This window comes from Pagrus major, chromosome 19, assembly GCF_040436345.1.
Source record: "Pagrus major chromosome 19, Pma_NU_1.0".
NCBI lineage: Eukaryota > Metazoa > Chordata > Actinopteri > Spariformes > Sparidae > Pagrus > Pagrus major.
The window spans coordinates 11387640-11531818 of NC_133233.1; the positions used below are offsets into that span (position 1 = coordinate 11387640).

Here is a 144179-nt window from a genome sequence, read left to right on the forward strand (position 1 = left end):
CTAATAGTACTAATAGTACCACTAATGTCCATCAAAAATGCATCTACAGAGCAAAACAATGGTCATTTTCTACATTTGGTGACAGCAGATCAATTATAAATATATCAGAGAGTGTTATTTAACAGTCTACGGAAGTAACTGAACAAGACGCAGCTGTTGGATGAAGAGCCGTATGTGACAGGCTGCACACCTCCAACTTCTCAGTGAGGTAACCAACTCCTTCTCCCCTTATTCACATTAAAGGTTTGAATCCAAATATTGCCAAAATCGGAGGTTTTGCTTTTCACTGTGACAACAAATCCTACGCCATCGTATGGCAGCTGCGTTTATGGCTAGTGAGTAATTCTGGAACAACTTACACCAGACAATGAAAGGAAGCTCCTGTTTACTCAGATCTGTAGTCAACCATCTGACACACACTTTAGCCTACACAGCTAAAACACACCAGCAACATTGAACCCTCACTTCTTCTCTGCTGTCTGTGTTTACAAAGGGTAACACTGTGCCACCTAGTGGCAGACACAACAGACACGGACACAGATACTTTCTGTGCCAGTGTTGGAATGAGACTCAACAATAAATTATCTTTCCACACTTTCCACTATAGTTCATTTTTGAGTCTCATTCCCAGGTTGTCAAGTATTGACACTGTGGGTTGGTGATGCACGCTATCAGTGGTTTCTGTGAATTGTTTTTAAGCTCAATAAACACAGATTGATCGGAACTTCTCCCATTTGTCCGGGACATTGAAATCTTACAGGACACGTGGACCAGCACCATTAGCTGGCATTATAGTCTATATACTGGGATGGCAAACTTGAATTTCCACCCAAACAGTCAACAGTTGCATTGTGGGTAATGTTGTTCCCAGGTTTTGACAAAGACAAAGATTGTGTGAAATTAAAAAAAAGTTTTTCTGCATTGATTTTGATATTTTGTCAATTGTGAGTCAGACAGTGTTGGAGTACTGTTTGATTCAACATTTGTAATGATTGTTGTTATTTTGTCATCGATATTTCATGTGACTAAGAAAAAAACTTAGCACTTTAAGTTACTGTGTGTCACTAATAGATACAGTGATTCATGCTACCACAAGGGCTGAGAAGATGAAAAGAAGTGTGCCAAATGCTGAAAAACAAATTTAATTGAGGAAAAATACGGATACAGATGTTGTCTGCAATGACTTGACGACATAAAATGTCAGAAATTATAACTACAATCATTATTCCTTTACTCTTACACCTTCAAAAGTACACAATTCTTTCTTATATTTCCTTATAAATGATCAGTAAACCTGATAGCTGTGGTTCTTCTTCTTCCTCTGTTGCTGTAAAAATCAATTCCACTTCCAATTCATGTGGATAGTAGCTTAATGGTAGATTGCCAAGCTGACAGCGTTCCTAGCTAAACAAAAAGTGGAGAGCACGGTTCCTGATGCAAAACAAATTGGGATGAAGAAAATTATAGCTTTTGTTTAAACTTAACTTCAGTGCATATTTAGAGAGGGGTGATAACAGCAACAAACTGTATAAATTATACGACTGAAGCTCCTGAACCAGGACGGAAATCAAACTTGTAATTTGTTATGGAGGGAAATGTGATAATAATGTTACCATATTTTCTCTACTACCCAACAGCTATGGGCCCGTATGAGAGTAATGATCCTGCACTGCTGAGCCACAAGCCATTAGATTTGCAGGACAGTTTGGCACACTGACTTGTATGTGGAGGGGCTGATTCGATAACTGGGGCTTTACACATTATACTTAAATGGGGTCATTTGCCAGCCTGTGTCTCCTCTCCCACTGTGTATCTGCGACAGAGATCAATAGGACTCATTCTATTCCATCGACTTTCAATCACGTTTCTCTGAGTTTCCCTGTTCCCCACCAGCCGCCAACCACTGACTCATTACAGAGCTGGGTAAAGGTAACCAGGCCTCTGCAGCCAATGCATTATGGGCCGAATGCCCGCGGGCAAAACAATCTTGTCCTGTTCGTGGTGCTGTAATGACAGGACGCTGATGTTTATGCAGTAAATTTGCTAGCTTCATTCTCTGCAGTAACTTTTCTTGTCAGACAATATTGACTCACTGAAGTCATTCAGAGCAGACTGAATCTCTCATTAGGTCATACTCTGTGGCAACTGATGACGTTTATAAAACAACTATGTACTCGTATATTAGTTTTAATTGATCAAAATCCAATAAAATGGCTCCCTGAAGATATTTAAATTCTATTTATGGTGAGCAGGAGTCAAATGAGCTAACTGCAGGGACAGTTGTGGTCAATAATGAGATAATTTTATGAGAAACACATCCTGAACAGTGACAGTTATGTATAACATCATCAGCTCTCTGACGGTTTTTTCCAATAATAACTGCAGAAGGCAAGATTTATAACATTTATAAAAGCTCTTTTAGGGAATTAAACGTCAAAAAGGTGCTGCAGCCGTACAGTGTTTCCCCGTAACTGTGATGTTGTAGATTCAACCCACAGGAGGTGCACTACATAAATTCTGGGGTCCTTTGGAGCACAGTTAGTGACAAATTACGACTTAAAGGTGCAATATGTAAGAATGTGTGTTTAAAACGTTTAAAAATGATGAAAATTATCACCAGAATGTGAGGAAATAACAGTTTTGACATTATGTCAAAAACATGTATGTATTGGGTTGCAGAAATACCTGCTGATGTTAGCATGCTAACCGGCTAGCCCCTAGGTACTTTGTACCTCAAGAGATAACAGTCTGATAGTAGCCTGAATACTGTAACACCAACACTTCCCCAATGCTCCAAGCTCCCAGTCTGGGCAGTACTAGCTAATAGCATCGCTTGCGAGCTTCACGGTTAACTGAGCTACCAGCTGCTACAGTTAGCAGAAGACGAAGAAGCAACAGCCATGTTTGGAGTTGTTTGGAGTATGAATTTGGCAGGTGGCCAGTTCTTACATATAGCACCTTTAATAGAAAAACAGCAGCAAGCACTGACTCTTTCATGTTCTTCTAATAAATCGCCAGGTTTTCTATTGAATGTTGGATGTTTTTTGTTTTTCTGAGCAGATGGTATGTTCTACACAATAAAAGGCGTTTGATCCCTGTGCTCAGTTGTCCGTGCACCTTTCCCCGCCATCAGACCTGTGACTCCAACTAACTAATATCACTTCCTGTACAGTAAGTAGGACTCGGATCACGGTGCAAACCTGCTGTTCGGAGCCAGAGTTAACAACACCCACCCCATCTGTTCCATTAGTTCAGCAAAAAGAAAAAAAGGGTTTAGGTCCATCTGAGAAACCACAAAAAGAAAAACAGATTCATCTCCTTTGGAAAATATTATTAGGCTTCCACGGCTGTGTGTACACAAGGTCTGCCTGCTGCCAAGCACACAAACACAGATGAGTTTTACTGTCTATTTGGCTTCAAGTGAGAGGTCAGCTGGGACCACTTCCTCCTTCTCTCGTGCTCTTGTTCTCTCTCTGTCTATTGCACTGCAAAAAGTAGCCAACTTCTATTAATCTCCCACTGAGTAGGACTGTCACAACAATCATGTTTGAACAAATCTGAACCAACATGGACTATGTTCGAATAAATTCAGTGCAACCCATGAAGCCAAAATCCTAAACAGCGGAGTAAAAATTGCTTGACGGTGGAGATAACAGGCGAGAAGGCTGCTGTGTGAGACACCGCTGGATATTTTTGTGGATTGACAAGAAGTCGGCGCATCTCCAGCTGTGTTTGTGGCGACAAAACCAGTTATTTTAAGTGAATTCATGATCTTTTCCCGAACCGAAGTGTTTTTTGTGCCTAAACCTAACCAGAGCATAAGTAGAGCTTTTCCTGATTTGAAGAGCTGCTCTGAATCATCCCAAAGATCAAGGATCGTTTTCTTTATCCTGCTGATAGTGCTTATTGTAATGTCAGCATGATTCAAGAATTTGACCTCATTGGAAAATGTACTCTCATTTCCTACATTCCTCTCGTGTTGTTGTCAGTAGTGGGTGATTTTCAGTGAATCTGATATTTCTTTACTCTTTCTTTGCTCTAGATGGAGCGATGGTAGTTGGCGCTAACAGATAAGACACAAACTGTAAGACCGGGATTGGACCACATCTGGTAAAGAGTTCTGTCTTTTCCAAAAGTTAGATGAAATTGGACCTTCTTAAAAAATGTCAAATTTTATAGCCTAATTTTATTGCTCTGGTACATCAGCACTGTATTATAGCCAGACTGGTTAAAAAATCCATCTTCAGTTCTTTGCACATACCTGTGAAAACTGCCAGTATTCACATAAATGGGACATTAAAGATAAAACATCTATATTAGCACTGACATTTTTTGCAGCGCTCTCTCTCATTCTGCAGCTTTCTCAGCATTTGTTGATCTATGACATCGTTCCTTCCATGTGGCTTTGGGAAAGTAGGATGTAGGAGGGGAGAGACATTCATTAAGGTGGCCTTGACATCAAACAGTGGTCTGGAACAAAAACTGGATGAGAAGAAAGGGAAGAGAGGGAGCAGCAGAGATGAGCTGTAGGAATCGAGGCCAGTGGAGAGGGAGGAGGAAGGAGAGGGGGGTGGGACGTGGGAATCGCAGCATATGGACGAGACAATAATTGTGAGCGTGTGCACACATGCCTGTGCATGTTTTGCTCGTGAAGATGATGGAGATTGAGCCATTAAAGACATTATCACTGCTCTGCTCAGGGGGACAATTGATGTCGACGCAGACAGAGACAAAACCATCTCAACCTGTCTCCTTGCCATTTATCATTGTTAGGACGACAGCTGCAGCTCTCCCAGTATCCCCACCAAGTCCCCCAAGTGTGTGTATGTGTGTGCGCTTGTGTGTTTCTAAGAATCCCAACGTCTCAAACTGTATATTTCACAAAGGAGGCAATTTACGATGATGTGAGGGAGATAACGCTCGGGGAAAGAGAGGAAAACAGAAGACGCTGTTGGAAGGAAGCAAATTTTATCTTGGCAGAGGACGGGTGGCCAGAGGGTCGACGGGTGTTTTTGTATTCCAGATGCTCGCTGGAAAATGGGCTGTCGTCTGCATCTCTACGTGAACACAGGAGGAGACAGAGGAGTGACTGGGGCTGTCCCAGTGCTCGGCTGTCTCTCTGTGTGTATTTTTGTATATTCTACAACATTTAGGAACCTCCGGACACCTATCCAAACAAAGTTTCATTGTGCACTTGTTTATGCACGCACACGCTCGTCTGTCCGCTGACTTGATTTCCTGTGTGCGTGTTCATGTTTATATGTGTGTCCAGACCTCCTTTGGGGCTTGTCCAGGCCACAGTGTTGAGCACTGAGCGCTGAGTCAGTGCATTACTGTCATGGCAGATGTATCCTCCGGCCTGTCCCCTGGCTCTCACTGCTAGCCCATAGAGATGCATTCAGCTGCAGCCAGCGGCACTTTGCGTGATGAGCCTGGCCAATGGCCTCAATAAGGACTGATGGCACCATTTGGAGGGGAAGAGGAAGGGAGAGGTAGGAGGAAAGAAAAAAGTGAGGAAGGATTATTGAAAGGAGGCGATATAGATGTTAGGATGGAGCGATGCTGAGGAGAGTAATGGCAGGGAGAGATGGGTAAAAGAAGGGTAATATTGGTGTACACTGAGCTCTGTGTGCACTCAAATGGGCAAACTGCTGGCCATTACTGATAAACAGTCATGTTCTCTGACTGCAGCCAAGCTCAGTCACCTATCATTACCCTGGTGAATTTATTATTAGACACCGGGGGGAAAAAATTGAGTCCATTTCACAGCCACATTGAATCAATGACTGGAGCCTCGTTGGCAGCTGAGTCCGCGGCACGTGTCGGCCGATGGCACGCTTTTAGAACCATCACCGAGGCCTGCCGCTGCTGCTGATTGGAGGGGGGCCAAAGCAGGGGGTGCCATCTCATTAGCACTTCAGATCCATATTGCTGGGACTTATAAATAATTAGCAGTAAGGCACTATGGGGAGCCAGGCATGCTGCTATCTCAAAAGTTAATCAACAAAAGGGTGATTTATTTACTTGGAGATCATTGAGGTGTCACACGGTTCACTCAACACATGTTGGTTAGCCAGATAATGTTTTACTTCACAGTTGATCAGATGTTGACCCCAGGTCAGGAAAGAGAGCATCGGTCAACAGTCAGCCAATATAATTCAGTCTCACAAGTAATATACTCTGTTTCAACAACATGCCAACATCTGTTAGCATCTGAAAAATGTTTCCATTTTTAATTGGATTGATTTGTGACGCATCATCAGCTGATACAGTTGTTCAATGAAAGCAGCAAAGCAGCGTCAGCCCTCTCTTAGTATCTACACATGATGCATTCAGGCTCGATACGTCTGTCTAGGTCAACTGTGTTTCAGCCGCGTTTACAGCTCAACACACAATCACTGTAGTTACACGCACAACACAAAGCCTTGCACACCCTGTAACAGAGTTGTCACGACACTGGAATTTCTAACTTTGATACAATACCTTAAGAAAATTGCCAAAACACTGAGGGAATTAAAACTTCATATTTTTATTGAGAGATAAATATATTATGTGTTATGCACAACAGCATCTGAGTGTATTTACTTCTGGAGGAGTTGGGGCTATGTAGGCACTACAACAGTGCATTTGTCAAGAGAGGACAGCGGGAAGAAATCGAGCAAGTACGCCGATACTGCAAAAAAAAGAGTATTGAAACTGTTTCAAATATCCTATATCAATACTTTTGATAACATTCGCCTAACAGCTGTACTGACTAAAATAGAGTAGAGCTGAACCGTTGGGTATGTATTTTGTTTTCAGGCACATATTATTTTTGCACGAAGACAAATAACTGACTGGTACGAAGGTACAGACAAGGTAGTGGAGGTGTTTCAGAGATCTTTTATTGATTTCTTTGAGAAGAGAGTTTACTTGTGTGGAGTGAAATGAACTGAACTGAATTTGAGTTGCCTGGGAAAAAAGTTTACCTTGGACAGGTCTGAGAAACTGAACTTCAACGGTTGTTTAGTTGGTTGGTTGGTTGGTTGGTTGGTTGGTTGGTTGTTTAGTTGGTTGGTTGGTTGGATTACAAAAAACTTTTTAACAGATTTCCCAGAAACTTAGATGGAGGATGGGTCTTGGCCCAGAATAGATCCCAATAACTGGAATTTTTCTCTCTCTCTCTCTTTAACATTGTGAAATAAGCTGTTTTTCGACAGTTTTGTTAATTTCTCAGGGAATAATGCATGGATTGTGGAGGAGGTGTAATTAGGTGGCTGGCATCTATAAGATGCAGATCCTACATCTGGTGAGCTTAAAGAAGAAGAAGCATTTGAAAATGTAAACAACTGTTGTTGGGCAATAAAACCAATGATCTGTTGATCTTTACAAATCCAGATACGTAACGATAGCAGAGCTGTTAGTGGAGCAAATAAACAACAACAACAAAAAACATGTAAATCAAAAATGTAATTGAATTGTGACCTTAAACTCCAAAGTCAAAAATGAATCATGGTTGTGGAGAACTGTGACACCCATACATCCCAAAAAATGGTATTTGGGCCAACCGTAAAATATAGGGGTGTTTGTTCAGACAGACGATAAACTCAGCTTAAACACCTCCTATTTAAACTAATGTGACACAGAAAGCAATGGAAACGAGTTGTAAGGTTTTAAAAATGTTTGACAGGGTAAAAACTTTGTAACCCACTCACCACTATCTGATAAGCATATATCACATCCCACAGCACTGACAAATCAACACATCAGTGCTGACATTTAGCTGACTGAGACGACAGATGACTCAGTGATAAAAGTGAGAGATCGGCCTGCTGTACTCGCTAATTACAGAATATCACCTGTAAAACCCTTAAAAACCAAATCAGTTGAACTAAAATGATGTTTCAGTTGGAGTACTTGGCAACAACATCCATGGCTATGAAGGAACAACAGCCGCAGTCCACATTTCCAGTGCTAAAATAACAACCATCACTTAACCCGGTGATGTCTGGTCACACTGAAACCGCATGAGACATCCAGGCCCACAGTAATCCTGGTAAACAATCCACTTACATCTTGATTTTGTGTGTGTGGGTTGCAAATGAGTGCAGGGAGTGTTTCCCAGACACATTTATGACTGATCATTTCCTGTGTTTCAATTTGCTCAAGAGTGCTTCTCCTATCAACAAAGAGGACAACTATTTTCTGAATATTACTAAAGTCTCATAATGAGTTCTTCCGCTGAAGGGTCGACTCAGACAAACTGCTTCCTAATCAAGCGCTGATCGCTCGCCGACCTGCTGCATCCACTTCCATTGAGCCTGATTATCTCCATGCTGATTTCCGGCAGCGTAGCAACACTGCATGACTTCTCCATAATAAGAGATCAGTGCTGACGACTTTGACTACTAATTATAATGGAAAGGCATAAAGGCAGGAGAAAGTGAAGCCCACCGGATAACTTTCATTTGAAAGTTTTATGTGTATATTTGGCAAATCTTTTCTGTCAGTTTGGATTGGCTCCAGTCCCACACAACTTTCTGAAAGGATAAGCAGGCATAACTAATGGATGCTCAGGTTTCTCCTTTATCGCTCACAGTGGTTTGATTTTAATTACGTCTCTTGTATGATGCCCGATCAGGAGAATCACTCCACATGATCCTCATTCATTTGCTATTTATTATGGCAATGCTTCACCCCTCAGAGCAAAACCTTTTTTGACGAGGCCCAGTCCTTGTCCTGAAGGGCACACAGGACACAGCCTTGTTTCAAAGCTTCATTGCTGAGTCTTGAAAATACAGATGTAAAGCTGCCCTCACTTCACTTTGCCTCTCCATACTGTAATTTAAGTGATTTCTCATTGTTTAAAGTGATAGTTCGGGTCTTTTGCAGTAGATGACCGTCAGCCCGTCTCCACACAGTGGGAGAGCTGACGGTCATCTCCTGTAGGAAGTGATTTCTGTCGGTTGCGGCAATAACCTTTCATGTTATCGTGTTTCACTTTGCTAAGTCAATATAAAGTTTTGAGGACTGATAACATCCGTTGTATTCCGCAGATTTACACAGAAATACTTAAGATACCACAGAATCATCTGCAATGAAATAACATTGATTGCATTGGATCTCATTAATGCATAAGCATGCATTAGCTTATCACAGTGTTGGTTTGATGCGATGGTAAAGTCAATAACAGCATCTAATGAACTTCATCTCAGTACACCTAATCCACCAGGGGAAACTGTGCGTGCTTGTTTAGAGACGGATGAATGAATGAATGAAGGGTCGCATCGCATCCCGGCATCAACATTTCCTCGTACGATGCTGCGTGTTGTATCTGCTCTGCATTCAGCGTCCTCTTCCTGTCACAAAGCACAAAGTGTTCTTCAGCACAAACCAATGCCCCCCTCCCAGCAAACAGACCCACAGTCATTATGTTCCCATTAGCTGTTGCTAACGCCGCTGCTCCTAACATTATCACGCCTAAATGCTAATGTTATGACTATGATTATCATTATGTGTTCTTGGTGCTGGAAACACACACACACACCAGTGCTGGAGACCTCATTCTGTTCCCTTCCCTGCCGTGAAACAAATCAAAAACTAGTTACGCCCCTGTCTCCGGATGCCATCTCTGGAACCTCACCGCGACAATAATATCAGCTATCGATAGGAGCCGGCTGGGAAACTGTTGAGCGGGCGCACTTCGAAGCTGGAGTCAATTAGTGGGGAGGACGACCTCTTCAGATGCCCAATTATTATTCCCTCACTAAAAACCCTCTGGTTGGTGCTAGTCTGCCCTAATAGCATCTCAGCTGTGCTGCTAAGTAGAACTAATTCACATTTATGGAGGAGCATGAATGTGTGTGTGTGTGTGTGTTTGTGTGACTGTAGCACAGCCCTTCGGTTGCTAGTGGGGACTAGCATCACAGCATACAAGCTGACACGAAACTGTTTGCTTTCACAGATTGTTTTCCACTTGTTGAAACGGTTTCATGACAGTTTTCAATGTTGTAAACCAAAGACAGCCAAGTGCAGTGCAATCAGATCCTGCTGCTTCAATAATGGCAGTGCAATGACAAACAGATGTCCTTGATTGGTCACTTGCCAAACGCAATTTTCTTACTTTGTTTTTTTTCAAGTAGAGACGTGCAGAAAAAAGGCTGAGACAAGAATGTCAATAATTTCCCAACTCCTGTGAAAGCTGCAGCTGCTGCTCGGCTTTGTTTCATTAACATAGACCTACGAGAGGCACTGCGTTAACTAGTGTATTTACTGTGTGCTTTATTTCCACATTTCAAATGCAGCTAACCATATAACTACTACATGTAGCTTTAGCTTCAGTCTTTCAGCACAATACTGTAGCTGTCAAGTGCATATGTAAAAGGGAAGCCTGGTGCAACTCCAGAGGAAGCTGTGTAAAGTCTGACAAAATCCCTGAAGACTACAAGTTAAAACTACAAAAAAAATGAGGATGTGAAAGAAGTGAACATACCGGACCTCTGTGGCCCGCTCCTAGACCCTGCTTGAGGTTAGCACTCGAGGCTTCATTAGCCGCTGCTAGCATAACACAAGCAAGAGACCAACTGAGCAGTCAGGTTGCATTGTGGGTAATGTAGGTGCCAGGCTCTGTCAAGATAGAAGAATGTGTGAAATTAATTTCAGTCAGAACCATTACAATGTCAGCTGGAAATGTCAACTCACGAGCTAACAATAGCTCAAGATGCTAGGTAGCTGCAGTTGATAAATCTAGTGACAGCTGCAAAAACAGTGGTAGCTGATTCTGTCTGAAATGAAGGACCCATTTATTTAAAAAACATCAAGAATAGATGATAAATACATGGTTATCATTGTAAACTGTGACACCAGAAAACTTGAGAAGTAAAGCAACTAGTGTTGTCATGATACTCAAATTTATAACTTCGACACAATAAAAAAAAACGATATTCGTTACCACAGGGAAACATTTAAGATAAAAATTACAAGGCCTGTGTACTGCATGTTAGGCACAACGACAGGCCCATAGACCATACTCAGATATCAGCCATTTTCCTCTGACATCACACTCAGGCTGGAAAAGCTAAATGATGTACTGCTGTGTTCCAAGCAGGCCCCCAGGAAGTCTGTCGGGGTTTGAAGCCAATTTTCGTAGTGGCTGAACTGTGTAACTACAGCGTCACTTGACGCCCTGCGGCCCAAAAAAACATTTTCCCATAAACTAACATTGTGAAAGATCAGTCATTTTGAGCCATTCGATCCAATAACATTTGGAAAGTGGCACGATTAAATTATTTTATCCTCATTCAAGTAAGCCGGGCGCTAAACAGGAAGTCAGCTGGCTTGGTCTCTAGTGGACACGCACTATGGGCCACACAGTGCGGAAGAACCCCACTAATGTTATGACCAGAAGTCGAGCGTTTTTGTCTTTGTGCGCCACTGAGCAGCTTTGAATGAACGGGGCTCCACTTCGAGGGCTGTGTCCACTCGTTATAGGTCCATGGTTTCACGTTGCAAGTCGTAAAACGTAATGAATCTGAATAATCACTATCATTTCACTGCTTCCTTAATTAATTAGCCATTAATTAGGCATAATTTAATGTAAAACAACATATTCAATAAGCCATTACTGTCAATATGTACAGCTAATATTCTTTGTTTGTATATATTACTAATATTACAGTTTGATACAGATACAGGACATGATAGGAACAGTGTGGTAAATTCTGGAAGTAAAAACACAGGATGTGATCAAGCCTGCAGTCCAACATAACATGAAGGTTACGACGCAGGCGTGTCTAACCAGCCTCTTCTAGTTTATCGGTGATTCGGAAAATGAGTACTGAAACCATTTTAAATATTCAGAATTGATATGTATCGATTCATCAATATTTCAGACAAAACCAATTGCAAAACACAACTTTAATATGACTCAGCTTAGCAAACACCAAATGATAATACTAAACTCTCAGATATCTCTCTTCACCACCCAGCTGATTCAAACAGCCACGTGTGCCTGGAAAATCCCCCTCTCAGTATCTCCACTCACCTCCTCTCTCCCCCCCTAACCTCACATCTTGTTCTTTTCCCTCTCTGATCTCACACTGACAGATCTTCACTGCGCCCTTATTTTGTTAACAGTAATTGAAGAGGCATGATGTAAGTAAAATGCAGCTGTACTCCATTTGTAGTACAAATGCAAATGTGACTAACTGAAGTGCGGGGTGCACCTCTTGCTCCTGGCATTAAGATGTCTCTTCTTATTCTTTTCCAAACTATTGATGAATACGAGCTTGACAAGTGTGATTTTTTTTTTTTTTTTTTCAGAAAGGCAAAGGTAGTTCAGTGAGCCAAAGTTCATGAACCCTTATGGGTTACATGTATCAGTGTGAGTTCTCAGATCAGTCCTTCGTTTAAGACTTTATGTAGCTTTACTTAGCTTATGTTGAGCAGGTTTGAGGAAAGGCTTCACTTTCCACTTTTTCTCTCCAACTCATTAAATCCTCCCTTGGACTCCAGGCTTTATTTTGCACAAATTGCATGCTGTATCCTGTGAACAACACGGAAAACAGACAATTAAAAAAACATCTTCCAAACCGCCCCGTCCCTCTCCGCATTCTCAATCTTCTCTTCACCTTCCGCTTTCTAATAACAGTCTTAAGTTGACATTCAGTTTTTCCTGGGGCCAAACACTTCTGCTGCTGCTGTCTGCTTTCTAATTGTAATAATAATTGTGGTTCCGCCTAATCTCAGCCGGGGCTGTGACCCCGGCCCGCTGTGAACGGATTTGAGATAATGAAATAATTGCCCCAAATGCTTTTTTCCCAAACAGCCGCTGAAACCTGAACCCTCCGACGAAACGGCATCAACATTCACTCGGTCTCTATCAGCGGCATTTTCCACTTTAATTGAAATTTAGATTGTTGTTGACCCCCTGGGTGAGGTTTGGTGGACCAAGCCGAGGACAGGGAGGATAGCATGCAACTCTAATGGGGTGGGTCGGCCCGGAGAATGCCATCTATCTATCACTGGAGTGTGTGTGTTTGTGCGTGAGTGTGTGTGTCCACGGTTTCATAAAAAGAGGAAACTCAGATGATATATCTTCCCTATCGCTGCAGCCATTTCTGCATATGTATGTGTTTGTGATGATTTGTACCACACTTCACACACACACACACACATAAAGGACATGTATACCATTCGTAGCCGGCTGGGTGCATCATTTATCACGCAGGAGGCTGGTCGAGGCTCTGAAGCGAATAAATCTCAAGATAATTTCTGACTCATTCGTGATTGTCCTGCCTGTTTAGGGCAGTCTCTGTTCATGTGCTTTCCCATTCCTGGTTAACAGGACCTGAGGGACATCAGTGGTTCTCTGTGTTCGAGCATCAGTGGTTATCCTGCTATTAAACCATTACTCCATCTGCCTCCGTTTCATTTTCGGCCTCTCTGCGTCCGTTCGCGATATCTGCCTCGCTAACTAATGAGAGTGGGAAAATGCCTGTAAATGTATAAAATTACTAACAACTCGCCATATGTCTCTTTAAGCAGCCAGTTCAAGCAGCTTAAGGATTTCAACTCAGTTATCAGCGCAGAAATGAAGGTACAGCTTTCATTGTTGGAGCACGACTGAAATCTCAAATGAGTCTCCAGGTTTTGGACTGCTGGTTGGACAAAATAAGCAATTTGAAGACGTAACTTTAGTCCCTGGGAAATTGTAATGAGCATTTTTCATAATGATTTTGACACTTGTAGGACTAAACAATTGAAATATCCTGGAAACCTCAAAGAATGCTTGATAATAAATATGAAGGAACTCATTTTCATCATACTGTCCCTTTCACTGCGTCATTACTGGGAAACACCATGTTTACATTATACTCAGTTACGCTGCATGCGGATCCGATATCACTGAGTGGAATCACTGAAAACATGAAGCCACCGAGAGGATTCCTCAGAACCGGACCCATTACTGAACGACCTGCGTAATATGGAAACTCCTCCGATGGTCGGGCTTGGATCAATACTTCTGGAGAAATGAGTAAATGAGATGTCTTTGTCTTGCTCTCCCTCACACTCACAGATGCACGGCACTCAGATCCATTGTACCAGAGTTGTAGTCATAAAAGCCGCGATACAACAGCATGAATAATAGTGGCTGTGGGTCCACTTCGGGGCCACAGTGACCACAGCCTCAGGAATCAGTGTGTCTGAATTATTCAGACCGTGGAGGGATGGGAGAGTGGGAGTGAACATGCGGCTCAGGGATAAGAGGTATACAGATGACAATATAATTGCAGCAGGTAAATTATCTATATTGTCTATATCTTTCTTATCTGACCGATGAAACAACGCCGCCTTTTATTTTAATATCAGTCGAGTTATTTATGGCTACAGGGGAGCGTTCCTACTTAAAGTCAGGGCACGGCCGGAGTGATTAAAGTGAATCAGAGGGGAGAAATAAACTTTATGTGTTTATTTAAGACGATGTAATGGTCGATCACTGCACGCTAGTGATGAATATGTTTAATATTTGCCTCCAGTTGAGTCTTCCACCACAGCGCCTCAGCAGAGTAACGACCGGAGAGCTGTTTGAAGTGTTTGAAATAAGGGACAAAGAGGGAGCGTTATTCTCAAACTCCACAAAACGCTCTTCATCCGACGAGCTCCGAGCCGAACGGCATTCAGATCCCGGTTCTTACACTTTTCATCACACTAATTAAACTGACTGGGGAACAAAAGCCAGCTCAGCCCATCCAGTTCCCTTAATTGCTTTTGACGCAATGCGCAGATCGTCGATGATAAGATCCAAAGTCGCTGTTAGAATTATTGCAATTTTTAATTAGCCTTTTTTATAGAAGTCATTTTCACAAAGGCAATAAGAGAGAGACAGGGATGTTTTTTGTGACCATTGAGAGTATTCAAGTGAAGGAATGACCTCATTCAGATAGAGGAGGCAATTTCCTTATTACAATGCTCAACAATATTGCTGTATGACAGGAAGTGGAGAGGCTAAAGCAAATATGAAAACTACTGCTGGGTTTGTAACAGTTTGTCTGAAGGGCCGCCGGCAGCTTTGGTGACACGGGGTAGTAATGGATATATTACATGCTATGGAGCAGCAGGGAAGACACGTTTTTGTAGGCTAACCTGGAAGTTAGCATCGCCTTGGTTCCCTGCTGTGGGATGTTTCAGTTGTATTTTGGATCATTGCAAAAAATAAGCTCTCTGACAAAACCTGAGTTTATGATACTTAAACATTTTGTTCGGTACGAGAATCTCCTCAGATGAACACAACGAATGAGTTTGGAAGCATGAATGCAATCGGCAGAAGTATAAAGCTAACGTTAAGATATAAAGAGGATGTGAATCTTTGGTAATCTCACGATTCGATTCGATTGATTTGATTCCAATTCTTGGGTGTCCAATTCAGATTTGATTCTCGACTCAAAATCGATTCTCAATTGCATGAACAGAAAAGGGGGCACTATGTTCAGTCTTTTGCTGCAGCACACTGTGTGCTCATCCATTCACTGGTGTCCTCCATCTGCTGAAATACAACATGAAACACAACTGGAAATTAAGATAAACGATCTGCAGCCTTTTTATTTTCAAAAACGGTAACAGCATCAATGAATTAGTGAATGTGTGTATGTGGACAACAAAATAAGGGTGTGAGCTCTTCTGTGTTGTTAACGTGTTAGGTCCAGCAGTGAGAGCCTCCTCTCTGCTGCACTGTTAGCTCCGGGGGGTCCATCGTTGTACGAGACGCCGAGCGGAAGCAGAGATTTTCAGGTAAAACGCACTGAGCAGAGTTATTTTATTCACCGCAGAGTTTGTGTGTTGAACGTGTTGGATGCTGCGGTGTGTCTGTTAGCTTGTTAGCGGGTATCAGCTGGTCTCGTTTGTTACTGCTGACCCCTGCTCCGGTTCGTTACTGTTACGTCGTAACATCTCGTCAAAGCTTAATGTTCGTCTAGAAAAGGTAATTATCCAGTCATTAAATAATATAAACACTAACAACCGCAGCCTTATTTAAAGATGAGCTTCAAGATAACTCTGCGCTGTATGTTGTCCGGGTGCTGCACTGCCCTCGCTGTTTTCCTTCTGTCAACATCACATTATTAATTAACAGTTAGAAAAATTGATTTTAGACATTTGTGAATGGGAATCAAGATTCTTATTGAGTTTTTTTACCCCCTCCTTGCAATAAACGAACTACATCAACAACGTCACCACCTCTAATTCTCCTCCTAAACTACACGATACACACTTTAGTATTAACTGATCAATCTACAGGGTGTAAAGCCAGAATACTTTGCGACTAAAGCCAGAATGTAAAGATGAAGTAGTGAGTACATGAGTCTCCTGTTCCTGACAACCTCTGTCTCACTTTGCCACTTGTTAGCAACCGCCTTCTAAAAGACACGTTAACGCTAATGCGAGGGATTTACTGACACATTTCATGTCAGAACAAAACGTGAAAATCTCCTCAGCTTGTGTAAAACCACAGGCCTTATTTCAGGCGTCTAATTGAAAACCAATTTGAAAAATTAATTGACTCAGAGGCGAGGGAACCAGAAATGCAGATGCTAACACATTCCTGCAGCACTCTGTTGTGATGGGTTTAAAATCAATAGCGTTTGAAATGAACCGATGTGTTCGTGTTGGTCCCAGAGCTGGAATTATTAGTTGATTAATGGATTAACCGACTGACATAAAATGTTTCAACATCGTTTTGATAATCAGTCAATTGTTGAAGTCATTTTTCAAACAAAAACACCAAAAATTCACTGATTCTAGTGTCTCAGTTGTGGTTCTGTGACCTTATAACCGGGCTTTGGGCTGTTGGTTGGACAAAAGACGACATTTGATGACATCCACCTTAGGTACAGCCTCAGCTGGGTCACAGATCAGCTAATCTGTTCATGGCTGTTCGTCACTTCATTCACATCACATCATTTGCACTGGATTTGCTCTCTTTATGTCACGACCCTGACCCGGATTCCATTTATAAAATAATTTCATAAAACACGAGTTCAATTCATAAATGTGATCAAGCTAATTCAGTTGTGGGATCAATGTGTTTTCATTAAAGAGTGATTGTGAGTGTACTTGCTGATAAGACCTGCTGATTTGACAGCATCTTAACACGAGTATCATCACAGCCGTTTAGAAGTTTGTTTGCACACACTGTTTGTAATCCACTTTCTCGACATCACTGAAGCCTTAATTCCCGAGCAAACGAGAAATGAGGAAATGAGACAGTTGAATAATCATCGCATGAAGTTGGGCGGTCAGAGAGTCTGTGTGCGGTGGGATTAGGGGAGCGATTTAATCAGATCAGAATCTGAGACGCCTTCAGTTATCAAACAAGAAGTACGGTCCGAGGCTTCAGCTCGCCGTCCAGAACGCTGAACTAACACAGCCGAGTGCGTCCGCTGAGAAATGCAACTTACTTATTGATAAATGCTCGTCTCGGAGTTAAAAATGTAACTGTACCTAGCATTTTAGATTGAGTGCAAATTTATGTTTCATATTTGGAATAAGCTTTGCCCGAGAATTTTAATCCAAACGTTTCAGCCGGCATTCCTGAGAGGTTTGGAAATGAGATTCTGCTGTCGTGTATAATCCACTTCTATAATGACTTTCCTGTAAAAGGGATAGATAGTCTGAGCCCACGGGGGTTTGCTAAGTAACTCTGTCAGAGAGCCACAGCTACTCACCACTAACACAGCCTCTTACTATAAATACACACCGTCTGCTGAACGGCACATATCCACAGCTCTGGGTTATACAGTAAGCAGACCTCTCTCCGTGTCCTCAGTGTACAGGTGACAACACGGCAGGTTTCGAGTCGAGGCTCAAAGAAAGACTTTAATGTTTCCCCCTACAAAGCTCCATCCGTGGCACACTGCCACAGTTTTATCACGCCTGCCACTGGGTGATTAATAATGAAAATTCCATTATGAAGTCTTCATCATTTCATGAAGCCGCGCCAAGTGGTGCACAAGCTGAGAGTTTGATAAGGCAGGAGGGTTCATTTTTTTAAGCCGTCATATTATCGGAGGTAACGTTGCGCTGAGTGTCTGCTAACAAGATGCATTAACGAGCTTTAACAAGTGTAGTTAACGAGAGCCATCGGAGGGAGGCTCCTCGTTAGACTGCACTCATGTTCCATATGTAGTCTGTCCACAGCTAATGTACAGCAGGTGGGCCGTTATAGACAGCACCTTCTCCAGTATCAGGTGTACAGGTGTACAGGTACAGGTGTACAGGTACAGGTGTAAGTAATAGACCTGCTACAGTGTGACTGGATGCTACCTAAACTTCAAAAACTAGAAAATTACTTCATGAATTCAGGATCTATTACTCAGGTACCATCTGTTGTATCTGTTATTTTCTATTTTAAAGGGTCACTCCACCAGTTTCACACATTAAAGTGTGTTAACAGGTCTTGGGTAGTGTTACTGCAAATGTAAAAACAAATAGTGAAAAGTCTTCTGTGGCTCCAGAGGAAGCTGCATGTACAATAATCTGATAAATTGCCTCCAGTGAAGTCACTCCGTGGCTATGTTGCATTGTGGGTAATGTAGGCGCCAAGTTTTGATTTTGATCCTTTGTTTATAAACTGATAATAACTATATAATGAGTCCAACCATGTTATAGCAGTGCAATACTAGAGCAGTAGACTGCTTTTCAAAACCTGGTGCCGACATTACCCACAATGCAGCTCAGTCACTGAGTTATATCACTGCAGTTAATTTATCAGATTATTTGCAGCTTTGTCTGGAGCCACAAAAGACTTTATACTACTTTTTTCACATAGTAGGACTCCCAAAGACCTGTTAACACACTTTAATGTGTCAAATTGGTGCATTGAATATGAAGAACAGCAGAGCGCGATGACACGTTAACACACAGCTTTGAGTTGAAATGTTCACTAACGCTAAGCTGTTAGTCCATGTGGCTTTGATAACACATATTGAACGGGACAAAAAACATTCAGCCTGCTGTATTCCCAATGAAGCCAGTATTACAGGGTAACAGTATGAATCGGCTCTGTGTGTAAGACAACATGTTTACACTCCTTAAGCCAGCACACATTCCCTTTGCTTCTGAGGGAATCACACAAAACAACACAACACACAAGAGGAAACAGTAAACACACTGCAAATCCAGTTACAGCCCACAACAGTCATACTGTAACAACAATTAACATGAACATAACAGCATCATTCATTCCACCGCTGGTATTTTTTAACGCAGGACATGTACTTGTGTTCCTACGCTGTGGTATTGTTACTCACAGGGCTCAGTACTGGTGTTTGGTGACTGGTTTATAAGTAAACGTCCCTTTTCTGCTCAAAATACTGAAAAATGGGATCTCGGGTCCAGTTACAACAATCTGTTATAAATCTTGTTTTTCCAGTTTCACGCACCCTCCAACTGTTTGTTCATGTTACTGTCGGTGGTACATGTGATCTGCTGTGTGTAAGCTGACCTGATTTAGATGCTATGGTCCATGTATCTTTACATACATATGGCCTATAGGCTGTGCGTAAGTCGTGTGTGTGGCCCAGCGAGTGAAGCCAAACCTGAATACACACACACACACACACACACACACACACACACACACACACACACACAAACACACCAGGACACCCATGAGTCACACTGAAAGTGCAGACAGAACACAGATACACACACACACAACATATTTCAGGATTTTCAGGCCACTGACCATACATCCTGTAAGTAGAACAGCATGCGGCTATACCCTTCATTGCCCTTAGTCAGTTCCTTTGTGATCATACAGCGCAGCATACACAACATGCACTTTGCTTTACAAGGCCGCAGCCCACATTTCCTCTGTAAAGAGCCATTTACATCAGGTCGACTGCTTCACGGAGCTCCCTGTCGTTCCCACAGTCATTTGTCTCACACAGCCACACTGCTGTCAGCTGACTTTAACCCTCACTTCCTCTCCTTTGCACATCCCCCCCAGAGGCCCAGTCCATGTTGAAGTCTGCTTATGATCCTAAAATGTTTATGTTTGATATTACAGATGTGGACGTGTTTGACCGGGGCTAATATAGTCTCGTAGATCTTATCCTAATTGCCTGAGATTTGAGTGAAATTCTGCTGAGCACAGGAAAGAAAATTGTCTCTGGAAACAAACGGGGGCCCATCGTGGCTGTAGTACCAAAATAAAGTCCTGAGCAGGGCTCTCATAATATCTTCCCATCGAGGCTTGAGACAAAGCAAGGGAAAGCAAATAAGATGGACTGCCAGCGGGTAGCCATGCAGCCAGCCTCTCCGGACTGTTTGAAATGCGTAACACTTCCTGAGCCCGAGTTTCCACTCACTGAAAATAATCACCGAGGAGAGAGAAAAAAAAAAAGGCAAATGTCTGGGGTGTGTTGATTTAGCAGATTTGTTGCTGAGGTCCTCAGAAATGGCAGTGTTCAACATGAAGAGATTGTATCCCATGTCTCCTGCTGATAAAACTTTATCACTGTCAGAGGAAGCTGTGAAATCAGCGCAGGAAAAAATAAACTGATATTTTTTGCTCCTCTGGAGTTCTCACGCTCGTGTGTCCACTTCTGCAGAGGTCAAAATGCAAACACTTAGCCTCTGTGCATCTTTTATAAAGGGACACTCTGCTAATGCTACACATCGCTGTCAGTCCACACGCTGTGAATGAGCCCGTGAGAACAGTCGCGTACGTCTTTCTAAAGCCGTCAGGTTATCTCTGTTTGGGTTTTAGCCTTACAATTTTAAAAGATACCGATGAGTTGCATTGTGGGAAATGTAGGATCTGGCATTTTTGGAGCTTATCAGAAAAACAAACCACGTAGGTTGAAAGCAGCTTATAACGACCGACACAACACATCCACATGAGGAATAAAAAGTTCATTTAACAGCACTTATCAAAACTAAACAAAAGTGCTTTACGACAAAAACATACACACACAATAATAAAACACAGTAATGTATACATAAACAGGCTGGCATGAGGAATAAAAGAGGAATTAAACAATATATGATTAAAAACCGCAAATAAAACACTGAGGATAAAATGTAAAAGCAATGGGTGAATTAAAACCAATAATAGAGCAGGGCAGGACTTACTGTAAGTGCACAATGTCAAGCATGAAGAATAATGTAACTCAATAGTAATAGTTTCAAAACTGACCAAAACATGTTATCTAGTTAAACATCAACAAGAAAGTGGGAGGTGAAGCTGGTGCTCGATGTTGGGTACAAAGACTTTGTGCTTGCTGAACTGAATTGCCAAGAACATTCCTGTCTTTGTTGTTGCTTGTTTGTCTGATTCCCACAAAATGTTGCTTCAAAGACCCATAAAAACAAATTAATTTGGTGTAGAAATCTCATTTTAGCGGCTCATTTTTTGGACTGTGGATGAGAAGAGAAAGAATACTTAATGAGCAGAAGAAATGTGGGTGCTTCGGTTTCATGGCTCCATGTTCAGGGGCTGGATTGTCCTGCATGGGTGATAAAAACCTGCAAAAGCTGAGACAGAAACACACATTTTGAAAGTAAAATGTGAATCTAAAGAGGCATTTGAGGTTCAAGTATACTTCCTTAATCTCTGAATGATGGTATTCTTATTTAACGACCAGTGTCAGCAGTGTTTGACTGCGTTGTATTCCACAAGCTGATATAAGAAAAATAATATCATCGAGGTTGAAGGAAGAAAGAAAGAAGCTGAGTTATTAAAATGAAACAGACCTACGTTGTATTTGTGCAGTGGAAAGGCAGCGATCTGTCTCAGGCTGAGAAAAATAACAATAAGGTTTCTTTGGCAGGTGTTTGGCAGTTGACAGTTGGTGCATAGTAACGGCCCCACTAGCCTCTCCATTTTCAAATCACATACATCTTTGTGAAGGGTGGATATCAATCAGAGAGAAAGCTCTCCGCTCCCACTCTGGAATCTGGCTAAAAAACAGTTCATAACGTCTGGGTCAAGAAGCCGGCGGAAAATCCATCAGGGGGAGGAAGCACAGAGGACAAAGGTGATGATGCAGAAAGTGAGATTTAAAAGTTTTCGGGCAAATCGCTGTTGAGTCTCACTTTTCTTTTCTTTTTTTTTTTTTTGAATAAGCACGAGATGGAGGAAGTTTTCAAGCCCAATTCGTTCTAATCGAGAAGTAGACAGGTATCGACTGGTCCTCTAAAGACTGAAAAACACAAACAACCCGAGAAAAGGAGCCTCCGGATAAACAAAGACGTTTCAAAAAAAATAAAAACTATTCTCAAAATCCAAACATATCATTCATAGTTATCCATACATCCATGCCGGGCTCCAGGGCTCATAACTGCTCCTGGTGAAAGAGACTGGGGAAGGGGGGATCGCTCTCTGCAGCTGACCAATCAATGGTGTGATTAATGGAGCTAATTTTACCTGGACGCCGCGGATCATTACTTCCTGCTCTCCATCTCCTCCTTCCTCCTGTCTATATGGAAGTCAGCGTGGATAATGTGTTTGCTTCGCTAATGAGAGTCCCGCAGAGACACAGAGGACGGTGGAGGGTAAAGCCACGGACGACAAGTCATCTGGGACTGCAGCCCGGCACGCAGAGATGCTATCGGCAGCAGCCGCTGAAAGCACGGGCGCCGGCTTACGCAGTCGTGACCTTCTCCACAGTGTTCGCCGCTGACAGTGTGTTGACTTGAAATGTTATCCCGCATACCTGTCTCGTCACAATATTTCATTAGTCTGGTAAAAAATGTTTCAGGTGGTTTTTTTCACCAATTACAAGAGAGATGAAATGCAGGTAATCATCAGCTTTACTACAGACAGTCGATTTCAAATATGAGTATTGTTGTCACATGCTGTTTTTATGTGAAGTGAAGTGGCTCTCTCCCCGTTCATTTAGACTGGGCCCTCTCGTTAGATCAAAAATAACTGCGAGACTTTCCCAGAAGGACTTCGGTTGTGTTTGCTCTGCTCATCTCAAACAACACATCCTGAACGCAACGACAACACTGGCAGCTTCACTTGGTTTTACAGCACTATGAGTCCTTGATTTCAGACGAGCAGGCTTTTCATTTCTACACATCAGTTTAGTCTAACTAACCTCCCAAGACTTGGTTGAAAATGAAGGTACCTATAACAGCTGGCTTGTTTTAAATCAATTCCCGGCTAAAATGGTCTTAAATATATGATTGTAGCTTGACGGCTACATAAGAGATATTTTTGGTGAAAGACTGAAGACCAAACCTGCTCGTTCATCCTCACAAGTGTGATGGGAAATGCAAGATCAGTTAGGTTACGGTACCCACTACTGTAGGTAGTAGTTTCAACTAATTAGCTGGACATAGCTGGACTAATGTTTGCAGCTCAGCCTACGTTAGAGCAGACTAAACACACAGTTTCATCCATTCCTCACACATCTTTGTCGTCTGTTTGATTGTTGAAAGTCAAAGACAAAAAGACCGTGGGATACTCTGTACTCTTCCTATCACGCCACTTTAACCTGACAGGCTCGCTATACTATGATGAATGGCTAGTGTAATGCCTGATGCCGCAAAACACATACAGCAGAAATCATGAGATGCAACCTCAGTTTTGTGCCAGAAAATAGCTTTTTTTATCATTATAATCTACTTGCAGTATTACATGTTTGTCTCTGTAGGATGAGAAATGTTTTAGAGCTTTTCTCTTGTGAAGCTCTTCTAAAACATAATGGGCTGTGGTTGAGATAAGGTCACAGAAAAAGCAGAGGCTGGTTTTTCCCGAGCCAATGCAAAGTCAATATTTTGGACATTTTTATGCAACAGCAACAATGAAAAGCGTCTTTTGTTGACCTCAACCATGAGCTCAATTTCACAGGAGGACAGGGTGGTATGTGTGATGCCTTTCTCTGTGAATTTAAGATGCCTGGCTGCAAAGGCCACCTGGGACCAAGGTTTGAAATATGACTAAAAACAAGGAACCTCCTGGGGCTGCTTTCTGAGGACGACCCCTACAAAATATGAACTTGTGACCCGTGTAGGAGAAAAGAAAAAATAAGCCCACAGGGGCTTGTACAATAGATGGTGAAGCTGACAACATGAGTCAACTGAGCTCTATACTCCATCAACTGTTGACCTACAGGATTGTGTCCCTTCAGTCTGTATCTTTCTGTTGTCTAAATCATCATTTAAGGGGTCAGTTTACCAAAAAACACATCGTTCCACCAGAGAGATGGGGCCACTGGGTGACAATGTGTTAGCTGCACTTTCTGCAGAGAGAAATTTACTTTTTGTAAATGTGATTTTTCAAAACTATCTTCAGTCACGCTGGCAGCGTGCCTCTAGGGAAGGCAGTGTCAATTGGTTGAACCATCCCTTCAGTCCAGGCTGAAATATTTCAACAAATATTGAATGGATTGACAGGAAATCTGGGATGACATGACACTCGTGGTCCCTGGAGGATGGATCCTGATAATATCGTGACCAGACTTTTCCTCTAGTGCCACTATGAGGTTGACATTTGTGATTGTGAGTAAACTGTCTGCACCACTGTTGGATTGATTTCTATGAAATTCGGCTCAGACATTCACGTCTTCTTCAAGATGAATTGTAATAACTTTGCTGATCTTTTACTTTCTCATCTAGCACCGTCATCAGGTCTAAAACTTTCATTCTTCCATACTTAAGTCTGTCACCAAACGCATGTGGTACTAATGACATTCAGATCAGCCTCAGCTGTACTTTGTGTTTCATGTTAATAAGCAAATATTGGCATGTTAACATGCAAAACAAAGATGGTGAACGGGGAACATTGTAACATTCGGGCCTGATAAACATTGGACTGTTAGCATGTTGGCACCAATTCAAGTCAACTCTCAGTGAATTCAGCACTCACCAAAGACTTCAGTTCTCTCTCTTCTTTTCCCCTTTTCTCTCTTAAAGTAAGGTACATTTCCCCTCCAGCTCCAGTCGGCAGTCAACATTACAGTGCTACATAGGCACCTGACAACAGAGGTCACCTCCGCATATTGCTGCTGCAGTCAGGTTGATAAACAGGGGTGAAGATAAATCCTTTTACCGTCAGGAGGAGTGTTTTCTACTCTGCACCTGACCCTGTAAATAATCCAGCACCTCTAAAATCATGCTTTTTCTTTCCGTTCTCACTTTGTAATAGTAGGTTGCAGTTGCAATAACAGTTAGCTAGCTAGATAGCTACTACCACAGTGTGACTACTGCTCATTAATTTACACTATTCAAAATGAGTTACACGTAGGGATATTGGGATATGGGTGCATATGTGCATGCAATAAAAGTCAAATGAAATGTGTTGTGCTTTTTCCTAGTTGTTATGATGTTGGTAGCAGGCTAAAGCTTGCAGAGGTCTGCAGAGGGAGCAATAATGGAGCTTTTATAGGTGAAGTCAGTCAGTATCAGTATGTAACGGATGAGCAGATGGTTCTGACATTCTTTATCCCACAGTCTATAATACCTTAATCTACACAGTAAGATAATGCCTGCAGCTCCAACCTCATCAGCCTGATTGTAGGATGTGTGGTTAAGTGCCCTCGGTACCATTAAACCCAAAATTCTTACAAGATGCGACAGGGAGCGAGTGAAAGTAAAGAAAAGAACTATTTCTTTGCTGCATTTAAGTCAGTTCTGTGCTGAACCTCCTTTCCTTTGTATCTCAGTCCATCAGCCCCATACCACTGAAGTTAATGATGTGAACATAACAGCGGCGTAGCGGAGACAGCTGGAGAATCAGAGACTAGAAAGCTTTCAGTCAAAACATGGTGGGAAACCTAAACAAAATGTCAGCAATTAGACAAAAAGAGTCTCATACTGTAACAACAGGGCAGAAATACTTTCAACAAAAGCATAATGTGTCTCATTTGAGCGTCTGGAATGTGCAATATGCCCTGGGTATGTTTTCATATGCATGTAGGTGTTATTCTAAGCAGATTTCAGCAAGAAGGTGCATGACCGAAAACCCATTTGGAACCAATGATGGAAATGAAAGAAATTGGAAACAGATTACGAGCTTGTCTGGTCCGAGGCAGCCCGATCAAAGCCAGCAGACACACAAATGGGTATTTCTGTTCTGTAGATGTGGAGCCGGTGTGCTGCAGCAGAGAGGTACCATCGATTTGTTCGTTGAGTGTCTTTCTACATGTCGCTGTGTTAGAAACTTCAGAGTTTCACTGAAATCTCCCGTCCGCACAGGGGTGGTGGTTTTATTGCTGCGGAAATATGAAGATTAGTCTATTCTGTGGTGTGTGGAGGGATGCTCTCTGACTCTGAATGGACTAGAGGGAGATTGGAAGATGGCTTTCATTCGTCACACTACACAGAGTGACAGTAACTATTCTGTTTCACTCACGGCACGGCTCTGGTCACCTCTTTGGGAAATGATACAGGATTTCTTCATGGATGTGGGAGGAATGACATGATAGGCTACAGCATATTCTGTAGGGATACGTTCAGAAAAGAAACCCTGGTGTTTCCTTGATCATATGTAGCTTTTACCCTGTCAAACTGTCATGTCACGACTGAGTAGCCTTGACTTTATTCCTGCAGGGAATGGCTAAGGGTCACGACCGTGCATGCATGAACACCGGGACGAACAAGACAAGGATGCAGGTTAACATCTTTTAAAATGTATTTATTGGTCGACAGAGCGGAGATTTGAGACGGACCGCAACAGAGGAATGATGAAAAGAGACATTCAAGTGGAAAAAAATGGTACAAAAACAAATGACATGTTCCTCAGTGGGTTTTATCGGTGTGCCTCTCCAAACTTAATGACATGTCAGTTGAGTGTTCGCCAGGCCCGTTGTCCACAGTGGTGATGCCTGTCAAGACATCTTTTAATCAATGAGTACTTCATTACCGTCATAAATAAACAAAAGCCAGCTTCTCATTTCGGTGAAAGTTCGCTTCAACAGCTGTAGCAAGCAGATTTGATTAGCTAGTTAGCTAATTAAGCTAGTTCCATTAAATGGTCGAGGAAGCTGTTTATATGTTTCCAATTTACGTGTTACAAGAATTGTGGAAAAAAGGTCTTAAGTAGAAGCATTATGAGGAAAAAAGTTGAATTAGGCTAATTTTATTCTAGCACAACCTTGTTTAGCTTCTCAGCGTACATACAAGAGGTTAGATTTATGCTTTATTGTTTTCATTTTTAGACATATTTCACTTTGAATGTTAAGAAGCTTTCAGGACAAGGGCTAACTGATTTGTTGGGTAACTGTAATGCTTCAGTGTAGGATAAATCCAAGAAAGAACAGGACATAGCAGCTAACGTTAGCTTAAACTTTGCATCCAAGACCAGCTTCCACAGAGAGGAAACACTGCACAGTAAATGAAACCCCATACACCAAGCGTAGCACCCAAAACTTAATTAACCTTGTGGGTTAATAATGTTCTACTTGGCTCCGCAATGCTCAACTACAGCAGGTAGGCGGGAAGCTGGTTGCTGGACGAGCTAACGATGTTAAAGAGAACAATGACAGATTTACCTCTCAAAGTTCATAGTAATTTTTGAAACAATGGCTCCTTGATTTCAAATAGAAGTAAACAAAACCTGGCTTCTCATTTTTAGCTGGCGACCATTTTGTCTCCTGAAATGATGAAGCAGATTTGATCAGCTAGCTAGATAATTGAACCAATGTGAGTTCCATGACATGATTGAAGGTGTTTGCGATGTTTCTAGTTGACTTGTTTGAAAAAGAGAACCCTGTTAAAAGGGTCTCAAGTCCAAATAATGGGGGGAAAAGTAAGATGAGACTATTTAACCTACAAAAGCATATTTAGCTGCTTAGCATAGCCTACATACAAGAGGTAAGATTCATGCTTGAGTGTGTTTTTAGACATTTATCACTTTTAATGTTGCAGTTGATGTTACTAACTGATGTGTTTGATAAATGTTAAATAATTTTACGTAGCTAACGTTAGCTTAAACTTTGCGACCAAAACTAATCTACCTAGCTGGTTAACGATGTTCTCCGTGGCTTTTACTTACTACTGCAGATTGATAGTATGCTAGTTGGCCAGACAAGCTAACGATTGGAACGAGTTTGGAAACTAAAAAAACACCAAACACTCTTTAAATACAGTATCGATCTTTTGCTTTCGTTTGACAGGCCTGGGGCTTCGCGAACACTCAATTTTGACAATGAGTGAGCTGAGAAGGAGATGCTGAGATGTCACATTACTCACATTAAACGTCATCAAACTGATGTAATGATCCAACAAACACAGAAAAGAAAGTGGCAAGAGGAGACAAGCCGAGTTACAATGCTACCTCTGAATACTGATGTTCCACTGCCCACCCCCCGCTGCAAAAGACAGTACAAGTAAGCAACCATTAATCTCCGTATGTGTTGCCTATATATGCTTGAACCTATTTCATCCGGGCCATGGCAACAGATTGACCCCTGCCGACCTTCAGCAAGCTCCTTTCCGCTGCTTCGCCGTGCCGCGCTAATAACCACCACTTGGATATATGGTCCTTAACCTAGGAGGGGCCATTAAGCAGTGCACCGTAAGGACTTGGTTAAATGAAAATGTATTACTTTGCTTCCCGTTGTAATCACTCAAGTTTTGAGCCAATGACAGCAGGAGGAGGAGGAGGGCTGACGAAAATAGCACCGTGGAACAACAGCCCTGACCAGCGTAGGTCAGTTTAGCACCAATATTTTAGCCTGGCAGTCACAAAAGAGGCTGCCAGGCCCACAGGGGTTTGTCGGGGCTCCAGTTGTGAGGCTGACACGCACTCACACACACACACACACACACACACACACACACACACACTCAAAGTCCAGAAAGCATGCACAGGATGAAGATACAGAAAGAGATTCACTTATAATAAGCCCAACAGAGACTGAGACACAGATACGCCTAGACAGGCAAAGCAACGTGGGTTTTTGTGGACCAACTTATTGCATTAACACCCACCGCATACACCGAAAAAGAAAAAAAAAAGAGTCCTGACTGGCTTTTACTGCACTAAACAGCTTGTATTACTGCTACAGGCCTGGTAAATACAGCTCCCACATCTGTGGGGAAGGGAGAACACAAATAGGCACATGGACACAGACACTCCAAGTCTGTATTTACAGAGATGGAGTGGGACGAGACAATGAGTTACAGCCTCAGGAAAAAGCACCCATCTAAACATAGCTGAGCATATAATGCCTTTGTCTAAAAGCAGAGAGGCAATTTCACCACTGAACAGTCCTGTGATGAGACCCAATGAAGTGTTATTCCTACGAGTGTAATTTCATCACACACACACACAGACTCGGTGACCGCAGTCAGTAAACTGGTTTGACTTGCACCTTCTTTGTTGTCAGTAACTGTATGTTGTTAAATGTGTCCCAGCAAAGCTAGAATAAACACTAGGCGGGCCGTCGACGGCTCCTGTTTCACATTCAATACGCAATAAATGCCAGCACTCCAGCGCTGGGATCGTACATCTAAAGTGCTGATTTTTATCACGCCACCCAAAAATAAAGCTCACATAATAGCAAAGTGAGCTGAGCTCTCAGGCCCGGATCAACACGTACATCGTTTCCTCTAAATCAAATGCTACTTTTTTATCATTCTTTCCTGCTGCTGGCTGAGTTTATCTCTGGAGGTCAGAGTTCACTATAATTTTAGCCTTTTGTACTAAATGTCAGTGGCCCTAGACTGTAGGACACACTGGCTCCAGCAACGATCCTAGTTGCTTCAAGTTCACCTACAATTATTTAGTCATCTGTTTTTGCAATCAAAATTAATATCAATTTGGTGTTTAACTGCACTGTAAATAGTTTTATCATTAAAAGAAAAAATCTGAGATGCTACTTTTCATATCTTCCAGCTGGACGCTGTCTTTCTTTGATTGGCAGGCTGAGCCCTGGCAGGATACAGACAAGACAAACCTGGGCTGTAGTCCCTGTCACAGGCAGACAGCGTGTTGTTAGTTGTGTTAAGGACCAACGACCACCTCAGCAATTTAGGACGTGGATGAAATTTGCAGGTACATTTACTGACGTTAGCAGTGCACTTTTCCCAAGTGAATGTTTCTTTGGTAGCTTGTTCAACAAGCTGACGTCCAGGCCAAGACAAGTGTAATCGTGTTTGTAAGTTAGATAAGACAGAAGCTTAAAGCAGTGAATGTAATGTTGTTACACAAGTCTGTGGCTCTTGTTTCGTGTAGCAGGATGCTTTCTGGCTCACAGTGACTATAAGGTCTCCATCTACGTAGACAGATATTAGACGGTATTCTGTCAAATTAATGCAAATCTGGGGGATGCCATCATAAAAACAATTCTGATTTCTTTTTTGCCAAAGGAGAACAAAGGACAAGTGAAGTTTAGTACAGATATCCATAGTGATCACCTGACTTTTACTCCAGTGTCGTCATCAGGTAAAACGCTCTTTGTCATCAGTGCCAACAAATGTTAACATGCATGTAGTGAACATGAAGTTGGCATTAAACTTGTACAACATCAGTGTTTTAAGCATTGTCATTGTTAGCATGTTAGCATGCTGACATTAGCATTTAGCTAAATGCTATCGTACATGTGTTGAACCACTGCGGGGCATATTTTGTGGTGTCATGGAGATTAGTATTGTACTTATCAAATTAATTATTTAGAAAATATTGGATCAAGTACTGAGCCAGGCTGGTAAATGGTGACCCATATTTTACAGTACTTACTGTACATACTTTTTAATTAATAATTAAAAATAAAATGTATATATTTAAGCTACTTTTGATACCTTAAAAGGTGCAATATGTAAGAATTGGATACCTGTCAAATTCATACTCAAAACAATAAGGAGGCACCATATTCCAGAGTAACTGCTTACTGCCGCTAACTGTAGCCGCCCTTAGCTAGTTAGCTCAGTTAGCCATGCAGCTAGCAGTTCAGACTGGGACCAGGGGAGTGTTATTGTTTACAGTGCTAGCACAGGAGCTTTGGACGGGATGGGCTCGTTAGCTCGTTAGCATGCTAACATTAGATATTTCTGCAGCACAATACATAGACTTCATGTCAAACTGCTATTTCATTTTTGAATGTTTTCAACTAAAATTCATAACATTTTGCCCCTTTAATTACATAAATTGCCAGTAATTACTTTTGATACTAAAGTACATTTAATATCAGATACTTAAAAGACTTTTACTGAACTGTTTGTACTATTTCTGTAAGTGACTTTCATTTTACCAAAGTAAATATTTTAACATGAAATCTTTACTTTTACTAAAGTACTACTTTGAAGTACTCAACATGAATTCTGGGTGTTCAAATACCAACTTTTTTCAAAGTTTCAAAACACAACATTATCTTCCTGACTGCATTCAAACCGACTGACCACCACATTTATTCGTTTGGCCACATACTGAGGACGTAAAGAGGAAGGAAGAAATCTTTTTGGGCGTTTGTGCCAGGCGAGCACAGATGTTACTCACATCACCTAAGAGTTGGAGATGACGGACGACTACAAACTCAGCAAGATCAGACGTGTGGGACACAGATGCACAAACAGCTCGGATACATGCAGGTGAAAAGATGAGCAGAGTTCGAAGGCAGCGCTTAATCATATATTGATCAATTTATTCATTCTGTCAGGACACATTTCCTCGTTGTCCCATAGTCTTACACAAAGAAGTCATGGTGAGATGTCCAATTTGTTTTAACCAGAAAACAGGAAAGAAAGGAAAAAACCAGTATGTGATCATGAAAACAGACACACATTCAAAGACGCTCGCCGTGACAGCGAGGACACTACATGTTTGCTAATGGTTGGTTGCTTTGTAGAGGCCAATTTAAATTGCCACAGATCTTCCAAAGATCTCCCAATTGTACCACTTGAATCTTTTAAAGTTTTTTCTTAGATGTAGTTGTACCTGGAGGTTAGGGGAGGGGAGGGGTACACTTAAAATGTACAAAAATAAATGCAAACAGTATTTTTTAAGAGTAAACTTCCTCCTCAGCTTTTTGAGGGGTTTCCAAAGCCACGTTGAGCAGAACCGGTTGGATGTACAGTATGTAAATGCTTGCATGCACGTTGACACAGGCACTGATCTTGACTTGGTGTCTCACTTTGTGGGTCCTCAGTCAGGAGACAAGAGCATTCTGGGAACTGTGAGCTCTCTCAAACAAGGCAGTCAACAGGATTCTTTTAAAAAATGGTCAGATAACCATACAGAATGACCATTTTGGATGCACACTTCTTTAAAATGAGGGGAATATGGGCCAAGGACAAAAAAATTAACAACAGCAAATCCATTAAAAGACTTCCAGGCTTGTTATTAGCCTGATTTCTGTTGTACGGAAATGATAAAAGTAACAGTAACAAATATCTTAACACACAAAAATAGTGGCTTGACTCCAGAACCTTCCGACATCTTTTTACGATACAATACATTACTCTCATTACAGGCTGACCCTACTGTATGTTTTTTGTCCAGAATGGCTCAGCAAGCCAGTGCTGAGAATTCTGGGTAACGTAATAAAATCCAGAAAAACCAATCACAGGAAGCTCACAACAAGCTTCTGTTACAATAAACAAACAAACAGAAACAAAAGCGGTATACAAATTAAAAAAAACAACAACTCCAAGAACAGCAAAACCAAGCACAAGTAGTATGATCTATAATTAAGGCGAGTTAAAATATTGCAGAATAATTTGGCCCCTGTGTCTCAGACAGACTGCCACAACAGTCAGAGCTCCCCGACTCTTAATCGCTGCAAGGATCCAGAGAAGAGAAGGAAGGATGAACTGAAATGAGGACAACAAAAGAAAAAGAAAGCCAAAAAAGTGATCCTCTTTGGAGAGAAATTGATTTTATTTGGTTTCGTTTGGTCTCTTCCTCAGAAGCGTGTTAAAGGGAACAGTGAGGACCTCCTTTCTTAGAAGTATTCAAATCAAAAAATTAAAAAAGGGGGGAGAAAAGAACAGAAACGGGACTGAAGACTGGTAATGTGATTAACTCGTGTTTATCTGAGACTGTATATCTTTTGAGCGCAGTATGAAGGGGGGGCACCGAGATCAGAAAATATAAAACTGTTGTTTAATCAACAACCTGATATGACAGATGACAATGAAGTGCCCTGTGAGAAGAGTGCTTGTCCCCCTGAAAGTCCTCCTGATTAAGGGCAGTTGGGCGAAGAAATGAAAGAGGAATGGGACAGGAAGTCAAGTTTCTGAGATACAAAGTGATGCCGACCCTCCTGTTTGTTTTGACTGGGTTTGAAGGTCATTTCAGGCAAAGATCCCCCACAAATTGTCCCTCTGCTCCCCTGTTTGTTAAAAAGGCTGGGGGGCTAGCGGAGTCATTTTAAGTCCTGGGGTCACCTTATGTTTGAGGGGCCGCCGGCGGGCTGTTTCTGCGGGTCTGATCGAAGGTATCAGACGACCCAAAAGGAGGAGGCGTGGCTGTGTGTTTTCACGAAAGTTGTCCAAAGTCCACTGTCCTCCTCTGTGAAGGTGGGGGCTATCATCCTGTTTTCCCCCGTGTCTTGTGCTGCCCCACCTTCTCGCCTCTTTCCGATGTTTCAGACCCATTCCTGCATGGAGCGTTTGCAGTACAGTATGTGGCGTGGCGTACCCTTCCTCTTGAACTGCACCACGGTGTAGATCAACACCAGCAGGCACAGTGCCAGCACGCAGGGGATGACGATGGCGATGGCCTTCACCGTGTTCGCCTCGTTGTCCAGCTCGATCACCACGTCTGAGTTGCCGTCATCGGCCGGCGGCCGGGCGGGGTCGATGGGCGTCAGCTCGCAGCCCATGAAGTCCTTGAGGATGGAGCGGGGGTAGCCCGGCTCCACTCGGAGGAACTGGTTGTTGAACTTCCAGTACTCCTTCCCCTTGTAGAAATAGGTGAAACCTGAGGAAGAAACAGAAACCTGTAAGTACGTTGTTGAAGAGTCTGTTGCACATGTAACCACACCCATCAGAGACACCTCGGTGTGTCGGCCATAGATCTATATAGAAGAACTAGATGGTGAATGCAAAGATGGTGCCAGGCAAGTAGAGCCGCTCGCCTGGCACAAACGCCCAAGAAGTTCTCTAGCTTCAAAGGTTAACTTCCTCATTATGTGGCCAACCGAATAAACATCACTTTCCTCGGCTTGGGTAAGGCTTTACAAATGTAAATGTAATGTAACACCGCCATGGATCCAAAATGTTTAACAGAAAGAGTCATAATTGACCTTGTTTGCCATCCAAGGTGTCCAATCAACAGTTTTACAGAGGTCTCTTTTATAATGGTGCTCTATGGGGAAAAGGCTATAACGGCCACAGGGGTGTTTTTTCACTACAATGCCACAAGTGGCCGGTGGGCAAAATTGGAAGCAAGGCTGAGTGGCGCCATTGTTTCCAGGTGTATAATACAGTAATGGCACTGACGCAGCCTGGAGTACAGCCCTTTGTCACCGCAGCAGTTTAAACCACTGGAAGTCAACAACAACCATCTTCAGCTGCTCTTTCAAAACTATAAATACAGTTGAGATTAGCAAAAGGGTCGACTGAACAACAAGCCATCACATCATTTTTTAAGATAATCATATGTTTTGTGTGTAAAAAAGAAGAAAAGCTGTCAAAAAAATGGAGTAAAAAGTACAAAATTGCCCTGAAATGAAGCAAAGTAGAAGTATTGGAAATATGGAAAAATGTACAAGTACTTTGTAGAATTATAAATTGTACTTTAGATCAGTACTAGTAAATAAACTAAACATCACTATCCACCACTGATCTTGGTGAAGGAGCCAATTCAGTACTTTTGGTTTCCAAAACACATTTCAATAATTAAAAACATACTAAAATCACTTGATTGACTTCTGGCGAGCAGTGAGTCTGTGTTTAAGGGTTTTCATAAGTCTGCCAAGCAGGGCAAAGTTCAGCTCACTATAAACTCAGAGGGAGTATTTTCTTTTTAATTAAAATATTGAACAGACTCTGCCTTGGGACGGCTGCCTTTCCCATCATCAGGAAACACGATTTGAATTGAAATCGAAGTGATGATAACCTGCCAGAGAGGTAAAAACAAGCGCAGCTCAAACAACTGAGTGTGCTGCTCTGCTGCTGAGCAATTGTTTCCGTTTCAGCTCAGTTGTTCAGCTGAGACGTCCCCGACTGTCCCTCAGGACTAATTATATCTGGTCATAGAAAAGAAAAACACAGCCAACCAGGAGCCAAACCCCACAGCTAATATCACACAACAGCACAACAAATGTCATGGAGAAGCAAGCTGCTGTGGTGCTTTTCAAACCATAAGAGTGGCAGTTTTTTGTCACAGGGATGTGGAGGCAATTGTCCCGGTGTCACGCAAATCCAGAAGTCTATTTACACAGTGAGTCAGTGTTCATTTTGTGATGAAAAATTGGGGGTTATTTCACTGGGTCCCTCTGTGTTTGTGTCAGGAGCAATGAACGTGGTGACAGAAGCAGAAAAAAATATTATGTCCCCTATCCAACACAGATACACCCATTACACACAACGTTTTGACAATGAATAAATTCTAACAATGACAAGTTTGAAAGGCATAAAAATAGTTGTGAAATTACATTTTAGAGTCTTTATATGACATGTTTTCAGTGCTGTGATAATAAGTTATTGTGAAACTGCTGTGTCTATTCGGGTTGACACTAAACTTCGCCGCCTCCTGCAAGTCACTGGCTCCGAAATGCGAGTTGGGGAAAATATATGCTGTGTAAAACTGAGTATGACAGCCTGGCTGAATTCTCCAGCTCTCTTCTTCCTCGCTGGACCCTTTTACACTTTGTTTTCTCGCCATTTATTATTCATGCACGCTCTTCCTGGGGAAAATAAGAGGGAGGGAAAGCTTGGATTTTGCAGTCAGATGTTTGAGATGGCTATTGTAGGAGCCGGGGCTTCTTAAATCACTTGTTAGGTGAAGATGTTTCTGGTGAGGAAGTGAGGAGGCACAGGACGGAAAAGATTCATCTGGGGAGCATTGCTTTGCACATGTCTGCTCGTCTAACACTGTCAGACAAAAACTTTGTTTTTACAGGATGTGACTATATCAAAGTCTTCTGATTAAATTAAATTCCTATCTATGTAATCATCCATTACTATTGCTGGTTATTGGTGTTTTTTAAGGCCAGCTGTCTGTGTGCCTACAACTGACATCTTATGAGCAGAAGGAAATCACTTGATCATGAAATTACTGTCTTTCTATCCAAGAGAAGATTGGCCAGGCAGTAGTTAGCTTAGCCAAATAATTAGCTTAGCATAAAGATTAGAGGCAGGGTGAAATAGGCCTAGTTTGGCTCTGTCCACAGAAAGCTTGACAAAAGAACATGCTGTATCTCTTACATTGTGTCTTTTATGGGGAGTTACATGACTATACGTATTTTTTTTTCAAAAACAGGAACAAGGAGCAGTGAGTTCCTGGAGAGTTTTTTTTTCCAGATGTGAGATTTTGTACAGATTAAACAAGTGTTAATTAGTGAGGTTCATATTTGCTCATTTTTAAAACTGTGGAATGAGCCAAGGTAGCCATCTCTCCCTGCTTCTAGACTTTATGCTAAGCTAAGCTAGGCTAATTGCCTCCCTGCCCTAGCTTTTTTACTCTGCAAACAAGCATGTGTGGTATCAATCTTCTCATCAAACTCTGGGCAAAAAAAGTTAGCCAATAATTGCCCAAAATATATTTTTTTATCTAGTTTCTTAAAAAGAAGCACAGACAGTTTGGATGGGTCTTATGAGAGACATAAACAGTTGTGAAGTTAACAGGTAGTTTGCTTCATGAGGAGGCACAGTCTGGTCTTTAAAAGCCAACCAGTTACAGTCTGAGCAACATGTGGTTATGAAGGCCTCGAAACACAAGCCAGTCTGCACACAACGCCTTCCAATCTCTCATTTAGAGTTCAGTTGACAACCGTGATCAGCTGAAGAATTATAAAAAATCTTGGAGGATCTTCTTTCCAACCTGGCAGCAGCTTCTGCCACAGTCTCTCCTACACTGAACACAAATGATCTGTTATATAGAGACAGAACGGTCCAGGTGAAGCAACAGATAGATGTGTTTGCTTCAACTTACTGTAATTTAAAGAGCGGGAGAGCGAGAGAGAGAGAGAGGTGAGGGAGGGTGAGAGGTGAGACAGCCTGAGCTATTGTGGGTGAGAGCCAGGTCAGCATCGCCCTGAGGCCCCTGCTCCGAAACGTGTAGCCTCACACGCATCATCATCGGGAGCAGCAGCACACTCGATTATGGCTGGTAATCTGGGTCAATGTTATGAGCGCACACTGTCTACGTGAACAACAAGCCCGCCAAATAAACGCAGGCTGACACATATATGAGCAGAAATACATGTGATGCACACAAACACCCATCATCCCCTTGGATATAAATCCACCCTTCATGCTCGGATAGATGCCCGCTCCACCTGGCCTCACCGACAAACATGCACGGCTACGGATCTAGCAGGAGATCTGCGGGACAGATGGCCCGAGCGCTCAGCACCACCTGCCCTGCTTTTTCCAACCCGGGCGGTGCCAAGACCAGGCCCAAACCCACCTGGCACGATACATCCAATGGGAAAAGCGATTTCGCTCTTCACACTATCTGACAGGCCAATGGGTGAGCTCTTTGAGATTTCTAAATCCTGCCTCTTCACCCTTGGCGAGGGCCCACTGGCTTAAACCGGAATGAGCGCCCAGCGGTGGTCTTGTCCTTTTCTGCTTTCCACAAGCCTGCTCCAACTGGGTCTTATGGCACACTGAGCAGGATGGACTGATTATGGAACATTCTGCTTGTGAAACAATTCAAAAACAAACCACAACAAAAAAAGCCATTTCTGGATAAACTGGCCTCTTTTCATCTTTCAATTGCCATACACAAACACTCTCCATCAGTCTGCCTCCCCTGATACTGCATGTATGGAAGTGTGCCACTCACTGAGACTCAGCGTAATAACTGGGGCAAATTTCAATCAATGCTACTCTGCTTTACCTCCAGCGCAGCATGTGCCAGTGACCAGCTGAAATCAATGCTGCCTGGCACATGAACCGTGCTGTTATTGCCAAATCAGAGTATCGGGCAGGACAAATCGTACCATTGGCTTTGTCGACGAAGGCCCCCTGTGGCGAGTCAGGCACACCTCTCCACACTGCGATGGGCTTGGGATATCCAGGGTCCATGGTTCTCATTTCCTCATTGTAGCGCCAGTACCTAAACAGGAACAAATGATGAGCCACAGGAAGACAAAGCAGGTACTGTATATCTATGAATGCAAGGTCGAACTGACGACAGATGGTATTTTATGCTCAGATGTTGTATCTTAAAGGGGCAATATGTAAGAATTATAGTTGAAATCGATTTGATTAACTTAAATTATCAACAGTATGTGAATAAATAGCAGTTTTGACATTATAATGTTTATGGTTTGATGTGTTGCAGAGATATCTACTGAAGTTAGCATGCTAACCAGCTAGCCCCAGCCCTGCTCCGGTCCAAAGCTCCTGTGCTGGTGGTGTAAACTCCAACAATCCCCTGGTCCCCGACCTCCCAGTCCGAACCGCTAGCTGCACGGCTAAATGAGCTAACTAGCTAAGGTTAAGGCTAAGCTACTGTTAGCAGCAGTTAGCGGTTACTCTGATGATATGCTGCCCCCTATTTGTATTGCGTATGAATTTGACAAGTGGCCAATCTTACATATTGCACCTTTAATATGAGAATATCTCAACTTCGGCTTCGTCTTTACCATTTTTTATTTAATCTGTTGCTCTCACATATTTTCTTAACAGGACTGAAGCATTTCTCGACACTCATGGTCACCTAACACCTTACTAAGACACTTTAACCCAAGTTTTTCTCTAATAACAAAACTTCTTTGGTCATCAAGTGGGGTTTTTGGTATTTTTTTCTTGCATCTGCTAAATGTCTGAATCATTTAAGTTTTAAGGTTCTTTATCCCCCACCTGTCCCCTTTAAAGAAGTAGGTCTTGGCCACATCCTCCCACCACACAGCGGTCTCGATGCTCTGGGCCGGCATCCCGTGGCCGAACTGGGCGATGTCCTTGGGGTATCCAGACTGCAACACTGTGTCCTTAAACACCCAGAACTGCTTCCCTGCACATCGAGAAAGAGAGGGAAAAATAAATCAGCAGGAGAAGGACGAGAAACAGCTGGGATTACCCTCCAGGAGCAACACAAGAGAAGGCAGATTAAAAAGACAGATACAAGCCTGGTAACAAATGGCCGGCAATAACCTGTTGCCTTGTATTACTGGATTTGATGTTGATGTTCCCCTAATTTAAGATAGGGCACAGACATGGTGACAAGTTCTCCTTGCCCTTGCTTAGAGGTACTTTGGGAACTTTTCAGCGCTGAGAAACTGAGCCGGTAACTGCTCGACTGAGATAAAAAAGAAACAGCCACCATCCCTTGCAGGAAAAACTGGCGAGCAAGAGTCACATTTAAACATTTGTTAAAAGTTTCCTTTACCCGAGGAGCCGAACAAGTACCTGAACATTAGGATATATCTGGGAGGACGTTGATAATGTTCTGGAAAAATTAAAACCATGTAAAATGTTTGGTGTTCGTCCCCGTTCTCCTTTTACCTTAAACTCTCCTTCCTGCTGAGTAATTAGGTTAAACTGCACGTTTCTGACAGTGTGACCCCAGGAAGTGCTTTCCTTCGTCACTGTTGGAGGTGGAGAGTGTGCCAGGAGGAAGTGGGCGGTGGGTGGGTGGAAGAGTAGTGCGTTAGAGGAGCGAGAAAAGGAAGAGGTGGAATGACGAAGGTGGAACGAGGAAAAACAAAGGATGTCAAATATTTTGGCTTCTCAGTCTTTAACGTCACGCGGTTTTTACTTTATCTTATCAGATGCCTTTCAGATGAATTCACTCGATTATTCATTAAAACGAGGCCTAGGGCTGACAACATTTAATATTAAATGCAGGAAAAAAAAATATTCATCAGACTCTGAATTTTGCACGACAAAGATCGACAAAGAGTCTTTCAATATTTTCAGGACTGACAAAAATAAATTTCTCTCTTTGGGATCTAAAGTTTTGTTGGGGGAAAGACGGAGACTAAGCAGGGAATACATGAAAAGACTGACAAGGAAGGGAAACAAAGAGGGTGTGCTCGTCTGACATTGCAGAGGAAACTAGCAGACGATAAATATACAGTATGCTACATGCTGGATTCATGAGGAACTTTTGCTCGGTCAGCTTTAAGATGAAACGCAGCCCTTTCTTCAACAAATAGAGGAAGTGGGTGTGTAACAAAGCAGACATGATTTCAGCAACATTTGAACTCGTTCTCCTGCTTCTTAAAGGCCAAACATCTGACATTTAACCTTAAAGATTATAATTTACAATATACGGCTGCATTGAAGGAGGGAGAATAATAGGTGGAGAGGAGGAAGGAACAGTAGGACAAAGTGCAGCTGAGTTTAAGTGGGAATGCAGTGGCCTCTTTTTGGAAAGGAAATTCCTGTCATGTCATCCTCTTTTTCTTACAGTGCGCCTCTCGTTCTGGGTCGCACTTCCTCTGGCCCTGACACACACACACGCACACACACATACACACACACACACACCCTGTGATTAATAGAAATCCATCCATTCTATCTGTATCCCACATAAAATGGGATTCTCCTTTTCTTTTTCTGCTTTTTTTCCTTTTTTTTTTTTTTTTTTTAAATCTGACTCGACTTGTGTAGCACTCCACATAAAAGTCGGGCTTCATCTTCAGAGCTGTGAGGGCTGCTTTGATGTAGCGGTGGCTCCGGCATCTGCTGCAGTGTAACGACTAATCCCCTGCTCGCCCTCCACAGTGTATGAAGAGTTATATAGGATGAAGATTTGTTCCAAAAGGAGACGGGCCACACACAAACATACAACCAAATGAGCCACACATGTGAATACTGAAATTAATTTGCAGAATCTCACACACACACACACACACACACACACACACACACACACACACACACACACACACACACACACACACACACACACACACACACACACACACACACACACACACACACCAGCGTTCCCAGTGTGACCCTGTGGTAAAAATGCTTTACTTGACCTAAATCTTTGTTCCTGATTCGTGCTGTTTAACACTAAACAGTTGGACTGAAAACCAAATTTTGAGTGGTAAATCTGCCACCATTATTGTAAACTGAATACGTGTCAGTGCCAAAGTGAAAAGCTTGTGTACCAGGTGCACTCAAAGTAACGAAGGCAACTGAAGATGAGACATTTTATAGTTAAAAATAAACTTGCGACTGATCTTTAGGGAACAATTTCTGCACTGAAAGTTCGACCTCATAATGTACGCCAACACTGATGTATCTGCAAAAGGTTATATTGGCAGACATGATGGCTCGGCTGATTTACTGGTCCGGCTGTAATCTAAAATAACATGCTCTCAGACATGTCTGCATGAGGTAAATGAAGCAAGCAGCTCTGTCTGACCATTAACACAAAAAGCACCAATCAAGCTCTGATTGAAACCTGCCTCCTGGGAAGAAAATGCATACTGACGTCCAGATCTTGCTGCATGTGTCGGGCGCCCTGTTGAAACCTTGCTACTGCCAACATATAACTTGATGAATTTAATTTTAGTTTATAACCCAACATGTTATCTTGTGATTAAGGCTAATCTGACACTACACTTGACTTTACTGTTGCATATATTTTCACTACATACTCTTGACTTGCAGAGTCTCAGAAGAATGAAAACACTGAAGCAGCATTGTAGGAATAGAACACATGCTGAATCTGTCTCTAATATATACCAGTGGTGTCTGCTTGCTGACCTGCTCTGTGATGCCATTACAGCACGAAGCGAATCAGTTTCCCAGCCATGACTTCACGAGTTTAATGCCTCCATCTGTGCATTTATTTAAGGAGAATTCATCAGACGAGGCGCTGTTAGAAAATATTCAAAACGGCTGGTTAGACAAGGACCCAGAGTGCTGCGTTTTGTTTCCTGACCGACTTTCTTCCTAATTTTTATTTCGAATGGGGACAGACAGAATGAAGCCTTCTGGGAAATCAGCTGTGCATGTTCAAATGAAAAATGGCATTCTGTTAGTATAAATTTTCTAAATCTGTGTGCAATCCCGTAGCTACCCTGCAGAGAAAGCGAGCAGAGCAGAGGATTCAGCAACGAGATCAAACTCCCAGTGCTTGTGGCGCACACGGGACCAGCCGTCCGCATTTTCCAGGAATTGTTTGGAGTTGAAAATAGAAACGGGTTTGATTGAAGATTTGTAGTTTTTATCTCAGCAGATTTTCATTGCTTACCTACGTCTCCTTTCATCAACACCTTCCCTCTCTCTCTGTCGGTCTCCCTCCCTGGAGTGTATGCAAATAAGAGTTTACAGGGCTGCTTTGTTTGCTTGCTGTTTCTTTTAAGTGGCTTTTCGGCTTTAGACATAATTAGCTTTAGATCTCAGTGTTTCGGGGCTTGAATATGGAGACAAGTCTCTTCACAGAGGTAAAAAAAACAACATTTGAGATCATCAAACGCTGACAGCAGGTACTGAAGCATCTTTATCACATGCAGTGATGGTGAGTTCCAACAAATTATGTTTAGATACAGCTGAAGATTTAAATTAAAACATAGTACTACCACACCATTTTATTACAAGTAATAACTTGTGGATTATGGTGGATTTTCCAACCAAGTGAGCAAAACACGGCTTTAATCTCTCACATATTGACACTGAACTCACACACACAGATAAGATCAAGGCAGCAAAGTACAGACACACAAAGAAAAACACATGCTGAATACAGAAAAGACATGTGCATACGGTTTATACCAGACGACAGCCATGTACACAGAACATATCTGTGGACGGATAACACGCAAGAAGAATAACATGTGAAGCAAATGTAAACCAGGATGGTACAGACTCAATATTTGGAGTGGATGAAGATGGATGAAATGGAGCAGCAGCTCAGGCTCACCTTTGAAGAAGACAAACTTGCCCTCGCTGTTCTCGTAGACGGCGTCTATCTTGGGAGGCAGGCCCCTCCAGAAAACACTGATGAGCATGGGGTATCCTGGCATTACAGAGTTATCTCTCACCCGCCAAAACCAGTGGTCCTGAAAGGGAGATGAAAAAAGGACATTGTCAGGAAACAGAGGAAAGCAGCACAAAGGTCAGGTATAGTTTATGTTACTCATCACAAGGAGTTTGAGTCAGCCTGTCATATGACATCTTCTGTGGTCCTGGACACCCTGATGATGTTACCAGGGTCATCGTGGATTGGGCTTGAGACTTTAAATTAAATCAACAGAAAGCCTGCATTAAAAACTGGGGGTGTGGGGTTTCAATGATGTGGGCATTCAGGAGGCAGGAAGGTCAAATCAAATCAAAAATGCTGCAGATGGGAAATGTAGGATCCTGTCCTGACCCATAATAAGAACTAAAAGATTGAATATCTTGGCCTCCGTAGCTTCGATTTTTAACTACTGCTGTTTAATGCGTCTCTTGTGAGTCCCCCAACTTCATAAAAAGTGCAATCTTAAACCACTGGAGCAGCCCTTTAACCAGATGTACATGGTTTGGCAAGCGTGCGTCTGGTTAAAGGGCTACTCATTCCTCGTCCCTGAAGTCTTCTCTCTTTTAAAACCAAAACCAAAACATTTGACACTTGTGCCGCTTGTAGAAATTTTCATCTGCAGCGTCTTCTTCCCCTTAATTTGATGCCCCAGGCAAGTTTATTTTTGTGGGATGATCTCTTTGGGTTGGAAAAACACATACTTTAACTGCATCTCTTTTTAACATTATGAAGTTAATGTTGATTGCACAATGTAATGGCTGTAGAATAATGACACCATTGGCTGGCAGCCTGGCACCATTTTGTATCTGCTGTCACGTCTCCGTTGTAGACTAAATGAACAAATAATAATATGTTTTTTCCTGCATTGATGGTAGCTGCTCCTCAGAGGGAAACGGAAACGAACTTTACAACAACGGCACCAACAATAATACCACTTGGAGATAACAGCAGGTGGGAAAGTTGTCTGTTATTACTTTAACATGTAATGAATTCTGCATATAACACAATTGATGGTATATAATAACAGGCGCTGTATTCAGGCCAGCTCCTTGCTTTTCCAGTTTTACAAACAAAGCCTGCTGGCAATGATAAACTCCGGCTGCGGCTTTGATAGCCCCAGTGCCTTTAAGATCCACGTATACTTTCTCAGGTTGCCTGGGAAGCCCGTGAGCCCCGCGCTCCGCACGCAGAACTTGAAGAACATACTGGGAAAACCATCAAGTAACGGGGGCAAAGTGATAGCCAGGAGCTTTATGAGAAGCCAAGAGTCTCTGATTTCCTTCGGGGTGGGAAACGTGAGCGCGGCCAACTGGAAGGTGTGTCTTTTTGATGTTGGATGAAACTTGATGACAGAGGGGGGCCGGGGGGAGACCCAGCTGTGAAAGCCATTAGGACTCAGCGAGATGTCCCACCCTTTGGCAATGAACGGGCAATTGCGTCTCCTCAACGTGTAGAACGCTCGGGCCAAAAAGCCTGACCTCATAGTGAGGGACGCGGAGACAGAGAGAGGGGAGAGACACATCATCACACCCGGCCTCATTCACAGTGAAAGCTAAATAAACAGCCCATTTATCAAACACTCTCTCCGCTGCTCTCTTTCTCTCTCTCTGTCTAATCCAATTCTTTTCTCTGGGACTGTCCTCTCTCCCAGGACTCTTCCTCCTCTTTCTTTTCATTTCCCCTTGTCTCTCATTCCAATTCCTCCTCTCTTCCTCAGCCCCACTCTCTCTATACATACTGCCTCCATAGATTTCAATTGTTCAGCATTTTCTTCTGTACACGGCCCGGCCCAGTAATTGAAAACAGATCAGACTGTGAAATCCAACCCATTTGAATACTTTTGACTTTATAAAAGAGAAAATGTTCTTTCTCCGGCCCCACCGTCCCACTCCCACTCTGAAAATAAAGCTCTGGCGAGCGGACTTCACTTGTAGAACATTTCAGCCAGCACTTTGCAATTACAGGAACGTCTAGAATAATCACAACAAGTTTGGTCTGAGCAGAAGTTGCAAATATTATACCTCAAATTGTTCATGTTCTCTGCTTTGAGTGAAAGGGCAGTGCAGGGTTTGTCACGCATACGGTCTAATGGTGCGTGATAATGCATGCAGAGCATTAAGGCTGAATTACCATATGCTCTCTATAGAAATATAAATTCTTGACTGCTCGCTGGCCTTAAACTGTCCCTATCGATGAGATTTTGTCAGTGTCGAGGAAAGTTTGTGAAGCGGAACGCAAACTGCAGATATTGAACTGTTATTTGAGCTCAAAGTTAAAACTGTACAACATTCACTGTACTGCAGATACATGATTGGATCCGCTTTGCATTCCATTAATACTTAAATTAATAGATATTGACTGATTGAGATTAAAATGTCTACAAACGAGATAAAACAACTACAAAAGAGATAAAAACGACTACAAACGAGATAAAACAACTGAAAAAGATAAAAACGACTACAAACGAGATAAAACAACTACAAACGAGATAAAACAACTACAAACGAGATAAAAATGACTACAAACGAGATAAAACAACTGAAAAAGAGATAAAAACAACTACAAACGAGATAAAAATGACTACAAACGAGATAAAACAACTGAAAAAGAGATAAAAATGACTACAAACGAGATAAAACAACTGAAAAAGAGATAAAAACGACTACAAACGAGATAAAAATGACTACAAACGAGATAAAACAACTGAAAAAGAGATAAAAATGACTACAAACGAGATAAAACAACTACAAAAGAGATTAAACGACTACAAACGAGATAAAACAACTACAAAAGAGATTAAACGACTACAAACGAGATAAAAATGACTACAAACGAGATAAAACAACTAAAAAAGAGATAAAAATGACTACAAACGAGATAAAACAACTAAAAAAGAGATAAAAACCACTACAAAGAGACACAAACAACTACAAGGAGACAAACACAACTACGAAGAGACAAAAAATTATGATACAAAAACAACAACAGAAGAGATAAAAATAACTACAAAAGAGACAAAAACAACTAAGAAATAAACTAAAACAACCACAAAAGGACACAAAAAGATGTAAAAGGACTATAAAAGGGACACATTTTTCAATTGACTTCTAATTTGTCAATGAAAAAATTTCATTTTCAACATATTCATCCACTGCACACTGTTTTTCTATTACATGTACTCTCACAATGACCTTCGCAGGTACATTTTTAGTGAAAGACAAATGATTTTGCTGTCTCCTCATCATAAAATGACCAACAAGTAGCTTTTATAAACAAAACCTTATTAACTTCAAAGAATTATACCTTTAAATGCCAACAAAGAGACAACAGGTTTAACTTAAAACTTTGCCATCGTGGACACCCAGGTCAAGCCTGGCAGAGCATCTGCTGCTGCCATGTGTGTTTCTGTGTGATTGGAGAGGTGAGAATATGGTAGACAGTGGTGTTAGGATGACAGTGTTGCTGACCTCTCACTCAGTTAATGTGACGCACACACTTGCTTGGCTGAGAGCAGAATGCAGGTGTAAATAATTCAGATGGACAAGGATTAGGGTTGAAGCTTGAGATCTCAGTATTTATAAGGATTTCTGGCCAAATAGACTCTTTTTCACAGAGGAAATAACTGCAGAAGACCGGCTTTTGTAGCATGCCTGCAGTTGTGTATTTGTGTGTTTTCTCATGTGTTGAAAGCTACCTCATAGGCTGGAACGAAACTTCTCCAAACCACATTAACATTATCCGCAACTCTTGTAAATAATGAAGTATGACCTTGAAATGCTACAGCAATAAGGCCTGGTTCAACTTCTCAACCCGCAGCTGCTTCTTTTTATTACGGTTCAATCTAACATGGCTGCTTTACAGTTTGTATATGTGGCAAAATGTTCTAATCCAACAAAAGTGTCAACAGAGTACAACATGCAGACTGTAAAACAGTGACACATCAAGCGCAGATTGATAATGTCATCCTTGAACAAAGCTCCTGTACCTGATATCACTGAAACAACTGGATGAAATGTGAGCCAGAAATGGCTTAAGTTCTGCTTAAATGCACAAGCACCAGCTAATTATCTCAATAAAAAAGGTGGCCAGCAGCTACAAGAAATGTTTGTTTCCTCTGTATTTCAATTAAAAACAAAACAAAACAAAAACTTCACATTATTTTTGGAAACGTTTTCGAGAATTGAAGACTGTTGGTCATATATTTCTGAGTGGTTCAGACACGCTGTTAATGCAGGACTATCCATCTCTTTCCTCCCAGTAACACAAAAGAGAAAGATCCTGAGAAGAGTGGACAGCTCACTGCCCACTTGGCCACTGTGTTCTCATTAATGGATGTCGGAATCAAAGCATGTCTCCAACATCGGAGGCCAAGTGGCCAATCCTGAACCGCAAGGCACCCTCCGGCGACCCAGAATCCCTTGCTCTAAATCTGTCCACATCAAGGAAGGAAGGTCTCTCAGTCAACTTGGGAGTAGTGACAAGGAGGAGGAAGGACACAAGAGTGTGGCAGTTTCCTTTATTATAGACATCTCAGGATGAGAGCTGAGTGATAGACCAATGAAAAAAATGTGTTTTTTCTCTATCATACCTGATTGGGAGGCTTGATTGCATCCAAGCGTTGGCCTGCAACTACAGACTTTTGAGCAGGCAAACCATGCATCATAATTAAGCACTATAAATGAGAGCAGAGGTAAACTCATTAAATTGACCTTGAAGCATTCAGCTATTGATCCTAAAAATAGATACAACCACTCTTAAACCACTGCTTTCCAAAATGTGTATTTTTTTATGCTTTCACATCAACTCAACTTCTCCTTAGAAACAAAAAGGAGCACAAGATGTTTTAGTCTCAGTAGAGTGTCCTTGTGTTGATTTTCAAAATGATTGATCCATTAAGAAAATATTAAGGCTCCCAGAGAAAGATGTTTTAGTCTCAGTAGAGTGTCCTTGTGTTGATTTTCAAAATGATTGATCCATTAAGAAAATATTAACGCTCCCAGAGAAAGATGTTTTAGGGAATCCTGTTTGGATTTTCTGGCTCTAACTGGCAAGAGGGCGGCGTGCCATAAACTCACATCCAGACTTCTAAATGTCTGTTGGACGACATCCCAGACTATATGTCCATGTTTTACAACACTCAAAGCCTGATAGGAAACAAGTGGACTATTGGTATCTTGCTGCCTGGTCATTGCCTGACAGTATAAGTGACGAGGTCACAGTTCAGTACATTTAAAGTGCAGCATAGAGAGAAAACTGGTTGCATTAATGCCTGAGAAAAGCATGGCTCCTGCTTTTACATCCAGTGGGATACCATATGGTTTGAGAGTTCATAAAAAGTTGAACCTGAAGTGCTTGCATTCATAAAAGTGGTAGCTGTGTAATTTTAGTGAGGCATTTACTGGTGACACTGGATCTACATGGCCGAACACAGTCATCTGTGAACCTTAAACGACCCTCTGTCACTCCACTGAGAGAAAAATGATCGACCGTAAAACTACCACCTTAACAAGCATGACTCCTAACCTGCCTTTGTAGATTAACGTGCCGCGAATAAATCAGGCACTTCTCAGCACTGTTGTGAACAATACTGAGCTGAACACTTGAAAACCAACATGTATCAACTATACATATATATATATATATCTGCAACAGAAAACACAGCTCTGAAAACACGTCTGATGTTCTTCTTAATCTTTTTCATGATATTATCAAAGTATTCTGAAAGATGACAATGTCTGTCATTCACTTTGATCAAAAATGTGAAAGGTGTAACAACAAACTGTTAATCTTTTACCTCCATTTATGGCATCTGAAACATAATCACTGAAGTTAAAGGGGTCACGAGAATTATTACTCATTCTGTAAAATAAACTGTTGTATGTTTTCAGCTGCTCTCAAAGGAGCTCTCCCAAGTTTGAAATAATAACCTTGATGATGTCATCAGGGTCATGTCGGCTTGGGTTTTAAGATTTAAAACTTTGAAACTGAAGGCCAGCCTTTCAAATTGGAGGTGTAAGGTTTGATAGAACTGGACATTTAGGAGGCACGGGGGTCTAATTAGAGACACTTGTGGGTTGCATTATGGGAAGTGTAGGAACCAGCCTACACAAGGACTAAAAGTCAGGATAGTTTCCAGTTTCTTTTCTTTATCTTGTCCCAACTTTATAGAAATGCAATACTAAATTTATAATTCCTTACATTACTTGTTAAAGAATTACTTGTACTCTAATGAGTATTTTTCAAGTCTGTAATTTCAGTATACAATAAATCATTGCGGAAATGACGCATATGCAAGAGTTTCTTTTCCACTCACGCAATCATCCACAAACAGATGTAGAAACACCCTTAAACATCTGTTTGCACATCGATAATTGTGCCCGCTCCACCAATGGTTCGACCCGTCTGAGAACAACTGCAGAGAAGAAAACGTATGACTGATTGTGTTTCACCAGCAAAGTTCTTAACAGCATCAGAACAGTTGTCATTACGCAGGACGCATGGTTTTTGGGCGTATACATCGCTTATACATCTGGCCCCAGCTGTAATATGGAATAAATTTCCCTTCAGGCTGGAATTGACTTTTTACCATTTTGCACTTTTCAAAAAAACATTTACCTACTTTGTTTGCTTGATTTCAACTATGAATAAGCTCTGAAAGTCTAGCACAGGAAAATGGAAACGTAAATCCCATTTATTGCAAGGATCCACGTTGATTGAGAAAAAAAACAACGTTCGATTTACATGTAAATGGTTTTGGAGTCGATCTGTAGACTTCAATATACTTTCAAAGGCAGGAAAGAAGCAAGCAGCGATAAACACAACCAAAGTTTTGACACAAGTAATCTTCAGAGATGTGATATGAATGAGGGCTCTTCTATAAACATACAAGTGTAACATGACTCTAAAGCCCTTGACATTACAGCGCTGGACCACCTGTGGACCCCGCAGGCTGTGAGACCGCTGAGATCTCTGCTATAATGACTTGGCAACGACTTGACTCTCCTCTCCCAAAACAATCAAGTGTGGACAGTGAGTATAGCCAAGCCGCACAGGCTAAATGGACCTCCGGCATGAAGTACCCGAGCAGACAATCACTTGAATTATTTGAGGGAAAAAACGAGGAAATTACCCTCATAAATGACGGAAACAAAAGACACAATTTTAAAAGAGTAAGCACAAGTTGTAAATCATTTCTATTCGCCAACCATCGTTTTAACCAGTCTTCAATCTAACAAACAGACCTTGGCACGCTCTGAAGGGAATATATCAAACTCTGGACTAACACAAACATCTCTGATTATGATTCCACATCATCCGTTTTACAGTCGGGCAGCTTCATCTACCAGGAGAGAAGAAAGCATTAACATGATACCTCAGTCTTCTCACAGAAAATTGGCACCAAACTTACTGAGAATCAAGAAATATTAGGACCACCTGCTCCTCCTGTGAAACACACTTACAGAGTGAATCCAAGTCAAACCTGCGATCCCTTATTGATTTCACTTTACTTAACGCGCCTGATTCACCGGCTAAGACGTGGATCATGCGAACGGGTGAGCAAATCATCGTGAGTCACGATGTTTCTGGTGGTCCTAATGATGTGAACACAGTGGATTTACAACCACACTCACATGTGTTCTGTAACAAATCACCTCTTTCTGTCAGTCTCTCCCCTCCACTCCTCTATACCTTTGGAAAAATGGGAGCTGCTACTACTTGTAAAAGCCAACAGAGAGTAACATTCATCACGGCCATCAAAATTACAGAGCAAACAGCCTTCTTCCCATCACTGCTGATGCCAACTTAAGCCAAGCAATTACAGGTAATCCCACTTATTTAACTTCACTCTTTACATTTCTATTTTCATATTTAACTGAATTCTAAAGTCTGTCTGTTTTTTTATCCGTTTGTATCCTTTCCATCCATGCAGCACACAGTATATTGCACAACTGAAGAGGCATATTGCCTCCCCCTCATCGCCCCTTTGCTTGGGGGTTAATTATGTACATTTCATTTACAGCGTTAATTGCTGGCTGTAATAAGTGGAGAGTTTAAACAAAGAGGGAGCAGATTATGCCGAACAGCATTTTATGTGTGTGGCCCCTGTGGATCGGCCTTTAAAGAGTACTTAGAGACTCATTTGGCACACAAGACTAAGGACTAAGTAGCAGTTTTTACGACAAACTGAGCCAAAGTTGTGTAGATAACTTTTCTAAAAAACTTTACTTTATTTTCTTTAATTGCAAAAGTATAAGTGCAATACAAAACAAACAGTAGCAATTAGAGTTAGATTAAATCCAGCAAACTAAAACGTTCATTGTTGCTTTCACACTTAGTTGCTAAAAAGCAGCTCTGGTCACAAAACATTACACATCAGCAACATCGGTATTATAGAATAAATCATCTGTGAGTGTATCCTGGTGGGCTAAAGGTGAAAGCGGAAATGTTCCTTCTTTGATTCCAGCCGGAGACTTTTGTCATAGCGTGTCATAGCATTCTCTCTCCCAACAGCCTGTCAGTCTCTGCACTGACAACTATCAAGTGGGGTTGGAGATGGCTGACAGTCAGTGACTACTGAGCCCTGTACCATAGTGATTTAAAAGGCCCTCCACCAGAGAGTTGTTTGTGACGTGAGAGAGGAAAAGAAGTTTGTTGCCGCTCAGTGCACTTACGTCACGTCTCCATGTCCTGCTTATTGTTTTCTTATTAAACATGCCGATCTTGCGAACCCAAGATGGTCGGATACATCGATGGCAGTGATGTTCCTTTTGTGCAGGCCGCTGTTAATGACTTCTCTCAACCGTGTCCTGCGTTTTCGCGGCCTAGCTTCCTCTGCATAGCCAGCCGCCTAACTCACACTGACTACAGTGGTATGCTAATGAGAAATTCCTTCCTTATAGTAACTCTGAGGGTTACTGTGAGGCAGGAATCCATCGCGATGTTTCACTGTGGACGTCAGCATATGCCAATTTAGTAGAGTTTAGTAGTAGTTTTGTTTGTATTCATTGAAATTATTTGTTGTTAAGCGTTGCTATCTCGGATGATGGGATTGGGATGGATGGGAGGTGAAATTGTCATTTGATTATTAAATAAAATTAAAATATAGGATGGATAAAAAATACATGGAAGCAGCACTGAGGGTGGAAAAGACGATCTGTCAGATTTGATGAGGCACAGCTGGAGAAAGACTCATATTTCCTGCACTTGCATGGCACCAAAACAAAGAGATGCCTAGTACAGGGTTGTATTATCCTAACATAAGTAAAGAAATTAAAGATTACAAAAACAAAACAAAACAACAAAATCCTTACTGATAAACCTTTCAAAGAGACAGTTATCTGTCAGTTGGTGACTGTTGAAAGTACTGCTCTTTGCGACAGGAAGCCTTAAAAAAAAGTATTTGATTCTAGTCCCTAAAAACAGGTCAGAGGTAAACAATATTAAAGTGATGTTTGATTAGTTATGACAGAGAGGAGTAGAGAGGCTGGCATGCTCACACGATGGAAATTAATTTTTAAAAAGTAGTGCCAAGACAATTTGCTGCACTCAAATTCAATTTTTAATCCACAGGAGGTGTTTAGAGCCCAGCTGACCTCGCATTCTTCTTTTCCTAAACTCATGAAAAGATTGTCTGATTGCTGAACTTCCTTTGTGTCTCCACAGAACCACTGAGCTCTGCACAAATCCCATGATCCACATCGCTCCATCAGACCAGACTGCTGCCCCGGGAGCAATGTCGGGTGACGGGGGCTGCTGCAGACACCATGTGACAGAGACCGGGGCTGTATTTAGACTATTGTAACAAGCCGGTGTTATTCACACCAAAAACACAGCCACAGTGTGAGCTTTGAGCGCTATTCTGGTTCATCACCTTCACAGGTAGCAGCTCTGGTCCCGAGATTTATTTGTTCAACTTTAAAGAACACTCAGAGCGGGGTGGCAGAGAGGACAGAAAGGGTTTTTCCCCCTCCCGACTCCACAAGCCTCTTATTTAACCATTGAATACTATCTATTTATATCCCGTCGAAAAATACAGTCCCACTCACAGAGAGCATCAGAGGCACTCTTTCTCCTTTCTGTGGAGAACACAGGACAGCTTTGTGTTGCCCCAAGGTTTTTCTCTATTCCTTACTGCTTGTTGCCAAGGTCTTGTGCTCACAAGCTGAGACCAAGGATAAAGATGCATTAAGGGACATGTGTACTTTTTTCTCTCACACTGGAATGAAAACCAGCCTGAGTTTGTTGGGGGAAAGGAAAACTTTGCTGCGCTGTGCGTGGCACGGTGCTACTTCTGTATACAATATCCATTTTGTCCTCTGACCCCGAGTAACCTTGAAAGAGCTTCTTTAAGAGTAGCTGCGCTGATTATGCAATAAAATACACAAGCACTGGTTTTTAAGGTGATTGAGGAGAGTCTAGCATGTTTCTAGATGCTACAACCACAGTGTCAAACTTTTCTGTCCTAAGAATTCAACACAACTTCTCTACAAAAGTTCAACCAAATAATTTGTATCACATCCAAGTGCGCCATTTCTACATTGGGCACACAAGGAGCATGATGCAGATTAACAGAAAAGCGCCCACGCTCTCTATATTTAAGTAATCCTTCAGCAAGCTCCCTCTCTGCAGGGTGCTTTCCAACCTACAGGCAGTTTCCATCACTCTGAATGGAGGCATCAATGGAGTTGTTCTTTTGTTGCGTATATCAGCCGATTAAGTTATAGGCTATACCAAGAAATCCCTTGCAGGACTGTGTTCAGACATATATTTTTGATTTGGTGTAAAAAATACCCTTCCATCAAAGTCTTACAACTGTGTTCGGCCTGCAAAGACTGATTGCAGTACCCACGCGCTGTTAGAGAAGTTTGGGGCAAAACAGCTCTAGGCTTCAAAAATGGCTCCTCAAAACAAACAAAATGTGAAAATGCCCCAGGTTTGTTTTGATATCGCAGACTCTGCGCTTACCTTGAAGACAAACATCTCTCTCCTCAGTATGGCGAGGGTGTTGAAGCCTCCGTCGCAGATGTTGGGTTTAGCGTTGGGGTGGGATGGTCTGTCTCCCGGGGGCAGCCTCGGAGGTCGTGTCTGCCTGTCTGGCTTGCGGGGGTCTGAGGGAGGATGGGAGCGGGGAGGGGGCGCCGTCGGCAAAGGCTTGGTGGGCTGGGGAATCTTATCAGGAGGCCCTGGAGGGAGTCAGAGAAAAACATCTCACTATATGATATTTGCAACCAGAAATTCCAGACTTCACTTTTGTTGACTACATTTGTGGGGGCAAGTGGTGTAATTTGAATCACACCTTGACACTCCCTTCTTGACTATACTGTGATGTTCTGAGCAACAAATAACTCTAAACACATTGTAATAAATGCACATTGATGCATAAGAAAAATGGTGAATGTGCATCTGAGTTATTCAAGTTGGCCACAAAAAAAAACTTGCTGTAAAACCTCAACTTGTCCTGTTTCACCTTGGTGTTTTTGTTGGGATTAAACAAACCAGATGAAACATAATCATGACTGAACTTTAAAGGTGCTAGCAGGAGAATCTTGTATCTTTTAGACACCTTTGTGCTAAGCTAAGCTAACCAGCTGTTGGCTGTAGCTTAATTTTTCGCCTTTATTTACTGTACAGATAAGACAGCTTTAGCCCCGAGTTATGCTTGTTTATACATTTAGTTATTATGATAGTGTGTAAATCTTTGATTATTACAGGGCCAATTACAGCCAACCAGCTACCTGAGCTTGCTTGAGAACTACATGTTAAAGCCAAGTTGATCTTTTTCACCTGTAACTTGAACTCAAATGGCAAAGAAAAAGGGTGAGAAGTGCAGAGGAAATGTAGTAACAAGGAGTTAAGGACCAAAGAAAAAGAAATAAACCATGAGGAGAAGATAGAAAAACAAGATGAAGCCCTGTGAAAATCAGCGTACAGAGTTGAACACTGCCAGTTTGAGGGATCCAGCTCACCAAAGCACAATATGATATGTTGAGATGACTAAAACAGAAAATTAAAAGCATAAGGGGGAAGAAAGTATATACTGTAGAGATAAAAATAAAATGTCCTCACAAACGGCAGCCAAGACATGCCTCGGTGTCATTTCACATTCATGATTTGCATGAGAGAAAGAGAGCGAGAGACGTACAGAGGAAAAAAACAGAGGAGAGGAGGTGGAGGGAGGGCAAACGTGTGGGTTGTGTGTATGAATTATTGAGTGCATGACGACGCATGAATAACACACTGTGTGACTGTGGAAACCAGGATATGAGTTGCCATGTGTTGATTGGGGCCAACCGATGCAGGAAGAGATGACAAAGATGCAAACATGACAAGCAAAACCCCATCACTGTATCACAAATAATGGCTTTCACAGTGACCGCGATCATTCAGGGATGCTGCATGAAGGATTTAATGAATCAACACATGGTTTTAAAGTCAATGAGTGAAAAGAGGATTAAAGAAGTCGATAAGCAATAAATCACTGAACTTCTCCATCTATAGTGAGCGACTAAACACAGAAACAAAGAACGCTAAACCGTTAAACTAGTTGACACACTAGCTGATGATCAGAGGATTAAGAGGGAACACTGCTTTGCCAGACATCTCCCAGTCAGTACAACTGATCTGCGGTCTGCACGAGAGATTCCATTCACTGACTGAACTAAATCCCCTGAAATACACCCCAGATTAGTGGAGCCAAAGCACTCTGCAGTTATGTAAGCATTGGGAAGACTCGCAGTCAGATGGACGTGTAGACAAACATGCAAATGTGTACAGACACAACAACATTACGGTAAACAAAATTAAGCGTGGCAGATACGCTGTTATGTTGTAAAAATTTTAGCCACTACATTTGTTCCCGTTCATCCGGCGGTCTCCAGGTGGTCCCACATGTTTGACCAGCGGTCGCCCATGTGCCACGAGGCCCAGCCAATCTCTGCAGCGTCTCATTTCACTGATTAGTACACTTTAAACCAAACAACAGGATCTAATCAGGGAACTCAGCTGGTGTGGTGATTGACTCCAGTGAAAATCTGCATACTCCTGGGCCTTCACTGAACATAGATGGAAACCAATAGTTGAGACTGAGAACAAAAGTGTCTGAAGAGCCTGTCTGAGTGGCTTTAAAAGGGGTAATTCAGCTTTTAGTGGGACTTTCCATTAGTTGATCTCATCTCCGACAGACAATAATATACTTGTAATTATTTATTGTAAAGTTGCAAGTGATGTTTGTAAACCTTTACATTGCTTAAAAAGGTGCAATACTTAAGAACTGGCCACCTGTCAAATGAATACTCTAAGTAAATACATGCTAACTACAGCTGCTGTTAGCTAGTAAGCTCAGTTAACCATGCAGCTGGCAGTAGTGTTTGCTGACTCCATTAGTAGACTTGGAGCTGGGAGCACTGCGGGAGTGTTGGTGATATCCTAACTTTTAATCTCTAGTGTGGGTCAAGTTCACTAAACATTGGATCCTGCAATTCCCATGATGCAAATAAAGACTTTCATACATTTGCTTTTAAATACTACTTGATTCTACCCATGAGTGCCGAATTACTTTCTTTATTAGCTACACTTTGTACTCAGTAGTTTGTATTTCTTTGTACAGTAATGTGGTGGCTCTCTTTACTCTGCTAGTTGTGTAAACAGGAAGTCAGCTGTTCCCTTCAAAAGAGTAGGAAGTCATTATGTTCAAAGCTCAGTGAGAAACAGTGATTTGTTCACTGGGATTTAAAAAAAAAAAAAGCACAACAGTAATTCCACTTTCATATGTTTGTATATGATCTGTCTTTATTATTTATAAGTACTCACAGGCTGCTAAAACTTTTAGCTGTTAAGCCTATAAATATATCCAGTGAAGTTTAGGTTGTTAATTATTCAGGAGAAATGACTGTGTGTTTGCACACAAGAATATAAATGATCTTAGGAATAAATGCAACCAGCAGGCTTTTCCTCTCTACTGTACTGTGACCTCAGCTCTGAGGTGAGAAACGGAAAACAGCTGCTAGATGTCCAAAACTGTAAGAATGGATCGATCCTCACCATCAAGCTCATCCTACCCGTCAGACCTTTACTTCCCACAATTCATTGTGATCCCGCTTAGCTCCCACTGACTGCAAATCGAAGTCCTGAATTCAACATCCCCTTCCAATTTGCAACGCTACACCTCTTCTCTTTCCAGCTCTCCAGCCCTTCTCCTACACCTCACCCACAACTCCCTACACATCTCACTACATGTCTCTGTATGGAAACTCATTCCCATTTTTCCCTATTCAACCTTAATGATGCAACTTCTACCTTTGTCCCTGTTTAGCCTCCTCATCTCACATCCCTGTTGCCATGACGAAGGAAAGGAGGCCAACTGCCAAACAAGACTGAGAGAGGAGCTGCCATCGCTTGTCCTGCCCTTCAACTCCTGGTACAACAGGGAGGAGGAGGAGGAGCAGCGGAGAGGAGTTTAACACGAGAGGGATGAGGAGAGATTTGATCGCTTGCCCAGGTCTGTCACTCCCAGAGGTACGTGCCCTGGCCATGTAAGCAGATGGCAGGCTCTTTTGTGCTTGTGTGTGTGTGTTGGTGTGTGTGTGTGTTGGTGTGTGTGTGCGTGTGCGTGCAGCAATTCATGTGACAGACCAGAGTCATCTCAGCTGAGTGTGACTGGTTTACAGCCACGACAGCTGGAAGGGACAATGCTGTCACTTCTCACCGACTTGTTTCTTACCTCGAATGTCAAACTGAGGTTGAAACGACAACGTGAACATTCAAATACATTTAAAAATTAATACATATAAAAACAAATCAACCCCGTTACAAACAAAAGCCCGTCTAGATTGAGGTCTCAGCCACTTCTACCCTGATGTACAACTAATTCAACTCTGAGAGTGTTAAAATGAAGACTACACTGATGCTTACATAAATCCCTAACCGTCAAATTGAATTTCACACTTCTGATACACCCGCCCCTGAGCTGCATCAGCTTTATGAGTAGACAAAGCACTGCAATCAGCATCTGTCAACTCAAAATGTGTGTCAATGTGGAATGTGTGGGTGCTCTGATGATGAAGCTCTCGCCTCCTGCGATCTTAAATTTAGGTCTTAATCTTAGATCTGTGCTTTATCTACTTATCAAAGTTGTGCCAAAACTGGGTTAGAATAACACAGACAAGACGCTACCTACCTACACTTATGAGAGACCTAGTTATGATGTCTAACTTCTGGCTCGTTACACTGTCATTTAAAAGTTAAATATTGTGTTGAGACACATATTTTCAGCTGAATCAGTTCAACTCAAATTTGCACCTTGACCAACAGCAAACCGGCTCAACAGTGCTGACTTCTGAGGAAATGGCGAGCCAAAACAAAGTGTCAATTGTACGCTTTCCCACTGAGGACAAAAGCCAGATGTTGATGGGTGTTAGTGGGTTTTTTGTCCAGTGTGAAAGGGGTTATCAGTTAGTTTGTTAGCAAGCTAGCTAGCTAGCTACAAAAGTTAATGTGATTGACTGGCACTTGAATGTTTCCAGGACGTGTTGGCAGGTAATTGGCCAGCTACAGTAGATCTCCACTAGCCCTACAAGTAGTCACTATGTCAACAAGCTTCAAAGAAATATTTCACAAAGCTACTGATGTGTGACTTTCTGGTATGCCATTATTCTGGCAAGTTACTAAGGCATGTAAATAAGACCTCAACTGGATTTATAGTCCCGCTGAACATCTAAATGAAGCCAGGAAGCCTTACCATAAATCTTCTGGATGCCCAGCAGGTCGTCCATGGGCAGTTTAAAGTTGTCAGTGTCCATGTACTGGTAGAAAGGAGCCATGATGGCCGTGGGGTCGTTGGAGTGTTCGAGGCCCAGCGCGTGGCCGAGCTCGTGGACCGCTACCAGGAACAGGTCGTTACCTGAACACGCAAAGAGAAAACAGAAAACAGAGCAGTCTATCAGCACTGTGCTCAACATTAAAATGTGTTTACAGCATTTTATATCTCTCACAAGTTGCACCTGCTCAGGTTGGCAGTGACAGTAACTTTCCTTCAAAATAAAGCCAACTTTTGGGTCAAAGAAACTATAGAAAAGTAAAAATGAAAGAAAAGTTTCAGGCAAGTACATAGCTGGACAATAAAAATGTTAACGTATGGTCCTCGGAACAATATCAATCCAAACATGTGTGAATGAGCGTCTGTGAGCATAGATAATCCACTACTTATGCATCTAATGAGTGGATTATGTAGCGAACAGCCATTGATGGGACATATAACACAGAAACATACACACACACACATACACACACACCACACACACACACACACACACACACACACACACACACACACTCTCTCACAGAGCACAGAAAAGCCAGCGCTCTGTAATTAGTCTCGAGCCACGGTAAGCCGATGACTACGCTGGGTTGACCTTTTGACTCAGAAACCCTCTGTGGCAGACAGCCAAGCCTGAACCCAATCCCAACTGAATTAGATTTGGATATTTGGGATTTAAAGCCGCCCGTCCGTGCCCCATTCAATCTCCCCAACTTCGTCAATAGCGATGAAAAACAACAACAAAAACCACTCCTCCTCAACATCCTCTTTGATCTTTTGCCAAGATGTCAAATCCGACCCATAAAGAAACTCGTTGTTATTGTTGGGAAACTTGTGGGTTTTCAATCAGGGTTAGGTTGCTATGTATAATTTATAATAGGGAGAAGCTAACACGATTCCATTGAGACATCTATTGGCTAAAAATAAACACCATTCCATTACTTCATCAAAGCCTTTAACACTCATAAATACAATCATAAATAAACTCAATCCTAAATAAGATGTTGTGATGAACTGATTTAGACTACACAGAAAATATTGGTAAAAAAAAAATAAAAATTTGGTGTTTGAAATTAGGCTAGTCAAATGTTTGGTTTCATGGGTGACCCTCCGATGCTCTTGCCACTGCCACCTCACTGGTGTTGTCAGTTTTACCTTTCTCTCTCTTTCTTAAGACACACAGAGACGCACCAGGAATGAAAAACAGCATCACTTATTCATTGCGATTCCTGCTAAAGTGAGGCACTTATCTGCTGCAAATCTGTCACATGAATAACGCATCAGCAGATACAGACGGTGATTCAGATCGCTTCTTAGCAGGTACAGTACAATGCTCGAGAATTTAAAGACCGGGCTACCACTGAGAGATGGCTTAATTGGAACCTTGTAAAGGATATTTGACTGTATAAATGTCAGTGAGTCTTTATAGGGTTGATGTAAAGCTCTCCACCGCACTGGGTGTAAAAGGACAGACAGACTGCATCAAGATCCAGGGTTCTGCTGAAAAAGCTCCACCGTTCAGCCAAATTCTTCCAATGAAAGTAGATGGCTTGTAAAAATAGAAGAAGTACAGCAAGTGAGGCACAATTTATGCAAGCTTGTAATATTGAACAAGTGTCTGGAGATAGAGTTTATAGCAAATAAAGAGAGGCAGAGAAGAGAAAGGAGATAAAGCAGAGAGAGAAACGGCTCAGGGATTTAGGAAAGACTTGTGGAGGAAATGGGGTCACGCTCATCCGCAGCTGAAGACCCTTCTTCAGGCCATTTCCTATGATGGCTTGAAATATTATTGTTGAATTAATTGTGGTACACGATTGTGACCGTGGTCTGTGACAAATTCTAGGTTTTTCTTCATTTTCTTTCTTGTAAATGTATAGTTGGTGTGATTGCTGAGTACACTGATGCGGATTTGCACACATTTTAAAAGACTTCTGAATTCTGAATTAGGCTTCAATGCATTAGATTACACAACTGTTAACTACAAATGCCATCATAATGAATTGATCCGAGTTGATGAGTATGAACAGGAAGCATTTTGAGGTTTTCTACTTGAGCTGTGTTATTCCGTAACAACAATTTCCATAGACTTAAATGCATGATATAACTTGAGAATATTTCTTTTTCTTTTTTCCCATTCCTTCCTTTTGACAGTTATAAAGCCGAAAGTCAACGGGAGCTCCTCTCTTCCACAGAAAACACTGCTCCTGAAAGGCCTGAAACGCCTTTAATTCTGTGACTTTGTGACATCACACCATGTCACCATGTCCCACATTTGCATAATTTTTGTCTATATTCACATTAGAAGTGAAGCTAACTGGAGACTGAAAACACAGCAGAGCCAACCGGTGACACGGTGAGCGATGCTGGCTCAGGTGTGCATGAGCTGACCAATCAGAGCGGACTGGGTATTCGGGAGGTGGGCCTTAATGTGACAGGAGCTAAAAGAGTGTTTCAGACAGAGGGAAAATACAGTGCTGCAGCAATGGAGAGTATGAGAAAACTGATGTGTTTTTTGAGCATTTAAGCATATAAACCTGTTCTAGTAGTAACCCAACCTGAAAATGAGCATAATATGTCTGACCATCTACAAAAGCATTACTCAGGATTTGATGATAACATTTTTTGTTTGCATTAAACCTTTAGAGGTAGCTGCATTCCAAATATTTCAGTGGCCCTTTATAATAACCGCTATCAATAAATGGTAAATTTATAGTTAATTAGACTTTAGTTAATAGTTACTGACTGTTAACCAGTGATGCCGGTAACGCGTTACTCTAATCTGACCACTTTTTTCAGTAACGAGTTATCTAACGCGTTAATATTTCCAAAGCAGTAATCAGATTAAAGTTACTTATTCAAGTCACTGTGCGTTACTATTATTTTTGTCGTTTTCCTTAGTAAAAATATATATTTTTGCTTTCTTCTTGCGTCTCGGGGAGTGATGTCACGTATGCGACAAGTCACGTTTTCAGCATGAGGACAACTCACGTGTAACACCACGCAGCAACACAAACACATCAACAATGGAGGGAGGTGAGAGATGCGCGTTTTCGAGCTGGAAATACAGTCATTATTTTGAGTTAGTGTCAGCTAAAGATGAGAATATTAAGGTTCGTTGTACACTCTGTGCTGGCGACAAAGTACTATCAAGCTTCAAAAACACAACGTCAAATTTGAAGAAACATTTGGAGTCGCAGCACAGCACAGTTAAGTTTACAGAGCAAGTCCTACCAGGTGGTGTTAAGCAGAGAGCTGCGAGCAAATCCACGGCCTCGACTTCTGCACGAGGTCCCCCACCTCCCAAGCATCAGTGCAAAAAAAGTAAGTGGGGGAGAGTTGAAGAAGTTGGTCGGGCGGTATGTTGTAGAGGAAATGCTGCCCTTAAACACGGTTGACTCGAAAGTAACTTGTAATCTAACTTAGTTACTTTTAAAAACAAGTAATCAGTAAAGTAACTAAATTACTTTTTAAAGGACTAATCAGTAATCAGATTACTTTTTCGAGGTAACTGTGGCAACACTGCTGTTAACAAACATTAAAATGTTTTATAAAACATTTGTTAAGCAAATATTTATTGTCAATTTGCAACAGATGTTTATAAACCTTAACAGGTTTAACCCTAACCATAACTTAAGTTTAATTAACTTTAATAAGGTTTAATTTACCATTTATTTATGATGTAAAGTTTTACCAATATTTCTTTTAAAAATGCCAAGCACAAGTATTCCTTTACTGAATTGATCCTATTATAATATGACATGCGATATCCAACACTTAAGTATTATACAGTACAAGTATTATTAAACTTCTTTATTTACAGACAGATGTAGTACAGGTTCAACAGAGCTGTACCAATGCAAGTCCTGATGCTCCAGATTCTCTGGTCACATCAGCTGCATGACTGTCTGTCTTTATACATCTCCGTCTTGTTCCATCCCTCAATCTTGAGTCTGTCTTCCCGCCTCCTGAGGCCATTTGAGGTCAGTGCTGTCACTTTGTGTCGGTTGCTTATGTAAGTCACGCTATGGTAGACAGGGACGTCCTGTTGGTCCCGGGGCCACAAACACAGCCGAGGCAGTTTGTACTGCCTGGCTAATTATCAGCTGGAAGGTATATGGAGCCCACACAGTGGATGGTAGAGTGTGCAGAGAGACGGGGAGAGGATGAGGCAGAGAGCGAAGGATGAAAGAGACAAAGAGGTAATGCGAGGGGATAGTGTACGAGGAGGAGAGAAGAAGCAACGTGAAGGTGGGAGAAGAGAAGAGTGGGAGACGGATTCGAAAGAGTGGATAAATACAGAGATAAAAAAGGTGAGCTAAACTGAGGAGAAAGGGCGTTTGGAGTGATCCCTGCATGAGGAAATGTGGAGGAAAAAAAAACAACAGGATGATAAAGAGAAGCGGAAAAACTGAGGCGAGGAAAAACGATAAGGCTCGGGACTATTTGTTATCTCGTAAGATGTTCCAATGTTCCAGCAATCGGAAAAGATGGAGATGATGAATTATACGACTGTAACCTTTGACCTTGGCATCTGTAACATCACCCCTTCCTGTCAGTGGCTGTATCTCAGCCCCAGATGCAAAACATAAAGCAGAAAACAGAGCAGGATACAGCTGACGAAAACAATGCCAGCAGATGAAATACATTACAAAGCTCTGCAGGACTTGTGTGATAACCCACTGAGGGCACCAGTTTTTTTGTTTGTGGGGGAAAAAGAACAGACAGAGAGTCCTATATTTTCACCACACTGTGATTCATCACTCGCATCTGTGCCGTCCACTGGTTTGGCCAGGAATTTAGTATAAAAATATCTCATCCAATCAACTATTTTATGCATAAAAGATATATTTCTAGCAACAAAGCCCCCAAAATCTGGTATTGTTTAATTATTTTATGTTTATTTCCATGATAAGTGGGCGATGATCACAGCATGGCAGCTCGCAGCAGCAGCAGTCTTGCAGACACTCTCCTAAGGATAGGTCAAGGTTGCTGCTAATGAGATAGTGTAGCCGAGAAGGGAAAAAAAACTGAAAAATAAAGGAGGGAAGATAGAGTGGATGAGGTGGAGGAGAGTCACTGGAGATTTATGATCAGACATACCTCTCTCTGTCTTTCCCCACAGGGTTGCAGTAAAGTAAACAGGGGTTGTGATTAGAAACCAGAGACCTCTACCTGGCTCTTTCTCCATAATTTACCAGCTCCCTGCACATGCCACTGCCCCGGCAGCCCATCTGCTGGCGGGGGGCACACGTGACATGGGAATACCGGATTTCAGACATAAACACACAGAGATAAACACACTCTGGCCCACAAATCAGATATGGGGCCCTGGACAGTGCTGTTCAATTGCAGTAATAGCTCAGGTTGTCAGCGCGGGTCTCCAGGGGCCTGTAACCCTCTCTGCTTCCTTACTGTTTAACTAAGCGTTTGGGGTTCGCCCAACACATGACGTTTGACGTCAGCTACAGGCTTGGCTGTCCACTTGTTGGTTTCTCTGTTCTTTATACAAGTTTTTCCCTAAGCTTTCGGATGTTCATTATCACCCCCGTGGTTGTGTTTGACAAATTACCAGTGCTGTCGAGGGACCAATTTTTTTCTCACCAGTCAGGAAGGCTTTTGAAAACACAACAACCTCTTGCGACGTTAATACCATATCCACATCTTGAACTAGAGCAAGCCCCCAAACAAAGCTCTAACAACCCTCACTGCTCCAATTGTACCAACGAGGATGCCCAGAAGAGACAGACATTTCCAACTCCTCCGCCCTTTCTTTAGAAAAACACAGCTGCGACTGTTTCTGCTGTTATCTTGATGCTGTTGTTATGCCGTCCAAGTCTAAGCGAGCATGAGCACTCTCTTTGTCCCTGAGGACCTCAAATGTTTCCCATTGTTCAGCTCCAACAACTCCCCGAGCGGCTGACACTGCACTTTCAGGAATGGTCTCGGAAAAATTTACCGAAACAGTGCTGCATGGTAAAGTGAATGCAAAATGGGGTTAAATGCATTTTCAGGAACATTCCTGAAAATGCATTTGACACCTTTTTTGGCAGTAGGGCTGTGGTTCCTAACCTGTTTTGTCTGATGTTTTCCCACAGCCCTATTGGATCAATTTAAGTACTGCTTCATCATGTATCATGTTCCAAATGTGTTCATGTATACTGATTTTAAACTGGATGGTTTTTCACACTATTAATGTACATAAAAATGGACAAGGTTTTATGATCTTTGCCCTACAATTAATGTCAATAATTAGGTTGGTTTAGTCAAGTTGCATTTGTAGTACTATCACTTAGAGTGGCAGAAGATGAATGTTACAACCATTTATCCATTAGGCTACTTTCATCTAACTTGCTATTTTAACTATTTATCTAATACGCTTAGCTAACCCTTTGAATGAATTATCAATGACTTTTTAGCTAACTATTCTGTTTTTTCTGACACGTTTAGCTAACTCTTTCAATTGTTTATGTATTACTTTCAGCTAATTATTTATTGATGACTTCAAGCAAAATCTTTGTTTACCCATTACTTTTAGCTATTTCAACTGTTTTTCAAATACTTTTAGCTAACTCTTTCAGTCATCTATTTATTTTAGCTAACTGCTTTGACTCTGCTAACTTGTTCCCCAGTTTCCATGCCCTCTCCATTGCAACATGAAGGTATGTTTAGGTGGTACAGCTGACTAAGTATGCGGATCTTTTTCTTTTTAATCATAATTTCTATTCTTTTTTCAAATTAGTTAAGCTTTTACACAATCTTTCCGTGTGCCCCCTAGCAACTGCAAGTGAAGTTCATTATTTGGTGTGGTACAGGGAAGAAAAAATAAAATCATATTTTACAGTAGAGTCAATAAAAATCTTTCATTTGTACCAAGGTACTGTGAATGCAGAACCTTAGAAGCAGTGAACAGAGGTGGTATCCCTTGACCAGCTTTAATTTAAAAGTTGGCATTGGCTTTCAAAAGAAAAAATGTGAGATAAACTGGTGATACTGCTGTTAAATATCTTACTGTCCCTGACACTGACAGAGAGCTCTACAACAAAGAAAGAGAAGGAAAAGGAAGGAAATTAGCTTTTATCCACTTGCTGAGGAAGTTCACAACACTGACACTGGAAGTTGTTTCTCTACGTCATCAGAAATCAACCTTGACCCTGAAGGAAGCTGGAGATACGTGAGGTGAGACGAAAAGCGGAGAGTCCAGAGAGGCAGCAGAGACAGTGAAACAGACTGGCCGTCCAGGAGTGCTGCGCTGTGCTGTACTGACAAGCTGCCAGAGGATCTCAGCCCAGTGGTTCAGTGCCTGGCTCAGAGGGCCCTGGGCTCACACAGCTCTGCTGGCTGTCAAACCAAAGCTGTGTGCCTGACTTGACAGAGTGACCATTGTGAAGAATGCAGCCAAAGTACAATGGCTGCATTCTGCTCGCTTCACTTTCACACGCACTCTGCTTCCAACAGACCCTCACTGGACAAAACAGAAACACACTGTACCAGCTTACAGTAGCAAATGTATCAACACCAAGGTTTTCAGATGCAAAATCCCAGGAATTTCCATATCCAAGCTGGAATGAAAATGCCATTCCATTCTGGTTTGTTCCGATCACAATTAAACATTGTTGGTAGATAATGCAACCGTCCATAGGGATTTGATGTGGCAACCCACCAATATACAGTCATACAGTTCATCATGCAACTGAGGCTGTTATCGTTTCTCAACTTTTAGTTGACACTTTAGCCACAAGACAATTAGGATGACGATAAAACATAGTGCGACAGTGGTACAAGTCAACACACTATTGAAGTCTGGTATGCAGCAATGTCTATCCAAAGTTTGCTTATGCCATAACATTAGCTGAGTGTATTTAAGCATCAGCCTTTGTCATTGCTTAGTTTAATTTTCATTAGCATGCCGAAGAATGTTTTATTTCATCCTTCAAATATTACAGTCTTGCTTTAAAAGGAATTCATAATGCTTTCTGGTGCTATAAAATTGGCTTGTATCAATAATATCGGATCAAAGGCATAAAACAGTCCTTCATGCTTAATAATATAAGATGTTAAGCATTTAATTATATTTATAGACTGGACTTTGATGTTCTTCTGTTTTCAGAAGTTCTCATGTGAGTCCAGTTTCCACTACAAATACGGCTGGAAAACACCGTCTAATGTGATAAAACACCATAGTTATCATTTTCTTTGACTTTTTCTTTCACAAACATGTTTGATGTTTGAAAAAATACCCTGATGACCAGTTCAAGATATGATTAACCAGCCATTAGCGTGATGACCCCCAGTATTAATCTAAATCCTAACCCTGGCAGTGCTGGTATCAGTAACACACACTATCCAGTAAGCAGTGCGCTGCACTATCCTATAGAGAACAGTCTGTTCCACTTGCTCTCCTCCCTCCCCTCATCTTCCATCCCTTCACTCTTCGTCTACCCTCTCTCTCTCTCTGTTCCCCTCGCTCTAGGCTGTTGACATTGGTTGAGCAACACTTGTGCTGTTGAATCTATTACACTTAATTCTCACAAGCTTGTCAGAGAACAAAACCCTTGCTGATGGGAGCAACATATGTACACTGGCGTAATTATTTATTTACAGAGACTGCTACAGACTGAAATAGTGTGTATGGAACGTTGCCAGGGATCCAAATATTGGCCGTTCCTGCGGACTCGAGGTAAATAAACCAGCAGAAAGGAGGAAAAAATGCTGCCAAGCATAGGACATCCTTTATTCTTGTCATGTTTATCTCTGTGCAGCACCTGTGAGCTAGACGGGGATGTGTGGACATTTTCATTGTGATCATTAATCATTAATAATGCATTCCCAAGCAGTGGTGTGTGCATGTGTGCATTTCACAAGCTTGCACACACTCCTGCAGCTGTGTCTGCGGACAATGCAAACACTACTTCACCACAAAAAAGCTTTCTTAACTGAGCTTCTACCAATGAACCAGAGATAGGTAATGGTAACAGCATTTCAAATGAAGCTACACAACCCAGAATAATAGAAAAATATAATACGGATCTGATAAATGCCTTAAAGTGTGTGTAGAGCATCACTTTTGACCCTCTGTAGGTCATTAAGATTCTCTGGTTAGTTCAGCAAACAAGTGATGACCCACCAGGCCAACCAATAACACAATAACACAATAACAGCTCATAGGGTGAGTCATTTTTTCTATCCTCCTGTGAAAAAAAGAAAAAATTCACTGCTTTTCCACAGTTGTCAACTGACATTTCCCCCATTAATTCATCAAAAAAGTAGAAGTTTAAGTGGCAGTCAAAGTAAAAATAGCAGTTTAATCTGATGTGCTGAAGGAGGTTCAAGTTTCAATATTTCTGAATATAACTGTTTTCAGCTCTTCTACTTCAGCTGAAATTTGAACTACTTTTACCACTTGCATGTCAACTGGCATTTCAACTGCTTCCTTCTTTTACTCTTCAGCTCCTTTCATCTCTTACCTTTCAGTTGACTGTTCAACAGCTTTCAGTTGTTCTACATCAACTGATCTTTAATTCATCAGCATTCATCTCTTATACTCATATTTCTCCTTTCAGTGTTTGCACCTCCGCTGACACTTCAAATCCTTTCAGGCCTCAGAAAACAGCCTTTTCTTTCTTTTTTGTCTACCTTTCTGTGAAGTAAAAGAAAAAGTTCACTGCTTTTGTTGCCAAAATCCTTTTTGCTTTTATGACTGGATCAACAGGAGCATTATTATGTGAGACTTTGTTACAGAATGCAGAACTACAAATCTGATATTTTCAGACTAATGCTGCCTTTGTGGATGTGTCAGAGTTTCTAGCCTGAGGACTTTATGTAAGCAGGTTACGAGTGACAGTCTGAGTTTGTAGGAAACACATTTTCCTTTAGTGTTCCAAATAGTAACAAAGTGTGAGATATTGTTTTATCGAAGCTTCTCAGTGGGTCACTTTTGTGCCAAGGCATCCCTGAAGATTCTAAAATTGTTCCTTTAGAAATGTGTAACACTGCTGATAACATGGCTACTTCATCTTTACAATACAAAAACAGGCAGATATTACACATCACTAAAGACACAAGTGATGCTCCCTGAACTGTGATAATATGTGTGTGTTCTCAGAGGGAGACGTACCCTAGGCAGGGCTGTTTACACTTTTTGTTTGCTAAGGATCATGGGTACGAGGTTATGAGAGCATCTGACTGACTAGTGGGAGGGCAAGTCTCCCCGGGTGCACGATTTGTGTTCTTCTAAGAGTGTGTGCGTGTGTGTATTCATGTGTGGGGGCGGAAGAGAGTACTGCCGCCCACGTGGAAGTTGATGCTGCTGTCAGTAGGCGGCCGTCTATTTCTAGTGGCAGCCTGGTGGGCAGGAACGCATGGTGATATCTCTGCTTTCTTTCTCTTGATTTCATTTTCTTTGGGAAAGTGTGGAAGGAATGACTTAAATGGCTTGTCTTTCTCAAAGATGGTAGTCATACTTGGATAGTATGTAACAGACAGATATATTTCCAAACACAGTAAACAAGGTATTAAAGTTCACCCAATAATGAAAATTCAGTCATTTATCTCTCATGTTAAGTTTTGTAGTAGTCCACGAAATCAAATCAATTTGGGATCTCTGGGACCTCCGGAGACTTTGATTATGTCACATGAGCTTTATGGAGTCAATTTATGTTTTTTACATTTTAACACAAGTCCCCATCTACTCAAGTTGTTTAGGAGAATGCTACAATGCTGTTTTGCTGTGAAGCGCCAGAAAAGTTTTGTGGACAATAAAATCTCCCCTGACTTTCAATTGGCATGGGGGTGCTTGGATAATGAATGTCATTTTTGAGTACACATATCCTTTAAAAGGTGCTGTATCTCACAAATTCAAGCGTGCATTCATAATTATGTCACTAAACCAGAAAAAAATATTTACAGTATCAATACAGCATTATCATTTAATAAAAATCACATATAGTTTCATTGATAGATAATCTTGTATGATGTTTTTTTTCCCATCTGTGAATAGTATTCCATCCCTGTGACTAGTGTTCACCAATCACAGGTTAGGATAGCCTATATGCTGCTGAGAGGCAAAGCCCAGGGCAAAGACAAAAACTCTTGCTGCTCCTAAATACTGAGCTCTATGTATAGCCATATATCATACAAATAGCCTACAATATGTTCCATGTTGTGTTATATATGTCTATGTATCATGGTATAGTATTGCATCAAGTTCATTCATCATGTTCCCTGACTGGATCATGTAGCATCCTGATCTATTGTATCGCACTGTAACATATCATGATGTTACATCATATAATGTCGACTGTCCTACTGCATTCTTCAGACAAACTGCCTACAAGGTAGTGAGTTCTTCCAGCACCCTTGAAATGTGTGTGTGTGTGTGTGTGTGTGTGTGTGTGTGTGTGTGTGTGTGTGTGTGTGTGTGTGTGTGTGTGTGTGTGGCTTTCAGTGCTGTTATACCGCATGTGTCCTCCCACAAACTCCACTTACAGTAACCCAACCATCAATACTGTTCCTACTGCCTGCCCAAATGTAGCCATGCTGGACGTCCTCAGGACTCACACATACACATGCTTCCAGTAAAAGATAAAGCTTCTGCTCCTGTGGTAAGAAAAAAAGCATCTGATTCTCCCCATTTATTTTCTTTGAGATATAAAGAAAGGCAGCAGCAGAGTAGAGGAGATAGAGGGACAAAGATAGGGACAGAGGACACAGGAAAGATTGACGATCTTTATACAGGGAAGGGAGGTATTCTGAGAAGCTGAACAACCTTGAAAGAATGAAGAATTATTTAACTTTTCTGTGTTATCCTTGAATTGATCAAGTGCTTGGAGATGAAACCTCAAGATTAGATATCAGTTTTTATCTTTGTTAATATTTTAATCAATTCTGGTTTGTGACATTATAGAAACAATTACCTTTTCTAATTTAAGATGAAGGCGGCAAATCCTTCTCTATGCAGATGACACACTTCTTTATCACTAAAGAAGCGCTTCAATGGGGCATGTACCTTCTAAGTGATTACTAGATTACTAATAGTGACCATCTCCAGGCGAATTTTAAGCCAAACCATGTTGTTTTCCAACATCAAGAAATGCTAATTTTGAACTTAAATGTGGTTTTGTAGAAACGTACTTAGCTAACATTTATTTTTGTGCAAATGAGAATTCAATTCCAATTCAGATCAGAATTACACTTAAAATAGTTAATGTGTCACACACTATTGCCACTTCTGCAGAAAAAATAAAAGTCTTCAAAAGAATTTCAGAGCTTCGTCCAGTCCAACATTTCAAATTTCAGAGAACTAGAAAATGTTGAGAATAAACTATGTACAAACTTAACTGGAAATGGACTGCAATAGCCAATTCTACTCAAACAAAGAATGTAATGCACTGGGTATATAGGGCTGAGTTTGGGGCTTTAGTCTCTCCAACAAAGTTATTGGGACAAAAATTCAGACTGCATCTCTGCAGACTTCTGCAAAAGTAGTTCTAAGGCCCGGAGCAAAACTCCCACTTCACTAGCATGGCAGGAGCTCAATATCCTTAAAATTTAAAAAGATCTGAAGTCACATCAAAAGTAGTGATTATACCCCTTAACATTATCAAGCTCCATCCCGCTAGGAGCAAAGAAAGGAGTTCCCTTTTGAGTCAAAACATTAGATGAAATTACTACCAAAGAAAATAAGAATACATCACGCGCAGGAATGGAACAACAAATCCAAACATAACATGCATAACATGTAGCAGCAGACTAACTGACCAAAACAGCTGATAAGAAACTTAACTGAATGGCCAAAATCAGACAGCAGACAAACCCAATTTACTGAAACATTCTTTCAAATATTTGGACACTGCAATTTCAATGTCTGGACAGCAAGAAGAAATTATTCATCTACTAAATATGTTAATAAATGCCACAAAAAAATGGCAAGCAAGCAGAAAATAAATGTGTGTTTTCTCAATTTCTTTCTTTTAATCTTTTATTTTAATTATTTTTTATGTCCACAGTCACCTACATATGTGAATCAGGTATGTTTAATTGTTTTAGCCAGTTTCATTTGTAGTCATTATTATTTCAACTGTAACAGTGTTTTGGGAACCCATCAAGCGTCATGCCAAGTAAACCCGCTGAACTTAATGGAGAGAGCGAGTGCAAGAGATGAGAAGGTAGGGAACAAAAGAGAAAGAGAAACAGGGTGGAAAAGACAGTCCACTGCTTCCTCCTCATCACACAGTAGGAGTAGCAACCTAAAAATAAACCTGCAAGGACACCATATGCTCCTATGCTCCTCAACCTCTCTTCCCTTTCCCTCTTTTGTACTCCACTTGCTCTAACATCTCTGATTTTCTCCATTCTTGTTTTCTCTTTCCTCACAATACCCTGACATGACAGAGCCCTCTCCACATAACAATGCCTCCACTGTCCACTGCTGAGAAGCCAAAGATTGATTGTCTTTCATTGTCTGCTGGTAGAAAAAAACAAAAACGGCCAAAATTACAGCAGCTTTGAATGTACAATCAAGTTACAGGATTGGACATCAATGATAAACCATTCTGTCAATCGAAGCAGGGGAGCAGAGCTTTCTCCTGCAACCATCAATCAATCAGTTGATCAATGTCGAGCCGGTCCCGACATCTCCTCCCTTAGCCAATCATCACTCTGGTATTGAGTGTCCCACCAACCTAGGAAACATAAATTCTTGACGTATTTTTCCGCCTGGTGACAGTGTGTTTTTCTAACCTCATTGGCTCATTTTGGGGGCAAGGGGGAAGAAAATAATAAAGCCCTGGAATCTCTCATTTCCTGTGTGTAGGTCTAGCTCGCAAGCTGTGTTATGTTACACTACAAGAGGCTGGAGGTCCTTGAAGGCATACCAGGCCTTATAAGTCACCCTCGGGTTAGACTGGGTGTTTGTGTACAGTCATGGTATGCAGTGGCAACGATGTTTTTTTTTTTTGTTTTTTTTTTTTTGTGATGCCAAGTTGTTTTTTGTGTAAAATCCAATCAGCCTTGCTGTGGCTGAAAGTCAAAATGGAATCTGTCTTATCTATTCCTGCGTGCATCGCTTTGATTTTTCACAAAGAAAAACACAGCGGCCTCAGCCCATGAAGATGACCTTGTGATAAAGCGCGGATGAGCGTCTGCTTGTTCGCCTTTCTTGTTGCGCAGAAATTGAAAACTGTCAACTAAAGAAAAACCACGCTCTGCAAATGCGTTCCCTTTCGAAAGTGGTCGTGGCGCGGTGAGCTCTGATGAAAAGACAATCTAATCATTTCGATCTCCAGTTCTTTTTTCTTCCTTATCCTGTGTTCACACTAAATCCCTCCACAATCCTCGCTTTCAGGCCCTCCAGCACTCTGCCACTGCATCTCGATTTTACCTTTTTTGAAACATTTGCGATGTTTTATCCAAACATATTTAATCTTCTCACTCTCCCTGCATAATTTTCCTGTCCAACCTGCTCTGCTCTTCCCATCACAACCTATTATGTCTTTAATTTATTCCCCCATGCATCCATCTATCTATCCCTCCATCTATTGATCCCTCACAACTATTCATTCATCAGTCTCTAAAGCCAAGCAGTCTAGGAATGTAGGGCAGCTGTAGGAGCTCCAGGACCACTTCTCTCTGTTTTGCCCTCAGGGATGATGCACTCTCAACGGGGATATTGGCCGATCAGCCGCCTCTGCACAATCCCTCCCTGGTGTTTCTCTTTGCATCGTCCTGGCTAAAATAGACTTACAGCTATCATTGTGCGATCCTGAACACAAAAATTTGTGAATTTGTACAGTGAAAGATGAAATGAGATGAAAGTACACATCAGTCAGTGTGTTTCTTCTTAATAGCTGACCTTCGTAGACAGCTCAAAGGCCAGAGAATAAAGGAAAAACTGACAAAGAAAGACATGGGACTGATCACAGGTTTGAGATTACATAACGGTGCTGTTATCTATCTACAGCATGGACACACAAACCAAACGGTTCACAAATCATCTGGGATGTTGCTCAATTTTGCAAAATCAACACGGACGTTGATCTCTCTTGCATACAGTGTTCATGTACACGTCATGTACAACTTCACATTTGCCCACAGCAAGGTTGTAGATATCCAATTTACTGTTGTTGTTAATTGGACATGCATTCCACTTTGTGAACAAGACCAATCTGATATGAAGAGTTTGATTATGTTGGAATAAAACCCACAAAAAAATTCCTCGAGCCAAAAGTGGTTCTCTAATCCACTGTTGGAAATGTTTGTTCGTTTAAATATTGCTTAAACAAATCCTTTCCCTCGACTGCAAGCCCCATTGTTTTAAAGCAGCACCAAAGGCTGACACACACTTTGTAGTGAACAAGAGAGGAGGGAGGGAGGGAGGGAGGGTGGAAATGGAAATAAATGGGTAAGTCCGACAGTTAGTCTTCATAAAAAAGGATTTCTCCAAACCTCTGTATCAAACCCTCTTCAATCTTAGCTGCTCTGAAGTCTTTTCGGGCATGATATGCTGCACATAAAAGGTTCTAGTGCTGATGTTTGACATGTGTGGTGCGATCATGTCCACTGTCAACCACAGCACCACACACACAGCTCAGAGAGGAGTGTTGAGTGTGAAGTAGAGGCAGTAACACTGAGGATGAACGTGAGATTAAATTCCCTACAGTTTCCTCGTCTTTCGCGGTCATGATGCTCAGTAAGGACGGTCTCTGCTTCACTGGTAAAGTGACACTAAAGGTGCTGCAACTGAATCACTGTTACCCACAACGCATTTTCATCCACCGCGATTTGGTTATATCAGATAGATCTTTTTTGAACATGCATAGCTGCAGCAACATGACAACTCACTGTATACTGAACATATTTGTGAAAAATGTCTCTCAAAACCCTGAATGATGTTGCTGTGAAAGGATGTAATGAGATAATAGGTGGATGAATGTGGAGTCCAAAAAACTCAGATGGTCAGCCACAGTGCGTTTGCGTGTATGTAGGAGTGCTACTACTATCAACTACTACTACCACTAGTTAATCAATCAAGGATGGCCATGTTCTGTCAAACTTGTAAAAAAACACTGATACCAATAATCAGAAAAATGCGGAAAATGGCCCCAAAAATCGTCCAGGCCAATAACTGGAGCCCAAGGTGACATCTTCAAATTACTTGTTTTGCTTGACGAACAATCCAAAGATGCTCAAAAGTAAAATGGCATAAAACAGACCAAAAACGAACACATTTGAGAAGCTGGAGCCAAAGAATAATTGGTATTTTTGCTTTGAAACTATCAAAATACTTCAATAAGGGCGCTTTCACACCGCTAGTTCGATTATTTGGTCCGCACCAGGCAGTAAAATTGTTACATTGTAGCATACAGACTGCGGTGTGGTCCGCGTTCACACATGCAAACGGACCAAAATTGGTCTGAATGACGTTTCGTCATCTTCCAGTAGAAATAAGCGCCAATTTGGACTTTCACAATGGAGCGACAATTTCGTACACTGTTACTTGCGCTGGTCCTTGCTTTTTATATTGTCAATATCAGCCATTTCTGGCAAAATATCCAATTTCAGAATGAGTCGCGGCTACGGCTGGAGAACAATCTGCGGATGTACTGGATTCGCCGAAGACGTATAGTGGGTCATTTCAGGGAGAGGAGACGCGCTATTTTCACAAGTGCTGTCATGGTGATGATGAGACAAGCACCTTTCCAAAGACCCACAAGGTAGGCTATAGCCTGACAAGCCAGACCGCTAGGGTCTAGATTTCTAGGCTGTAGAATCTGTTATGCTGTTTATACATTTCGTTTATACCAGAGTTGGTCCAGGTTTGCGTTCTCACCAGAGGGACCGCACCAAAGGTTGGCATTTGGTGCGGAATCAAGCGGACCGAGACCACCCCTTTTTGGAGGTCTTGGTCCGCTTGATTTAGTGTGCACCCGAGTGCGATTGATGCTTTCACACTGACGAAAACGAATCGAACTAAGAGCTTTTGGTTCGAATGGACTGTTTAGTGCGCACCAACTGCTGTTGGTGTGAATGCGCCCTAAGTCAACTACTATTACAGCTCTGCATGCATGAAACACTCCTCAAACATCCATATCATACTAACTGCTTTATGCTGGGAGCAAATTCATACCGATTTATTCGTTCAAAATTAAAAGGGGACAGGAAATCAAATTAAAAGATCAGACTGAAGATCAAAAAACACTAATCCAGGCACTTACAATGATTGGGATTCTGATTTTAAATTAATAACAACTACAGTCAAATTCTTGCCTTGATGGAAGTGATGAGGCAAAGAGTCACAAGAAGTTGTTATTGGAAAACAGCCAAGAGGCACTCAGGCACGAGCACATGAACGCAAACTCTATAATGGAAACAAACATCTGTAATTAAAACCCGCAACACCTTGAGGAAGTGTGCAGGACTGCTTTCTTGATGCTAATGCTGTTATCTGCCTTTTCCAGTGTGTTTGACTCTGCAGACATTGCTTCCTCTTCTATATGATTAAAAGCATCGAGTCACACACATATAGAAAGCAGCTGCTGTGTACTGTACATCCAAGTCTCTCTTAAAATGCCATTAGCTAATCCCAATAAGAACCTCATTCTGCTGTGTGTGCTAAAAATGCCTGCTGAATGTAACTTCTGAGTAATCCTCTATCCTCAAATGCCTGGGTTGCAGTGTGAGCGAAGGTGGAGAGAAAACAGTGCAAGTGCACGCCTGTGTGTGTGTGTGTATGTGTGAGTACTTAAACACGTGTATGCGAGCGTTTTATCTCCATGCAGACCAGAGTTAATCCTCCAGTGTGCATCTGTGACGTCACCATCCAAAACAACCACAATAACATCTACGGTGTGATGCTGGCAACGGTCGTGGTGACGACTGATCCTGCTCGACAACAGTGTGGGGGGATTAGGTATGACAGCTTACTGGACAGGAGCTCGTCTCCAGTGTGTGTCAGTGTGTGTGTAACTTTTGAAACACAATAAAAGGAGGGAGAGGGAGACAAAAAGAAAGAGATGAGGAAGAGAGAAGTCGGACACGACATTATGTGATGAAATTACATCATTCCCAGCTGTTCCCTACACAGCATGGATACAGGAAGAGAGAGGAGATGATGATAGATGGATTACAAATGCTTGAAACTAGTTGCATTGGAAAAATATGGAATTATCTACCTCTGTTGCCAGAGATTTTGAGACTATATCTAGATTAAAAAGAACATTAACATGAATAAATAATGTATTTCGGAGATGTAAGCTTTTCATCACTGTTACAGGTAATCTTTTCGTCAGGCTCATACATGCTGTTGTATCAACGATCTGATATTGCCGAATCAGGGACTTCCCCCTCTGATGGATACGCTGCAGTTGAACTGATCACATATACAGTAGGACAAAGAATCACAGGCTAACTCACAGAATAATAATATCACAATATTCGGCCGCATGATGACAGTATCAACACATGTAATTTTGCAATAGGCACTTTGTTATAACGTAATTGTTAATTATGTTATTATAATCATAGTACATCTTTTGACAGAATTATGATGTATGTGTAAGCAATGAGGAAAATTTACCTGCTGCCACATGCTGTAGGTAAGAAGAACCTGCAGAGCAGTAAATGCAGCAGTTATTATTTTATCAGCCACATTGTATGTACAGTATATTCGACTCTTTTCTTGATGAAGTGTAATGGTTATATTTCATGTGTTTTAATCTATAGATCTAATCTAAAATGATTTGATTATGTTTACTGCTCAATATTTAGACTTTTATTTGCCATTTCATTCATTTTTTAACAACATAATGTTATATATAATGTTATTATTGTTCAGTTATACTCACATATTAATATCAAACCTAAAAAAGTCCAGTATCTGCTAAGCTTTTGTTTTTAAAGGCGCAATTTGTGAGAAGTTGCAGGCAGCTTCAAAAATATACTATACTCTATGCGGTAGCCATCTTTCGCTATAGCGACTAGTTGTCATTGGCAAGTAGCACAGTTAGCCAAGGATCTTTTGGCTATCATCCCTGGCTAGGCGACCGATGGCCTTAATCTCTAGCCCTGCTATGCTATGGCATTTTAGCAGTCATCTGCTCGGCTTTTGTCGAGACCATCGATGGAACTATTCAGAACGAATGTTAGCCAATAACACGGCTGTATTACTAGACAGGAAGGAACAGGACTAGCTGGTTAGCATGCTAACTTCAACATCTGCGCAACACAATAAAAAGTCGTCGTCAACATAACATCAACACTAATGGTTCTTCACAACCTGTTGTTAATATTAATTTACTGGCCAAATCTTACATATTTCCCCTTTAAATGCAGGAATCAAACCTATGATGTATTTTTCTATTGCATTAAGCTTTCAGTTTTTATTGACAGCTAGGTTTAGACAGTGTGTACCAAAGTGTACCAAAATGAATGCACACACACACACACACACACACACACACACACAACTCTTCTCAATGCCAGAGATACATGCTGGCAAAGAGATTAAACGCGTTCGCCTAAAAGCCTCGCTGACTCTGAAATACTGCAGCCAGAGAGTTGATATCACATCACAAGAGATTGTGTCATGGCACATTACGCTGATAAATACACCAGGTGACTGTGTTTAATTAGTAGTAGTAACATTAGTAATACTTGCAGCACTATTATCTTACAGTTTCTTTTGGTTTTCGCCTGCCAAAATCGACGCACTCACTCGGAACTGCTGCGATTGTGCCAAGACAGAAATAACAAAAAAAATCTGGCTGGAATACAGAGTACCAGATATTTGTAGTATTTTTTGGCATAAGTATTGTAAAAATTTGAAGATATTCAACATCTCAGCACAAAATACAGGCTGTAAGCAGCTTGAAGCTGTACGAGCCTTCAGCGATCCATCTCAGTGTAACACTAGTCACTGTGAAGGAATAAGAGCACCCCCCGCCACGGCGAGCAGTCAGGATTCAGCCAGTGCATGTTCATATTTGGCAAGAAAGCCAGCTGGAGAGTGCGTAATAGAACTGCATGCATTATGGGATGTTTTCACAGAAGTGTGGGCCGCAGCAGGGTTGTATTAATATTGCATTGAGGGGTAGAGAGACAGTGTGTGTCTGAGTGTTGAAGGGAGTGAATCATTGCCTTCAATGACAGCTGCTTCTTCGTCCTCCAAGGCAGGGAAGACAACACTCTGTGTGAATGTGTGTGCGAGGCTGAGACTCCATCGTCACCTGCACATGTTTAAACATGTTTGAATGGAGTGGATCAGGTGGTCAATAAATAGTTTGAGGTTATTGTTGTCACTTCCATTGTGTTATTCAACTAGAAGGAGCGATTCGATTCAAACTACGCACTCTCTTATATATAGCCATTCATAACATATTATCTAAGCCTACAAAAGCCCCTCTGCTTCTACTTAAAATTCAGTCGTCGACAGCAAGTTCTTCACTTCTATTTCCGACACGTAGTGCTTAACAGCTCCCACTCATCTCCTCTGCTCTCCTCTCTCCCCTTTCCTCTTCAAATGTTTTCTTTACTTCTCGCTACGCTGCTTTCTCACTCTTCGTCTCTCTCTCTTGTGAGCTCTTGAACCTCCAATATTTGTCTAGAGATGCTCTGCCATTCTCTCTTATCTTCTCTTCCTCTCTCCGTTATCTCCGCTGCCTTCCTTCTAGTGACTCCTCTTTTTCCCCCTCTCATTCGTGGGCTTATTTCTTAAGAGCGTCTCCTTGTCTCTCGCTCAGTCATCCCTGTCATTGTTTTGACTCCTGACTCAGTGTGACTGAGTCATGAGTCATCTCAGTGGACCACGGGGCAGGTTTGCCCCTTAGATTTAATGAGGGATCCGAGGAAGAAAGCTCAAACATCAATCTATCAGAATCTGAGAGACAAATTCGCCCTGCTGCGACATACATATGGTCACGAATATCAACCAAGAATCCACTTCACTTTCAACACTTGCTTGGATTTTCTTTGCTCTAGTTGACTTTATTTATATTACGTGTCTTTTACTATATTTTTTTTCTTTCTTCTATTCTTTCCTCTCCATCAACTCTCTTCCGAGGTCCATTCATCACCACACTGAAGCCTGCACCGGGTTCAGAGGTCTGCTGGCTGCCACTGATGCCACGCATCTGTTGGACCACAACACAATACTAAACGGCAACACAGCTGTTCAACATGCAACCCACACTATAGCATGACAGACAGACCGAGTTTACATACAGCCTGGCAAGCTGTAAAGCTCTGAGGGCGAGTACTCAGTTATTGCAAGAGCTCAAGGTCATACTCATGCAAGATGAGCGAGCTAGCCTCAACAGATTGGAATTAAATCGCACCAGTACAGAGTAGAAATGTACAACACACGGACCAGCAAAACCAATATCCAGCAGGCATTACACTGCAATACATTAGACTTGCTGGAGGAGCAACAAAATCTATGGTTTTGTGAAAGCAGATATACTGTAAACACAGAAAACATCATTACAAAAAATATCTGATCATGATCAAAACTATGATTCTGTAACTGAACCATTTATTTAAAAAGGACAGTCTAGTTCAGTATGCAGTCAGTTTGAAAAGCAATTCACGGCAACAAATGCATTAAACAAACTATCCATTGGGTTCTATTCTAATTGATGCACCATGTCATAAAAAAACTATTCACATTTAAATTATTTTGACATATTATGCTTGTAATATGATATACGATTAGTAAGAATGATCATATAGTAACTGTCAACTGTCAATATCTGTTACTGCTCCTGCAGTTCATACAGCATTCATAAAAAAGCCTCCTCCTCAGTATCCACCTGTAAGCTCTGAGTTGATGTTCCCTGAGTGGGTAAGTCATTCTTGTCACTCCCCACTCCCTGCTGCTGCCATTCATAGAGCATTTGAAAAACCCTCTTCCTCCACCTCAGTATCCAACTGTCTATAGCCATGTTTCTGCCCAAACTACCCAGAACTTTTAGTCCAAGGACCTACTTTTCAAGAAACTTAAAGGTTCCTTCGGCCCGCTCTGGTCTGAATTCCCAACTCAGCCTAAAGACTAGGGAAGATGAAGCAAATCTGCTGACATATGAAAAAGGGATGCCTGTTTTTACGTGACATTAGTGCAAACAATAATACAACAATGATGTAGTCAGTCATCATTGGTCAAAGCACAAAGAACAAACAACAAACGTTTATGCAACTACGGATTTTTATAAATTATGAAATGTTTAGCACTGAGAGCCCCACCTAAGTTAAGTTGGAACTTAATTTAGACCCTGGTCCCTGCAATGGAAATGGAGTCTGTAGGGAAGGTCCTGTAGAGGAAACACAGCTTATGTTCCTTTAGTGAGTAAGTTTTTATTGTCACTCCCCACTCCCTACTGTGAGCTTTTTATGGGGATTGATAAGGTCAGAGCTTGGACACTAAATATCAACCCTGTGCATATTTGACATTTACATATAAATTCAGTCTCAGTTCAGTATTCTCGTTAACATCTCTTGCACCATCCCGTGTAAAGCCATCACAACATTCCCATGACTACAAATCAATGCTTACCGTCATGGTTGGGGTTTCCCAGCGTCCAGGGCTCATCTGAGTCAAAGTGTGTGTCGCCTCCTATTCCTGGCCCTGGAAAGTAGGCGTGTGCCAGGAAGCCACCCTCGCCGTCAAAGGGCGAACTATCACCATGGAAACCTGAAGCGAAGATGATGGTGATGTCCACGTCTTTCTTTGTTCTCTCCAGCTCACTGTAGGGCACAGCCTCAAAGCGCAGGGGCGTCACATTTTGCCAAACGTCAAAGGCTCGCCGAATGGCATCATGGGTCTCCTCTGCACCCACTTTGGGTGTCACGTTCTTTATGCTGCAAAGATGTGAGATAGAGGAGGGAAAAGTTAGAGTGGGAAAACACTAAAGGCCTTTGTAAACATTTCACACAAGCAGATAATTTTCTCTTATCATCGAGCCCCAGCAAGCCTCAAATCAGGATTTCTCCTTCAACTGTCAGGATGAGCAAATCTATTGTAAATTGGTCTGATAAGACTCTTGGGTTCGCGGAACGTTTGGTAAAACAAACACACCTAAGAGTATCTTATTCTGCTGAATGTCCACACAGAGGAATAATAACAGATTAGAATCTAATCAGACAAGGTAAATAGCCTCTAACTCCTCTGAAGCATGAGATATGGTGGGATAGAAAACAAGGCAGTTAGTTTAGTCAAACAGTTAGCAACACAAGGACTTAAAAAGGAGGACACTGCTGCATGTCAATCTACATGATCACACTATGCCAAAAAAGAATCTGTCACTATCACTGTTTTCCCTGCATGCTGCCATTTCACGCTCATCGTGTTCGCCAACAGAGAGCTAAATGGAGCGATTTGTGAGAGAAAACAGCTGAGTCCTCCCCCGCTGGCTTTGAGCTGCTGCAGGTGTGGAAAGGACGGGACAATTTCCTGCCTCTGGAATTTATTTTCTAATTAAGGATTATCAACAGCCCACTGCCTGCTGAGAGCCCCAGTCTGGTTTGGGCAATCAGAAAAACCTCTCTCACTTCATTCGCTCCAAAAATATCTCAGTCACGCTCTATTAAAATTTGGCCTCTCTCTCAGGATAGACAGATAGAGTAATTGTGCGTTATAAGCATCTAAGTTGGATGATGTAAACTATACCTATGTCTTCGTTCGCCCTTAGTGAAGTGTCAGAATTGGGTGAAAAGTTTGTTGGTCTGTGTTCAGTTGCCAAGATCAGTATGTGAATGTGAAATGTGAAAGTGCGCAGCAAAACAACATTGTGCCAATTTCTTTTTCCAAGTCTTCTAGAACAGGTGTTTCATATTGTGTCAGGAATTCCCTTTTTTCTCCTCACATCCAACCTGTTTCCTTGCTTACTCTCTGTCACCTCCTCTTCTTTGTTCGGTGTTTCATGTAAGTTCTTCATAGCGTCTCTGTTTGGCTGTCAGGTTGTCATTTTCCATAATAGTAATAAATATTATCAGAGCGTCTTCTGTCTTTGACTATTCTCATCCTCGTCTGCACAGTTGGGAGACTGCTGCAAGGCACATTTATATACAGCATTATTAATATTGCATGTGAGCTCAGATTAATTATTGACTCAAACTCAGTGAAAAGGGAAGCATAAAGCCTGGTTATGAAATATAAATAGAGTGCTACTAAATAACCTGCAATGTTCATTTAAAATGTTGTAATTGCTCAGACCAAACCACACACTGCTTCTGTTTCTCTAGCTGCTTTTTCAAGACTGACTTGCTGACAGCTGACTGCCACTTTAGCAAAGTGTTGCTTTAATTACGCTCTCAAATTTTGGCATAACTTTCCTTTTCAGCTAAGGATTTTTTTTGTGTTGATAGCCCTGAGTCCTGTACACACACACACACAGGTATGAAGAAATGGAACCTATGCCATTTTAAAAGACAAGGGTTAATTAATTGTTTTGGTTCTTGGTTTCATTTTATTTGTTTTATTTATTTAGGATATACATATACAAGAACTATGTGTGAAACAAAACAGTGAAGTTGTGGGCCGCAAAATCAAAACAATGAGCTGAAATACCCTAAGACGCTCAGTAGAACTATGAGGAATCTGGTTATAACTTCTCTGACACGACAAGCAACAGCTTTTAAATATACAGTACACATTGTGATTTGATTCGATATAGCAGCTTTAATTGTTGAGAGACAAATATTGAATATGGCACGTGAAAGAGTTACTATTGCCACATTAAACTGAAGGCAGATGAGCAGATATTATCCCCATATAAACCTAGAAATTGCATTTGACAGCTTGTACTCAAATGTTTTGAGACTGTGCTGTGCCTTTTTTTATGGCTCGTTGTTGATTGTGATTAGATTTGTTATAAGTGATATAAATTGTGCTGAATGACAGCTGGAAAATAGTCTGTTCTTAATTGCCCTGCAAGTGTGAGTTATAAATACTTGGATCTCTTGAGTTACAGAAACAATCTTGAACATCCATTGAAGCGGTTTCTGATTGTTGGTTGTTGAGTGAGCAAACAGTCTCTGCCTGATGTAGACCATTTGTGGAGTTAACACAAAATGGCCCTTTTGTCTTTTCAAGTGTAGAACAGAGAGATACGCAGAGTACAAGGGTGATAAACATGTCAGCTTATCCAGAGTCTACAAAAAGGTATTGAAGTTCCTCATGAATACATGTCCTTTTCCTTCTCTGTCTGGGGTTACAATGAAAGGCCTTCCCAACAACTGCGGCCTCTTGAGGAATAAAAAGACGGTTTTATTTGATTCTATTACCCATCTCACTTTTTGCAAGTCTTTTTTTTTTTATGGGCAAGACAGATAAAGCGGGAAATGGTTCCAGGGAGACTGTGCAAAGCAACAAACAAAAGAAGACCAACCTGCTCTCAGGCCACTTTAAATATTAAAATCCATGTTGTGAGGTGATAATGACGCCGGATGCAACTCATGTGCTATAATGGTACCTGCATGCAGGAAGAACAGTAGGGATGCCAAAGCTAATTAGTGCCTCCCCACAGCAAGTACTGTATGTGACTACATGGAAACTAGCACACACCTAGGGCGGCCATGCATTTGTTATGCTTTCCAAATGCCACCGTTGTTTTTTAAAATTATTTTTGGAGCATTCAGCTTAAAGAGACTAAGAACAAAGATTGACTTGACTTCAGTCAAAGACCTGAAGTTGGATTCAAAAACACAACATTGCAGTTTTTGGCTACCAGCAGAAAAATGACAGATTCAATTACAAAATGTGACACACATTATATGCACACAAGGTGTGAGGTTCAGATTGCAACTAGCTGAACACCCCTCGTCTCACACTTCCCTACAGTGGCAACTAAAAACACTAAAAAACAAGAAAGGCCCTCTCTTAAGCCAGCGTTTGGTTTGTGGACGTGAAACAGGATTCTTATTTTTCAGGTGATTATAGACTAATTAAAACGTAATTATGAATATTATATTCCATTCCTGCTTGTAGGTCCACCTCAATCATACACGATGGACCTTTAAAGAACACTGAGAAAAGTGAGACAGCAAAGTATCTTTATATGTTTGGCTGATAATGAAATTGAGGTTTGATGATTTAACCAAGTAAAGTTCTGTCTAATTTAAGTAGCTTTGACATTTCTATCAGTTATAATAAAATTGTTGAGAGCTACCTATTGAGAATATTGTGTGACTCACAGCTACAGCACTTCTACAGCTAGGATCAGCGTAAAACTCACAGTTAAATCACCAGTACAAAAGAGTAAGAATGAGTAAGAACTGTGTTACTTTGATAAGACATTGAAGATACCAGCCTGTGTGCATTAAAGTTCAAGGTTGACGTATTCCAGCAAGAAACATCCAATCACTTCACTCAAAATTCTGTTACTTTCACCACTAAGGGTGAGTGGAAGCTAAAGATTACAATGGTAATAAAATCTGGTTTTATTGTGGGTGAATTCAAATGTATCAACAAAGCTTTAATCAGCTACTAATCCAGTTTGTGCCTCTGACTGACCTCTACTCCATACCAATGTTGGCTGAGGCTCATGGGTATTGTAGTATTTAGAGCAATGGCAATGCCATGCCAAAATGACAGACAAAACATGATTCCTCAGAAAACGAATCTGAAATAATTAAACCTGGTGGCTATAACATAAACCAGCAGAGGCACAGTCCTGTGTTCCTGTGTTAAGTAAAAAATAAGTTAGAATTAAAACTTAATCTTAAACAGACATTTGCCCGGAGCCCACACTTCAATGATACACCCCTAATAACACACCCAAGAAAAAGTTACAAAGCACCCAAAGCGGCCATCTGGTAATAAACACTGCGCCAAATTCGACACTTCACTTCCCCGGGTCCTCGGCAACCAACCTGCCAAGTGTGAAGTACATCGGATGAACGGTTCTGGAGATATACGAGTAACACACAGACAGACGGACATTCCTTTTTGATAACATTTTCCTGCTGATGTTTATAATTTTTCATGATAAATGATATGTAGATGTGACACATACGACCTTTACGAAGATTAAGGATGTCTTTCAATGAAATATAATGCGCTACGTTCTCCAGGCACCTCTATAGCACCAATTTGAGTTAAAAGGAGCAGCTGCAGGCACATCTGACTATTGACTGGAGGCCAGGCACACATCCATGTACAACACACACACATATATGCACACACGAGCACACACACTCTCAAAATGCTCCCATCCTATTACATAACCCTAATCTGTCAGAGAGCACCCTCTGCTTTCCACTGGGGTTTCCTCCTCTCCTCTCAGCTCATCTCTTTCTCTCTGCAGCTGCTTCTCCTCCAACACCCTCCTCCACGCCTCACTTTCCTCCCTCCTCAACTCCACCTATCCGCTCCTCCACTCCTCATCTGCCTGCTCATTTTCTTCTTTTCAACTCTGCGCCGTGACGGACGAACCGAGCTCTGATGAAACGAACTCCAAACCCAATCCCAGTGTCATTTTTTAAAAAGAAAAATGCACAGGCATGAATCTGAACCGTTCTGCCATCGATGATATACTGTCCTACTTCAGCTGTAGGTTACTGATCCAGTAGATTACATTCAGCATGTAATGCTGCTCATACATTTATCCTTAGGGCAGAGCAAAAATAAAAAACAAGCCCACTTCTTACGGATTATCCCATAAAACATGAAGCTGCGGGCAGGCAGCATACAGTATGTATAAAATATGACAGAATCTGGGCTACTGACCTCACTAAATCAACAGAGAAATATTATATAACCGCAGCATGTTGTCCTTTAAGTTATTACTCATGTGGCTGAACATTAGAAAATGTTCTTGTGAATTATAAAATTGGTAATGAGGTCTCTGGCCCACGCATGGCTCTTACATGTACAATCTTTTCCCATTTATGCTACATGTTCTGTTGAGGATAAAGCAGGCTCCTCTAAAGTCCCCAGGTTGGAGAGCACGGTCAGTAATGTGTATAATGGTGTAGTTTGGCTTAAGACTATGCTGACCTAGGGTTAAGGCCTGCAGCTAATGGTTAGTTTCATTGCTGATTAATCTGCTGATTATTTTCTTGATGAATTTATTAGTTGTTTGGTCTTTAAAATGTGAAAAATGATGATCAGTGTTTCCCAAAACCCAAGATGACGTCCTTAAATATCTTTTTTTGTCGAGAACCCAAAGATATTCAGTTTACTGTCATAGAGAGGTAAAGAAACATGAAAATATTTACATTCAAGAAGCTGGAGTCACAGAGTTGTCTTTTTTTCCCCTTAAAAACAAAAACAGCAGCACAAAAAATCCTTAAGCTTAATCGATCCAAGTATTTGACGATTTATTAAACAGACAACTGATCGCTTAATCGTTTAAAGGGGACCTATTAATCTTGTTCTTTTTATTCCTTCCCTTCTGTGTTTTATTTATGTTCTTGTGCATTTCAAAAGACATTAAAAGTTAAAAAGGTCTGCATCAACAGAAGCTCATCTCTCCCACAGAAAACACTGCTCCCGAAACGCCTCGTCAGTAGTCCCTTTATGACATCACACTATGTCACAGAGTCACACATTTGCATAAGTAATGCCTTGCAGCTAGTTTGGTACGCAAGAGTTGATTTAGTACAGCGCCTCTGTTATTGATAGCAGTGCTGGCTCAGGCATGTGTGAGCTGACCAATCAGAGGAGACTGGGTGTTCAGGAGGGGGGCTTAAAGAGACAAGAGCTAAAACAGAGCGTCTCAGACAGAGTGGGGAATACAGGGCAGTCTGAGAAAACTGATGTGTTTTTGGAGCACTAAGGTGTGTAAACCTAGTTTAATTAGCGTGAATTTGGAAATATTTACGCATAAAAGCGGACAAACAGGGACCCATTTAGCAAAAGTTGACCAAATTTGAAGAAATAAAAAAGATATAGAGTGTAAGAAAATAGCAGCAACTGCATGAAAAAAATGACAGCAGGCCGTTTCTTTTTCTGTCTCTGTGAAAGGAATGTGTGTCTTAATCAAAAGGTCAACGAAACTGGTTAAGTCCTGGAGCCCCGTCTGTGTGCACATGCCTGTGTGTGTGCGTGTGTGTGCATGTGTGGAGATATCAGTTATTTCTCTGTGGCTGTGGGCCCACACTGGGTTAATCTTGTTGACCGGATGTCTTCACAACTTGACAAAAGCCCTCTTGACAGGGAGAGCTGCTGTGTGTGTGTGAGTGTGTGTGTGTGGCTGAGATTTTCTGTGCATGTCATAGTGAGGAAAGTCAGATTAACTACAGCGTCTTCATTTTTTCAGTCGATCAACATATTCTTGATGAATTTACCCACCTGTATGTGATATGTTTGTGTTGCCACTTCTGTCCTGTGAGGGCGTACCGCCGTTTCCTGACGCTGAACTTGGCTGCACCGCCTACCTGGTCAGGAACACCGCATCTGGGCTTCTTCATCCACCTATGGCGAAGGAGAGAGGACACAACTAATCAACACCGAGGGTGCATTGATCATTTTGCTGTGCTGAAGTGATGTACAACCACAACATGTAGTAATCTGCATTTGTATGTAAAAGCAATTCTAAAAGGACAAAGTGTTGACAGGAAATGAATGAGATACTTACAAAAAAAACCTCCACATAAAGTACATGCACACATTTTATCACAGGTCCTGTCTAAAAGTACTTATTCATTCACGTATTGCACACAAGAGACGCCTCACCTTATCGTGTTATCGCTACAGAGAGAAGCAGAGGAAGAGAGAGAAAAAAAACACAGGCATACTGTTAGCTTATCACATTTCACTCTGTTTCAGCCCCGTGGTCGGACAGCTGTTAGTCTGCATTCACACCGCTGGCCACCACATTGCCATGTTACAGTTCAGTGGCCAATTTGAGCTCATTGCTATTTGTAGCACGGATGGTATTTGGTGGGGACAAATGTCAGTGAGCACTGCATTTAGTGAGTTGCAGGTAAAAGGATGTCTGGTTAAGGTCCTGGGGTTGAAATCTGAGCTACATAACAACATGAAGCAGTAAATACATACACGCTATATTAGCGATTGTGTTTTATTTTCTCCCCTACATCCATGTGTATGTATCTCTTCTTGTCAATCCACCCCTGCTCGTGGCTGTGGTGTTCAGCTTTGACTGATCGTACGATGAGTAACCAAACGTCCCCGTTCTTCCGCTGAGTATTAATACTTTGACATTTCGCAGCCTTTGATCTGACGGTGGAGGTGTGCTCTCTGTAAAAGGCCCCTTTGATCAAATTAAAATGCCCCACTTAATCCGTGTCAGGGTAACTTTGTGTCTGCGAAATGACTCTGCTCGCCTTCGGAATGCAAAACAAGGGATGAATGACAGACTCATCGACCGTTTGTTCCCCATTGTGAAGATGTCTAGACCACTTTGTGAGTCTTAACAATAAAAAACAATAACTGACTGTAACAACATTTTTTTTTACCAAGCATAAAAAACAACAATCTCTTCAGAAAAATATAGAAGGAGCATGATGTTTTTGGTATTATAACAATTCTGAAATGGAAACATTTAATTTGCCACATGTCATTTGACTGAAAAATCACACATTATTTGTTCATTTATCCAAACATATTATTGCCATGTAAGCTAATACAAGAAATGAACATCTACGCTACTAAATTAAACACTGCCTCTTCTTTGCACTGACATTTACCTCCTAAAATAGGCTACATGTGCAACTGGCCATGACTTCCCTTCGCTTCAAATTTTTATAAAGAAGAAACACATCATGAATAAAGCACACAACTCCAAGTCCCGTACTGTGGCATCCTTAAAAGATACTTTTATAAGAGTATGACTCACTCTATAGTGGTGCCGTCCAGAGTCCCTGTGACATTGAGGCCGTAGCGGCGCTGCATGGCAGCGATAGCGGACTGCATGACTCGAGCAGAACGCAGCACTGACATTCTGGGGTCTGCAGATGGGAGGTAACCATACCTCTGGAGCCATGCCTATGGACAAACACAGGGAGAGAGAGGGAAATGTGAGACATCACAGTAAAGGGTAGGAGTGTAAATCACCAGTTTGATCATGATACGATAAGTATGGGTCATTTTTTTAGGGGGTCGTAACAGATTCCATTCAATTCAGGGGCCTAACACACAGAAAACATGGCTCAACAACAAGAATTGTTTTTTTTACAAAAGTCTAAACTTTGGCACAACTGTCAGGAGACAAAACAAATGTCAAATTAAAGGTGGGTGTTAATGGGTGTTTTCACTTCACATCGATAATATTGGATCATTAATCCTTAAAGCAATGAATCGATCTGAATCAATGGATCGTTACACCCCTAGTAAAGAGTTTCAAGTTGAGAGACCAACAGACATGTGACTCGAGTCATTTGGTCCAATTTTCAAGCAAGTCCCAAGTCATGGTTTCTTGGGCAAGTCAAGTCCTTAGTTGAAGTTAAGCACGAAGTCAATCACCCCTCGCAAAAAATGACTGCGGCCTAACCTGCAGTATCCGGTCTTTACAAAGAGAAAAGACAAGGTATTAGTATGTGTCTCATAATGGTATTATTGGCCAGTTTATATAACCTATCCAAAAAGAATGACACTGAATTGAATTTGTATTCTGATTATTGATATTCATTGAAATAAATGTTATCAAACATAAAATAAATAACTATAAAAGCTTGTTTATTTTATTTTTTATATTTTATTCATTCTCACTCAAAAAATGTCTCCCTCCCCATCACTTTTAAACTGTGAAATAATGACAGCCAGACTAAAAAGGACTACAACAAATAAACTGAACACAGAAGTTATTTGAGTCATCGTATCTCAAGTCAAGTCATCAAAACAGTGACTGGAATTGACTAGACTCCAACTCACAATGGCTCACGAAGTCCCCATCTCTGGAAGCGGATGGCTACAGCTCACGACCAACAGTATCAGTATTGATTAATCTGCCAACTATTTTAAGGATTAATCATTTAGCACATCCAAAAAATTGTGAGAAATGCTCATCACAATTTCCAAGAGCCGAAAGCAACATCTTCAAATTGCTTCTTCTGTCCAACAAACAGTCTAAAGCCCAGACTCTTTGTTTACTGTCATAAAAGACAAAGAAAAGCAGCAGTTTTATACGTGAGCTAAAGATACAACAGTAAGAAAAAGATCAGCAGATAACAGATCCAAAGGCACATTATTCATAATATGTTAGCAAGGAAAAGGGCATGAGTAGAAAGAGAGATGCGAGTTTAAAGTGCAGAATGTCATCTGTTATCACGTCATTTGGCTCGTCAGGGAAGGGCTTTGGTGTAATACAGCTTTCAGTGCCCCTTTAAAATCCTGCCAGAGGGAATCGCAGCTCAGATCTTTGGACCAGGGAGTAGCGGGGGGGATCGACTGGGCTTTCCCACTGAAGAGGCTTTAGGGATTTGGAGAGTCCCAGCCTCTCAGTCTTCATCATAACAATGCTATACAGATTCTCCTCCTGCTGCATTTAGCAACACAAAGCCGCGCAATAAAAAAGAAAATTAAACCAATAAAAAATTAATAATATTGTTTGAAGTGGAGGGAAACACCACAACACAGAGACACTGGACTGGAAAAACCTGGTGAACTCAGTGCTCTCAGGCTGCACGTTTGCCTCAGACCTCTTTTATTTTTCATTCAGCAGCACTGCGCTGTGAAACGTGAGCGCTATTCTCGTACACAATGTTGTCGAGCTGCTTTAGTCATCATGGAAGGCCTGCTGCTCGGGATAGCATACATACTGAGAATTTAATTCACTAAACGGGAAGGGAAGCATGGTGTGAGAGGTAGTGAGGAGAATGCAATAAAAGGCAAAGCATGATTCAACAACGGAACAAATGTGAGTCTGCAGCTTCTGTAACACAGAGCGAGTCTCGTGTCAGGCTCCAAGCAGTGACAATGAGCTCTTCAGAAACTCAGGCTGTTTGTAGATATTTAAAAAGTGCTACCGACTGGGACACAAAGAGGCCTGTTACAACAGGGAAAGCTGGCAATATTTATGATTTGAGGTTGTGTTGGAGCAAAAGCTAAACTGAGCTCGGGGATGGGAAGTCAATGAGAGCAACATTTAATTTCTAGCAGAAAGTCATGCAGTCATGTCGCAATCTTAAAAGTCGTACTGCTGAGTTTGAGGTTACAAGTCATATAAACACAGGGAATCTGACAAATTGTTATAATTTTACGATCAGGGACTAAAAAGACAATGGACAGTGAAAATTTGGAGGGACATCAGGCCATATTTCATGGTCAAATAACATATTTGATAACCCATTAGTGTCCGTTAGACAACAGCTAACATTAGCATTCAACCTCTAGCTAGCTAATATTAGCTAGGAAGTTAATAAGCTAATAGAGAGGCAAAGTCACGTCCCTTCAAGTGTGCCCCATGGGACCTTATACTGATATCTCAATGCTATAATAACTACATTCTACACCATATCAAATCTTCTATCACAGCAGATATAAAGTAAAATGAACTACATAAACATAGACAACCGAGCAGCTTCATTCTCCAGGCCGAATCAGCACTCCAAAATAGATGTAACAGGACTCAAAGGACTCAAACATTGTTTCATTTTTTTTTTACTTTTTCCAAAAGTCTTTCAGGCTTCCATTAAAGGAGATTAACAGAGAGGAATATACAGTATCTAAGGCTGACTTGCTCCTTGTAGTTTATCTGCACTCTGATTGACACACTGACAAATCCCAGATGATCCCCCAAGGACTACAGGTGGGTGCATGCACATATTCACACTCTGCCACAATGACTTATCCCGCCCAGCTCTCATCAGGGTGGCAGACGTCAAAATGTTACGAATGTGTCATGATTCACATTTCTTCGCACCTTCCCGCACACCAGGGCTTCCTCCTCATACTTCACTCTTTCTTCCACCTGTTGACTTTCTCATTTGCTTACACTTTCCATCTTCCTCTGCTGGGTGCCTCGGTCTATTTCATGAATCCACCCCCCCACTGCATCTCGTTTTCTATGTACGCCCTTTCACGCTCACCGAGTGCGCGATAACGTTATGATGTGTGTCAGGTTTTTTACACTCTGGATAGACGTCAGAGGAGAGAGAGGTGCACGTGTGAGATTTCCAGGTGCTGAAAATGACTTCTCCCCAATCTGAACGTGTCACATGTGTGCATGCTTAGGACGATGACACAGAAATGTCATGAAACACTTGCAAATAAGTCTTATTCACTGATGGAGAGCTCAGCCATGAAAAATCACATGACAGAAATACCACACATCCACATACAAACACAAACACACTCATATCCAAGTATGAAAGTGAGGTTTTGAAAGCATAAAAACTATGATTTAGGTTTGAAAAGCACAAATGGCTGATTGACCCTCTTTTAAACCCTGCCAAGTTTAGTTTAAGCGGCTTTTTCTCTCTCAGTTTCAGATCTTTCCCCTGATAAAACAGTGTCATAAATATCAGCATGCAAAGCTGAAAGGCCATGTTAGAAGGGTGTTAAATCTCAGAGGCGAGCACACAAACATAATTTAATCCAAATCTTCAGTTCTATGATTGTAAATTAGATTGTAGGTCAAGCAACATTTACATTATATTATGTTGTATATTATTATATTATATTCACACTTGATTCCAGCATGCTTAACAATCATCTTCATAGTGCCATCATGAATCTTAATTTATTCAAATCCCATTAACCAGCATGCTGGAAGGTCTTTACTTGCTCCCTCCATGTTTCCTTTTCCCACGTCTCCTCTCCGTCGCTCCCTACTGTCGTCGCTTTTCCTCCTAATGTCTACTTTCCCTTTTCATGTCCTGTAATCAGCTCCCTCGCATCTCCTCTCTGACATTGGAGGTCTTTCATTGTAACCATGTTTGGCTCTGTCCTAAAACCACTGACCCCGTGAATTCCCTGCAGTTTTTGGGGTGAAGGAGGATCAACAAAAAAAAACTAAAGAAAAAGTTTCACAGTTTAGACGTGGCACTGCGTATTGAGCGGGAGCAAGTTGAATGAGTCTATGTGGGTGAAAACAAACGCAAACTATACATTCGTGTCTTTGACTGTGTTGTATGTACATAAATGTGTATACAGATTTAAGATGTTCTCTGCTCAGAACATAAGAAAAGTGTGTACGAAATGTATTTGCAGTATGAGCAACAGCATTATTATGTAAATGAGAAGCTGCAGAGAGAACATGACAGTGTGTATTTCAAGAGGTGTTGGCAGTAAGCATTAACTGAGGCTGTGTGATGTGTTTGGGCTTCCAGACAATGCAGCCACTATCAGATCCAGAGATGCATTAGAAAAGAAGCAGCAGAGAAAGAGAAAGCTGACGCTGTTGTGAGATATGTCTGTCACTCAGACACTGACAGGATATTGGAAGGTGTGTGTTTGCTCAGCATCCCGTAAGAGAAGGAGATTGGCAGGACATGGAGGGTGTAGCTGTCAGACTGGTTCACACAGCACAATAAATGAATAGAGCAGAAAAGAGCAGCCAGTGATTTCAGTCAAACTTTGTACACTGGCAGCGACAACAAGTCTCTGTGCCTCTTCTTTAGCTACATTTTGCAAATTAAAGGATTAGTTCACCCAAAAATGAAAATATAGTCATTGGTGACAGGCTTTGGTTTGGAATGGTGGTTTAACTTCAACTGGCTCCGCTGCGTTGTGCATCTACTGCGTTACAGCTCCGGCAGTCCGGACACTAGCAGATACGCAAGGCTTCTATTTCTGCCAGATGCAGCAATTCAGCACAGAGCAGACAGGAAGTCACACACCGAAACAACAACATAACATCCGGATGATTTTCAAAATCCAAGACAAATCCAAGCACTTCTTCTAATCCTTCAGTTGGGAACACTTCGTGTTGTTGTGTTTATAACACATACGTATAACTGCGGTCGCGCGTGATTCTTTAATTATCGCGCGAACTCCTCGGCCTTGCAACTCCAGCTGTCCGGCAGTGATGCGCCGTGCTGCACTCAAAACGCAGCCGGTGGGTGTTGCCGGACGATGGAGCATGGAGCATAACCGTACCGGCGCCGTTCCACAACGCACATGCATCCAATGGAATTCCCGGGTGAGACATAATCAGCGTTGTTTCCTCTCCCACCTCATGTATTCATTTTTCTTTTTACAAAGCAGTAACATGGTTAGTTAGTTAGTTCATAAAAATATCAGACAAAAGCCCTAGCTGTAACTTTGCTGTGACAGATGTACAGGACCTTTGTCATACAGATGTTTGGTTAGGTTTAGGCAAGAAAACTACCTGTTTAGGTTGAGGAAAACATTGTGGCTCGGGTTAAAATAACTACGTTACTTATATAACTTCAGTTACATCATGTACGTGGTGTAACTTAACTGTAATAGCAAGATAAAATAACTAACTGTTTACTTTTGGTTTCACACTGGACATGAACAGCAGCCTTGAGAGTAAATGTCATGTGCTCTTTCGAGCCAGGTCTGTCGTCTACTTCCACCCTATGTGGACTTCTTCGCATGACTTAATACTTTAGTGCCGTCATAATAACTACATCCCTAGAGGTCACCGCCTAACAGGACACGTCAATATGGGTCTTAGTAAGCTGCTTTTACTGTCGACTGATATGGGTGATGAGCTGGTCTTTCCTCAGGCTATCAGTCAAACAGAAAACTTCCATGATCAAAAAGTTGCTGATTTTTTTTATGTTTATCCCTCAAGGTTAAAATATAGTAATACTTTGACAGAGTTTATAGATTATGATGCACATAATCTTATTAGTATAGTAATCCATTACTTATTTTGGGAAGAGGTAAAACTTGAAGGGAACTCAATAAAAGAGGAAAGGGTCAGTGATGTTGGACAGCCTTACAAATAGAAGAATAGCTCAACAACAATACAGATGTTTACTGCTGCCTACAGTACAACACAGCTGACTGAAGCTGTGTCTCCCACTCTTTCACTACTTCCAGGAGAGTGACCCATCTTCTGCCTTTAATCCTAGAGAGGGAAGAGTAGATCTTAAGAGTAGATGCTTTGCTGAATCAGCACCAAGCTCCATTCCTTTCCTCTAGCTTTTGCTCTCCTATCAGTCCTTATCTCTTTCTTCATCCTCCCTCTTCTATTTCTCATCGATTCGCTCTTTCTCTCCGTGATCTATGGGTCCCGGTGTTCAGCCAATGTAAGGAGTCTAGAGACCAGGAGGCTCCAGCTCGACAGCCTCCTTATTCAATAAGACAGAAATTCCTCCCCGTCTTCTCTGCAGATAACAAGGAAGCTTGTAAGAATAGACGGTGCTGTTCAATAGAGCTGTAATTTGGACTCCCTGTTGATGTAATAATAATGATGCAGAATGGTAACCATACTTCATCCATGGCTGCATGACAAGTGGCTCACTAGGCTACCGCAGTAACATTACTGCAAATAGAGCAAGAGGTAAAGTATCAGAGGGACGATTATCAGGCACCATCATTATTTTGACCAGAGCATCAGATCATAACAGGAGGAGAAAAGCTTCATGAATTGTTGATGAGGAGATATCAAGATGAATGTTCACATCTCGAGCTTACTCCTCTGGATCAAAGCAGGAAATGATACACCGGTGATTTACGCTCCTGCCCATTTAGAGTTGACACACTGTCTTACACCAACACAAAACTTGATGTACTGCCTCGAGGTTGTCTGTCTTTACGCACCAGTTAAGTTGTAGTTTACATCCATGTCTGCCCAGACACATAGCCTATGTAACGAAGACTTTAAAGGAATGTAATGAAAGGTAAATGTAGTCTTTGGTGAAATCACTATATTGACACGTATGATTCCAGTGAATAATGTCCGGTGAGAAACGTGATGCAACGACAATCACCTTCCTTCCATGTGTTGTTGAGATATGGCGTTCACGAGAATGGTAGTAATGCGAGGTCACAGTGACCTTTAACCACCAAATCCTAATCAGTTCATCCTTGAGTCCACAAGAATGGGACGGAAGTTGAAGTTTGTGTCAAATTTGAAGAAATTCCCTGAGGGCATTTCTTAGATATCACGTTCAGAAGAATAGGACAGACGGATGGATAGAAGGACAACATAATGCCTACGGCAATTCGAAAAATAATTGTGCATATACGGAAAATAAATCACATTTCTTGCAAGGGGTTAGGCGATAAGAATGATTACACTGTTAAATATGAATCTACAGCTAGTAAAAAGTCAGCCTGGCTTAGCATAGAGACTAGAAACAATGAGCAAGCAAATAACCAATGGTGAAATCTGAACTTGCATTTTAATCCAGTTTTTTTGTCAGGATTAATAAACTATGACATGCTAATTAATCAGATTTAGAGTTGGTATATATTATCCAACCTTTGGTCAAAGCCAGGCCGAAGGTCTCACTCGCTAAACGGCTGTAAGAAATGACATGGGTATTTCCCAAAATGTTAAACTATTCCTTTTAAAATACAACTGGACGTAATCAGTTTAAGAGAACACAAAAGGACTGTTAATAACAAAGGATACAGATCAGATGACATGTCATATAGGGCAACATGTCGAGGGGAAATACATTTAGGCATCAGATAAAAATGTTCAAACGAACCAGTGATAAATTTGGTGTGTTTGTTCAATCAATTCATGCATTTACCAAAACTTTCACCCACATCATCATGCAGATGAATCAAACCAGCCAATTGTGAACAAAAAAATAAGTCTCCTGTGTGTAATTGGATAATGTGTGCAGTAAGAAAAACAGTGTTTGTTCTGTAAAGAGTGGCGTGCAATAATGAGGTTCAACTTCTCCAGAAATCAAGTTTTCAGATTGATTTGAAGTGCACAGATACGAAGTCCAGCAGCGTGCCCTGATGAAGGCTAAAGTTTCTGAAATTCATCAGTGCCTATTTTTGGGTCGTCCACACTTGATTTCACTTCACTTTGAAGTAGATTTCTCTCATGCTTCTGATGCAGGAAGAACTCGGCCTCACCTCCCTTCTCTACACAAGACTTCACACAGAGTGCATTTCATCTTCACTTTTGTCACACTATGAAAAAAAAACTGCTTGTGGTTTAAAATCATGGCCTTCATATCTCCCCTAAAAGGACACTTCAGCGCATTTATACGGCCAAAGCTACATAGAACCTGTCAGCAGAGAAGCAAAGCAATGTCATCTCAGGTAAACTGAGACTCTGCTACCAACATTGCACATCAGGGGAGCAACATGCAGAGTTACCCAGTGGAAGAGTAGGCTTCGTCCTGAAGTGACTCACAAGCCTTGTCCTCATCCAGATGCCTCGCACATGCGCTGAACTGGGGTGAACCTGCAGCATTCATGTCCCCAGAACACCTCCCAACCAGCCGACTTGGCCCATTACCTGACGAGCAGAAGGCGGGCTAATTAGCCGATGGGTGCCATCAAAAGGCCAACCTGTAAGGCGATGGAATCACTCCATTATGGATGAGAAGTGCCTCAGGAAGCCCCGTCGGCATGGCAACGTGCAGTGGCTGCTGATGTTGACGTTTGTGACCGATCAGCTGATAGGAGCTCGGTCCCCTCAGGTTACAGACAGCATGTGGCTGCAGATCACATGTGCATTAATTCTTTATGCTGAGTTGTGGAGGTGGAAGTTTGGTTTTAGATGGATGGTGAGGGAGGACTTTTTGACATTAAAGCAGCTTAAAAAATGACTGAAAAGATCGTGGCAAGAAGAAAAATGTTCATGGCTTATATTTGTTAGTGTCACCAATTTTTAGTCCTTTGTTGGGAAGTGCTGCCATAAAGTGAGTCTGAAAGAAACAAAAACTGAGAATTGGTCTTGGTTTCAAGTCTGGTTTCAAGACCACTTTTTGAAGGTCTCGTCTCGAAATCAAGTGCATTTTTACTCTGCCTCGTATCGGTCTCAGACAAAGAAGAGTCTGGATTTCCTTTCAAGACCTATGGTTTGCATGTTCCACATTTTAGCGTGCTATGCACTGTGGGACTCGCACTGGTCTTGGTCTTGACTTGGTCTTGTCCTGCCTTGATCTTGGTCTTGACTTGGTCTCAAGACCTCCAAGTCTTGGTCTTGTCTTGGTCATGGTTTAGGTGGCCTTGACTTCAACACTGCTGGCTCCTCTGCATGTCCTTGCATACATCAATTTCTGTGACAGTGCCTGGAATTACACGTTATTTCCCAAGTTTTTGCATCACCTTTGGGTCCTGTGATACACACTGCAATATCAGAGGTAATTAGTCTCAGACCGGTCTATAAAAGCTCTTTATTTATGCCTGTGATCAGAGCAGGTTTGTCACACACCGTCACTGAGAGCAGAGTGTGTGTTTACAAGCCTGAGCTACTCAGAAAGGGTTTATGGGCTGAATGGAAAAGAGGAGACAACTGTACCTCATATATTTAACAGTATTACTCATGTTGAGTACACATACTGTCCCTACATGTTTTTAACAATTTATATATAAACGTACTGTACGTATATGACTACACAGTATCTGACTTATAGTCTGGCAGTTTGGGCAGTAACAAAGCGATGCATATTGGCATTAATGGACTCACAATGAGTGCACACTATAGGATCTCATCTCTATATACATTCTTTCATAATTCAGAAGATCCATTTGTAAAAACTGAGAATGGTAACAAACTCTAGAATAATGTCTCATTTTAAATTAGCAGGTCTGGTGGTTACTCTGAGCCATATGCTACTCGCTAGAATCTCACAAACACCAAGTGACACAGGTGTGCTACTTGGCAGGACAGAGACGCTGCCTTTAAACTGCCTGAAGGCTGCTAAATGCCAACACGTTTCTCTGCTATGGGCAACTTCCTGTCAGTACTTGCCTATGAGCCCTCCAGGTTTTCATTCTACTCATCTAATCAGGGAATGATTTACACCCAGGGGTGCCGAGTGAATACAATTAGCTCCCTGCAAGGATAGAAACTCAGCAGGAGAAGACCTTGAAGTTTTACACCACAAATATCAGGTCTACCAATTAGAACCAAGTTAAGAAATCAGTAAAAGAAGAAAGATGTTTTAATCTTTCCTGCCCTGACATTTAATTAAAAGAATTATGTAAATATGTATTAGATAAGTTGTTTCAATTTTAAGGGGTTACAGTGGTGAGAAAAGGCAATAAAGCACGTCACAATAAACATGCCTGTCGCAAATGTCACTTTTCCAACATTTGTACTTGACTATTTCTCTAAATCAGCGGTGCAACAGATTACAAAGCTCACGGTTCGGATCCAATCATGGTTTTGAGTCTCAGATCCGATAATTTTTCGGATAAATAAATAAATAAATAAAGCCGGTCAAATGTAACTACGAACAGATCATGGGTCAACTGTATTCCATTACACCACTACTCAGCAAAGCAGAGATCTGTATACCATGAAAGTGGACACTGACTGTATCACAAAACATGTGGGTGATGGCAGCTGGAGGGGTTAAAAAAGTGTCTCCATCTCTCCAGTAACAGAGCTGGGACAGAGCACTCAGGAGCGACCAGAGCTCTCGGCCCAGGTGACTCGTGGGAACATGATCCCGGCATCATGGGAAAGCCTGCCGCCTCTGACCGCCCTGAATTATTCATTGGTTACACGCCGAACCACTGGCAAGTGTGCCAGGGTCGCCAAGGCAACCGCAGCATTCCTGCCCACACCAGTAACCATGCACCCACACACATACACACATAATTTAACTGCTCTCCTTGAATTTAAATTTCAAAAATGATGATGCTGTAACTATCATCTGCACCTCCTGACCCCAAAGCGATGAGATCACTGCAGAGGTTGAACGGTGTATTACTGCATATTTAGCCGCCAGCGCCCACACAGACACGCATACAGAAAACACTCAATGCACACCATGTTCACCATCTCAGTGGCCCCATTAGGACAAAATGTCACAAAAATGTCATCCAAAAATGTCACAGTCTGATCATACATACTGATCAGAACAGTGCCTATTCTGGTGGATAATCTTCTGGGGGTTTTCCAAAGCATTTGAAGACTTCAGATGTTGGAAAACGGCAAAAAGAGAATTGTCTGGAGTATGATATCTGACATCAGCTGATGCAGAAAAATCTCAATCAAGACCAAACCTCCATACGGCTGATTGATATTCTTCTTATGTTCATTTCATGGTGAGGCGTAATCATATATTCAAACGTGCTGCTATAAGATTCTATTAGTGTGCGCAGAAACAGATTGCAACAGTTGACATGACTCACTAAACTGTGTAGTGTAAAAATACCCACACACACACACACACACACACATGTCCCTGAGCGCTTCTGTCAACAGCTTAATTGACAGCCTTACATGTGATGCCCCATTGGCATCATCTAATGTTGCACTTGTCAGTCACATTAAAGATTGAACAGCTCAGTAAGCTGTGACCAAAGATACATTTCAGTGAGAGAAAGACTGCGTGTTGACATACAGGGAGGAAGATTTGGAAAGATTTGTGTCTTTGTGTGTCAGTGTGTGTGATTATGAATCATTTAGGTCAGTGCAGGTGTTGTGTATTTCTCTAGGATTGGGTGAACAGACTGACATAGACACCCCAGTGGCTCTGAAATCTGCTCTCTTATCAAAGCCAAATGACGTCAAGAATACTGTGTTAGTGTGTGTGTGCGTGTGCGTTTGTGCATGTGTGCGTGTGTTTGTGCTATTGCAATCCATATGATTGCTCAGTGAGAAATGAGGGCAGAGCACACAAGTATAAATACACTCATGAATAGGCCTGCAAGCACTCAGACACAGAAGGTAAGCTCATACATACAAACTGTACTGTATGTAGGAGGAAAATGTGGCTGCATGGAAACATCAGCAACAATGTAACATCTACTTTGTAGAAAATAAAAGTTCTAGTTGTTAAATTTGTTCAAATTGTGACTATTTCAAACAATTGTGTAGTTAAGTAGTTAAGTGCTGATAACCACCATGGCACAGGAAAGTGAAGGAACATTTAAGCCTCACTAAGAGAAATTTCAAGTCAAAACATACCAAAGTACCATGGACATTGGTGTGACTGCCAAGTGATTTCTGGGAAACGCAGCACAAAAACACCATGCCAGTGAACGCTTATCACCAAAAATAGCAAATAAGATCTTTCAGACTGTTTTGAATTGCATTCAGTTATATTTAAGCCTCAGTTCAGTCCAGCAGAGTAAATCTTTCAGTCTTTGTCTTTGTCATCAGCAGGACTGTGGCTACCTACCGAGAGCAGCCACTGTCCCATGTAAGTGTGACTGGCAACAAACACTAAGAAGACAGAACCAAAGAAGCTACAACTGCTTACACTCAGACACACATTCACACTCACACCAGTTGCTTCCCATTACTCAGATGCCACTCAGAGGCTGAGCATGCCAACTGGTAACATGAGCTGTGACAGGAATGAATCTCTCCACATAGTGACAACAGAACTAAGTAGTTTGCATTGCACAGGAGTGAGCTCTACATTAGCATAGTGCTGAAAACAGCTACAGTGGTTACAGTGGTATGTGACTCATAGTTTTGCAGCAGGGCTGGGTGATGCAGTACATCATCATATGGGAGATAATGTACTCTATAAAACAACAAACTGATGTTTAATTCAATGAACTTTGCTCTTGCTGTGCATTACATCACATACTTGTAATTTACTTTTAATATTTTGTTTAGTCATTAGAAATGTACAATATGTAAGATTTTTAGTTAAAAACATTTAGAAATTAATGAAAATTATCAACAGAATGTGGAAAAAATAGCAATTTTGACTTGTGTTGCACAGATATCTAATGACGTTAGCATGCTAACCAGCTAGCTCGACCTGTCCGGTGTTTTAGCGGTGTAAAAAACAACACTCTCCTGGTGCTCTGAGCTCCCAGCCTGGACCGCTAGATGTACGGCTAACCGAGCTAACTAACTAACTAACTAACTAACTAACTAACAGCAGCTACAGTTAGCGGTTACTCTGGTGATATGCTGCCCCCTTTTCGTTAGAATGTGAATTAAACAGCTTGCCAATCTCACTCACTCTAATGTCTGTACATTAGATCTAAAGCTTGAACCAAGAGATAATGAGCATAGCTTATCATGAAGACCAGAAACGGGGGAAAACAGCTAGCCTGGCTCTGTCAAAGGGTAATAACATGCCTACCAGCACCTCTAAAGCTGAATTTCCCTCGTCTTTATGCTAAGCTAAGCTAATGGGGCACCATTAGACATGAGAGCTGTATCTCTCTTCTCATCCAACTCTCTGCGACAAAGCAAGACACAATATAATTGATTTTAATAATATCACAATTGAAAAAGAAAAAACTCAGTCAACAAATTAATCATTTTGAGGGAAATACCATTATTGCAAGCAGACAAATTACAATTAAATCTCGGGGTACAGCTTTTTAATCCATAACAGCAAAAAAAGCAGCAAAGAACTGTTACACCCAAAGACACATTTCTATTCCTACATTGATCGATTTTGGCATCTTTCATACCTAGTAATCAAAAGTCTCTATCTGTATTCGTTTCATAGTTGTGGCTAAAAGTCAATGACTGACTAATGTTTGAGTTTCCACTTCTGGATCATGACCAAAATCTAATCAATTGTTTCATGACACAAGGTCTGACCACCACATTTCATGGAAAACTGATCATTGATTATTCAGATACCTCACAGACTGACTGACTGACAGACAAACAGAGGGAACAGATCAAATCCTTGGTGGAGTTAATAATTACAGTAGACTGTCAGCGGAGTCTGTCTGAACCAGCTTTCATTAATTCATTCATCCATCTGAGACAGGATGTGTTAACAGATGGGAGTACACTGGAGCAACTTTGCGCTCGCTTTGTTGTACAGCAGATTACCTTTGACTACGCAACTTTGCTTAGTCTCTGGTGAGCACAGTGGCATGATTCAAACACTTAATGTGACTCAGAGCGGAGCGCTGCACCTGATGCCTCTATGTGAAACGCAGAGTGTAACCAAGGCAGTGTGATGCTCATGAGGCTTTGGTGCTTCCTCGTTGTTGTTGTTGTTGTTGTTGTGTTCCTAGAGAAAGCTACTGTGGTGAGAAAAATCAGCCATGAGTCAAAATATCACAAATCCCAGCAGAAGGAGAAGATGGTAGGCTACAGAGCACGGAAACAGCTGTGAGTGATACAGTGAGGATTTTATGTAACCAGGCAATTTTTGGACACAGATGGAAACAAAAGCTTTTAAGATCAATATATTCCTGTTTCACTGCAATGTTTGTAAATTCTTAAAATGTACATATCGGTCGCTCTGTGCCTGCATTCAAAGCTCAAACCATAGATTTCAGGGTAGCATCAATCCAATGCAAACACAGCACAGGGTTAAGAGTTAAGAGTAGTGCACTTGGCCTTTAAATATGATGTTGTATCTTGAAGCGAAAGCCTCAAAGCACCAGTTCAAAACAACCACTTTAGACAAAATGGGACGATGGACACAGTTCAGGCTGGCAGTGAGCGGAGAAAAGTCTTATGCAATATTAAAAAGGTCCAGTGTGTGGGACTGAGGGTCAGAAATGGAATATAATAGTCATAATTATGTCTTCATTGGGGCATAATCAACTGAAACTGAGAACTGTTGTTTTCTTAATCACTGCTCAAATCACTGGTTCCAGAGAGTCTTTCTTTTTTATTTTTTTGGATTTGTTAGCAACCACCATAGGGGAGGATGAGACAAGGGGTGTTCAACTGCTCATTTAATCCTACACACCGTACCTTTTAGAGGTCAATGTCAGATAGGACCTTTTAAGAACTATTGTTATTGGCTGAACTTTGCTCCGATAGTTGCCAATGGCTGTGCAGCCTCCACCGACTGCGGAGGAGTATGTCACCATTTTGCATGGAGGATACGCAAATCAAATTAATCGGCTATCTGCTTTTTACTTTTCCTTCTCCCAACTATCGTTATTATATCGGCCTTTTAAACATCGGTCGACCTCTAGTACCTTTAAAGGACAAGTTCACCCAAAAATGAAAGTCCAGTCATTATCTGCTCACCCTCATGGTGATGGAAAGTCTGGTGAAGTTTCGTAGTCCACAAAACATTTCTGGAGCTTCACAGCAAAACGGCTTTAAAAAGGGTGTAAACATTGTCAAACATGTAGAGGAAAAAGACATTACCACTGAATTACTCTACGCCTACCTACCACATACAGTATTTGGCCTTGGAGAGAAAATGGTCCAAACGACTTGACCGGCTGTCACACTAAGTCGTTATTTTCCCATATAAAATCAATATGGATTGAAACAGAAAATAACACTCACAAGGAGATAAATGAAATTAAGTCATGACTGTGCCATTGTTAATGACATTGTCTAATTCGCAGAGAAAATTACTTCTTCAGGGAAGACAATCGGATAAACAAAAGCTGAGGAGCTTTTCAGAAATATTTCAGCAGTAAGCACCGGCTGGCTGATCTATAGTGTTAGACTGAAGAGAGGTGTTACAAGTTTGTATTAATTACTTGTTTTATCACCCGGCGACAGGCTGTACTCAGTAAAATGTCATCCAGAGCAAAGAAAATTGTAAGAAAGGAGAAAATTGGCAATACAGTAAACTCAGCCATGCAGTCAAATCCAGGAAGTCGGCGCTACAGCTGCCAACATAAAGGGTAAAGTTTTCTGAAAGACCGCAAGTCTGACCGGCAATTACAGGGCAGGTTTGGGTGACCTCCCAACTCAGACCACACTTGTCATTTAGCGGGAACACTCATCTCTCTCTCTTCATTATTACCCTCTGTAACCTGTGGTGCACACTCACACACACACACACAGTCATAACAAGTCCAGTATGTGGCTCCAGTGAAACCAGTTCATTGCAGTCCACACAAACTGTTTATACCATCGCAGACACACGAGACATCAGTCACCCTTCTGGCTGTAGACCGCTGCCTGGCTGCAACATAACACTGCTGGGCTGAACACTGTTTATACAGCACTTACAGTACGACACATTTCAGGACATCGCTTTGTCCCGCTTCAACTGTCTCCCAAGGTCAACTAAAGTTTTGTTTTAAAGCCAGCTGAATTTGTATCATTCTTCATTTCCACATTTACAGCAGAAAGCTGCCAGTACAGTGTCACTCAGATATGTTTGGCAGCGCGATGCTCAAACCTGTAAAGGTTGCTCGTAAGGAGATTAAACACCAACTATTCTGACAATCGTTTCAGCAAAAACACATTTGCTGGTTGCACCTTCTTAAGGATTTGCTTCTTATGTTTTCATTTGCTGTCATAAATGACAGAGTCTTCAGGTTTTGGACTGTTTTATGGACAAAAGAAGCGATTTGAAAACGTCACTTTGAGCTCTGGGAGATTGTGAAGAGTGCTTTTCAGAATTTTTGACATTTTAAGGACTAAAAGATTCCTCCATTAATCATGGAAATAATCAGATAACGAAAATCATCAAGTTTGCTAAAAGGCACCTCAACTGTTGAGGATATAACAGAGATAAAATGTGTCGCACTCTCTCCTGCTGCATACGGAGTCCTCTCACCTCTAGGATACCCGAGACAATGATGATGGTTAAATCAGGGGCCATAAACCCAGACATGTGGAGGCGTTGACACCCTCTAACACACGCTATCATGTCAGGGAGCTAAAAACACTGTGATCACAGATGTGCAACTACTGAAACAACATTTATTCAGCGGATAAGTCACCGACTGAAGTGAGAGCACGGTGGTGTCTACACATGACAGAGGCATAGCGGGAGGCTGCCATCAACATACAGTCAGAACATCTTATTTTATGACGTCTCTACTCGTATACATGCAGAGATGTATGGAGTCTTAGATTTTTTTTTTTTTGAAAAGTATAAAGCATTTGGCGTTTTCTCCGTTTTTTACCCACAGGGCTGAGCACACATCTCACACACTGAAAAAGCCAGTGGGTTTACAAGTTCATATCTTTGCTCGGGAGTCACTTGGCTGCCAAAGACTGACTTACAGCGGCGCTCAGATTTCCTTGACTACAGTGCATTCACATGTAAGCACGACAAAGAAACGCTTTGAGAAGAAATTGGATGCGAGGGATGTGTAGGATAATAACACGTGAGGGCAGAGGATGTGGGAGAGGGGAATGTGAACTATGACTGTACGCCGGCCGTTATCAATAATCGCCTTTATTTACATTTTTAATTATGTCAAGGCTAGATCTCGTTGAAACGCTCAGGTTGGTTGACGTCTGTTTGGCCCAGAGTTAGGAGACAATAATCAAGGCAGTGCACGAAACAAACATTTTTACATCTCTCTAACTTTCTTCCTCTTTCCGTCATGTGAGCCTGCACATTCTCACTGAATAACCTGTAGCATCTGGACTGAATCTGCTCCCTGCCTCTCCAAAGGGAACAGTGTGGCATGCCAAGCTTGCAAATCATGTGGATATGTGGATGTAGGACTTAAATGACTGTCAGTAGACATGCCAGGATGTTCCTGTGTGGTGTCTGTGTGTTGTGTGTGCAGTCAAGTGTGAGAGACAGGAGAGGGAGGTTGGCAGTGTCACACTTTATGATAGCCCTATCAACTGTGGCTTAACAGCAGATCTTTGCTGTCGAAATAATAAGAGGACGTAAAGTGGACGGATGTGCCCTTGATAAAAACCCAAATTGGGGTCCGCTCGTGTTCTTGACAGGAAGAAAAAGTCAAAGAGAATAAACATCGATTCCTTTTAAAAGGCTGATTGAGTGTTAAAGTTTATTGGCGCAACACTTGTAGCCCGAAGGCTTTTAACAATCCATTAAGTCGAGATATCAGATGGGAATAAAAAGCTCCCTTTGAAAAGAAAAACCCTTTTTCCCTGAGTTAAAATCTCATCTCGCTGCCCACATTGTTGCCTGTGAACCCATCAGATCTCTTTCTGGAGAATTTAGCCTCAGAGCATGTGCTGCTTTTCATATAAAAGGCACAAAGTGATATTATCTGAGGGCTCTGTAGTGGAGGCTCTCATGTTCAGTCTTAAAAACTCTCTGAGACACAGAGGACCTGGCCACTGACAGATGATTGCTGTTGACTTTGTATTGAATTACATGGGCATGTAAGGGGGAGATAACAGCATTACAGTTGACTAAAATTAAACCGGTCTCGCTGCTGTCTACTGGGGACATTTTCTATCAGATTATGATGAAAATAAGCAACTCCTTGTTTTTCTCAGCTTAAATGCTGGTCCATTTTCAGAACACACACACACACACACATACACACAAGAGGAGAGGTGGGGAGAGAAATGAGATTCCTCCAGAGAGAGAATTCAAAAAAGTGGAGGAAAAAGAGGATGGAGGTACGACCCAGCTGGGCATCTCCCCCCACAAAGACCCCGTTGTTGGTGAAACATGGGCTGAGATACATTATTCCCCTGAAAGAAGACAATATTAGCAGGAAGGAGGGAGCGACGTCTGCTGCCATGTCAACAGATAACGGTCCCGGCTCTTACCTCCACGCTGAACGGCTGCTCCTCTCCGTTCACGGCGCATAAAATCCACAGCAACAACTGCAAACATAACGTCCCCATACAGCAGCTGTGAAGACATCTCCTACTGCGGAGAACCATAGTTGAACCCCGCTGCGGTCGCTTATCGTCTCAGTTTTATTTACAGTCGGCACAAACACAACGGACAACCGGGATAAATCCTACACGTTTAGCAGCGACATAGCTGGCTGTCTCGGTGTGTCTCTCTAGCGGAGCCGAAAGCAGAGGAGAGGCGAGGAGAGGAGAGAGGAGAGGGGGAGAAGGAGCGGATTCGTCGACCGCTCGCCCCGCCGCTCTCAGGAGGAAGGTTGTCCCCGGGGAAAGAGTCGCCCGTTAGCGCCTGTCAGCAGCCTCCCGGTCCCGCAGTCCCCGGGCGAGTCCTCCGCTACACCGGCCGTTGTTCCAAGCGGACGCGTCCGGCTCGTTTTCTGCACCGCGCGGCATAGCTGCCCGTTTTCAACCGTTGTTTCCCACCGAGTGCGCATGTGCGAGCTGGCACGAGCGCCCCCCCCCCAATCCCGCGCGCGATACAGAGCCTGCTATAAAAACAGTCCTCAGCCCCTCACAGTGATGGTAGAGATGTTTTTCATGACAATCAGTACATTATAGTCTACTATGTCTCGTAAATAAACACCAATATATTATTTTTTTCCCACCATGACATTGTAGACTTTTCCTTTGTAAACCAGGACCAGCTCAGTTTACCAGAAATCAAAGAGATCATTATTATTATTATTATTATTATTATTATTATTATTATTATTATTATTATTATTATTATTATTATTCCCATCAAACACATTGAGCTACAGGTAAAGGGTTTCAGGAAACTACTTAATATGGCTTATGTGGGGTATATTATCAATTAAAAATTAGGATAATGGCTGAAGCATCAGTTTAATACAAGTTGAATTACCCTTTAAATGACATAAATGGCTCATTAAGTTGCATAAAAACACTATAGATCAAACTAGCTATATGAGAATGAAGAATAATGGTGCCTTATGTTATACCTCATGAGTTTTTGATGTACATGCATGAATTATTATTGTTCTTCTTTCTATCCTCCAACGCACAGCTGCATGTTGTGTCACTGTTTTCCTGCCTGTGTGGGATTTTATTTACTGTGTTTTATTTCAGAAGTCCGTCAGCGCCACTAGAGGGCAATGAAAGGCTCAGAGCTGTCAGCCCTCAGTGTGCTGTGAGTGAGTCCTCAATGGTACCCTGAAGTCTCATCCGTGTCTCAGCACCGTTTCCAGTAGATGACGATGATGCCATCGACGGTCACTGCTCTTACTGTGGAGTGAATGATGTATTCAAGGTCTTGCATTTACAGGCAAACCTTTCATCAAGGTCTAATCATCTTTACATGTATTGAGCATAATCTTTCAATTTTATGTCTCACACACTGATATTAAAATATGTTGTGTAAGTTATGTTGCCTGGTAAAAGAATGATGCATGATACATTGACTTTTGGCTCTCTGATAATACACAAAAATCCTGAATCTAATGCAAAAGCCTTCCTGTAAATCTCAGATAATAGAGAAGGGTGAGATCTTAAGAGCCACATCAATGATTTGTGTGTGAATGTGTGTGCGTGCCAAATGAGAGTTAGGTGAGCCGCACCATTAGCCCATTGATGAGGTTTCAATTTGCACACACCTCACCACTTTCCTCTAAGGGACTCTCACCGATCGCACTGAATGGAAAACTCCATTTAAAGTTTTGAAAAGCATCTTCGACACCACGGTCAGGAACACAACTGTTTATCGCAGTGATCGCTTTGACCTCTGAGTCACCTGTGAGTCTCCGTTTCTCACTGTGGGACACACTGTAATGTTAAAAGCACACATGATTACGCTCACAGTAAATCATGGCAGAGCTATTAATAAAATAAAGATTCACTAGAGTAAGTGAGAGACACTGTCTGATGCTCTGGGGTTGACGTGTGACACGGTTCATCGAGGGTTGAAAAGGTTATGGACTGTGTGGTGCTCTGAGGTCTTCTGAATCACACAGCCATTAGTTCGCACTGTGTGTAACAATGTGGACTGAAGAGTTATGAATTGTTGATTTACCTTCAGCACAGTTATGACCCTGTTTACAATTGTAGTGATTTATGAAAGACACAGAGATGGTTGATTTACCTCTTAAGTGATAAGAATATAGGCACTAAAATCCCTCTGGGACTTCCACTAGATGATGATGCTAGTTAATGCAACAAACTCAGAAATATTTATTTTTTGTACAACTGAATAAACAAGCTGTCTGCAGAGGAAAATAACGTCGCCAGAACACTGTTTGAAGCTAGAAAGGTGGCAGGGTCCGCCACATGTAAACAAAGTAAAACAGTATGAAACTGTGAATGAATGAAATAAAGATCTTTCTCTTCTAAAATGTATTTCCCAAAACTACATAGTGCCCCTTTAAATAGCTCTATATTCCAACAGTTGTCACTGTGTTTGGTCAGCAACCCATGTTTCTCCTCCTGCTCATAACAATAAAGGAGATAAGAAATTGTCTGGTATCCCTGCTCACTTTATCCAATCAGGACAGAGAACTCCTTAGAGGCGGTCCTGTCTGCTTTGTCTAGCGATTACTGCTGCGTGTTCATGTGGTGATGTAGAGAGGAGGGAGGGGATTGCTCACTGCAAGATGGACAGGAAGTTAGCTATAGCTGCAACAACACGTACAGCAGCTTTAACTGTGGCACTCCAGAACTTCTGGTCTTTCCAAAACTAGCCTACTAAAGACATCTGACCCTAAACACAACACACAGTCTTAGATAGAAACCGAAGCTAGTAGCAGTATAAGTACCCACACACGTAACGTTAGCATGAAAATCATATCCAAAAGACATCAACTCTACGTCTTTGACAACGTCAGACTTTCAATGGAGAGCCACATGAAAGGTTTAATAACATCTTTTTTAGACGTCTTGTCAACGTCCACTAGTGATGTCCAAGAGCTCAAAATGAGTTTTATAATGTAATTTTTGGACATCTTTTCAACTTCAGTTATAGGCATTTAAAGAACTTCTTGTGACTCAAAATTAAAGTTTTTATGACGGCCGAATTTAAATTCTTGCAGCTAAAAGCAAGTGGATTTGAACCCTGAACCTCAGTAGCCTGCATGATGTACTTTACTTGGTGAGCTATTCGTCAGTTTTATTAAATGCCATGTTTTGGTCATCCAGCCTTTGTCAGGTATGCTAATATTCCAAGCTTGGACCAAAACATGGTATTTAATAAAGCTGATGAATAGCTCTCCCAGTAAAGTGCGTGCCTCATGCAGGCTACTGAGGTTGAGGCTTGGGGTTCAAATCCAGCCTGTGTTTTTTGCTCTGTTGTGTAAGATTTGGCGTCTTTTGGATATGTTTCTGCTCAGTGGGGGTGTAAAACTATTATTATCATATGCTGACTCATATGTTACATAAATGTAAACATCCGTGTGTGGCTTTAACATGGGTGAAGATAATGTACATTGCATTTGGTTGAATATTTGTTGGAGAATAAACTGCCTGAGAACAGCTGAAATGAATCACAGGCAGCTAAGCAGTGACAGAGAAGTTGTGTCCCTTGGATTTAATTAATTTCACTACTAAGCTGGGATAAAGGTTTACAGTAATTTTGCGAGTGTAAAAGTTTGACTTCCTTTCTTTGTCTGCCTCATGCTCATTTAGAAGTTTGTTGGCTGGTTGAATCACTTTCTCAACCCGACTTCCCTTTTTCCTTTCCTAATTCTCTCGCTCTCACCCGTCTCTCTTCCTCTCCTCCTCTTAATGATTTCCTCTCTCACTCCATAATCCTGAATGCCCTTTCTGAAAGGTTCTGGCCCTTTCCAACTGGTCCTCCCACCAGCGCACAGCCTTGCCAGGATCCTCAAAGCCTCTCTCTCCAAACATGACTCTGTCTCATAACTGCTGCATCTGCTCCCAGTCAGACCTCCTGGATCTCCTGGCAGCATGAATCCAAAGCCTCCCGTCTGTCTCTCTTTTTTTACCCCAAGCAGAGGAATAAAGAAAAGAGGAAGAGAGGAAGAGGAAGAGAGGGCAGTGATCTGGAACGGAGCACTGACTTCTCCCAAAATGATTGTATCAATTAAAACCTAGTACTTTTGTTCAGGGGGTGAATAATTCCTGGGCACTTCTGCCTGACTCCTGATGTGCTTCTTGAGGTTGGGTGGGTTCAGGATCGGATCTCTCTCCAGATGAAGCTCCGGGGTCGGTTTGGAAGCACAGCGAGAAGCCGCCCTGACTGCCGCTCGGACTGATTGCAGCTGTATCGTACCAAACAGCAAAAGCCAACGAAAAGAAAAAAGGCTCCAGTAAGAAATAACTGCTTTATTCCAACAAGAGCCTTTTACACAGTTGGACCTCTTTCCGTATTTCAAAACCCAAAATCAATTTGTGGTGCTTGTCACCCTCACAGTGCTGCTTTCTCTCACATGGAAATCCTTCCAAACCATAAACTGTTTGTGGTTGTCATCATTACTTTTCATTTATTTCCTAACAGTATTTTGAGGTTAATCGCAAAAGTCATAGTGGATAAGGAATTTTTACTTAAAGGCACAATATGTAATAATTGTGGTTGAAAACATTCAAAAATTAACTAAAATTATCAACAGAATGTGAAAAAATTGCAATTTTGACTTCGTGACAACTATGTATGGTGTTGCAGAGATATCTACTGAAGTTAGCATGCTAACCAGCTAGCCCTGGCCCATCCTTTTTCATAACACCACTCATAGCTCGCTGTCCTGACCACTAGCTGCACAGCTAACGGAGCTAACTAGCTAACAGCAGCTACAGTTAGCAGTAGTTAGTGGTTACACAGGTGTTATGCTGCCCCCTACTGTACTTGTTTGGAGATTGGATATGAGAGATGGCCATTTCTTACATATTGCACCTTTAAAGGATTTCAAGTTAAAGTTTTCTGCTAATCTTCTGCTTTTACGTGCTTCATTAACTGTCTAATTTTTCTTTTTCTCTGGATTTATAGGAGTTTTCAGGGTCTCCTAATGCACAGTTAGTGATTCAGTTCAATAAAAGATGGAAAGTTTGGCTCATTCTTTTCCAGCTTGCATCAAATCCTTACATTTATTAAAGAGAAACCCTCTACAGGTTTCATTTTTTACACATGATGTTCAACCAGAATGCATGCGCACAATACAAAACAGTAGTTTTTCCATTTCTAATCATGGCTTGGCTGAGCACTCAGGACCAAATGACACAGGAAATCAACACATCTGGGTGTCTGGCTCTGGTTGCAGCCCATCCATGATTTGATTGCGCCTCCTTCTAGGAAGTTTTGACATAAGGCAGAGTGTTGATCTCTATTAAACCCACCCGTGACGCCGTGAGTCCCTGCCATGTGGCTCCATCTGAGCACTGGCTTGTTTAAAGTTTGGACACACAGACGTACAGACCGACAGCAGAAATGGGTCTGCTCGGTATAAAAATAACCTGATTACAGCCCACACGTTGCCAACACTGAGAACAGATTGGATATTTACATAATAAGCTTAGTCGTGCAGTCAGTTTCACACCAGCGAGAAACCAGATTCACTTTGCAGAAGCAATGGGGTCCCTGTTATCTGCACTGAGAAATATGTATGGGCCAAACGTGTGCGACATGCATCAAACACTCAAGAACCACAACTTGAGTTGGTTTATTGAGGACAGAGAAATTATGTATGAATGTGATGAGCTGTTCAGGTGTGAGGGTTGTCAGGTAATTTGGCAGTAGATTAGTTGTGTGGAGCAGACAATGATTTATTTATTTTTTTTGCTTTAGAGTCCTGGTGGTCTCTTTGCTGATGAAAACAAAAAGAGAGGACAGACAGAAAAAATAAAGAGTTGAGAGAGAGAGAAGGTGTGGAGGTGTGCTGTGAAAAGCAAAGCGTGGAGTAGGCACTGTAAGTAGTTCACCATCGGAGGCTGTGAGGAGTTAGCTTGGTGTGATCTAGTGTTGGTCTTCCTCTTGAACTTCAGTTATTATCATATGGTGTCATCATATGGTGAAGGTACGGCAGCAAATAAATGAGGCATAGTTGAGGTTTGGAAACTCCAACACTTAGATCAGTCTGAGCAGCGTGAGCCTCCTTAATCTTTCCAGACCAACGTCATTTTTAAATATAAATGAGATTAAATAATCTCAAATCCATCTCTCTGAGTTTAAAGGGGCTCTGTGGAACTTCTGTGTTGTGCTGGAAGCCAGTTGTCTGTTGCTCTCTGTTAGCATAGCAGAGAGAGGCACTGAGGCGGAGAATAAAGTCAAATTCTTCGGTCTGTCGCAGAAGAAGTCTGAGCCGCGCCCACAGTCCAGCGGCATGAAACAACGTCCACAGGCTTTTATAGGCAACTGAGAGACACGGGGAAGGTCTAATTTTTCATGTCATGTTACAATCCGCTCACATATGGCCAATAAAAAAGTCATTAATGTATGTAAATTATGACAAATCGTTACATAGGGACCCTTTAACTGCAAGTAAAGGGTCCTTGATAGCTGTTGTAGCTAACTGTACAGGGATGGGACAACCAGCCAGCTAACCAACCTAGCTATACGCCAGTTTGTTCTCTCAGTGCGTAGCCATGCTGCAGAAGTAGCATTTTGGTCTTCTAATGAAATGTTAAACAAAGTAAAGTAAATCCAGTGAGGATGGAATAAACAAGAATGATGACACAAGCAGGAAAGTAGTGAGAGGAACAACCTCTATGATATGATTTTTTCCAAACTCTGCGTTTCCTGAATCTCTGCAAACATAAGCAATAGTTCAAAGTGGCCACAGTTAAAAGGGAAGTTGAAAGTTCTTTAATTTGGTTTGGGATACGACATGGTTACAAAAACAAAAAGCCAACTTGAATCGGCCAATCACACCAAGATGTGTCACTAGAAACGCATCACCAAACACATTCGTCTCCTTTGGTTTTGCTGTGCGCACCTCTCTTGCACGGCCCATCACCCTAACCACCAGCACACCCAGGTGCACCATGCTGTTTTGCCCAAAAGGCTTCTCCAAGATTTTTTTGAAGTAACAAACAACTGTAGTAACAAACAAGTCTCAGTGTGACACTTCCTGCACTTCCTGAATGTTGGCGATAGATGTATATGAGCCAATTTTTCCACTATGGACATCATTCTCATGGAAATACTGGGCTAATACATAAAATAAAGGCACAATAAACCATAGTTTTGCTTCAGATGTTTAAACTTAAATGCCTGATGATGATTTGGTATTTTTATTTGGGAGGGTAAACCATAAAGATGCTTACACACACACATCGCACATTGTTTTATAGTAAAGAATAAAGGTTTTGAGCTTTTTAGACTGTTAAACACCTCTGAACAATCCAAATTATGGCATTTATTGTAAAATCAGTCAGTCAATGTACTTTATATTGTAACTACATGGAATTTGATTATACACCTTATCCACCAAATTGCTATTAACACATTAATAATATCAGCCATTGGACAGTATCACACTAATGTTACCTCCTAGGTTTTGGAATTCCAAAAATAGTTGTGCAGAACCTCCACATAGATCTGATAAGATTAGAAACTTTAAGCTTCAAAGTCAGGCCAATGGAAACTACTTCACTACACACACACACACACACGCACACACACACAAATGGCTCTGGGGAGATTTTCCCTACTGATTGGTTGTGGTTACAGTGGCTCTGAAACCCAGAGTCTGCTCTGCACCAAAAATGTTTCCACCCTTCCTGTACGGGGTAAACATTCGTACCATGCAGCCACCCATTGGCCAAAAACCTGAAACTGATCCGTACCGCAAAATCGGAAGTAGGTCGATTGGCGCTGTTGGCAAACTCTGTCTCCCTCTCCCTCTCCCTCTCTTTCTCTCTCGCTCAGTGCGGCCAACAGTTTCTTTTTCAAACTTGTGCTTGTGGGAATGAGGCAGACTGATGCCATAACAGAGCCGTTAATAACTTCAGTGGGAGAAACTTGGAGGGAAAGTACAAGACTAAAGAAGGCAGCGGCTACCTCGCATCTCCTTTACCTAATGGCAATATATAGAAACTATGTATTGTGTGCGGAGGCACGGATCTTTTGCAGTAGGTGTTTTGTTTCTGAAATGGTAGACACGCTGTTAGCTTCAAGGAGCATGACATTTTGGAAAATATTTTGCTTATGAAGCAGCAGCCAGCAGTTGGTTTGCTGAGCCTATTATAAAGGCTGAAAACAGGGAGTTATTGCTTCCTACCAAGAAACAGTCCAGCATATAAATCCCCTGTAAAACCACGTGTCAGCTGAGTGACAGCTGTGTCTGTGTTCTCTGCAACAAGTCATTCACTTTTATCAGTGAGTATTGAGCTCAGCGAAGTCGTCTCTGATTCTGTTTGTGAATTTCATGTACATGGTTTCAAGTGTCAGGTTTGGGGATCCACAACTGCATCTCAGCTCTTTGCAGATGATGGGCTTCTGCTGGCTTCATCGCACTGTAATCACCAGCACGCACTGAGCTGGTTAACAGTGTTAAGAGTGCTCAGTGGTCAAAATGAGAGGATTGTTTCCTCTGAGTTGGGAGTGAGTTGCTGCCCCAAGTAAAGAAGTAGACGCCCGGTCCACACTGCCTGCCTGAGCAGCGCGTGACAGCTGCGTTGCTGAACTGCTGCGGCTCACACACTCACCCGTGTGTGACATAATCTACAGATACAGACATTAAAACTGTAGTAAAACAGTATGATGTTGATATGACTATCCACAGATGGCTTTCACGTCTATTATTACAGAGAATCCTGCGCATAATACAGAAAAAAGTCTCAAAATCTGTAGAGGATGCAGCATCAAATGAGCCACGCTGCACATGCGAGACTGTGTGGCTGCTCGACCTGTCTACAAGGCTGCAGAAATTAGATGTTCTGCCACGCAGAGTATCAGGCAAGTATCCCAGGGTGTTGTTCACACGAGTACCGGACCACTAAGAGGTGGCTGAACCTGGCTGCGAAACTTTTGATTAGAACTTAGAACTTTTTTAGCAGTTGATGTAGGTTCTTCCCCTCACCTTCAGTCATGAGCTGTTGAGTTAAATTTCCTCTGTAGGGTTGCTGGGCTCCATGATAACCTGATATGGATGTCTCCTGGGTGCCTACTTTTGTTTTTCCTGGCATGTCTAAATGGTAGGAGAGCCCGCAGTAGAGACACTGGACAGATTCCAGGACTGTATATCTCATCTGGCTTGGGAAATGGCTCGGGATTCCCCATGAGGAGCTGGAAGACATTGCTGGGGAGAAGAACATCTGAACTACCTTGATCAGTCGTCTGCCGTCACAATCCTGCCCAGGACAAGCGACGAAAAATGAACTGATTGCTACATGGATAAACAAACACGGCATAATGAGTTTGTTAGGGAGCTTTAGAGGTGCTGGTTGGCATAATCTGTACAAAACATGGCTTTTAATCGCTTTTCTCATCCGTGATATGGTGATAATTACTGTTTGTACAATTCTGAATGATCTAGTATTATTGGAAGTGGCACCAGTGCACTGGTTCTCTGCAGAAAAAAGAAATATGAAGAGTATAAATTACTGCCACCAATACATTATTCATTATTAGTGTTGTGTTTTTTTTTCTAAATGTTGCGGTGAAAAAGCAGGAAATGCTGTCGCACAGGGAGAGAGAGAGAGAGCGCTGTGTTTGCCAACTGATCTATAATTTACCAGTCAGGGTCTTACAATATCTGAACCATCTCTTTCAAATGTGTGTGTGCGTGTGTTGAGGAAATGAGTTGGCTGTGACCTAAGCCTCAGAGGGAACACGCAGGCTTTGTGTGAGTAATATGACATAAGACTTCAGTCAATATGTTTTAATACGGCTGATGTGAAGGTGGGAATACTCTCAGTGATGGATCAAGCACCTCCAGCGCCGCGGCTGCCGCTCGCTCCCTGTCGTCCACCTCGACATACTGCCGAATAAAAAGCTGAATGGTGCAAGTTCAGCAGCGAGGGGAATGCCTCGGCAGAAGGATGAGCGGTGCACTCACTACCCTGCTCTGAGCAATTATGATTGATTATAGCTCCTCGAAGCCTTTTTCTCACACCGGGCGTCTCCGAGTGCTAAATTTGTTCCCAGCTCTGGGGGGAGCACCATTTCACACATCGACATTTTAAAGCATGACTACAGCCTGCAGAAGGGGGTTACCCCAGACCTGTCGCAGTTAGCTTATGAATTAATGCTACTTTACAGTAGATGAGTTTTATTCTTATTCTGAGTGCGACTGTAGGAACCCAGCTGTCGGCACGGATTAGCCTGTAGTCTGAATTGGGTTGAGGAGTGAATACCTAGACCCTCCTGACTGCAGACCAGGCTCCAGGGCAGTCGGGGCCCCGTATGATTTTCTGAAATATGTCTGAATAGTTGGCCCAGACTGGCCAGGTTCATGTAGTGTGAAGCAGTGCAGACAGAAAGTTTTTGTCAGTTTAGCTCAAGGGAGTGAAAAGAAAATGTACAGGAACTGCAGTCACTTTCTAGCTGATCCACTCCTGATAAGCTGTGCTGGACATATGTTGAAATACTCCGAATGAAACAGAACATATTTAAAATGTGACAAAATCTGGATCAAATTGCACCTTTGTGCCATTTTAAATACTGTAACTGGGTTTCATACAACTCAATAAAACACCTCATTTGGTCCTTTGCCCTGCATTTATTTGAAACACTTCAAAATCTGACAAAGTGACCTCTCAAACAAAATCGAGGAAACTGATAACATCAAAATTACAAAGTAATTAAAGTAGATATATCGAAATAATTTTAAGTGAGCTCGTACAACTTAACTTTAATCGTCTACTTTACGTGGTAATACGTAGGGGAAATCGGTTTCCTGACTTTTTCAAGGTAAAGTCAGCTTTTAAATCGTACAGTGCGGTTTTAAGTCCAATATTCAGCCTCCTTTTGGCTCTGGTTTGGTCTCCACCAGCTCCTTCAACACAATCTCACTCCCAACTCATTAAAGGCAGCTTGGTCAGTGGCCTTACGCTTCAAACTATGAGCTCTACCTAACCCTCCAGCATCGGGTTTACATGTGAAGGGCTCGACGATGTCTCATATGCAATCTCTGTTTTGGACTTTCAAAATAAAGCTTGCTGACAGACAGACCTCTGGACAATTGTTAATGCTGCTGTGGTTTGGTTAGGTTTAGGCTCCAAAATGTCTTGGTTACATTCAAGAAAAGATCATACTTTGGTACTTTTGAGTCTCATAACTGTTAACTTAACAGTACTAATAACATAACTTTGATTAACTTTGACTCTTGGTCATGAGCATGGCATGAACCCTGGTCTTTGGAGGCAAAGTCTGATATATGGATGTGCTCCTTTTCTTGTCAGAAGCAACTATTGTTAAGCTCAGTGCTGGACTGAGGCAGAAAGGTTTATGAATAAGGGCAAGGTTATGTAATAGGTTAGATCTCACTTCTCACAGTGAGTGCTTTCTTTATAATAGCTTGCATAATTTTTCTAACAACGAAACAATGAATTTAATGCTGATTATGTTGGGGATCTTGACACTGAGGCCTACTCCAGTGCTCACTGTAAGCAGCTCCAGACACAAGTGTTAGCTACCCGTCTAAAATGTAAATGTAGGAAATGTAATAGGCAAAATTAGCCCTGGGCCAAGAATAATCGCGAGCTGAAAAAACGCCATGGGAAAACCATTATCCTGCAGATGCTTCTCAGATGAATGATCACATTAAAACAAAGGTGTTATGACATTAGAGGCCTTTAAAAATGTTAATTGTAAGCAAAAAGCCCCGGGCTTTCAAAGACAAAATTGCTCCAACTGTTAAGAAACACTTCATGAGGAGGCTCTGGTACAGCTGCACAGCTGATATGAAGAGGAATACTTTCAGACTGTGATCATTAACGGAAATGTGGCGTACTAATGAGCAGGGTGAATTGGGAACACTGGTGAGGAGTCAGAGGGTTTACTACTGTGTCTAACTGTGACACAGATACAAGAACATACTCCTGACTGAAGTCTCTGCCAGCTTTCAGATGGTGCAAGTGGAAACACTACTGGGAGTAAGAGGAAATGAGCGAGGGCTTGCTGTGCTTGTTAACACCAAATAGTGCAATCCTGAAAATATTTTTTTAAGAGCACACCTGCAGCTCAGACATTAAACTAACAAGAGACGGCCAAAGCAGCAGCGGCAGACAATCATCTACGACTGGACAGCACACAGTCCAGGTGGTTCCAGCTTACAACAAACCATGCCAGCCAATAGTATAACACAGCAGTATGGATCACGTGGTATCTGTTTTTTTTTGTCAGCGTCGCGATTCTTGATAGTTGACAGCTTGTGGAAAAGAGAAACGTGGTGCCACATTTATTGGTCGAATATTATCAATAACATCTTTAAGACGTCTTATCCTAAGATGTTTAGCCGCACTAACAAAGTGACCATTTTGGTCCTTTCTGACACATCATTTCTGAACACAGTCAACTATTGGATGGAGTGGAAATGTTCACGGTCCTCAAAAGTTTGAAATGACATGATGTACCTACAGAGCGAAAGACATTCCCATCAGCCTCAGCTGTATTTGGGTGAAGTGCTAATTAGCTAATGTTAGTAATGCTAATAACTAAACTAAGACAGTGAACATGGCAAAATATACTTGCTGGGCATCAGCATGTCGGCATTGTCAATGTGAAGGTGTTAGCATGCTGACATTAGCATTAAGCTCAAAGATGCTAGTGTCTAGTCTTGTCATTAAGTCTTGTTGTTGTTGTTGTTGCTTATTTAATAATGGATGTATAACATTATAGAAAAATACTTGAAGCAACTTTTTCAGGGACTACAGGTGGTGTAATATCTCTCTGTCCACCATGTTGCCTATTTTGTCAATTCGCTTGTATTGATTTTAAGGACGCTTGCAGCTCAGTTTACCTCCACAACACTGTCCTGCTTACACTGCCAACAGCTATGGAGGACTGAAACTGCAAAAATCAGAAATCAGTGTGTGTGTGTGTGTGTGTGTGTGTGTGTGTGTGTGTGTGTGTGTTTGTGGTCAGAGAGAAACCTGGCAGCGTTGCCCCCTAGACAACATGTCATTTCCTGGCAGCCCCCCTACAAACACATGTGTGTGACGGCATCACAGGAAGTTCACCTGCTGCTTATGACCCTGACTCATAAACCAAACTGCCAACTGGGATGAGGATGATGTACAACGTGTTTCTATGAGTGTTGGATCCCTGCGTGGACGATGTAATAGGTCACATCCTCTCATATTTACTGTATGTTGGCCTTTCAGTTTAAATCTGATCCAATTAGTGTGATCTTCCTCTGGTACATAAAGTATGAAACTCATGAGAAACTTTGAAGCTGAGTGTCTCTGAAGTTACAGTTTGATCACATTCACCACAAGCATCTTAAGTTTTTTAATTAAATATCCAAACGAAAATAGATATATTTTTTTACTTTATGGGAAGTTAAAAACATTATGTCCAAACAATATTCAATAAACAGTCCAATTCCATTAACACATAAAAAAACATGGTCACGCAACAGAATTGGGACCCTCCTGTCAGTGCCTATAAATAGTGAATTAAAGGGAGAGTTCACCTCAAAATCAAAACTATATTTTCCAATAATAATGCTAAAAGAGGCTAGATAACTAAGCTAGCTAACGTTATAGCTTGACAAGCCGGATCCCATTAATGTTTATATACAGACTTAGAACACACGGGATGAGCTGTATGGAGCCATTTTTGTTTTTTGTTGTTTTTTTAAAAACATTTTAAAAGAAGTCCCCATCTACTTAAGTTGAATGCTGCAACACTGTTTTGCTGTGATGCTCCTGAAAATGTTTTGTGGACTACAGAACTTTGGGTGAACTCATCCTTTAATAAACACGTCAGTTTGGGTGTGGAGTCTTCTAGTCAAGGCTTTTACCTTGTACATTAAAAAGGACATCAACAGATACATATTGATAGACAGACATACCGTAATAAACGTATCATTATGTAACTCCAGACAGGTTTGTGGATTAGTCAAGGATTTTTGACCACAGGTGGGAGAGCAGACCTCGAGCTTTCTTGAGTGTGCGGCGCAGGTCAGCAGTCACCTCCCGAGGGATGATGAGCCGGCCCTGATGAGCGTCCCACGGCGTGAAGCGGGGCACATCAAAGTGCCAGAGCAAACAAAACGCAGCCTACGGGAGCGCTGCTGTTTGTATGCAGCTCGGCAGCAGCACAGGTTCAAACAAATCTATCAGAAGTGTATTCGTGATAAGAAGATATATTCATTTGAAAGGTCAGGCTTGTTTGAAACAGACAGCTGGAGATATCTGCAAATATTACATTATCTATGTAATGAATATTTGGAGGCTAGAGGGTGTCCAGGAGATGAACAGACATACAGAAGTTCAACGAATCAACAAAGAGTAGCCTGCCTACAGATGGAGGCTCAAAGTTTGCTCACTTACATTATTTCCTTACATGAAAAATGCTACTGTATGTTTGTGGCAGGTAATTCTTGGTTTCTTGCTGTATATTTTCATCAATCTGCAGCCCCCGTCAATTTGTCTGTAGGTTTTTCCTCGTGCTCACTTGATGGACTTTTGAGGTCAGCTCACTTCCTCATCATCATCAGTCCCCATTATAAAAGCAAACAGTACAATCTGACAGTAATAACGCTCAATTTCTCCACTTCTGTTTTGTAATGACTCCAGTGAATGTTGGTCTGCTGCCTGCCAAACAGCCTCAGCTGCTGTCTTGCTATCAATGCCGCACATTGCTATCTGCATTATTATCCATTTGACCCAGTATGGGCGTGCAGCAAACGGGTACTTAGAGCTTTATCTAAAGCTATAATCTGTGAGCGCTGTAATCAATGGCTAATAACCATCCAGGCAGCTCAGCCGCTCGATTGGACAGCCAGGTGGAATTGGATTATTTGATTGGGTCGTTTACCATTTGTCAGAGCGGGTATTGAGCGTTGTGGACAGCTGCAGGGCAGATGTTCCAAGTGGGAGCAGCATAATCCCTCTGCTGGTACCACAGGCCTACATTGGCTCCAGTGTGGTAGATATTTTACGGTTAAGCAATAAACTTTATTGTCCAAAAGGACTGAAACAGTCAACTTCCTATCTGAATTTAATGAAAATAAATCAAGCATCTTTTTTCTTCTTTTTGATATATCGGTCAGGATTTTTGTTACCTTTTTTGTTACAAATTAAACCTTACAAATTAAATGTGAGATTTTTGCAACAGTGTATTGTGCAAGCAGAAGGCTGTTCAGTATCAGTTAGCGCCATAAGACCTGTAGCAAGCCATGTTACAACTGGTAGTAAGTACCAAGACAGTATTGTTTCATTATGGGTGGATAATTATGGAAGCCCATTTCTGCCAATTAAAATAATAATAATAATAATAATAATGATAATACATTTTATTTGTATAGCGCTTTTCGTGGTACACAAAGACACTTTACAGGTTAAAAAGCAGAATAATAGAAAAGAATAAGAAAGAAAAAGACTAAAAGGATGAAAACGAAGCTTGATGAAAAAAATATCCTCATGGTAATTATGAGTTTAAAAAATAATGTGTGGATGTTTTGAAATGGCTCTCAGCAATCATATAGGCTAAAAGTCTGACGTGCTTCAGTCAGCAGCTCACTGTAGAAGTTGACAGCATGTCTCCTTGCAGCAGCAGCTCTCAGACGTCAGTCAGCAGCTGCTATGGGAAACACCCCCGGAGGCTTCAAACTTAGATGGTGTTTATCCAAAAACTATTTTAATCCTGTTTTGAAAAATGAAATAAATAAATAAAATATGCACACACTAGCTGCAATATCACTATAATTGATCAATTCTTACAGGAAAAAAACTGAAGAATCTACATTTTATAGTTCACAGTTTAAGGTTTGGTTTGCCCCTTCTTTCATGTATGCAGTATTGAACACTTTGGCTCTGCTCCCCTCTCTGTCTGTCCAGCCCTTCATCCCCGACAGCCTCTTTGATTGAGATCATGCTGTCATCTGCTTTCAGTGTTACTCACACTCAGAAATGGGACACGTCCCTCCCACTGCAATCTGTCTCCGTTACAGCGCTGACATTGGGGTGGGACTCTGGTCACTTTGCACACTTCTTTCTCTCCCTCTCTCTGTCTCCCCCCTCTATCCACCCACTCGTCATTTGGTGCCCAGATGGAGCCGTTGCAGGCGAAAAGGAAGCTTTCGCTGTGCGCCCTACCTTTCGCAGAAAAATTTGCCGCAGGGCAAAAGAGAGGAGAAAAATATCAATGAACACTCTGCCGTAATTGGTGTCCAGCAGAGTAAGCAGATAGACACAGAACAGTTGAGAGTTGCAAAGTTAAACCAAAAGAAATTTGAAGCTGGTATTGAAAGTAAAACATGACAACCATACTTGCATCAATACGCACTGGAAACATATTAATGCACATCATGTTTATTATATATGTATGTGAAAATAAATCCATGTATGTCATAAGAGTCCAGAGGAAGTCCACAGCAGTCAACTTAAGTTTGCAGACATCATCTTTTTGGTGACAATGACATTTGATGCTGCCGGTGGGAGAATTCATGTAGGAGTTACAGATCTGTTGATTTGTTCCTGTACTCCAACACTGTGATTCAGAACAACACAACACCAATGGATGGATTGCCTCATATCATACAGACAACTATTAGATGAATCACCATGAACTTAGCAGACATTGATGTTCCTCCTCAGGGTGATTGTAATAACTTTGGTGATCCCTTAACTTTTTCTCTTGTGCAGAGCGGGTGATTAAAATGGGCCAGAACATCATCAGTGAATAGGTGAAGTGAGACGTGCGATACCAAAAGGCAGCACGCAGCCTCTTCACTCAGGCGGTGAGACGCCTCAATTCATCTTCAGCTCTCCACCATCAGAAATATCTTTTTATTCTTGTGTAACATAAAGTTGAAACCTGACAATTATTTGAACCTTTGAACCTCCAAAAATCTCCAAAACTTACAGCCCCATCAGCCTCAGCTGAAATCATTTTAGGTTTGTCACTGACAGCATGTTGGCATGCATTAGCAATTAGCCCTCACAGCAGGCCTTTAGACCCTTATAGTTATCAAATAGTGACAGTTGGACTTGCTGCCAGTGCCAAGCTACCAAACTCTACCTGTTTTCGACTCATTTATTCGCTACCAAAAGAAAAAGCGGCAAGGGCTATTTAAAGATATAACATGTAGGAATTCTGTATTAAAATGTCTAAAAACGACTTGGTCTTTATTATATATTTTGTTGAGTTGTGTACTTACACTTTCCCAAATGCTTCAAAACCCAGAGAAATCCACAAGTTTTCACAAGGTGATGGTGCGTTTCGTTAGATCGTGTCGCTACTTCAGGCTTCCCTCCGCAGATCGCTGCTGCAGTCAGGCTGATAAACAGGAGTGAAGATAAATCAACTTTTGCTCTCCTCCTGTCACAAAACGTTGCTGGATCAGAGCAGAATCCGATGAGGCTGTTTCTTCTTCAGGTCTGGCTTAGCCTCCGACAATCTGGTCAGAGTCGAGCAGCGGCTCCTCCCAACAAAACACTCTGCAAGTGTCTGTTTTGTTCGGCAAACTTACATGTTGCACGTTTTTTTATTTCTTTCTTAATTCTTAATTTCTTTCTTAAATAATAGAAATACTGCATCAGTACTTGCGTCACAGAGGAGACAATGCTACAGTCACAATGTCTTTGTACTGTGTGATTCAGTTGTCTGGATCAGATTTGATGACTAATCGTTCCGGTGAGTTTGTGAAGTGTGAATGCGTGACTGTAACATTTGCAATTCAAATGAAACATGTCCAAAATATGAACTCTGTGATTTCATGTTCCTAGTGGAGGCCATTCTGAGCCAGGAATATATCACTGTGAGCTATTATACAGACATCTACACAGGTTTACCTCCTGCCACTTACCCTCTCATTCATAACCTTGACAAGTCCGGGACCATTTTGTGTTTCCATTCAATCGTGATGTGGTGTGAGAGTCTAATCACAGTGATACAGTATAATCAGAGCACCCAGCTGAACTCTGGTTCTGTACGGCTCGGTTGGTAAAGCTTGTTATTGTAAAAGCCTGTGGTTCACTAACCGCAGGAGACAACTGTGCTGAAAATGCATGTTCTCCTCTGAGTGAGGGCACCTGGCTCAGCAACATCAGTGTAACATGCACTGGACAATGGTGTAGAGGAGGTCGCTCACCGCGGAGATGAAAATGTGCTTCAGCATGTTGTCAAAAATGAAAACAACAGAGGCCCGGCGAGGGAATCCCATCAGGGAGGAAGCGGGGAGCTTGGATTGGATTACGGGTCATTTTCAAAACACATCCTCCCACATTCTGGACAGACATCAGCTGCGAACTAGTGTCGATACAGCACAGCTTTTTCTTCTCACTCAACAAGATGCGAGGTTAAGGCCAAACATTTGGCTGTGGAGGAATACTTCTCTATCAACTCTTGGGTGGAAAACAAAGTTAACTTCCTCAATATTTATCCTGCAATATTTATTTCTTCTAGAAAAGTGTTGGTGATACTTTGAAGAGTTAGTCTACTTTTGAGCAAGAAGAATTTTTTATTACATGCACAATCGATGCAGTATGACAAGATGTAGAAGTATGAGGTAATTTAGATTTAGAATAAACTTTTAACAAAACATTAATCCAGGGAAGTATCGGTAGTAGTCAAGTTGCCAATACCGCAGCGGCGCCTACAGTATCCATGCTTGTGACTGCGAGCTGTCCTAAGAAGTGAACTACTTTCAACTTTAACTTTACTTTCTATGTAACATTACTTTTGAAAACAATGTCCAAAAGATCAGGAAGAACAGCAGTGGCAAACTGAATGCAAAATAACTTACACAAGCCTTTACTTTATGAAGAGTGCTCCTGTCTGAGACCATACACTTCGTGTTGATTCCCTGGACATGCAAAGGACCAAGACTGTTGCCAGAAGTGGATCAAGAATTACTATTATTGATTTTTTAATATAATTAATATTAGTGTCATTTTATCCCTCTATGAGTGGCATTTTGCTGCTCCTCGCCTGGTGATTTACTCAAATAACTTTGTATTTTTGAATCTCTATTTTCCAAAATAATTGATCTGTGATTTAATGCAACTCTTGAATGATATTAGCTAACTTACACAATAACATTACTCCATAACACAGTTACTTCATCAACTGGAAGGTGGTGGATGATGTAGTTTTACTGTCTTTCTCCATTATGCTTTCTGTTGTAACAAACCGCTAATATGGAGAATGTGCATCACGTCAAGATCACCGTCCATATCCATAAAGCTACATGTTCAGCTAAGTCATGGGAATAAAGAAACAATATTGTTCTTGTATTGCAGTGTATGTAATGTAACAGCAGGCTGTTATTTCATTCTGTTTAGTTTACATACATGGACAGAGGTGACATTTTTACATTACAACAGTATGTATCACTTTTAGGTAGCCTAGTAAGCTAGCTAGCTGATCATGCTAAAGTTCACGGCTAACAATAGCGTAGACAAACATGTTTGAAACCCTACTTTTGTTGTTATATTTATGGTTTATGAAGAGTTAAAAAAAGAAACTCACATCAAAACTCTTTGTACAGAGGCTCGCTCTTGCCACAGCCCCATGCACACCACTTCAGCATGTTTTAGAAATGGTAAATAACTGAAGATTGAATACTTAATAGCTGAGTAGCGATGCATTCTGCTCTCACCTGTGTACGGGCAAGACCAGAGGAAATGAGCTGTAAACAAAGATACCAGTTTGGAAGCAGGACTCGACTGCTGCAAACACAACAGAATCAAACGTCTGGGACCTATTACTTAGAAATTCCGCTGGTCATTAATAGCACATTTTATGATTTTTATAAATCCCTATTGACCTCCAAGTGAAGTAAAGACTCAAGGGAAGATTTAATGAAATACTTGGACAGCAGCTCTCAGCCTGCTGTGTCAGAATATGAATACCGGCTCGTCCAAATGTTCATTTTACCAAGGAGGAAATTAGGAAGGCCGTTCGGTTAATACCCTCTGGCAAAGCACCTGGTTCAGACAGGTTCCCATTAAAATGTATAAAAGCATTGGCCTAAATTATGCCCTGATTTAATTTAACAGTCTTTTGGAGGAAGACAAAGCAGGAGATGTAGCAATTGCGGGAAAATGTCCTCTACACAACAATGTGCCTGTATCGAAGATTGTGGCCAAAACACTAATAAGACCTATTAATTATTACAGATGTTACTTGCAAATAAGGTTAACTTATAAAATATTGCTCATTGCTGACATTTCTTCTTCAGGTAGGACCCCTTCTTTCATTTTTGTTTTTCAGGACAACACTACCAAACTTTCCAAAGTGCACTTCCAAGAGGACGATTGTCAATTAGCTTTACATTTTCAAGACATCAGACGAGCTCTTCAAACAAATTCACGAGTTCGACATTAAATCCAATGACCCGGAAAACTGTTTGCCAGTAGCCAGCAAAAGTTGTTATGTTGCGTTCAGTGAGAAATATTGGATTAGTAAGAGCTGATAGTCTTCCAAAAGTTTCTTTTCTGACAAAAATGAAAAGGATCATAAAACAACAGGTTGCTCTTCAATTATTTTTTATCTCCCCTTCAGGCAGACTGTTTGAGGTATGCTCAGAACCGGCTGAAACCCTGCATTGCAGCCGTCATCGCTACTTGTGCATCATTGAATTGGGGGAACTTTAATGATGACAGTGCACCTATGAGAGCAATAATAATAAACCCAATCTTAATACGCAGAAAGGAGTTATGAAGCTATAAAAATACATTAACCCCCTATTGTTTGTGTGGCTTGCTGCAGGCAGGAGTCATGAAAGAGCCAGAGGAAAAGAAAAACACCTAATCATCATCAATAAAAAAACCTAATCCACTGCTGCTTGTGTAGCAATGCCAGTTATGAGAGGACATGATTTTATGGAGTCAGAGTATACTGTGGCATAAAAAATCAAGCCGGTATGATTGCCTTGGGGGAGTGTTTTTATGTCCAAACCCTGTGAAACCTTGAAAAATTGGACACACTGGGGGGTTATGGGTGTTATCAACCCCAGACACTCTGCTGGAGATTGTCAGACTGAGTCCATCTCCCTCCACTCCTGCGAGCCCTGCAGTACTGTATATTTTCGCCGGTGTCACGGTGCACTTATAGGAGAAAGTAATTGAGTTGAATTTGACTCAACAAGCATGGCACTCACTGGGTAAGAAACACTCCTCTGTGTCTCAGAGGGAGGTCAACTGAGACAGTTTACAATTTAGCTCGATATTTGCAGTTAACTGTGCCGCCGCCAAAAGTACAAGTTTCAGAATTTCTTCCATTGAGAGATCTTCGCATCGACGTTACAATACAAACTCAAACTCTGCTCCCAGCGAGCCTCCGTGTGTCTCAAGGCCAGTTTGTCAAGGGCAAGTGAGCCGTAAATCTAAGAGGGAGGGTTGGACGGCGGTGTATGGCACTCAGTCCTGTCAACAGCCTTTGACTTATACCTGACATCCCCGTGATGGGGTTTCCATTGACCTGTCGTCACCATCTCATCTCATCTCATTCCCCTCGGCTCGTTCCTTTTCTCTCCTTTTGTCTGCTCCCCTTTCACAGCAAACTGGTTGAACGCAGCATTTCACATGTCCAGTCACCACATAACGTTCAACTGTAACCCTCAATGTGTTGGCATCAGTGTGAACGCCTCGCTCATCTCCCAACATCTCAAACTCGACAGTCTTCGGTGATCAATGACGGCTTCACAAAGCCCCGGTCTAATTAACCATGTAGGTATCCTTGCTCATATCCTTGCTTATAACTGCAGACGCAGGTTAATTGTGCCCCACCAAGGGTATCACTGCCTTCCAATTGCTTATTTTTCGTATGAGTGACTGGCTCAATGAGACACTGAAGAATGGCATCTACTCAGAAGGCCTTTGGGGTGAACAAGAGGCCACACTGAGGATATTAAGCAATATACCCATGTAAAAGTCACACAACAGAGCTGTATTTGGAGCAACGTGGCATTAGCTCTTTACAGAGGCAATATTGAATTAATATTGCTGAAAAGTCATGTTGTCTAACATGATTTTTGACACCTACTATAACCAGATACATCTGTAAAGCAACACATGTTAAAGCCTAAAACGTATATGTGATGAACTGCGTTTCAACAAATTGGGGAAAAAATGAGATTTAGGACATTTTGGTGTGCTGCACAGGTGCTATGTCAGAAAACATATTCAGTGATTCAAAGATAAACTGGATAATGTTGCATTATTTGCCTTCTCATTCTTCTCCCTGATGAAGCACCACTGACTTTTGTGACAATGCTATTATCATTGCACTTTAAATTATGCTCTTAAGGTCATTTCACACATTCATTGTGATTAATTCATCATATTATTCAATCAATAACTCAGCAAATTATAATTACCCCACTTCCCTGGCATCGCGTCCCAAACTGACCTTGCCTATTGAAGTAAATCTTTTGACTAATATCGGGGAAAAATTCATCTGTTATCATCAATGACGCCGGCTGTATAAATAGTCATTTGGTAAAAAGTAGTTGGACGTGTCAAAACATCCTGCCTCTTATCTCACAGTTAGAAAATGTTCTTTTTCCTTCACAGTCTTAAAGGTTCTTGCTTTATCCATCTGGTGTTGCAGTCTGGGCCCAAATGGCCGATGACGAGATACAGTGTGCACTGTACCCTCTGTGGCGAGAAAGGAAGCGATGAAGAGCCAAAGAATCATACATAAGACGAGGTGGGTGGGCTGAACTATGTCCTCGGCTGAGTGATCGTCATAAGTCATCGCAACCTGTCTAGTGATCACCATTTAAAGGCTTTTTTTCCCCAAACAGCTACACTTGATCACCGGCATCGTATACGCCACAACATGTGTGTTTGATTTTATCAGCAACAACCCTTTTCAGGAAATGTCTGCCTTTTTTCTTGGCATATATGCAGCTATTTAATAGGAATTGCCTTTCAGCTGCTTTCTATATGCTTTGCCACAAAAATGCATTTGTACTTTGGATACGCCTGCACATTCTGATCGCCGAGCGTCCACGGATTCTTTCAATCAGTGTCTGCTTAGATGAATATATCAGCACAATATGTTCAAGGTTTTTACATTTCATATCCACGGGGCTGCAGCCAGACATGTTCAAATACAGATGTCAGGAGTCCAACATACAGTATGACTTTTTTGCTTTTCTTTTGTTTGTTAAAAAAAGGACAATCATACAGTTACTGTATATGATTTGACAATTATATAGATAAGTATACAGTATATTTAGGTGATTGTTTTAAATGATGTTTATTACTTTTCTATTCAAAATCTGTATTCTACAGGAACTAGACAGTCAGAAAGTCAACACTGATGTGCTGCTGTGAGTTTTGATAGTCTCATTTGCCACCAGCACAACTGGACTCATGAAAGAGAGACAACGTGACTTACACACACTCCCGTCCTTAGTATAGATGACCACAGCACTTAGTGTGTGGAAGCTGTGAGCCTCTTTTGCTAACGTTAGTGCTGCTTTCAACTGTAGACGTTAGCAAACTAGACTAACTAGCCCCTAGTGAAATGCAAACTTGAGAGCACGGTGATGTTAAAAAGGGACAGATGGCTTTAATCATGTATGGTATGGCGCCTTTGGCCGTTTTTCTTCACACACACACACACATGCACATACACACATTTGTAAGGCCATATGCTTCAAAGGAAATCACGTACCAGACCTGAGGCCTAACGTTCTAAGTAGAAGTTGATGTAATCACAAATGTTATCATCCAGTTTCCACCTAACTTAATCATACAAATAGTAGTAGGTTGCAAAAACCTCCACAACCACTGAGGACGTGACCTCGTTGTACTTACAGCAGCTGCGTATGAGCTGTACGTGTCTCCTAAAGGTGCTCCTCACAAATTGTGAACACATTAAGTCAAGATTACTTTCCAGACCTCTATTATATATTTTGATGAGTACTTAAATGTGCCAAATGTTCTGACCATGTTCGAACCAGAAAAATCCACAAGTTTACTTGAGATAAGTGTTTCATTTAGTCACCTGTCACTATGACTTCTGGGAGAGAGTCGACGCATGAGGCTTAATGCAAAGGGAATAAAACTGAAACATTTGTGCCTGAGTCACATCACATTTTGATCAGCAATGGTTGTTGTTTAATGTTGTTTACCACCAGGGAAGCATGTTTGACCGAGGGATCATTTGTGTTTATTCAATGTACTCGCTAAGTATTTGTTCGCCCAAAACAGCCAGATTACTTTAATATACATTAGCTCTGATCCATCCCATTCACTTTGCTTTGCTACACATTTTGGCGAATAACTCCCCAATAGAACGTCGGATTGACTCGCAACCATGATCCGTCTAATGGTTTTCGGTGGTGCTGAACATGCCAGACTTGTCCCCAAGGCTCTGTTCCGAAGTTACAGATCACCGAAAACTCAACTTCCGTTTTGGACCACTTCCGGTTCTCAGATGGATTTGGGACTGAGCTCAATCGACTCAGAGCCCTCCAAATACCATCGAATCAATGTTTCAGGTACATACCAACTTCCATACTGACTTTATTTATTTTGACCGACTTCAGTTTTCTGCCTCTAACCCTAAGCCTGCCTCTAACCTAACCCTAACCCTAGACCCAACTATGTGATCCAAAAATGGCCTGAAACATGCTCCTAAACACTTTCTGGATGAACATTTTTGGCCCTGACACTTGGTCAAATTTCACCTCTGATCCATCCCATTCACTTTGCACAGGGACACGTTTTGGTGAATATTTTCAATAGCTTCCAGGTCGTTTGACCGATTGACTCGAAATCAATGGCCAAATGTCGTCCTATACTGGTTGAATAAGACACACCTGTTTTTATTGGATTTTAGTGGAATTTCTATTTTTCATGAATATTTTAATGAAAAATCACCATTTTTGGCGAATACACCGCCCGATTTTTTCAATAGCTCCCAGGTCATTTGAGCCATCGACTCGAAATCAATGCCGACATGTCTTGTTATACTGGTAGAATGAGACACAGCAGTTTTTATTGGATTTCAGTGGAATTTCTATTTTTCCTGAATATTTTAATGAAAAATCACCATTTTTGGCGAATACACCGCCCGATTTTTTCAATAGCTCCCAGGTCATTTGAGCCATCGACTCGAAATCAATGCCGACATGTCTTGTTATTCTGGTAGAATGAGACACAGCAGTTTTTATTGGATTTTAGTGGAATTTCTATTTTTCATGAATATTTTAATGAAAAATCACCATTTTTGGCGAATACACCGCCCGATTTTTTCAATAGCTCCCAGGTCATTTGAGCCATCGACTCGAAATCAATGCCGACATGTCTTGTTATACTGGTAGAATGAGACACAGCAGTTTTTATTGGATTTTAGTGGAATTTCTATTTTTCATGAATATTTTAATGAAAAATCACCATTTTTGGCGAATACACCGCCCGATTTTTTCAATAGCTCCCAGGTCATTTGAGCCATCGACTCGAAATCAATGGCCAAATGTCTTGTTATACTGGTAGAATGAGACACAGCAGTTTTTATTGGATTTTAGTGGAATTTCTATTTTTCCTGAATATTTTAATGAAAAATCACCATTTTTGGTGAATACACCGCTCGATTTTTTCAATAGCTCCCAGGTCATTTGAGCCATCGACTCGAAATCAATGCCGACATGTCTTGTTATACTGGTAGAATGAGACACAGCAGTTTTTATTGGATTTCAGTGGAATTTCTATTTTTCATGAATATTTTAATGAAAAATCACCATTTTTGGCGAATACACTGCCCGATTTTTTCAATAGCTCCCAGGTCATTTGAGCCATCGACTCGAAATCAATGCCGACATGTCTTGTTATACTGGTAGAATGAGACACAGCAGTTTTTATTGGATTTCAGTGGAATTTCTATTTTTCATGAATATTTTAATGAAAAATCACCATTTTTGGCGAATACACCGCCCGATTTTTTCAATAGCTCCAAGGTCATTTGAGCCATCGACTCGAAATCAATGCCGACATGTCTTGTTATACTGGTAGAATGAGACACAGCAGTTTTTATTGGATTTCAGTGGAATTTCTATTTTTCCTGAATATTTTAATGAAAAATCACCATTTTTGGCGAATACACCGCCCGATTTTTTCAATAGCTCCCAGGTCATTTGAGCCATCGACTCGAAATCAATGCCGACATGTCTTGTTATACTGGTAGAATGAGACACAGCAGTTTTTATTGGATTTCAGTGGAATTTCTATTTTTCATGAATATTTTAATGAAAAATCACCATTTTTGGCGAATACACCGCCCGATTTTTTCAATAGCTCCCAGGTCATTTGAGCCATCGACTCGATATCAATGGCCAAATGTCTTGTTATACTGGTAGAATGAGACACAGCAGTTTTTATTGGATTTCAGTGGAATTTCTATTTTTCCTGAATATTTTAATGAAAAATCACCATTTTTGGCGAATACACTGCCCGATTTTTTCAATAGCTCCCAGGTCATTTGAGCCATCGACTCGAAATCAATGCCGACATGTCTTGTTATACTGGTAGAATGAGACACAGCAGTTTTTATTGGATTTCAGTGGAATTTCTATTTTTCCTGAATATTTTAATGAAAAATCACCATTTTTGGCGAATACAACGCCCGATTTTTTCAGTAGCTCCCAGGTCATTTGAGCCATCGACTCGAAATCAATGCCGACATGTCTTGTTATACTGGTAGAATGAGACACAGCAGTTTTTATTGGATTTCAGTGGAATTTCTATTTTTCCTGAATATTTTAATGAAAAATCACCATTTTTGGCGAATACACCGCCCGATTTTTTCAATAGCTCCCAGGTCATTTGAGCCATCGACTCGAAATCAATGGCCAAATGTCTTGTTATACTGGTAGAATGAGACACAGCAGTTTTTATTGGATTTTAGTGGAATTTCTATTTTTCATGAATATTTTAATGAAAAATCACCATTTTTGGCGAATACACCGCCCGATTTTTTCAATAGCTCCCAGGTCATTTGAGCCATCGACTCGAAATCAATGCCCACATGTCTTGTTATACTGGTAGAATGAGACACAGCAGTTTTCATTGGATTTCAGTGGAATTTCTATTTTTCCTGAATATTTTAATGAAAAATCACCATTTTTGGCGAATACACCGCCCGATTTTTTCAATAGCTCCCAGGTCATTTGAGCCATCGACTCGAAATCAATGCCGACATGTCTTGTTATACTGGTAGAATGAGACACAGCAGTTTTTATTGGATTTCAGTGGAATTTCTATTTTTCATGAATATTTTAATGAAAAATCACCATTTTTGGCGAATACACCGCCCGATTTTTTCAATAGCTCCCAGGTTATTTGAGCCATCGACTCGAAATCAATGGCCAAATGTCTTGTTATACTGGTAGAATGAGACACAGCAGTTTTCATTGGATTTTAGTGGAATTTCTATTTTTCATGAATATTTTAATGAAAAATCACCATTTTTGGCGAATACACCGCCCGATTTTTTCAATAGCTCCCAGGTCATTTGAGCCATGGACTCGAAATCAATGCCGACATGTCTTGTTATACTGGTAGAATGAGACACAGCAGTTTTTATTGGATTTCAGTGGAATTTCTATTTTTCATGAATATTTTAATGAAAAATCACCATTTTTGGCGAATACACCGCCCGATTTTTTCAATAGCTCCCAGGTCATTTGAGCCATCGACTTGAAATCAATGCCGACATGTCTTGTTATACTGGTAGAATGAGACACAGCAGTTTTTATTGGATTTCAGTGGAATTTCTATTTTTCATGAATATTTTAATGAAAAATCACCATTTTTGGCAAATACACCGCCCGATTTTTTCAATAGCTCCCAGGTCATTTGAGCCATCGACTCGAAATCAATGCCGACATGTCCTGTTATACTGGTAGAATGAGACACAGCAGTTTTTTTTGGATTTCAGTGGAATTTCTATTTTTCATGAATATTTTAATGAAAAATCACCATTTTTGGCGAATACACCGCCCGATTTTTTCAATAGCTCCCAGGTCATTTGAGCCATCGATTCGAAATCAATGCCGACATGTTTTGTTATACTGGTAGAATGAGACACAGCAGTTTTTATTGGATTTCAGTGGAATTTCTATTTTTCCTGAATATTTTAATGAAAAATCATCATTTTTGGCGAATACACCGCCCGATTTTTTCAATAGCTCCCAGGTCATTTGAGCCATCGACTCGAAATCAATGGCCAAATGTCTTGTTATACTGGTAGAATGAGACACAGCAGTTTTCATTGGATTTTAGTGGAATTTCTATTTTTCATGAATATTTTAATGAAAAATCACCATTTTTGGCGAATACACCGCCCGATTTTTTCAATAGCTCCCAGGTCATTTGAGCCATCGACTCGAAATCAATGGCCAAATGTCTTGTTATACTGGTAGAATGAGACACAGCAGTTTTTATTGGATTTTAGTGGAATTTCTATTTTTCATGAATATTTTAATGAAAAATCACCATTTTTGGCGAATACACCGCCCGATTTTTTCAATAGCTCCCAGGTCATTTGAGCCATCGACTCGAAATCAATGCCGACATGTCTTGTTATACTGGTAGAATGAGACACAGCAGTTTTCATTGGATTTTAGTGGAATTTCTATTTTTCATGAATATTTTAATGAAAAATCACCATTTTTGGCGAATACACCGCCCGATTTTTTCAATAGCTCCCAGGTCATTTGAGCCATCGACTCGAAATCAATGCCGACATGTCTTGTTATACTGGTAGAATGAGACACAGCAGTTTTTATTGGATTTCAGTGGAATTTCTATTTTTCATGAATATTTTAATGAAAAATCACCATTTTCGGCGAATACACCGCCCGATTTTTTCAATAGCTCCCAGGTCATTTGAGCCATCGACTCGAAATCAATGCCGACATGTCTTGTTATACTGGTAGAATGAGACACAGCAGTTTTTATTGGATATTAGTGGAATTTCTATTTTTCATGAATATTTTAATGAAAAATCACCATTTTTGGCGAATGCACCGCCCGATTTTTTCAATAGCTCCCAGGTCATTTGAGCCATCGACTCGAAATCAATGCCGACATGTCTTGTTATACTGGTAGAATGAGACACAGCAGTTTTTATTGGATTTCAGTGGAATTTCTATTTTTCATGAATATTTTAATGAAAAATCACCATTTTTGGCGAATACACCGCCCGATTTTTTCAATAGCTCCCAGGTCATTTGAGCCATCGACTCGAAATCAATGCCGACATGTCTTGTTATACTGGTAGAATGAGACACAGCAGTTTTTATTGGATTTCAGTGGAATTTCTATTTTTCATGAATATTTTAATGAAAAATCACCATTTTTGGCGAATACACCGCCCGATTTTTTCAATAGCTCCCAGGTCATTTGAGCCATCGACTTGAAATCAATGCCGACATGTCTTGTTATACTGGTAGAATGAGACACAGCAGTTCTTATTGGATTTCAGTGGAATTTCTATTTTTCATGAATATTTTAATGAAAAATCACCATTTTTGGCGAATACACCGCCCGATTTTTTCAATAGCTCCCAGGTCATTTGAGCCATCGACTCGAAATCAATGGCCACATGTCTTGTTATACTGGTAGAATGAGACACAGCAGTTTTTATTGGATTTCAGTGGAATTTCTATTTTTCATGAATATTTTAATGAAAAATCACCATTTTTGGCGAATACACCGCCCGATTTTTTCAATAGCTCCCAGGTCATTTGAGCCATCGACTCGAAATCAATGCCGACATGTCTTGTTATACTGGTAGAATGAGACACAGCAGTTTTTATTGGATTTCAGTGGAATTTCTATTTTTCATGAATATTTTAATGAAAAATCACCATTTTTGGCGAATACACCGCCCGATTTTTTCAATAGCTCCCAGGTCATTTGAGCCATCGACTCGAAATCAATGCCGACATGTTTTGTTATACTGGTAGAATGAGACACAGCAGTTTTTATTGGATTTCAGTGGAATTTCTATTTTTCATGAATATTTTAATGAAAAATCACCATTTTTGGCGAATACACCGCCCGATTTTTTCAATAGCTCCCAGGTCATTTGAGCCATCGACTCGAAATCAATGCTGACATCTCTTGTTATACTGGTAGAATGAGACACAGTAGTTTTTATTGGATTTTAGTGGAATTTCTATTTTTCATGAATATTTTAATGAAAAATCACCATTTTTGGCGAATACACCGCCCGATTTTTTCAATAGCTCCCAGGTCATTTGAGCCATCGACTCGAAATCAATGCCGACATGTCTTGTTATACTGGTAGAATGAGACACAGCAGTTTTTATTGGATTTCAGTGGAATTTCTATTTTTCATGAATATTTTAATGAAAAATCACCATTTTTGGCGAATACAACGCCCGATTTTTTCAGTAGCTCCGAGGTCATTTGAGCCATCGACTCGAAATCAATGCCGACATGTCTTGTTATACTGGTAGAATGAGACACAGCAGTTTTTATTGGATTTCAGTGGAATTTCTATTTTTCATGAATATTTTAATGAAAAATCACCATTTTTGGCGAATACACCGCCCGATTTTTTCAATAGCTCCCAGGTCATTTGAGCCATCGACTCGAAATCAATGCCGACATGTCTTGTTATACTGGTAGAATGAGACACAGCAGTTTTTATTGGATTTCAGTGGAATTTCTATTTTTCCTGAATATTTTAATGAAAAATCACCATTTTTGGCGAATACACCGCCCGATTTTTTCAATAGCTCCCAGGTCATTTGAGCCATCGACTCGAAATCAATGGCCAAATGTCTTGTTATACTGGTAGAATGAGACACAGCAGTTTTTATTGGATTTCAGTGGAATTTCTATTTTTCATGAATATTTTAATGAAAAATCACCATTTTTGGCGAATACACCGCCCGATTTTTTCAATAGCTCCCAGGTCATTTGAGCCATTGACTTGAAATCAATGCCGACATGTCTTGTTATACTGGTAGAATGAGACACAGCAGTTTTTATTGGATTTCAGTGGAATTATTATTTTTCATGAATATTTTAATGAAAAATCACCATTTTTGGCGAATACACCGCCCGATTTTTTCAATAGCTCCCAGGTCATTTGAGCCATCGACTCGAAATCAATGCTGACATGTCTTGTTATACTGGTAGAATGAGACACAGCAGTTTTTATTGGATTTCAGTGGAATTTCTATTTTTCCTGAATATTTTAATGAAAAATCACCATTTTTGGCGAATACACCGCCCGATTTTTTCAATAGCTCCCAGGTCATTTGAGCCATCGACTCGAAATCAATGCCGACATGTTTTGTTATACTGGTAGAATGAGACACAGCAGTTTTTATTGGATTTCAGTGGAATTTCTATTTTTCATGAATATTTTAATGAAAAATCACCATTTTTGGCGAATACACCGCCCGATTTTTTCAATAGCTCCCAGGTCATTTGAGCCATCGACTCGAAATCAATGCCGACATGTCTTGTTATACTGGTAGAATGAGACACAGCAGTTTTTATTGGATTTCAGTGGAATTTCTATTTTTCATGAATATTTTAATGAAAAATCACCATTTTTGGCGAATACACCGCCCGATTTTTTCAATAGCTCCCAGGTCATTTGAGCCATCGACTCGAAATCAATGGCCAAATGTCTTGTTATACTGGTAGAATGAGACACAGCAGTTTTTATTGGATTTTAGTGGAATTTCTATTTTTCATGAATATTTTAATGAAAAATCACCATTTTTGGCGAATACACCGCCCGATTTTTTCAATAGCTCCCAGGTCATTTGAGCCATCGACTCGAAATCAATGGCCAAATGTCTTGTTATACTGGTAGAATGAGACACAGCAGTTTTTATTGGATTTCAGTGGAATTCCTATTTTTCATGAATATTTTAATGAAAAATCACCATTTTTGGCGAATACACCGCTCGATTTTTTCAATAGCTCCCAGGTCATTTGAGCCATCGACTCGAAATCAATGGCCAAATGTCTTGTTATACTGGTAGAATGAGACACAGCAGTTTTTATTGGATTTCAGTGGAATTTCTATTTGTCCTGAATATTTTAATGAAAAATCACCATTTTTGGCGAATACACCGCCCGATTTTTTCAATAGCTCCCAGGTCATTTGAGCCATCGACTCGAAATCAATGCCGACATGTCTTGTTATACTGGTAGAATGAGACACAGCAGTTTTTATTGGATTTCAGTGGAATTTCTATTTTTCCTGAATATTTTAATGAAAAATCACCATTTTTGGCGAATACACCGCCCGATTTTTTCAATAGCTCCCAGGTCATTTGAGCCATCGACTCGAAATCAATGCCGACATGTTTTGTTATACTGGTAGAATGAGACACAGCAGTTTTTATTGGATTTCAGTGGAATTTCTATTTTTCATGAATATTTTAATGAAAAATCACCATTTTTGGCGAATACACCGCCCGATTTTTTCAATAGCTCCCAGGTCATTTGAGCCATCGACTCGAAATCAATGCTGACATGTCTTGTTATACTGGTAGAATGAGACACAGTAGTTTTTATTGGATTTTAGTGGAATTTCTATTTTTCATGAATATTTTAATGAAAAATCACCATTTTTGGCGAATACACCGCCCGATTTTTTCAATAGCTCCCAGGTCATTTGAGCCATCGACTCGAAATCAATGCCGACATGTCTTGTTATACTGGTAGAATGAGACACAGCAGTTTTTATTGGATTTCAGTGGAATTTCTATTTTTCATGAATATTTTAATGAAAAATCACCATTTTTGGCGAATACAACGCCCGATTTTTTCAGTAGCTCCGAGGTCATTTGAGCCATCGACTCGAAATCAATGCCGACATGTCTTGTTATACTGGTAGAATGAGACACAGCAGTTTTTATTGGATTTCAGTGGAATTTCTATTTTTCCTGAATATTTTAATGAAAAATCACCATTTTTGGCGAATACACCGCCCGATTTTTTCAATAGCTCCCAGGTCATTTGAGCCATCGATTCGAAATCAATGCCGACATGTTTTGTTATACTGGTAGAATGAGACACAGCAGTTTTTATTGGATTTCAGTGGAATTTCTATTTTTCATGAATATTTTAATGAAAAATCACCATTTTTGGCGAATACACCGCCCGATTTTTTCAATAGCTCCCAGGTCATTTGAGCCATCGACTCGAAATCAATGCCGACACGTCTTGTTATACTGGTAGAATGAGACACAGCAGTTTTTATTGGATTTCAGTGGAATTTCTATTTTTCCTGAATATTTTAATGAAAAATCACCATTTTCGGCGAATACACCGCCCGATTTTTTCAATAGCTCCCAGGTCATTTGAGCCATCGACTCGAAATCAATGCCGACATGTCTTGTTATACTGGTAGAATGAGACACAGCAGTTTTTATTGGATTTCAGTGGAATTTCTATTTTTCATGAATATTTTAATGAAAAATCACCATTTTTGGCGAATACACCGCCCGATTTTTTCAATAGCTCCCAGGTCATTTGAGCCATCGACTCGAAATCAATGCCGACATGTCTTGTTATACTGGTAGAATGAGACACAGCAGTTTTTATTGGATTTCAGTGGAATTTCTATTTTTCATGAATATTTTAATGAAAAATCACCATTTTGGCGAATACACCGCCCGATTTTTTCAATAGCTCCCAGGTCATTTGAGCCATCGACTCGAAATCAATGCCGACATGTCTTGTTATACTGGTAGAATGAGACACAGCAGTTTTTATTGGATTTCAGTGGAATTTCTATTTTTCCTGAATATTTTAATGAAAAATCACCATTTTTGGCGAATACACCGCCCGATTTTTTCAATAGCTCCCAGGTCATTTGAGCCATCGACTCGAAATCAATGCCGACATGTCTTGTTATACTGGTAGAATGAGACACAGCAGTTTTTATTGGATTTTAGTGGAATTTCTATTTTTCATGAATATTTTAATGAAAAATCACCATTTTTGGCGAATACACCGCCCGATTTTTTCAATAGCTCCCAGGTCATTTGAGCCATCGACTTGAAATCAATGCCGACATGTCTTGTTATACTGGTAGAATGAGACACAGCAGTTTTTATTGGATTTCAGTGGAATTTCTATTTTTCATGAATATTTTAATGAAAAATCACCATTTTTGGCGAATACACCACCCGATTTTTTCAATAGCTCCCAGGTCATTTGAGCCATCGACTCGAAATCAATGCCGACATGTCTTGTTATACTGGTAGAATGAGACACAGCAGTTTTTATTGGATTTCAGTGGAATTTCTATTTTTCATGAATATTTTAATGAAAAATCACCATTCTTGGCGAATACACCGCCCGATTTTTTCAATAGCTCCCAGGTCATTTGAGCCATCGACTCGAAATCAATGCCGACATGTCTTGTTATACTGGTAGAATGAGACACAGCAGTTTTTATTGGATTTCAGTGGAATTTCTATTTTTCATGAATATTTTAATGAAAAATCACCATTTTTGGCGAATACACCGCCCGATTTTTTCAATAGCTCCCAGGTCATTTGAGCCATCGACTTGAAATCAATGCCGACATGTCTTGTTATACTGGTAGAATGAGACACAGCAGTTTTTATTGGATTTCAGTGGAATTTCTATTTTTCATGAATATTTTAATGAAAAATCACCATTTTTGGCGAATACACCGCCCGATTTTTTCAATAGCTCCCAGGTCATTTGAGCCATCGACTCGAAATCAATGCCGACATGTCTTGTTATACTGGTAGAATGAGACACAGCAGTTTTTATTGGATTTCAGTGGAATTTCTATTTTTCCTGAATATTTTAATGAAAAATCACCATTTTTGGCGAATACACCGCCCGATTTTTTCAATAGCTCCCAGGTCATTTGAGCCATCGACTCGAAATCAATGGCCAAATGTCTTGTTATACTGGTAGAATGAGACACAGCAGTTTTTATTGGATTTCAGTGGAATTTCTATTTTTCATGAATATTTTAATGAAAAATCACCATTTTTGGCGAATACACCGCACGATTTTTTCAATAGCTCCCAGGTCATTTGAGCCATCGACTCGAAATCAATGCCGACATGTCTTGTTATACTGGTAGAATGAGACACAGCAGTTTTTATTGGATTTCAGTGGAATTTCTATTTTTCATGAATATTTTAATGAAAAATCACCATTTTTGGCGAATACACCGCCCGATTTTTTCAATAGCTCCCAGGTCATTTGAGCCATCGACTCGAAATCAATGCCGACATGTCTTGTTATACTGGTAGAATGAGACACAGCAGTTTTTATTGGATTTCAGTGGAATTTCTATTTTTCATGAATATTTTAATGAAAAATCACCATTTTTGGCGAATACACCGCCCGATTTTTTCAGTAGCTCCCAGGTCATTTGAGCCATCGACTCGAAATCAATGCCGACATGTCTTGTTATACTGGTAGAAAGAGACACAACAGTTTTTATTGGATTTCAGTGGAATTTCTATTTTTCATGAATATTTTAATGAAAAATCACCATTTTTGGCGAATACACCGCCCGATTTTTTCAATAGCTCCCAGGTCATTTGAGCCATCGACTCGAAATCAATGCCGACATGTCTTGTTATACTGGTAGAATGAGACACAGCAGTTTTTATTGGATTTCAGTGGAATTTCTATTTTTCATGAATATTTTAATGAAAAATCACCATTTTTGGCGAATACACCGCCCGATTTTTTCAATAGCTCCCAGGTCATTTGAGCCATCGACTCGAAATCAATGCCGACATGTCTTGTTATACTGGTAGAATGAGACACAGCAGTTTTTATTGGATTTCAGTGGAATTTCTATTTT

The 144179-nt window shown here is 41.2% G+C and overlaps 1 protein-coding gene across 4 annotated transcripts; it reads right to left on the reverse strand.

The window, feature by feature from the left end:
* Window positions 1-31547: 31547 nt before the first annotated feature.
* On the reverse strand, window positions 31548-108691 carry LOC141014184 (matrix metalloproteinase-16-like). 4 transcript variants are annotated; one of them, XM_073487869.1, is made up of 12 exons: window positions 108200-108674; window positions 89624-89772; window positions 88501-88515; window positions 88117-88239; window positions 81379-81683; window positions 77410-77439; window positions 58761-58922; window positions 53990-54207; window positions 42926-43064; window positions 38905-39055; window positions 38040-38155; window positions 31548-33847 (listed from the first exon to the last, which is right to left on the reverse strand). In XM_073487869.1, the coding sequence occupies exons 1-12, from the start codon at window positions 108314-108316 to the stop codon at window positions 33513-33515; spliced, it is 1860 nt and encodes a 619-aa protein (XP_073343970.1). In that variant the 5' UTR covers window positions 108317-108674; the 3' UTR covers window positions 31548-33512. The 4 variants fall into 4 exon arrangements, with proteins under 4 accessions (XP_073343970.1, XP_073343971.1, XP_073343972.1 ...); XM_073487870.1 differs by lacking the exon at window positions 88501-88515 and having other exon boundaries at window positions 108200-108673; XM_073487871.1 differs by lacking the exon at window positions 77410-77439 and having other exon boundaries at window positions 108200-108673.
* Between the last annotated feature and the right edge of the window lie 35488 nt (window positions 108692-144179).

Excerpts from the sequence above, each read along its gene's own strand:
- LOC141014184 (XM_073487869.1), bottom strand. The coding sequence starts at position 108,316 with ATGGTTCTCCGCAGTAGGAGATGTCTTCACAGCTGCTGTATGGGGACG. Across the intron at positions 81,684-88,116 it reads CACAAACATATCACATACAG|CATAAAGAACGTGACACCCA; the intron begins GTGGGTAAATTC and ends ACATCTTTGCAG. Across the intron at positions 77,440-81,378 it reads GGGAAACCCCAACCATGACG|GTTCTTCTTACCTACAGCAT; the intron begins GTAAGCATTGAT and ends ACTGCTCTGCAG.